The sequence below is a fragment of the Perna viridis genome, chromosome 3 (genome assembly GCF_037379345.1).
Source record: "Perna viridis isolate PV_CMFRI_1.1 ecotype Kerala chromosome 3, ASM3737934v1, whole genome shotgun sequence".
Taxonomy (NCBI): Eukaryota; Metazoa; Mollusca; class Bivalvia; order Mytilida; family Mytilidae; genus Perna; species Perna viridis.
Window position 1 is genome coordinate 36458797 of NC_142447.1, and position 144179 is coordinate 36602975.

General features: G+C 33.1%; 9 protein-coding genes across 30 annotated transcripts in view; 4 read left to right on the forward strand and 5 right to left on the reverse strand.

Annotated features, from left to right (window-relative positions):
- The window catches only part of LOC148622089 (U6 snRNA-associated Sm-like protein LSm7), a 9351-nt gene extending 5736 nt beyond the window's left edge, over positions 1 to 3615 (reverse strand). The window contains exon 1 of the mRNA XM_088571650.1: positions 3506 to 3615. Within this exon, the coding sequence (XP_088427776.1) occupies positions 3506 to 3529 (24 nt within the window). The 5' untranslated portion in view covers positions 3530 to 3615. The remainder of the gene's footprint in view (positions 1 to 3505) is intronic.
- Positions 3616 to 5646: 2031 nt separating this feature from the next.
- On the forward strand, positions 5647 to 50291 carry LOC148622090 (leucine-rich repeat-containing protein 71-like). Of its 19 annotated transcripts, none has more exons than XM_088571628.1 (20): positions 5647 to 5753; positions 30384 to 30487; positions 31237 to 31260; positions 33711 to 33917; positions 34985 to 35110; positions 36147 to 36222; positions 36884 to 36958; positions 37156 to 37224; positions 38924 to 39083; positions 40005 to 40088; positions 40639 to 40728; positions 40866 to 40973; positions 41292 to 41379; positions 41611 to 41628; positions 43447 to 43485; positions 45585 to 45614; positions 47031 to 47116; positions 48158 to 48266; positions 48513 to 48628; positions 49627 to 50291. In XM_088571628.1, exons 1-20 carry the CDS (start codon positions 5662 to 5664, stop codon positions 49741 to 49743), a joined length of 1818 nt encoding a protein of 605 aa, XP_088427754.1. In that variant the 5' UTR covers positions 5647 to 5661; the 3' UTR covers positions 49744 to 50291. The 19 variants fall into 19 exon arrangements, with proteins under 19 accessions (XP_088427754.1, XP_088427766.1, XP_088427757.1 ...); XM_088571640.1 differs by having other exon boundaries at positions 33711 to 33854; XM_088571634.1 differs by lacking the exon at positions 5647 to 5753 and adding an exon at positions 6910 to 6977.
- LOC148622091 (uncharacterized) lies at positions 50282 to 57709 on the reverse strand. 2 transcript variants are annotated; one of them, XM_088571620.1, is made up of 5 exons: positions 57407 to 57709; positions 52299 to 55000; positions 51413 to 51541; positions 50966 to 51128; positions 50282 to 50742 (listed from the first exon to the last, which is right to left on the reverse strand). In XM_088571620.1, exons 2-5 carry the CDS (start codon positions 54981 to 54983, stop codon positions 50549 to 50551), a joined length of 3171 nt encoding a protein of 1056 aa, XP_088427746.1. In that variant the 5' UTR covers positions 54984 to 55000; positions 57407 to 57709; the 3' UTR covers positions 50282 to 50548. The 2 variants fall into 2 exon arrangements, with proteins under 2 accessions (XP_088427746.1, XP_088427745.1); XM_088571619.1 differs by having other exon boundaries at positions 57176 to 57433.
- Positions 57710 to 59708: 1999 nt separating this feature from the next.
- LOC148622092 (uncharacterized) lies at positions 59709 to 69261 on the forward strand. Its single transcript, XM_088571651.1, has 13 exons — positions 59709 to 59762; positions 60223 to 60311; positions 60596 to 60719; positions 61195 to 61722; positions 62119 to 62489; positions 63282 to 63362; positions 63522 to 63630; positions 64609 to 64766; positions 65183 to 65354; positions 65912 to 66076; positions 66721 to 66902; positions 67477 to 67719; positions 68174 to 69261. Exons 2-13 carry the CDS (start codon positions 60225 to 60227, stop codon positions 68624 to 68626), a joined length of 2673 nt encoding a protein of 890 aa, XP_088427777.1. The 5' UTR covers positions 59709 to 59762; positions 60223 to 60224; the 3' UTR covers positions 68627 to 69261.
- Positions 69262 to 74936: 5675 nt separating this feature from the next.
- On the reverse strand, positions 74937 to 80536 carry LOC148622093 (uncharacterized). Its single transcript, XM_088571652.1, has 2 exons — positions 78279 to 80536; positions 74937 to 77033 (listed from the first exon to the last, which is right to left on the reverse strand). The coding sequence occupies exon 1, from the start codon at positions 80265 to 80267 to the stop codon at positions 78279 to 78281; it is 1989 nt and encodes a 662-aa protein (XP_088427778.1). The 5' UTR covers positions 80268 to 80536; the 3' UTR covers positions 74937 to 77033.
- A 6023-nt stretch (positions 80537 to 86559) lies between these two features.
- On the reverse strand, positions 86560 to 94892 carry LOC148622094 (uncharacterized). Its single transcript, XM_088574029.1, has 3 exons — positions 94882 to 94892; positions 87691 to 87765; positions 86560 to 87159 (listed from the first exon to the last, which is right to left on the reverse strand). Exons 1-3 carry the CDS (start codon positions 94882 to 94884, stop codon positions 86653 to 86655), a joined length of 585 nt encoding a protein of 194 aa, XP_088430155.1. The 5' UTR covers positions 94885 to 94892; the 3' UTR covers positions 86560 to 86652.
- A 5337-nt stretch (positions 94893 to 100229) lies between these two features.
- LOC148622095 (uncharacterized) lies at positions 100230 to 104751 on the forward strand. Its single transcript, XM_088571653.1, has 2 exons — positions 100230 to 100510; positions 101239 to 104751. Exon 2 carries the CDS (start codon positions 101242 to 101244, stop codon positions 103783 to 103785), a length of 2544 nt encoding a protein of 847 aa, XP_088427779.1. The 5' UTR covers positions 100230 to 100510; positions 101239 to 101241; the 3' UTR covers positions 103786 to 104751.
- Positions 104752 to 110163: 5412 nt separating this feature from the next.
- Positions 110164 to 116503, forward strand: LOC148622096 (uncharacterized). Of its 3 annotated transcripts, none has more exons than XM_088571654.1 (2): positions 110164 to 110232; positions 115244 to 116503. In XM_088571654.1, exon 2 carries the CDS (start codon positions 115249 to 115251, stop codon positions 116230 to 116232), a length of 984 nt encoding a protein of 327 aa, XP_088427780.1. In that variant the 5' UTR covers positions 110164 to 110232; positions 115244 to 115248; the 3' UTR covers positions 116233 to 116503. The 3 variants fall into 3 exon arrangements, with proteins under 3 accessions (XP_088427780.1, XP_088427781.1, XP_088427783.1); XM_088571655.1 differs by having other exon boundaries at positions 110165 to 110217; XM_088571657.1 differs by lacking the exon at positions 110164 to 110232 and adding an exon at positions 110317 to 110573.
- Positions 116504 to 124748: 8245 nt separating this feature from the next.
- LOC148622097 (uncharacterized) lies at positions 124749 to 127408 on the reverse strand. The gene is made up of 2 exons (XM_088571658.1): positions 127360 to 127408; positions 124749 to 126020 (listed from the first exon to the last, which is right to left on the reverse strand). Exon 2 carries the CDS (start codon positions 126013 to 126015, stop codon positions 125032 to 125034), a length of 984 nt encoding a protein of 327 aa, XP_088427784.1. The 5' UTR covers positions 126016 to 126020; positions 127360 to 127408; the 3' UTR covers positions 124749 to 125031.
- Positions 127409 to 144179: the final 16771 nt, after the last annotated feature.

Consider the following 144179-nt stretch of genomic DNA (forward strand, 5'->3'; position numbering starts at 1 on the left):
CTTAGAGCCAAAGAGCCTAAGATGTCTCAGATTTCTTATATCTGTATGGTTTTTGCGAGATAAACAAAAATATATGGTGATACCCATATATTCTATTTTTAGTAACAGCTCCAATGTTTATTGGCAAGGGACAATTAAAGATACATGTATCACTTTGGGAGTAGACATACCAAGGATGAGTGTCACAAAGTTTTGTCAAATTCTGTTTGATGGTTTCAGGGGAGAAGATTTTTAAAGAAAAGTTAATGACAGATGACAATAATGGATGCTAAGTGATGAGAAAAACTCGTGTGGCCTTTTAGGCCAGGTGTCAGAGCCAAAAAAAGTGTAATTTTTGTATGGCATGATATGGATATCATTTTATCTTCAAAATATGCCTACAAGAAATTAGAGAAAGTTGAAATTTTCACTAAACATTAGGCCTGAAACAAGTATACAGGGCTCAAACTACTTGATAAAAACAGGGCCAAGTGACTTCTCTTCCAGAGAGACACTAGAGAGTGGAGAGTGATCACAGGAAGTAAACATGTACACATGTCATTTACTAATACAGCATGCTTTTTTTAAAATTATGTATGCTATATGTTACTTACATGCACACAATATAAGTAGGCATTTTCATATATTTATTTTCTTTTATTGAGAAAAATTTACTTTTTGTTTAAGCAACATGTATAAGTAACTAAATATTTTAGACAAAATGAAATCAGCGCACTGGCTGAATGATTGACTGTATCATATATTCATGAAATTTATTTTCTAATCTATACCTAAACTGCTCACCAAATTTATTACAGCAAAATTAAAATATGATTGAGTAAAGCATTATGTTCTGGTTTTTTTCCCTGGTTCAACTTAATCCATATGATTTCTTGTTCAAATTCAATAGAGTTTGAAGATTTTTGCAATTTATTTTCCCAAAAGGGTGCCATTTTTGTTTGAATTTTATCGAAAGAAAGATTACTCTGATCAAAATACTGCTAAAAGACAGAGTACAGTCATGACCATGGGCAATGTCTAAAAATGGGAGCACCACTTCACTTCACTTTTGATGTTGTCTGAGGGCAAAGTGAGTGACCCAAGGGCAACTATTTCGCCCAAACTGCCTAGTAGCATGAACCCTTGTGTAGGTATTTTAATGTTAAATCCTAAGTTAAAGTTTAAAGGAACAGTACCACAAGGAAGTGAACTGTAAAATTTACTCCAAGACTATTGATTTAGTTGAAGTAAAGGTGAAAAATGAAAAGAAAAAGAAAATGCAGACCCACCATCATTATTTTTGTTGATACTCGATGTCAGTTAAGACCTATTTTTTGTTAAATCATTATTTACCTCAGCTGTTCTATAAATGAGGCAGAGTTGTCTTTCTTTTTATTTGCTATGTATTTCTCAGTTTATAAAATCAAACATCAGTACTTAAGATTGATATGCCCAATCAAACATAATTTTGTAATTCCTTATGAAATATTTCATTATAATTCCTGCCATTTTTGTTGCTAATTGTTGGTGAGTGTTGACAAAATACTGATAATTGTATTTTTCAATGATCTGATTCAGAAAGGATGCTGTGACGATGAAAAGTTGTTTATAAGGACAAAAGTTGAAACTCTAAATAGCCCTTTTTCATATTCATGACTTTGGCTTTGTTTTTTTTAAGATTTTGAGCAAAGAGGAATAACTTTCTACAAATTTGTTATCTGACAGACTGGTTTCCTGTCAAAGTGGAGCAATGGAAAGCTGCAGACTTCAAATTAAAATATTCAATTTATTAGAGCCACGGTAAGTACTTTGATACTTTAAAATAACTCATTTCAAACCATCCAGGTACATGTACTTTCCAAAGTGAAAATAGTTTAAATTTCTATGAAAAATGCTTACAATTTCCTTTTCCCCAATGAGACCGCCAACTAGGTTATCAAATGTTGGTGGATCAAGCCCCTATGAAAAACATTCTAAAATGGCTTGCATTCTGTAAATATGAAAAAAGACTGCTGGTCCATATCTGTGTCGACAAAAACGTAATTTCTAATGAATTTGAAAATAAGCAATTATTTGGTATGAAGGATAACCTTAGAAGAGTTTTGACACAAAATAAGATAGTAAATTGTTGTTTTGTTTAAATCATTAACAACCAAATATCGTTTAAGTAACAAAATCATGAACAATATGACAATGTAAATATTATATTTTTATGATGCTGTACTTGATCAAATGAGATCGGTTATGAATAATTCACATTTTATGGATAAGCTGTTTTGAGATATGAATGAGCAAGTTATTTAACACAATTCAATAGTCGGTAGGTGTCTATTAAATTGTACACCAATTTTTAATTCAAATATGTACATTAAGTATAAAATGTATGTGACACCCAGCATAGAATATCACATATTTTGAGAAACCAGAGGTAAAAAATAAGAAATAAATGCTGGTAGAACAGACCATATTTTAAGGAGAAGATTATGTTATTGAGCAAGTCATAAACATTGAAATTAATCTTTTAAATGATTATGAAAATTACATTGAAACAAAATAATTTCCTTTTCTTAACTAATTAATCGCAATTCATAACTAGGGAATTTGAATTTCCCCCGTCTCTAAGCACCACCATGATTGGTTGAGCTGAGATGTCACGAAGATGGTTCATAAAGTGAAAGTAAATAGGTAATTGATTACGATGTCCAAAGAAATTTGAAATTTGGGACTTTTCCTCTATAATTTCAACCTAAAATAAACAGAAGAGATTGACCTACAACATGTAAGCAAATGTTAGACAACATTGACGAACAACGGGATTTGCAGCCAGAAGACTTGTTTGTCAGAAGAAAATCTAATGGCTACTTCCAAAGAATGTTTGTGTTGCTGGTAAAAAAACTTTTAGAGTATATTTCTTTTATCATATATGCAATCATAAGCTTGACAAGACAACATTTTTTGGTGATTAGATAAACAGGATTGTAGAAATATTTACAGAATATCCTTTGTTTACATATTATTTGCAGTGCTTGTATCGGTACCAAACCGACTTACTCTTAGTGATGTCATGAGCCAATCGGAAGATATAGGTAAAAACCAATTAAGTCTGCTTATGACCTTCCTTCAGGTAGGATAGTTCTGCAAGATGGCTATCTACATATATTTCAAAGATTTCGAACATGGCATAGCCTTGAGCATTTAAAAAAAAACGCATTCACTGACGTTATTTATTTTTGACATTTTGTTTACATAGATTTATCATAAGATTAAGAGCCTAACTTAATGCAAAGGTGGTCTTTCTCTTTCAGCTTAATATTTTCTATATATCCAACTTAATTTTACCCAAAAGTTTGGTAGACCAGCTTAAAATCTAGTAGCAATGTAATTGGGTTACCTGGGCCTGGCGACTGCTAATTTTCATCCATTTTAAAGTTAAAACATTGTAGTGGTTAATGCATGTGTATTCTTAAGTAGGGAGGCATAATGTAGTACAAGGTACCAATTTTAACTTTGATAACATTTATTTTACCTGTTGTGGCGGTTTTTGTGACATGTTTTTCAAGAATTTGACAAATGAACGTGCTTCGCCGGTAAACAGGAAATTATAAAACGGGGCGTAACTCTAGCTATAGAATATAAATGACATCTCGCCCCATTGCTAACCCGGCCCTTTAAGGTCAATATTAATTCGGTGCGAACTCCATGGGCTAAAAATAGAACGTAAATTCAGCACCATTCAAAGTAAAATTGAAATTGTTCCATCCAGTGACTGAATGGGACAATCGATAGATTAATTTAAATATAAGTCTGAAAAAATAAAATTTAATAACAGAAACTAAATTTTGTATACTGATGAGTAATCAAGCGAACCAAGATTCTGGCGGAAATCAAAAGAATGAAAACCAGGGACAAAGACCAGTCATGGAAAACAGACAAACACAACAAAGACCATAAAGTAACTAAAATAATATATACAGAGTAACAAAAGTAAATGATCAACTCGGAATCCACGGAAGACTGTGAGCATGGACCAGGTGCACCGGTAAGTCAGCGTCCTCTGCTTTTCTAGAAATACCCGACGAGCTGCTCATAAAAAGTCCGGGGAAGACGAAAGAGGAGAAGAAAACTATGACAAGTTGAAAAAATCAGTTTTCATGGTTTTCAAATTTTTTATATTAACTAAAGTAACAGAAAGTAATTAAAATAATACATACAAAGTAACAAAAGTAAATGAGCAACTTGGACACTAAAAACTGGGAGCGTGGACCAGGTGTACCACCAAACCTCTTTCAAAACTTTTAACTTCTGTACTCACACTGTCAAAGAGGGTCTGCAGCCTTACCAAAACGTTTGTTACTCCCGTAGTGATATTAATAATGTGGATCCTGAAAAATTCGAAAGATCTTTTGGAGACCCTAAATTCAAGATTATTATAAAAAAAATAATAGCATTAAAACCTATGATTTTTCAACACGGTATACTTTTATTCCCATACTCAGTTAAAATCCCGACTCAAAAGCATTATACATCGTTGTTTTTCCAAAACAAACGACACACCTAGATACAAATATATAGTTCTTGGTAGAGATTCCTCATACTTTGTAAAAAATAATTCTAAATCATATTCCAAATATACAGAAGATGTTTTCAAAATGCTGGAATTTTTTTATTGACAACATATTTGTCCATGCAGTGTGGTGGGCGCGTTTTTCAACAAACGATCGGCATTCCAATGGGAACAAATTGTGCTCCTCTACGTGCTGAACTAGTCCTCCACTCTTATGAACTGTCAATGCAGTTGACATGCATTTCCACGGGGAGGCGTTGGAAGGAGTCTTGGTAGTATAGAGGTTTTGTACTGGCGGGGGCAAGATTTACACACTCGGCTCTCCCTTTCGCCTACAAACAGGCTAGCCAGCGGCAACCGTAGATCTACAATTTTGACCCCATTCGCACTAGATGCATTTCACTACCCTGTGGTAAAACACCACCAACACATGATATTTGTTGGAGATTTTCTAAAAGTGTGGCCAATCCACCTCCGACGTATTTGTAAGAGTTCTTGATCTACGGGTATTTGTGATTTCCCGTTGTTCCTTATTTCTGATGGTATTTAGCCAATAGACTTTTAGGATACGTCTTAAACAGGAGTTAATAAAGTTTGTACCCTTTTCATTGTTGCCAATGTTCCTACATTGAACATAACAGAAGTTTATCGGCCTGTGGAACAAGCTATAGTTATCATTCGAAACAAAACTGTACATGAAATCTCGCATGTACATGGTGTAACAAACTAACACACGGGGCAGTGATATATGTGATCCCTAGTCATCGATTTCTTACATCCAATTAGTTTCGTTTCCCCCTTATACATACAAATTTAATTTAAATCGCTAAAGAAAACAATAATCACAATACTATGCGGTTATCCCGGATCAATAGAATCTGCAGCAACATTCTTTTGTATCCGAGGGGCGGAACTTGGAAAATTGAAAATCGATTGGGTAGCGTGAAAGTTCATTTGAAATTATTGCGGGATTTTTATTATGGACAAAACAAAGACAAACAAGTTGTACAAATGGGAGGAAATCAATCGATTTGCAAGATAAAATATACAAATTATTTGTTTAGACTCATAAAGAAATATCAGTAGTTCAGAAAATGTCGGCTTAAGCTTACTAAGGGATGCCTTTGTCTGGAAAAGTTGGCTCTGCAAAAGCCGGATCACGACCAAACTCTACAAGGAACACTCCTGGAACTAAACCTACCTTTGCTCGGTATGTAACTTGTTGAATTATAAGCTCTGAATATAACAGATTCTGATTTTTATCTGAAATTTAAGATTAAAAAACGTTCCACTTTACTTTTTTGTCGATGGCATTTTATTTTTACTGGGACGAAGTTGGCAAAGTAATATTTCGAAAAAGTGTGTATGATGATTGACAAGACGTACGAAATATTTACAATCATATTCGTTCATGTGAACTGATATGAATCTATCATAAGCACACTGGTACAATATAGTTTTTGTTTGCATTCTGTTACCATCCACACATCATCATGAAAGTATAAACATGACAAGTTGGACGATAGAATCAATTTAATTAAATTTATGTCTTTCACGAAAAATATCTGAAATCGACACATTAGTACACCTTGCACTATCTACATGGTATCTCCTTTGAAATGGGACGTTCATTTCAATTTTTTCTTATCATGAAAGAAGAGTTTCAATCTATCAACGTAATACCGGCACTGTGGCTATGGAATGCCACATTCCAAGATAATCGATTTTTTTTCGAGCTACAGTCACCTTCATTTAATTATTTTCGATTTTTATTTGTTATTTCCTACCCAAGTCAACAAAAGCTATACTGTTTTTATTCAATTTCATTCAATAACACAGCGTATCATTTGACAATGTATCAAATAGATTACTATAGTACTTTATATTGAAGGGGAAATGAGCACACCTTTTATAAAAGAGCGTATTTTTTTCTCAACAACAAAAATGAAATATAAACTTTTGTTCTGCAAGATTACTTATCTTCGAGAAGTTCAGTTACACACTATTTTTAATTGATTTTTACACAGCCCTGATGTTCAGTTTCTCAATCGCAAAAAAATCTATTAAGATTAATATTTCTTTGACATTGTGAGTAATAATAGACTCTAAAATTGTTTTATATTGAGTGTGGGAGTTGAGTTCATTAAATTCTCTTAATTAAAATATTCCTAAAGAAGTGCACTTTTAAAAAAAGTATCAAATATCGAAGACCGATAGTTCGCCTGTTCGTGAATACATGTACCGTTAGTTAATATTTTGACAATCTTAGAGATATGTGACGAAACGTTTAACATGGTATAACGCAAAGAGTATGAAGTAATACATAGATTGGAAAAGACAATTTTACTCCATTGGGGAAAATCCATTCAAGAACAAAAGCTATGTCTAACATGAAAGGACCTAACGATGGTAAAATATCATTATCGTTTGCCAGGTAAGACAATGTAAATACCTTCTGTTTTCGTGAACGGATTTTAGGGTAATCTTAATTAATACATCAAACCTGTCTATTACGTCAATATTAGAAGGTTTTTTTTCATGTATAAAATAAAAGGTAATGATAAAATTACCGAAACTATATGCATTAGTCAAAAGGAACGTCCGTTTAACAAAGGGCAATATCCAGGTAAAATCCGGCAAAGTGCAAACCACCACAATTGTCCTGACATGGTACGGCTAGGCTTGTCATTTACTTGAAGTAATTCACTCACATTTTAAAATAGCAATGGTTTTGTAAGCAACAAAACGGAACATGTATAGAATCAAGAATTAAGACATACTCTTCTGTCGAACAAAATATCTGCTTAATTATCAGTTTATTGAAACTGTATAGAAGGGCTCATATTCAGTCATAAATCCGCGACAGTTAAAACAAAAGGCAATAAATGGCAACGTACATTTTAGGTGATATCGGTAATATGAAACCAAAACTTACCATGCCGCGGGAGCAAATGCGTTTGCGCCAAATTTATAGAAGGGTAGTATCGTTTGAACTTTTGAGAACATGTATCAGTGATCGAATTTAAGGTGAAATGCTTGCTAAATGCAAGTTGTATTTTACTGGTAGAAATTATTGCCAATGCCATTTGCTGGTGGAATTCAATATGTATACAAATTCGGTTAAGACACAAGAAACTTAGATTTTTCAGTACATGCGAAATGTAACCAGTGGAAATCCATGCACATGATGGATAGTCATCTCAAGCTGAAATTTATTATTGTTCTGCCAAACAGTCTAGTGAGCTCTTGCTAAATATTTAATTTCTATAACCAATAATGCAAAAGCATTGATATTGGAAAGATTGGACGAATGGGATATTAAATTGAATCAATCTATTATACTGCACAACACATAGAGATTATCGAAAGACCATCTTTGCAACGCTTAAATTATTGCAGGGATGTAGAAATGTACAGCAAATTAAAACTGAACATATTTCTTCTTAACAAGTCGTGTGAAATATGAACCTACATGATCACCAATCTTAGAAATGCTCAGTTATACATTATTTTGAATGGATTTTTGTGAAGTCATCGCGTTCAGTATCTCAATCGGAAATAAACTATCGAAGATGAATCTTTATATAGCTTTTCTGCTTCTTATGGTGAGAATATGGTGAGAAATGATAATCTGTGAGATTGTTCGTATTTTACAGTGTGAAAGTTGAGTTCATTAAATCATCTAAATTGAAATTTTCCTGAAATAGTTAGCATTGAGTGCACTTAAAAGTATTTACAAATGTGAAGATTGTAAGAGCTATCACCTGATCACTGATGTATATACCGTTGGCGAGTAGTACAACCTTCGAGAGTATATAAATGGGCAGTTAACACACTTAAACGCGTACTAAGTTTTCATGGAGTTTGAACATTTCTATTGGAAAAGACAGATTGTTTTCTAATTTGGGTGGACATTCTTTAAAAATTGAACTATGTCTAACATGAAAGGACTAACTGATGGAAAAATGTCATTGTCATTTGCCAGGTAAGACAACTTGATATATTCAGAAACGAGAACTGCTTTAGTTTATTTGGGTTTTAGGGGAATTTTAGTACATCAAATCTGTCTTTTGAGTCAATATGAGGAAAGAAGAATACATGTCTGTTTAAAGTTACATTGGATAAAAAAATAGGAAAGGCAGGTAAATAGGCAAAATTATTTGAATTATATATATCGTATAGACAATTATGGGAGGATTTCTTGACTTCAATGGTGCTCAATTAAAAATATAGTTTAGTGGTATTTCACAAATATTATAACAAATACCAATACAATGTGCTAGGGCAGGTATAAAAAAAGGGGTTGGTGGTTTAACCTTAAAGGTTTTTTCTCTGGCCTAGGCAGCCAGATACCATTTCCCATGATATCAATGCATTTAAGATTCCTTTGTAATGAGAAATTTCTCATAACATCAAGCAACGACACTGATATTCAGTACAATGTCTAAAGATATGATGGAACCAAATTCAGTGGGTCAAGAAGAGTAGTCCTACGGTGTTCGTAAACAAAATCGGATTAATCTGCATTTACGAAAATTTCAACAAAAAAAAAAAAGAAGACGACAATCAATATGCAAGCAACCAAACTGGACATGTACAGAAACAAAGAGGACAACGTCTAAACCATGTAATCCCGCCGTGACTGTTCAGTGCCTCATCAAGTTCAGTCTAATATTGTTTTACTGCTCTTATTCAGTCATAAATCCGCGATTGTATAACAAGAGACAATTAATGTTGAAGTACATTTTAGGTGATATCGGTATTATGAAACGAGAAATTTACAAATTCAACTTGAAATTCCGTTTCACGTGTCTAGGACGCAAATTGTCCGACTCATAAATTGCATTTGTACCAATTTTAGGAAAGGGTAGTATCGTTTAAATATCGAACACACATGATATTTGAGATTCATTACTGTTCCTAAAACAGTTTAGTGCACTACGAACTCTCGTTCATTTTGAAATAAAATTCTATACTATTTATAAATACTAACACAGTAAAATTGACATTGCTATTTAAAGTTTAGCATACCATATAAACTTACCGTATTTGACGGCAACGCTACAGAACACGTATATTACACAGGAGCCACTTCATACTCGAACGTAGTTTTCTCCAGGTTCCCATTTTCGCCACTCCTCTATTTGGGCTAATAATACAATATGTTATTACTTCCAGCGTGAAGGCTGAACTATATATAACATTTCTTTTACAATTCTTTTCTTTTTCCTAAGGGACCGGTCAAAATTTATCGCCACATAGGACCAGTGCAAATAGCAGTAGGACAAATACTTTTTTGATGTAATGCTTTTGTTGGGACACAACTTTTTTTACTGATAATATTCATAGGACACATGTATGGCTAGCCAAAGTGGACAAAAATCAATATTTTGTAATCTTAGAAAATGAATTTTTAATATAAAAAAATCATTTTTTAATATAAGAATACATTTATTTTCTAATATTACAAATTCCTGATTTAGTAATATTATAAAATATCATACATTTTGTAATATTACAAATTGAATTTGTAATATTAGAAAATGAACTGTAATATTAGAAAATGAATTTTTAATATTACAAAAAAAAATTCTAATATTAAACAAATCTTTTCTAATATTATTTAAATGATTTTGTAATGTTAAAAATACATTTTCCAATATTACAAAATATTGTTTTTGTCCACTTTGGCTTGCCTTAAAAACAGTCACATTTTTTAATATTACAAAATGATTTTCTAATATTAAAAAATCGTAATTGAATACGACGATATTAGAAAATCAATTTAAAATATTAACAAGTCGTTTTCTAATATTAGAAATTCAATCGATTTTTTAATATTTAAAAAAAATATTTTGCGATATTAGAAATCTAATTTGTAATATTAGAGTATGAATTTGTAATATAAGAAAATCACTTTGCAATATTGCAAAATCAGTCACATTTTTTAATATTACAAAATCAATTTCTAATATTAAAACATCGTTTTTTATAGCTGAACTGATCAGAAAGAAAGAATATCGTTTGGTTAGATCCTTCAATCTCAGTTTCCGCTATGTATATGACATATTATCTTTAAACATTTCTGATTTCGGGGATTTGATACATGGCATCTACTCAAAAGAACTTGAGAGAAAGGATACTACAGACACGGTGAAGTCAGCCTCATATCTTGACCTACACTTAGAAATCGATGGTAAAAGAAAACTATTGACCAAACTTTACGACAAATGTGACGACTTTTCATTCAGAATTGTCAACTTTCCTTTCATCTGTGGTAACATCCCTTCGGCACCTGCGTATGGAGTGTCCATATCACAACTCATACGTTATGCCAGAGCTTGCCGAAAGTACGCAGACTTTTTTGTATCGCGCTAGAACTATAACAAATAGGCTTCTGGAACAGGGTTATGTTGCTTCAAGATTGAAGTCATCACTACATAAGTTTCATGGTCGTCATCATGACTTCGTGGATCGTTATGGTGTATCCATCTGCACTATGAAAACTGATTTATTCAACGGGTCATAGTTTTCCTTTGTTCGTTTGTCTACCCCGAACTTGACTTTTTATGAGCAACTCGGCGGGTGTTTCTAGAAAAGCAGAGGACGCTTACCCTACCAGTGCACCTGGTCCATGCTACCAGTTCTTAGTGGAGTCGAAATTCCTCATTTGCTTTTGTTACTTTGTATGTATGATTTTAGTTACTTTATGTTCTTTGTTGTGTATATGTCTGTTTTCCATGTCTGGTCTTTGTCCCTGGATTACATTCTTTTGATTACCGCTATAACCTTGGTTCCTTTGATTACTCTTAATATTAGAAATTCAATTGAAATTTTTAATAGCGAGCACCGCGGAGCGGGTGAGCTCTACAGTTATTACGTGTACTTTCAAAATTTCCCTTAAGGTTCCCCAATAGGGTATGTAAGTCTCGTCACGTGACTCCGTAATTTCATAAGAATGGATTCTCATCTCCCATTCAAATGCGTACAGATTCGTCATTAACATAGCATTGAGTTCAGTGTTAAAAGCAAAATATCTTTTTTATGAAAAAATACTGATAAAAATGACAAAAATTTAGTTCTACTAGATAAAAATGTAAAGGAAAGCATAAAATAGAAGATTTTGCATTGTAATACAGCGTTTCAATTTCCCAGAAGTAAACAATAAAATGCAGACCGGTCTTCGGATTTCAATACGTTCTACATCTAAAATTCCGGAAGGGAAACTGAAACTAGAACGAGACTTACAAATCCTATATACCAACGGAAAAAGTCATGTCCCGGAAGTAACAAAAAGTGACTGCCATTACGGAGAAAATGCATCATTTCCTTCAATCAAATAAATAAAAAAAATATAGGTTAAGATTACGTTTCAGTAAAAATAAATTATTCATTTCTGATAGTTTTCAGGTCTTGTGCGTACGTGTATCTCCGCTGTTCCACTGTTGCTGATGTCAGGAACCTAACCCGCCTTGGAAAAAATGTAAATCCGATTGTTTTATTCAATTCGAAGCATAGTTTTTGTAAGATAGGAAGGCCTTCATTCTCATGTTTGCAGCTGTCAGTTGCGTCTGAATTTTGTTTACGTCACATGATTTGTGTAAAGTATTCCCACCATTCGTGGAGAACTGTAATTTTCCGGTTGATCTGACCGGCTAAAACTGACAGGGATGTTACTAGAGACGCTTTTAATAAAAATTGTAAAGTATGGCGAAGTGTTACATAGTTATGGACTATTTGAAAGGCGAAGGGAAAAGGGGGATGGGGTTGAAATTTTTTTTGGGAAAAATTATTTAATAGTCACTCGTTTCAAGCAGTTAAAAATTAACTCCTTGCTCACTCATTGAAAAAAAATCCCCATTATTTAACAAGAGAGATTTTCAAATAAAAATATTGATTACGCTTGCCTTTGAAATTTAAATAGAAATATTGCACTTGCGAAACAAAAATTTTCGTCCGACCCCCACCCTTTTTCATTTTTGTCATGTTTTTATTATTTTGACGAATCTCGCACAGAGAGTACACATGTGGTAAAGCTCTTGGTGCTCGCTGATTTAGGCAATGCCTACTCCATATTATTAACGAAATTTTTTTAATATTAAAAAAGTGTTTTGTGAGATAAGAAATCTAATTTGTAATATTAGAAAATGAATTCGTAATATAAAAAAAATCGTTTTTTTTAATATTAGAAAATACTCCTTTTTGTCCACTTTGGCTTGCCATAAATAGCTTTATATTCATATCTCTTTTGTAAGATCTATGGCAAGCCAAAGTGGACAAAAATCAATATTTTGTACCATTAGGAAATGAATTTCTAATATTACAAAATCATTTTTTTGATATTAGAAAAAATTTTTTAATATTATAAATTCAACTTGTAATATCAAAAATTCATTTTGTAATATTACAAATTCCTGATTTAGTAATATTACAAAATATCACACATTTTGTAATATTACATATTGAATTTGTAATATTAGAAAATGAATTTGTAATATTAGAAAATGAATTTGTTATATTAGAAATTGAATTTGTAATATTAGAAAATCAGTCACATTGTTTAATATTACAAAATGATTTTCTAATATAAGAAATGGTAACTGAATAGGACAAATCCATTTTCTAATATAAAAAAATCAATTTCTAATATCCAAAAATAGTTTTTTAATATTAGAAATTCAAATTGAATTTTTAATATTAATAATGATTTTTCAATATTAAAAAAGTGTTTTGTGATATAAGAAATCCAATTTGTAATATTAGAAAATGAATTTGTAATATTAAAAAATAATTTTTTAATATTAGAAAATGCTCATTTTTGTCCACTTTGGCTTGCCATAAAGATCTTTAATACACTGTACTGTTAATATAATATAAAAAAATAAAAAAAAATAAAAACTTTACATGAAAACCATGATAGGACACCAACTTTTTTCTTACCAAGTTGACATAGGACATCATTTTTTTTAGTCAGATAGCCATAGGGTTGCAACTTTCATTTAGGCTCTTATTTTTATTGCACCGGTCCTAAGTGGCGATAAATTTTCAGGCGCGTAGCTGAGGCAAAATTGAAGTGTAGGCAAAATTACGGCAGGGGGTCTGGGGGCGAAGCCCCTCAGAAGCTCCGCGGAGATACCGTTTTAGAGCATCATTTATGCCTCTTTTGGATGTATTTAAAAAAAATGGCAAAATTAAGTGCAGGCGAAAGCTTTTTTGCTACTTTTGTTACTTTGTTTGTATGATTTCAGTTACTTTATGTTCTTTGTTGTGTATGTCTGTTTTCCATGTCTGGTCTTTGTCCCTGGATTACATTCTTTTGATTACCGCTATAACCTTGATTACTCTTTTGCCTAACGGCAGCTACGCACCTGATTTTGACCGGTCCCTAACCATAATTGTTTTTACTTCACTGACAAAAAATATTGAAGTCATCATAAAAGTTTTCCCTACAGTACATGGTTAGCTAATTACTTTTTTGTATAAAGAATCGTGCCCGATTTTTAGATATATAAAAAACAAACATTTCATTTTTCATGAAACTGGTAAATGACGTGGATTTATGACGTCATATCCTGTCAAAGAATTTTATTTTGCTGTGGTATATGGTACAGAATAGATTAAATCATGAAAGGCGTGAATTTGCGAATGGCTGTTCTCGCAGATAGGTAAGAGAGGTAGCAGACGATCCGAAATATTTCCAAAGTAACCAGATGTAGCATACTGTTCTAACTTCCCTACAGATTTTTGTAGACCTATTGGCCATGTTCTCGTCGTCGAAGTATTTTTGTCATACGATAATTCATGTCCAAATTTTAATTTAAGACATTCAGGTTAACAGATATATATATATACCTGTATATTATACAATTATAGTTGTTTTAAAATATCTGCCTATTTATAGTGGTTTTAACCCCAATCCGGTGGTCAGAATATTAAGCCTCCAAGAAAAATTCAAAACAACAATTGGTGGACATGTTTTGTTTCTATACACGTAGATTCTAGACTGCTATTAAAAGACGAAAAAATATATTATGATAGCGATCTCCTTGCATTGACTGCAATTATTGTTTTTTTACCTATGTCCGGTGCAGAGGTGAAGTTTTTGGTCAAGCGTATAGCAAACGGAAGTGGACAAAAAGCCCTATTTTTTATATTAAAAATAATTTTCTAATATTAAAAAATGATTTTCAAATATTGAAAATATTTAAAAAAATAATATCAAAAATTCATTTTTTTAATATTACAAATTGAATTTTTAATATAAAAATATAAAAGAACGATTTTTTATATAAGAAAATGAATTTTTAATATTATAGGGTTATTAAATGGTTATTTTCATATTAATCCTGTATTATGTCCTCGTACAGTCGTATTGGGTTGAGATCACTTGTATTGGCCCCAGGCGAAATAAAATAATTAATAGGTAAGAGAGGTAGCAGACGATCCGAAATATTTCCAAAGTAACCAGATGTAGCATACTGTTCTAACTTCCCTACAGCATCCTCCCAAGGATGGGGTAACAGCAAACCGAACAATAATCCGATCCATAATCAAGTCAAGGCCAAAATAATTAATAAAATAATAAAATAAAAATTTTTTATCAAAATATGAATCTAATTTTGAATGCATTCACGCATTTTTAAGGTGTACAGTAAAAAAGAAAAACATACCATATATGGACATATATGACAAAAAGCCACTTGTATATGACATATATGACAAAAAGCTCTATTTTTGATATTAAAAATAATTTTCTAATATTAAAAAATGATTTTCAAATATTGAAAATATTAAAAAAATAATATCAAAAATTCATTTTTTTAATATTACAAATTGAATTTTTAATATAAAAATATAAAAGAACGATTTTTTTCATATTAGAAATTGAATTTTTAATAATAAAAATCAATTTTTAATAATAGAAAATCGTTTTTCAATATAAGAAAATGAATTTTTAATATTGAAAATTAAAATTTCATTATCAGTCTGAAGCTTGTAAACATTTTCAATTAATATTAAAAAAAATCGGATAATTTTTAATATAAGAAATTGAATTTTTAATATTAAAAAATTAATTTTTAATATTAAATTGATTTTTTAATATTAGAAATTGAAACTTCAATATTAGAAAATGATTTTTTTATATTAAGAAATGTATTTTTAATATCGAAAATTCAACGAGATTCTAATATTAGGAAGGATTTTTTTTAATAAAAATGATTTCTCAATATAAGAAATTCAATTTCTATTATTAACAAATCAATCTCTAATATTAAAAAATCATTTTTAATATTGAAAAATATGGCTTTTGTCCACTTTGGCTTGCCATACATGGTGCAGTTAATTATCATCTGATTTCAGTGATTTCATGTCTCCTACAAAGCTGACCACTAATCAGTTTTGTTTATTTTATTACAGGTTGAAGATCAATATCAAAATATGAATCTAATTTTGAATGCATTCACGCATTTTTAAGGTGTACAGTGAAAAAGAAAAACATACCATATATGGAATGTTGAGCTGAACACCTCTTGACCTAACCTTGATGACGTATGATCCACACATGCATGTATATCCAAATTTGTTTGAATTGCCTCGTATTAAGGTTAATAAGGGTAACAGCATCCTCCCAAGGATGGGGTAACAGCAAACCGAACAATAATCCGATCCATAATCAAGTCAAGGCCAAACTAAATCTGGCACAATATATATTATACCTTCGGAGTAGATTGTACCGCAATGGTCATGATTTGGTACAGGCATTTCAAACAAAATGTTGGGGTAAATCTGTAGGGTTTTACAGCGCTAAACCTCCCTGTTCCATTGCCGTGTAAATATATACCAGTGGTGATTAAATTACATTTGCATGCTATTGCGTCATAATCGGTGAATCAACAGTCACATCAGCACAAAGAACAATTTACAAAAAAAAAAAAAACAAAACAAAACAAAACAAAAAACTAAAAACAAAACAAAACAAAAATCAAAACAAAAACAAAAATAATCATTCCTCATTATTTTAGAGGAAACCGAGTAATTTTCAAGCAGGGTCTATCATATCTAATAAAAAAATTTGGTAAGAAACCTTTTGAAAGGCATTTTCTCATACCCTTGATTCAGGATTCTGTTACGCAGATGTTTATTGCGTTTAAGGACATCAGAGTAGTTAACACTTGCTCTAGGGTAGCGAATCAATTGTCAAATATTAACACCATATATAGGAGATTAAGGTATATTGTATGCTATAAATTAATGATATTGAAATTAAAGTAATCTCTTTTATTATAAATCTTAGTGCTGAGATGACCAATGTTGTCAAATTCGAGATGTAGGTCCAAAACTGATACAGAAGAATATGTTTCTGTGGTCTCCTGTATCTCGAGTTCCGGTGGATATATTGAACGATTTACCAAAAGGAGGGTTGTTGATAGACGATACATAATCAATATTTCTGTATGTAAAGTCAAAGGCTTTAGTACTTTTATATTTTTTATTCTTTACGATATTCTGAAGAAATTCAGTCTCGTATGAGTATAAAAACAAACGGCTAGAAAAGGAGAACAGTTCGTGTCCATTAGAATGCCAACGTGTTGAAAAATATCTCCTCCAAATGTGACAAATATGTTATCAATGAGGATATCGCAAACGTACTTTTCTGTGTAGCACACTTTCCCTTCTGCGATTATTTAGAAAAATACGTGAATTTGTAACCAAGTACAACGTAATTTTTCGAAAAAGCAAAAGATTACGAATAAGTCCTTTCAAACGAGATTTCAATTTATAATGTGGCGACGTAGTGTATAGAGTTGAGAAGTCGAAAGTTTGGAGAAAAACTAATTTCCGAGAAGTTGCAGGATTTTAAATTAAAATAAAGTTTTAAAATAAATCTTTATAATTTTTAAGTATCCACATATGATTAATGCCAATACAATAGTATATGTTGTTGCAATGATGAAGATCAAACTATATACCTTTCTTTGAATGTATTCTTGTAAAGTTTGGAAATCCAATACAAGTAAGGTAAGTCCTCACATTTTGTTTCGATTTTGAGAGAAGACATGAAGAACTTATGGTTGTCTAGCATTACATCTTTAACAAAGTAGTACGTTTGTATGTGGCATTACCTAGGATGTTACTATCAATGCCCAATTTCCCAATAAGGCAATTTAGGTAATTTAAGTTGATGTGTTGGGTGCATGGTGGATCCTCCCAGCCCATGGACTACAACGCATTACAGCGAGTTCACTGTGACATCTGACCTTGCTGAACTGGAATAGCCCAAGGTTTATACCAGTTTTGCTTAAATGAATTCATCTATTGAATTGGTAATAATGGAGCTTACTCTGTGGTCATTTGAATAGACACCTTCATTTAGCTTCTGAAAGTAGAAGATGTTTTCCTACAATGCATGAGATTTTTACTACTTGCATACAGGAAAAAGATTGGATTTGATCGATTGTTTGGGCTTAACATCCAAGCCGCAATATTACAGGAAAAAGACTTGGTGGTTGTCAACTTCAAAAGAAAAAGCTTGAGAATTTCGTAACTTTTGGATGAAAGTGGAATAACATTGACTTAACGAAGAATGATTTAAAGCTGTATCATTTTTTGTATATTTTTATTACTGGCGGACACTGTACGAAGACTTTGACTAACTTCTCATCAGATTTACTGAAATCAAAATGATATAATACAAAACAGTTTTTGGAAAATTGTATAAGCTAATGTGAAAACAGCCATTAAGCACTTCTTTTTAAATTGCATAAAAATAAAAATTACAAAATTGGCAACAGGATGGTCACATCCTAAGAGTGTCATGACTTACTTTCCTCTAAAAACTGATTACCTGTTACATAATCTTCAAGAGAACTATAACACATGGGAAATTTGAACACTTATATCACCAGTACAGGAGTTTTTATTTTTTATTCTACCATACTCCTACTGATACTCCTTACCAGTACATTTTTCCATGTGAAGAAAAATTATTCTGCAGCAGTTTAACTGCATGAGTGAAGATCTAATTAAAGAGGTAGACCTAAGGTAAGGGACACAACTCTTACAAATCATTGGAACGTTTGTATTCAGCATTTTACATCAATTTTATGTAAGCATCAAAGGAACTTTGATTGATTTCATTCTGTTTCAAGTGAAAGGTTGATAGGCATGTTTGAAATTGAATAAATATATCACTGATTTCAAGATTTTAAAAAGCTCCATTGTTACTTATTCAAAAGATGAATGCACTTAGCAAAACTGGCATTCACCTTGGGCTATTCCAGTTCATCAAGGTCAGAAGTCGTAATCAACTCGGTGTAACAACAATCAATCAATCGTGGCCATGCCTATGAAACTAGACTAGAAAAGGAGACATTTACTTTTAATATCGCCTCGTGCAGGTCCGGGTGTTAAAAGAATAGGCCAGCAGCAGCGCTAAGCTTGTCGTAAAAGGCGACTAAATAGTGCTCAGAACCCTAGACGGGGGCTAGGACACTTTGCCCACAGAGCAACTCGCACGTTAAAGAACCCTACTGTGGTATTCTTCCGGAGTAAGAACCATAGGGGTCTGCCACAGGAGGCTAAATTGCCCGACCCTACCCACCTCTCCCTCTTTCCAGTGGCAATTAATATTTGTCGACCCCATTGTTCTTGTGTCCCATCCCTTTTTCATTTCATCATTTAATGTTCATTTTATCATCCATATCATGTTCATCGTCTGAATATAGCTAAAATATTGCTGCTCGGACGTTAAACCCCAACAAACAAACAAACAAACTTTTAATATCGCGTGCATGGTAACATTTGTGGTTCAGTCGCGATTCCACCCCCCTTTTTTTTGTTTGTTTTTTATTTATTTTATTATTTTTTTTGGTAATAATTAATGTTATCTTTCCAAACGATAAATGTCAATTAAGTCAACAATGTTGTTTTTTAACAGTAACTCTAAGATTTCGTACAAAAGAACCAAAAGTTTTTATTTTCTCTGTGACAGTTGGTAAGAAACCCTTTGGGTGATCGTTTAATATCTTTGGATAAATTTCATACGAAGTCCTTATATTGTTTCGTTTTTGCATGAAAATAAATCATGAAATTCGTTCCCTATTCACTGTTTACAAAGTGTGCATATTCTGCGTTTTCTTAAAATTTCGATACTAATCTTCTTAGTTCGTCATAAACCATGAGATTTGGGGTACTAGTATGCTTTTACAGAACTGCGTAAATGAACTTTCTCAGTATTATCAATATTTTCAAATCCCATATCTCTGATCCATACTTTGAAATTAGGCTTACAATTTCAATTGTAAATCTATGGGGATAGTCATATTTTTTTAATTTTCTTGTGAGGGGGTAATTAGGGCTTTTCAACCAGCTTTTTCTTGCAATTTGGCTTGACAATAACGTTATAATTGAACAGGATCCCTACATGGGTATAGGAGTCAATCTGTTCGCCATAAATTTTAATGGTTTTTGTTTATCTGAATTTTCTTTTGCTAATACAGTTTTAGTTTGAAATTATCGGTATAGATATTGCTTATAATAAGATTTTTTTTAAATTTGAAAACTGATCAAAATGGATAAACCCATTTTTTTTTCTTTCTTTTGTGTTAAATTCTAACTTAATACAGTGGATTTTGAATCGGAGTTTTAAGAATACTAAATGATTTTCTCCCAATTTTAGACAGTCAATCATTGATTGATAAGATATTTTCTTTGTTTAAAAAATAGGAATGTTTCAATTTATTGGATACCAGTAAACACAGTGGGGTAGGAGGCTAGACTATCAGCTAATGATTTTTTGGCGTGATTCTAGAAGAAAGTTGAATTACTGGGGGTAATGAAGTGACTTTTAATATTCGATTTTAATTAAAATTTTTGTTTATATCGCTTAATCGGGAAATTTAAATAAATTTATTTACGCTTATTTAGATTGTTTGCTTACAGTATATTTTATTGGATTAACTAACATAAAACTTTGCGGTATTTTGCTTCGGGCCAGGTTTGTATAATTGTTCAAATTATAGTGAACAAATGACAACATAGTGTTTATTACAAGTCATTTACGAACCGTTAAAACAAGTTTCATATAAATTCTATAATTTATAGGCTTTAGTTAGTCAGCATGGAGGATTCAACATGGAGAAAGAGTATGCACCGGTAGGTCTTCAAATTTACGAACTAATTAACGGGGTTTATAAAAGATGAAAAAAGTCGATATCAGTATTAATATTCATTTATTGGTTTATTATTATTATTATTATTATTATTATTATTATTATTATTATTTTAAGGTTTTTTTTCTTTGGTAACTTAAGTTCCTTTATTGGTATGTATAAATCAATGGAGGTAATTAAATTTAAAAAAAAAAGCTAAATTATTTTTTAATTAAACTTAGCTGATAATAATTATATACTAGTATATTGCGTTCCACATCTTCGTTTGTCACCGTAGTTCTGTATAACCCTGTCGCGTCTCATACCCGGCGATTAAATACAGCTTTGTGTACATAATGAGACTGTATAGACCCTTTTGTGGTAAGTTATTGAGCATGCTTATTATACACTTCCGCGAGGTAGGCCTTGGATAGAACAAAATAATTTTCCTCGCGGAAGTGTGTATTGAGCATGCTCTGCGCATGTTCATCGAGTAGTCTACAGTTAGCACAAAAGGGTCTATTCATAATTATCATATGTATTATAGGTATTGTATCTTTAGACAAAAACCATGAAAACTGTTCTATAAGCTGTTGTGTACCCCCGTCGTTACGAAATTCACGCTTCGATCAATATCTGTTAGACTTGAAAGATCGCATTTCTCACATAGAAAATATACACAATCCATACTACCCCTTATGTAAGATTATATCCCTCTGCAATATCTGAACAAAAGTTATAACCCTTAAAATTACATGAGTGGTTTAATAAGAGGAATTGTCCTTATAATATGGGGATAGATTATCTCTCAGACTCCGAGTTTATACACTCCTATTAAATTTTATCATAACCCCATATGTGGTTTAGGAGTTACCCTCAAGGGATGTTTAATGTATAAATCAGAATAATGAATTAGTGAAAAATAAAGAATATTTTTTCCGTTTTATTTGTATGTAGTTCCTTTTTACCTTTTAAACGTGACTTTTGTTCACTTATTCATTATTCTTATTTACGTTTAATTTGAGCCACTTCACAACATATATTATTTTTTAATATATAAAACCTCGAGGTTGGATTATCTCCTTTTAGAGTCCCCTGACAGTAATTTTACATCCCCTCATGCATGTGCACATTATATGATACCCAACATTCCATTCTTCAAATTTCATCTTAATTCCTTGAACAGTTTATGAGATTTTAATAGTAATATATCCACATTTGCTATGGTTGGGTTTCGGTGGTCATTGAAACCATTCAAGGATTTAAAAATAATCTCTAAATTATGTCCACGTGAACCCATTATGGTTCTGTGGTTCACATCACTGTATATAGTCCAAGGAAACCTATAGAGTAAAAGAAGAATTCTGAAAGGTATAATGTCTCCTACCGGCCTCAAATAAGACGTGAAATATGAGTGTGTGTCCCCAATGCACTACTGTAATTATCACGTAGATGTGTAAATTTGGTTGCATTCAGACTAAAATATTAAAGTCTGAAATCTATATATAATGGAATGAGCGAAGAGGATTCTTCAGAGTCATAATTTTTCTAATCCTTTAATTTCACATAGATATATTGATGATGTATTGTCCATTAACAGCCCTTCTTTTGGTAAATGGTTACTTCAATCGACTACAGAAACAGCTTGTTCTGCATCTTTTTGGACCTATATCTCGAATTCGACAACAGTGGTCATCTCAGTACTAAAATTTATGATAAAAGAGACGACTATAAATTGTCCTTACCTGGGCAGCAGTATACCTTCATCTTCTGCACATTGTGTTTATATTTCACAATTGATTCGCTACGCTAGAGCAAGTACTAACAATATACACTTATGTCCTTTAACGTCATAAATATCTGCATAAGAGACTCCTGAATCAGAGTTATGAGGAAAGCGTCTTAAAAGGTCTCTAACCTAATTCTTTTTTACAGATTTCAGTCCTTGGTTGGAAAATACTCAGTTTCTTCTAAAACAATGATTAATGATTGCCTTTTGTAAAATTATTTTTGTGCTGGTATCACCAATGATTTACCGATTATGACAATATAGATCACCACCGGTGGTTTGGCGCGCTGTAGAACCTAGATTTAAGCTACCAGTTCTGTTGAAATGCCTGCACCAAGTCAGGACCATTGCGGTACCATATAATCCGGTAATGTAATATCTATTTTGTTTTATCTGTTTTGGACTTGATTATGGATGGCATTGGTTAATGCTAATTTTGTTGTTACCCTTATCTACCTAAAAGCCTTCTCTTTAATACTTGATCAGTTACAATAGCATAATTTATTATCCCAATAAGTCTTAGTTGATCTACAGTCGTAGACAATGAATAAGACTGGGTGTCGCCGTGTACTGTTTCTTGACAAAGTCGTGAGGAATATTATTTCGAGTTCATCTTGTTAGTATTTTGCATACTCTGTAGAAAGCCTCTGTTTCTTGTTCATCTATATATTATCTTGTCATATGTTTGGAGTAGATATTCAATTTTCTGCGTCCTCTTGAATAATTTGTATTTGACGAAAGATTTCCACGACACTTTTCATAAAAGATATAGGCGGATCCGAGAGTGATCGATCTCGCCTACCCGCCTCTTGCCCAAATTCTTTATTCTACAACTCTCCTCTTTTTACGTAGATATTTCGGTAAATATCCAAACGAAAAGAGAAGATTGTAGCTTATGAAATGGAAATATAGAATACATATTCTTTATTGTATTACTTCGTCGTTCTCTAGAGGAAAAAATGGCTCCTCATTTTGTAAATCTCGGGGTGATCTACTGATTTTCCACTACCAAAGCTTAGAGGTGTGGAGGAAGCACTTCTATTGGTGTATCTTGTTAGCGCATTGGCCCCTCTTTCATGAAATATATACTTTTTCATGATATTTTCCATGACGTTTAGGTATTACATAAATAAGGTTATTATTGCTGGGTGGTTGCAATTGTAAAGCAGATAAAATAAACTGTTTTTTTTAATGCTGCAAGAAATCATCAATCTGTTAGCTTACACATAGTTCCACATAAGTGAATTCGAAGTGTTCTTTGGTATGACCATATATGCATGTTTTGCTACATGTTGTTTTGTTGGGCTAGTGAATCCAAAAAAAAAATGTGTTTCTTAAATTTCAACAAAACATTCTATGTATCTTTGACATGTTTAATATTTCATTATATTTGAATTATATATATATATTGAATCACATTAGGGATATATGTTTTTTCTTGAAAATGTTTAAGCCTGTCGCTTCTACTCAGCGGTTGAAACTCATACTAGTAATATACTTCAAAGACTAACTTAATCCAAATTCTGAGGTGTAACACCCTAATGTTGTATTTAAACTTGCCCCCATCTTCAGGGTTCGACCAAGCTCTGTCTTGTGAGCGGCATGGTCTAAAATGTGTAACCTGTACCTACTTTTCCCCGTACCCAATAATATTTTGCCGATATTGTTCATTATTACGAGATATTTCAGCTAAAAGTATATACACATTTACACGATCACATGATGGCTCTGTTAGAATGAGTTATATAATTAAATTCTAATATGATGTCTTCATATCGTGAAACAGTATATGTTGTTACAAACCCACCTTTAGCACCTGCGTATTGTCTCTTTTCTTTCACTGTCGATACAAAATACTCATTGATGTAACGACTGAGATGTTATCCTATTGAAATCAATGATATAAATCCACACTTTTAACACATACGATGACATAAATATACCAATTTAATCCCACTTTCGTACAGGGAGGTTAAATGGAACAGCCGTAATTTTGGCTACGCCTAGGGAAATTTTGACGCAAAAATTACAGTATTTGTCATATTAGAAAAGAAATAATTTCTTCCAGCGGTAGATTTGTACTCATTCGTGGGTTTGGATTTATATTCTCATTTACCACCTCGCTGTCGCTCGGTGTTAAATAATCGAATATAAATACTGTATCCATGTTAAAATGAGTACAAATCTATCCCTTCCACGAATTATTTCTTAAACATTTTTTTTCTCGAAAATTTGATTTTTATTCGAATTTGATATGATCATGCATGACCATAGAAACACTGAGTATCCGAATTAAGTCTGATATGATTTGATTAAGACAATTTACTATTTCCCTATCAAAATGTGCATAGCTAACATCTTTGTTAAATTTGACGAATGATAAAAATATCAATATATTCAACTTCGTCTTCCTACAGGTTTGCACCTGCCTCGTGTTAATTTTTTAATTTAGATAAAGTTTATTTGACTTGACTACACCAAGGATTTATATATCTTTATTTAACTCCTTGACTACACCAAAAACTTTTTCTTTTGCCAATACCTATTATTCAATTCAACGAGTTATTAAGTTTCGCATTTTATAGTATTTACATGTAGGTACCCTAAATATTATGGGCGTCTGTTTTCCATGTCTGGTCTTTGTCCCTGGATTACATTCTTTTGATTACCGCTGTAACCTTGGTTCCCTATTTTGAATAGATCTGTATATATTCAAAGTAAGGTTTTGATTTGAATAAGCTTTACCTTTTAGGAACATACTCCTTTTTGCACTTAACTCAGTGGGACACGTAACTTTTTTGTCCTGTCTCGCTTTAAAAATTCCCGCCAAATTGAGTTACACTTGTTGTAGACTGGTTCCCGATCGCAATATTCAGTATGTTACACATATACTCGTGAGAGTGTAGGCACGAGACCGCAATTAATTTTCAAGTGCATTTCAATATACACATTTGGGCAGATTAAAAAGTTCCACCGGCGCAAACTGAATAAAACTTCTCTATCCTAAAGATATGTACAAACAGGATTTTATTTATAAATTGTAGAAAATTTTACCATCATTTTCTGAAATTAAGGGGAATGAATTGTGTTCTTGTACCTATTAGATCAATAAATGTGCCCAATTTGAATAAAAACTGCACTCATGTCAAGATGAACCTTTTTTGACTTCAAGTACAAAGTTTCATCATGATTAGTTGAAAAATATATAAGTTATAGCAAATTTAGTATCAGTGGTACATCGCATGAATCGCATGTCCAATGGTCGAGGGAAATAAAGGCCCTCTAAAATGTACATATTTTTTTTAAATGCAATATTTTTTGTGATTTTTTACATTGGTTGCATCATATTATGTGTAATTGATGCAATGAAGTTCAGTTTACTCAAGTTCCAGCTGCTTTAAGGCCAAAAATTGGGTTTTTATACATGCGGCCATGGTCAATGCACTTTCAGACCATGTATAGGGGTACACATATGAAAACTAATTTTATGATGCTGACAATGACTTAAATTGATCAACTTCAAACATAAAATGGTCTACACATATCAAACGTACATTGAAAACAATAAGAAGTGGTTTCAAAGCTAAAACTGTCACTCCAGATCAATTTAAACCAGACCTGTGCAGAGCTTGTTCAAGTGTGATTGTGTCCAATATTAAAAGTTAGCCTTTATTTGGGTTTTGAATGATAAAAAACTGAAACAAATGTAAAAAAACAGGGGAATTAATTGTGTTCTCGTACCTGTATTGCTAGTAACTAATAGGTACGAGAACACGATTAATTCACGAATATAGTTTCAACTTCGGTAGTAGGTACCTTCCACATTATTTCATATTTTTACTGGAAACTTATTTGCTGAAGTTTTGCCTCTAATTGGTAGAAAATAGGTTAAAATTACATGGGATTTTTTTCATTAATCAATTCTGACTAAAAGTTGTGATTTGGTTCAGTGAAAGAAGGTTAAAATTTAGGACTTTTAATTCAGTTCATTTGTCATGTTTACCCCATCTCCAAATTATATGTATTAATTTCAGAAAATGATGGTAAATTTTTCTACAATTTATATATAAAATCCTGTTTGTACATATCTTTAGGCCAGAGAGGTTTTATTCAGTTTGCGCTGGTGGAATTTTTTTAAACTGCTCAAATGTGTATATTGAAATGCGCTTGAAAATTAATTGCGGTCTCGTGCCTAATACCTGGAACGTAGTCCCGGGAACCAGGATACCCTTGTTGTCGTTAGGAACGGAAGTTGACGGTGTAGTAATATATTCTCGAAATAAAAATACGTTTTTTCGAAATCTAGCGTATCTCCTGGTGATTAAACTACATTGATCTTGTATGATCCATGTATATCTAACTCATCTCTTATTTATCAATACAACACGAACATTTCTTTTAGCGTTATATTTTTGATTATTTTATGCGGATGTTTTTCCGTAGTAGTGCTAAGGTCGAAGTTTGGGTCAATATTTTGCATGAAAGAGGTAAACACGGTTGAAGTTATTTTTAGTTAAGATAAAAACTCACTAACTTTAGAAACTAAGTGTCGTCCCAACCTATTCAGCTTCAATACTAGAACGAAACTGTGACCGTCTAGAAATAATCCTTTCGGTTTCCGAGGCTATTTTCTGATTTTGTCAGCTATCATCAATCCCCTTTCATTAGTTTCAAAGATCTAGCTCAAATCTTCTGTGTCGATGGGTATCTATACATTATTCCACTAGCCTAAAGCTGTGGAAAGCACATTTTTAAGCCCAAATCTTTTTTTACTTAACTCTGGCTAGCTGTTGAAATCAAAATTTCGCAAAAAAAAAAAAAAATAGATCCAAGGCCAGCAAGGGAAAAGCCCCAATTGAATTAACTTCAAATTGTTTGAGTAACACATGATTATAAGGAGTTTACCCTACTTATCTTAAAAAATAGTATCTGACACTGAAAGTACAAATGATATAATTTGTACTTTCCAAAATGTTGAGATTTTTGTTGATTCAAAGTGGACAAATGCTGTCGTGAGATGCCAATTGTGCTGAAACCCCGCAACCATGTTGTTCCTCAAGATCAGTCAGAAATTTAATCTGTTTTTCCGGTATCTTTAGTTCGAGGTCTCTCATTTGCTGGTTCATTCCAAGTCCATCAATGTTCTAGGATTTTTAAAAAATTGAGGTTTCCTCGGGAAAAATCCATATAAAATCAACTTTCCCACAGTCAATGACTGCTTTCCTACAAAACAAATCCTTACAGCATATGAAGTTTTCAACTTGCCAGGAGAAAGTGTGACTAAGTACCTAACTGTCCCTGACCCAAATTTCACTTGCACCGGGTAACGGGAAATAGGAATCATGCTTTTGTGTACTGTATATAATTCCTTTTTTATAAATCTTATGGCACATGGTTCTCAATAAGTTTTAAAGTAGGTGGCACCATTGAGGGCCCTCAGGCCTGAACCGAGCGCCGAGTCGTGATGGGGGATAGCCTGAGAGGGGGTAACCCCCTGATCGGCAGGCGGATGGTCTGGAGGTCCTCCTCTGGAAAATTTTGAAAATCTAGAGCGCAGGAGGTGGCATCTGGGCTTTTCTGAGCAGATTTTGATCACTTATTCTTGATGCAAATTATCCCATTTTTTGGAGCTGATTTGGCTCAAATTTGAAAATTTATGCGATTTTTTTCAGATTTGCACGACATAGCTTGCTTTGTATGTTGTTTATATCACTAAGCTATTCCAGATTTGATTGTATGTTGGAGGGAAAGACACTTTTTTATGGACCATAACTTTTTAATTGATTTTTCTCTCAGCTTTTTCTTTAAAAAATATATGAGGCCACCATGCAAATTAAAGTGCCTTCCCCCTCACCATACAGACATTTTTGGGATAGCCCCTATAATTGTTTACACTGACTACATCAGTACATGGCCATTATTTGGGGCTACATTTATAGGTCAATTCAAATCAGAAAACATTTACGTTGAGTGAAGCAAAAGAATTCGGCCTGATCACACCTAAAAGATAACATTAAGTCATTGAAAGATGTTGATATTTGTTTATACACACCATCTATAGCTTTTTTAGTAAAATAAGATGATATTTTTCTGTACTTGCACTGTGACATGCTTTGGCCAATGATGACCAGAAATGTTGAATTGATTCTAAAACTTCCCACATACAGAATCAGTACTGCATTTGAAAAAAAAACGATCACATCCATTACAAAAGTGCCAAAGTAACTACAATTAAAGTTTGTTTATTCATACTGCCAATCACAACAAAAAAAAATGAAGTTATCAAGGAAACTAATCTGCATTACAATAAACACCATGATCAAAGGTTTCTGACTCAATTTTTTATGTATTGAAACGTGAAATAACCAAAAAAATTTTTTTCAATTTAATTTTTTTTTAGCAAAAAATTGCCGGTGCCAATGTCAAAGTAGATGGCAAAATCGCTGGTCGCCGGCGATTGAAAACCCTGTGGCTGAGTTTTGAATTCTTTTCCATTTGTCTACGATACCTTTCAAATATGCAAATATTCAAGATTGTTGCTAATTTTCCATCTTAGATTCTATGAGCTGTTTCAAAACCATCGTTTTTTAGTTCTTAAGTTTCCTTTATAAAACGAAAAAAATCTGTCGGTACCAATGGACAAGTCTGATAAAATCATGCCAAGTCCAGTGAAAAATGCTTGAATTCCCCTTACCGAATGTCTGTTGCCACTCCAGAATCCAGTTTCGGTATTTTCCCTGTTTTTGCTGTTTCCGGTTGTTGAAAGTCACGATAAAATGCAATTGTGGAGTATAATAAGTTTCATCTGCTACAAAATATTTTGAAAATATTCCATTTTGGTGCGGGAATATTCTGTAAAAATTTTGAATTATTTATGCACTGTAAGCATATTATAAAACTAATTATATATTGCTTATTTATTGACCAATTTCACTGAGATTAGATTAGGTCCCAAGTTCATGGGGTTCTTTAAATTCTTAGGATTCTCTGATATTCTGAAACTTATATTTAAATTTTAGCGAGCACAGCAAAATCGAAGAGCTCTGTGGCAACATGCACATGCAAGTTAGCAATGTGCAGAATGAGAACAAAAACTCATCAGTGACATGTCATTTGAGAATCAAAATAACTATAATTGTTCCCAATAACTATTATTATTTCAAACATATATATGATGTCTTTGTTTTCTCAAAATATATCTTAAATAGAGAGGGTTGGAAGTATGTACACAGTTTACTGTATGAGAACGCCACATTGCAATGTCATCCCTTTCACTTTCTTCTCAAACTCAATCCCAAAGATGAGCAATATTATGAAAAAGCCTTTTTTTTTTAGATATAAAAACAAATGTATTTACAGTTCAAAACAAACATCAATATTTTAGTATTTTTTAAATTAACATCTATTAGAATGATGAATTTCTATTTCCAATAGATACAATGTATCACTATATACTGGTATGAATATTCAACAATCTCTACTAAGTATTGTTCATGCATGTTCTGTTCTCTTCTACATGTGTCATTTACAGTGAAATCACTCATAAAAAATGAAAGCTGTACTTTCTTTTAGGCATTACATATTCTATATTAGACCCAAACTGAAGTTCTAATGGTTGAAAACAAAATATGTTTGATTGCAACAAAGGTTGAATTATTTTGATTCTATGATATACAGAATCTAAGAATTTAATTTAATGTTTTGATATTCTATAGCAACATTCATTCTGTATACGAAACATACATACATTCAATTACAATCCTAGTTTATATAAGAGCTGTATCAAGCTTGAATGCTATTGCCATACTTGCCTTAATTATTTAGGGTTTGACCTTTCAGATCATATCAAGCTGCACCTGAAGCAGATCATTTGATTGGTAAAATTCTTGTTTACTTGTAGCGTAGCAAACAAGATAAAAATGGGCAAGAAACTTGAGAAGGGCTTAAAAGAGAAGAACCCATCTGCTGTAAGCCAAGATGAAGAAAACCCCAACAAAACACCTGGTGAGGCAACTTTTAAGATGTCTTTTTTTTATTTAAACCTACATAACCAATACTGTATTAAAAACTCTACATGTAGATTCTAACTACATTGTGATATAGTTAGAATTGTCATTTACATCCATTATATACATTTACAATTATTTTGTTATCCTTTTATTGCAGCTGAATATCGGCTGTTTCTCCTGGAAATTTTTCCCAAAATGTTGAAAAATATTTTTCCCTAAGGGAGGAAAATTCCCAATTGTCATGCATAATTTTTTGAAAACCAGGTAAAGAAGTTAGTGAAATGTTCCTCAAGAAATAATTTCTCGACCCACTACTTTGTTCACTTTTGGGAAATGTTTTTTTTTGGCTGTCATAACCTAATGAATATTGGGAGTCAAATTTGTATCGGTTTTCAGTTCAGGATTGGCATATGACATGTTTTGGTCCCCTGTAACATGTATCCTTCATTGAAAATATTTCCCATTGTGTTAAAAATATGGCAGAAATTTCCCCAAAATAAAGGGTTTAGCTGCTTTTACAACAAGAAACAAAATCACTGATGTATTGGCCCTCATCCGAAAGAAATTCCTGTCTAATTCTATACAAAGTACTATGAATTTTCAGCTGTCAGACTAATTTAACTTTGAACAAGATATGACAGCCAAGATTTTTATTTCCCAGATTTATTAACACTTACTATTTATTGCACTTACAACAAACAGTTTTTATATTTAGCTTCAATAGTATTTTGTTTTCTATTGTAGTACATTTTGTAGCTTCTGCACCAGGTAAATAAATATGCATAGGTCATGTTTGTAAAAAACAGAGAAAGTCTCTCCCAATGTCAAACTGTAGGATGCTTTTCTGAAAATTTTTTTGACTATGGTATCAATTTTTAGCTCACCTGGCCGAAGGCCAAGTGATCTATTGCCATCACTTGGCGTCCATCCGTCGTCGTCGTTAACAATTTTTTAAAATTCTTCTCCTCTGACACTACTTGACCAATTGGAACCAAACTTGAAAAACATGGCCACCATTACTAAAAATAGAACATTAAAGTCAGACAGTGGTTTTTTGCATATATCTCCAATACCTTTAGGTTAAGCCAAATTCTGACAATAGTGTAAGTGTTCAGCATGATGAGATCTATCTGTGGTCAAATTTTCGTTTTAAACCATTAAGCCATGTTAGAGTTATTGCCCTTTTTCAATGGACTGAATTGAAGTGAGGATTTTTTTTTACTAAAAATAGAACACAGGGGTCAAACAATGGTTTTTGGCATATATCTCCAAAACTGTTCGGTTTAGCAAAATTATTCCAATTGCTGAAATGACCCTTATTATAAGGCCTTGACAAGTCTTCAGGGATCAAAATTGTCAGGCGACTCCTTGTAAGAATTATTGCCCTTGAAAGATGAAAAATGAGGGTTATTTTTGTTTTTGTTTTTGTTTTTTTTTTTATCAATTTTATTTTTTACAGTTTTTAGCCAATATCATGAAAACTATAATAGATAGAAAGAAACTTTCAATTGCTGAAATGCTCCTTATGATAAGTCATACCAAAGTCTTCTTAAGTCAAAATTGTTGGACAAATTTATTGCCCTTGAAAGTCAAACTTTAACCAGGGTGAGCGATTCAGGCTCCTGGGAGCCTCTTGTTATGAAAAGCTCGGTAGTTTTTTTCACCCACAAAAAAACAGTTACTCCAGCTACCTAACTGATTTTTCTGACAGAAGTTTCTGCATTTTTCAATTTAAAAAAATGTGTTTTGTTTACTTTCATGTTTGTTTTTCTTGGTAAAAATAGCCAAAGATTGAATGGTTTTAAACAGCTAACAAATTATTTGTGAATGTTAAAGATACTAATCTTTTTCAAGTCAAACTTGATTTTCTACACTACTGGAATTTCTCTTTTTATTATACCTGTTAAATGAAGTGGTTTGGTATTTACCAGTGGTATTATGCAGTGAAAGAAACTAGCAGTAGACCTACAGACCCAGTCTATGTAAAATCAAGCAGGTCTATGATGAAATTGGCTCAATTTCCTTTGAAATATACAGTGCTGTCTACATAAAATCATGATGGGTCTACGTTGACCAAAAATTAAGTTTCTAACACTGATTATGTGATAAAAGTTGTATTTCCATCCATCTGCCCGTCCTTTGACGGTTTCTAGATGGTTACTTGAGAACTGATCAGTTGTTTAGTACCATAAAATACAGGTTAAGTTCAATTTACAGCAAACTGTGCAAAATCTAAAATGAAATTTTCAATTTAAGCCATTTTGATCATTTTGACATCCTCTTTTTTCACCACAATAGGGTATCACATAATGTTCCATTAATGTCTTACTTCTTACAAGTAATTCTTGATTTTACTGTTATGATTCATTTTGATTTATATTTACATCTGATTTTGCCAATTTCTGCTTTGTTTGCTGTCTTCAGATGGTAAATCAGGTCTGTAACAGAGTTTTCCTGATGCAGTTGTTCCAGTTCAGATATTTCTTCATGACTTGTGTGTTTTTCTGCATGTTTTTGTTTCTTTTGTTTAAAAACCTTTAATCTATGATTTTTAAAAAAAAATTTACAGTTGTTTAGTTAAATTAAGGGTTTTACCGCTTTTTCTCTAACTTTAATATTTTATCAGTATTTTGTGCACACTGAAGTTGTGATTCTGAGGGGTCATACTGTAATCATTGTCTGTATGTCAGTGTGTCACAGTTTTTGATATTTTGATTCAAGATTTGTGTAGGTTTGCCATATAAGGAGAATTGATTTCAGGCTTGGATGACAACAGCTTCTTGTTTAATGACTTATAATATTTTGACCAAATGCTGAGGTTAAGGTGTAGGTATCCTTAGGCCAAAAAAAATAAGTCTTGTGTCAGGGCCGTTGCCATCTTACTATATGTTCCAATGCAGAAACCAGAAGTTGGTAAACACAAAAAATTCCAGAAAATAGAAGTTCAGAAAATTTGATTTTTAGCAATTCGAAAAAGAAAAACTTAAGGGTCGGTCAAGTAGCAGGAAACAAGACTATTACTGTTTTGGCCTTCTATAGTGGGCATCAGCTGACAAATTTCTTATTTTCCTGTTATAAACATATAAACAGTTTAAATGTATAGGGCAGCCATTGCTGTATATTTTGTATTTGCTTTCCAATTTAACAGATTCTTCTTATTTTCTCTGATATGCCATAAAATTAAAATTTTGATTATAATTTATGTTCTTTTCTTACAGAACCTTACAACTGCACAGGAAACTTCCAAGCAGATTTTTCAGAACTATGTAGAAGAAGCAACATGACCTATGTTCCACCAATAATTCCTAGGGCTCGACCACCTACTGTGATGGGTCACACTGAAAGTGGCAAACCAGATAAAGGCAAGGGGAAAGCTCCACAGGCACCAGTTGAACCTGAGCCTGACCCGGAGCAAGATTTGGAAGGTGGTGTGTCTTTGCTGTGTTCACTTAGTTAATTACTACTATCTAGTTCTGACAAAATTATTTTTTATGTGCACCTGATAGTAAATTGTTTAAACTCCAACTTTTGGCAGATGAATTTTTGTGCATATTGGTTATTTGCCACTGTCCATGAACACATTGTACAATAACTCAAACTTGCTTAGAGGGAGTTTCGCTTTAAATAATTTTCTGAATTTTCTTTTCTTAGTTATGGGAAGATAAAGGCAGTTTTAATTTTCCTGATTTTGGTAAATGTGTTCCTGGAAAGGATTAGAAACTAAAGATTTAAAGTTTCCTATTAGCCAAATATATATATAATTCTTGATAAAAAATTCAATTGTATGGATAATATTTATCATTGGTTATATGGAAATAATTTCTGAGAATACTTATTTTTAACCATTTTATTTTTGTTTACCATGAAAATTATTACCAAAATAATTAATTTATATGTTGAAGGCAATACACAATAATATTACTTTTGTAAATTTCATCGAATTGAAATACTGATAACTAGTAAAAATTATGATATTATAGTCTTCAATGTCACATATGTTTAACCTAATGTAGTTATGTAATTTGAAAATATCTATGGCATGTTACATTTGATAACTAAGTCAAGCTGGTAGTAAGTAGAAAAATGGTTGTGACTAAATTAGGTGATGGTAATCATGGTAGTATAGTAGTAATCAGCAGATACACGAAAATTAATAACAGCTGATTTTTATTTTTCTTACTTAACTTTAATAACAAACTGAAATGATTTAATCTTAGTTAAACTCATTTTATGTTTAATTGATTGTGGTATAATCTTACATTAATATAAACAAGACCAGGTAAATAACACAGTTTATAACATACATTTGCTACATATAATTCTGCAAAATTTATAAAAAGGAAAAGCTAAAAGCACAGCTATATATATATATATATTGTACTTGAGTTTTTTATTAAAGACTTATTGAGATATACATGTATCAAAATATGATGATTGACATTAGTTTTAAACAGTAACATCTTTCTTTGAAGGTTTGTGTTGATCTTTGTAGATGGAGCTGAAGCACCTCCAAAAACATTTACTATGAAAGACAAATTTGAATACTTCAAGCCAAGCATACAAGTTGAAATGGAAAACTTTGATAAACCAGATACTGTCACAGAAATTTACATCAGAGGTAGACTTATCCTAGTCAAGTTTTGATCATTGTTATCTTGTTTTGAAAAAAAAAAAACAACACTAATATCCTATTTATTTTTGAGATGCTTGATTTCAAATTTTGAGCGTGCCTGGTACATGTCCACAGCAACTCCTTTTCATAAATTACATCTGAATGAATCCTAATTACAAAAAAATTTCAAGCATTTATGATGATTGATTTTCATGATTATTTCGTTTTTTTTTTCAATGAAAATAAATAACTCAAAAAGATAACTTGGTTTGTTGTATAAATGGAATATAAGTAAGAAAAAAAATATACAAAGGTATATAAAATATTGGTTTTTAATTTTGGTGTTGCCATGATATGTAGGCACAGATTTTGCATCCTTATTTATACAGCCAAACCTCAATGTGTCAACTCAGAAGAATCAGAATCTCGGATAACTGTAACTAAATTCAAAATCACAGCAAAAGTCCCCCTCACCCATTAATACAATTTTACCTCGGGAGGAATTGAAATCCCGGGTAACTTGAAGTTTTCAATCAATCCCCTCGATGGGACTTCAAGCTTAGTTAACCCTTATGTGCCTAAGTCAATGACTTGTAATGAAATCTGAACATTTAATTAAACATCAAACAGACAATAGTATGTGTATTTTGAAGGCTACATTCGTTTCATTAGTGAATCTGGAACTTATGTAGAAGATATAAAAAGGAAATTTCCCTAAGATTCAGTATTTACAACATATTATACATCACACAAAAAATATTTTCCATTATGGAATGCAAGACATCATTAAGTACCCTTTAAAGTGAAGTACATGTACATGTACAACTCGGTAACTTAAACATCTTTGCCTGGTCCCTTCGACTTAACAAGGTACGACTGTACTGCTCCAAGAACATCTCTGTACTTCTTTAAGAACATCTCATAAATTTTTGGAATCTTGAAATAAATACTTCTTAGGATACATTTATTGTAAGAAAAATTTGTAATTAATAGAATTAGGCCGCTTTATCATATATTATGGAATATGTGTTATTTTTTTAAGGTTGGAAGATTACAGAGCCTTTTATGGAGATTTTTAAACAGTGTTGGTCTGTAATGGAAAAGCTGCACTCTATCAAGTAATTATATTCTTTTAATTGCTAGTTGTCCTTCACCACAATACAATGGAGGGCGTTGTTAGAGCAGTACTGTCCATCTGTATGGAAGGTCTTGTGGATACATTTCCTGAGAGCTTTTCTCAGATTTCTTTTATATTTGGTTAGATTTATTGTTAAATGTATGGAGTCTCACATTTTTTGGTTGGTTAGTTTATTTAGCCAAAGCAAGCACAGCTAAGAAATATTGGAGTTTATGATCAAATTACAGTTTTGACTTGTGTGCATCCATTTAAAGATGTTTAAACGTAGATGTGTATACTCCATTGCAATTTTGATTTTACTTTTGTGGATGCATCTCCTCTGAAACCCTGTGACATGATACTGTTAAGTATATTAGATGGGCTTTATATACAGCAATATTAATTCAACAAATTTTGTAAGAGTTATGGGACTTTGACTTTATTATTACTATCTTGTGGATGTATCTCTGTTAAAATGATTTGGTGGTTTGCTTCTGTATTTTAAGAACCTATTGTTATGAAGTTTGGATGTGCATACTAACCCATCATTTTGATGAAAGTAATTTTGTAGGAGTGATGGAACTAAGCAAACTTGAATGGAAGACATATGGATATATTTTGCAGTCTTGTTTCATTAGAACATAGAACTTTTTTTTTTTCAGTTTATGGAACTGTGGTTTGTCAGGAGAAGTTATTTCAATGTTGGCATCAACAATAACTAATGTACAGAACTTGAGGTACCAATAATTTTAGATTATTTTGATTAACAGTCATTTTAACTTGATCACATGCTTTTTGTTACCCTTATATAGAAATTTTCTGCTATGTAGTCGTTTACATTATGCTCTATCAGTCAAGTCCTGCTATGATAAATCTACGATTAACAGCCGTATGACTAATTGAAATTTGATAAAAGTTCTATTTTTAACTTTAGGAGCCTTGTTTTGGATGGAAATACTGTCAAGGAAGAAAACTGGCATGAATTGATGGGTGAAGAAAGTCCGTAAGTAAAGTCTGTTGCTATTAAATGTATCTTCCGTGTTTTGTAATCATGTTGAATGTCCAGGTCACTGGCAATTTGTTTTTCACAAAAGATTTCCAATACAAATATATTGTAAATCAGGACTCAAGCTACTTGAGAAAAAAACACGGAGAAGTGACTTCTTTTTCAGAGAGACACTAGGGAGAAGTAAGGAGTGGTCAGGTAGAAGTGAATGCGTACAAGCGTCATTCATTAACATTTTTTTTTTTTTTTGTAATTACATGTGTTATTGTATATGTTACTTACATGCACACAATATAATCAGGCATTTTTATATGTTTATATTCTTTTATTGTGATAAATGTTCTTTTTTCTTTAAGCCACATATGTAAGTAACTAAATATTTTGGACAAAATGAAATCGGCTTGCTGTATTATATATTCATGAAATTGAATTTCTATACCTCTACCCCTTACCAAATTTATTACAGCAAAATTAATATACGATCGAGTAAAGATAAGCTTCCTGTAATGCATTTTCCTATTGTTTTTGTCTTTTTAGCAGTGCTGGAATAGAAAATTTCAGGCAGTGACATTCTCTTGGAATTTTCATTTTGTTCTGTTTTTTTTTTTCCCCTGGACCCACTTAATTCATAATGATTTCTTGTTCAAAATATCCAGTCCTTTGACATAAGTTGGTCAAGAGTACATATATTAATGATCATGTTCAAAATTTATTACTGAAACTCTATTGACACATATTGTAGTGGTCGGTATGAACTGGTCTCAAGTTTAAGAAATGTTCCTTTGAAATGGAGAATTTACTGTTATGAAACAAGAAGATCAAAAGAAATGCTTTTGATTTTCTACCGAATTCTTAATTGAGATAAATCTAATCCAAGTCCCAACAAACCGCACAACAAATTTGCTTATTTCGTAACTCAATATAAACAATAAAACTGGAATTAACGTAAGCTGTAGTAAAGAATGTTCATTCCATATCCTGTCTTAAACCTTTGAAATGAAAAGCTGATTAAAATACTTGCTTATTTCCAAACATTCGATAGATTTTGAAGATTTTAACAATTTATTTTTTCTCAAAGGGATGCTATATTTGTTGAATTGTTATCAGAAGAGAGATGACTGGTCAAAATACTGCTAAAAGAAAAAGTACAGTCCCAATCATGGGCAATGTCTGAAAATGAGAGGGCAACTTCACTTTGCTTTTGGTATCATCCGAGGGCAAAGTGAGCAACCCCAGGGTGACTATTTTGCCCAAAAGCCCAGTCATGTGAGCTGAGCTGTGTATGTACATGAGAATTAAAACATATAACAGCATTGTTTTTAATTTTAATTTCCTGGGTTCTGATAGTTGAATTAGAGTGTATTGCTGCCCATTATAAAAAAATGCTTTGAGGGATTTTAATTATTGGTAATAGATTTCCCTCCATGAAGTGAAGTTCTATTTTGTTTCTTCTATGTTCTGATATTTTTTTCAGAGTAATGGACATTAAATATAAAAAAGTGGAATAGGTAGATCATATACTCTTGAGGACAGCTGATAATTGCTGGATAAACTGTTCTTTATCTTAATATTTACTTTTATATCAGTGAATATAAATAGATATATTCAAAAAATAATTAGTTAACTTTTCAGATGTCAAAATGACATTGTTTTGAAGAAACTTTTTATTTGTATTATTGCTTGTGTAATATTTTAGTGTCCAGAATCTGTCATTACGTCACTGTGGGATTACAGACAAGGGTGCAGAACAGTTAGGTCAAGCTTTAGGCAGTGCAAAAAGGTCAAATACCAAATTAATTTCATTGAATTTGTCTGGGAACAGGATCACTGATGTTGGTGCTGAACATATAGCTTTAGTGAGTTTACATCTAGTTATTGTAAAATTCCTTGCCATATTAAAGCAGGAAATTTAATTCCTGTAGATAGTGTTCAGTGTCATTAGAGAATTACTATTTATTGATGTAGTGAAGGTATTAAACACTATTAGCATAAATGTATGTTGTTTGTTCTATGAAACAAACCAGGAGTATCTTTTAACAACAAAAAATGATTAAGTTTGTATGTTATTTTATGTTAGGTGAATAAAGAGTAATTCTCTGTAGGTATTGTATGTTGTATTGTACTGACAGAATGGTAAGTGTTAATTTTTGTTACATTTCAGGATTTTTTTTTGTTTTTATTCCCAGCTTAAAGCAAGTCAGGGTATATTATGCTCCTCTTGACCATAATTTTTTCATCGCACTTTTGGTTTTAAAGTGATCATTAAAACACTATTCAAGATTTTTTTCTCAAATTTAAGACAATGAAGTGCTCCATAAAAATATATGTATATTTTGCATTTAATCAAAGTATTGTAATTGTACTTTTTTTGCAGTAAAGGCATTTTTGTGAAAATAAATACATGTAAATATATACCTTCAGAACATAAGAATGTTTTTTCTGCAATAATTAACAAATGGAAATGCAGTTTGACATATTTTGTTTGTTAAACTGAGCCAAGTTCCTAAATAATTAACCATAGACCAGTGAACATTAAGGAAACCAACTGTGAGTAAAAAGAAAATTGATTACCGCAAGTACATTAAGTGACAACCCAAACTGATTTTGTAGTGAAATACAAGGTTTATGATAGGAAATCATAAGTAATACAATTACAGTTACTTACTTGAATTCATTATACTTTTTTCTAGTTATTAACGGAGCACTTTTGTCACATTGTCTAATTAATTTAATAAATTAATAAAAAAAGACTTCAAGCTCTGTTTTTAAACTTCCAGGGTTTACGAATGAACAGAAACTTGATGTCATTGTCTTTAGCTTCCAATCACATTGAGGATAAAGGAGCATCAAAGATAGCTGAGGTAAGAATAAGTTATATTGTTACTTTTATCATATGACTTTGTGGAGATAGGAAAGATAAGACTTCAAGCTCTCTTTCTATACTTCCAGGATTAAAGGTTTGTAAATATTTATCAGCTTGAGCAGTATATATAATGAAATAGTCACCAAATACCTATAATCATTAGCAAATCACTCTGGTAGCTTTATAGACTCTATACAGGATATAAAAAAATCACTAAACATGAGCATTTCATTACAAGTCCTTTAAGATGCTCTTGATGTACTGTACTAATTTGCAGAGAGGTAGGGTTTTTGTACTGAGTGTGACAGAGTTGCAAATATACCCTCTGCACAGTTGAAGGTGTTATCATATGACTTTGTTCTAAAACTATAATTTATGGCATAAATCAATTATAATTTTGAAAATTTACTTTTGATCAAAATTGTGGACTGAAATTTATTTTTGAAACATTTGCATTTGGAAAACATTTAGTGTGGCACCTACACAATATTGACCATTTAAACTACAATGAATAAACTGTATTCATGGGACCTGTGTTTTTTTTTCAGATTTTGTCAAGATTCCCACTTACACATGAAGAGGTTGTAGAAAGACGAAAACATTTCTCTGAGAAAGATTTCCCTGAAAGAAATAAATCTGTAAGTTTTTATTTTGTTGACATAGTAATTTAGGATAATGATTTCAAAAATGTAAGCTTAAACACTACATAACACAATTAAAAATGCTGGAGAATTTCTCTGTCATCTGATTTCTAACTTCAAATATATCGTTGTAGCCACCTGGTAGTAGAAGGGATGGCTCCAAAGACAGACCTGCCAGTGTTAGAAGTCAGTCTCATATGGACAAGGATAAGAAGGGAAACAAGGCATCAGCAAAGAAAAAGGTTAGAGAGACCAGCTGGTTTTTAAGTTGGATTTTTAAGATACTTGAAATCGATTCTATCAATCAGAAGTTTGCTATACTATATTAACAGGATTGACAGATTTGTTGTACCTTTTACCAGTGATTTATGAATAAATTGTATCCAAAATTTATTACTGTATTATGTTCTATCTTTCTTCCTCTGAAATATGTGCACATTTATATTATCCAGAAACTTTTCATTTATTTCCCAATGAATTTTTCAGTCTTAAATTTACAATCAATACAGTTTGTTTAGAAAAACAAGTATGCTTTGTATAGTAATGATATTTTCCCCTAGGATCCAAAAGGTAAAGATTCAAAAGAAGAAGAAAAACATGACAAGACAAAGAAAAAAGAAAAGGATGATAAGGCACCAACAAAAAAAGGTATGGTTATAATTAGTTGGTAGTATGTTTTGTTTGCTGTTCTGTATAAAAAGCTTGGAGTTTTGTTGAAAAATTTGTTCTAGGTTGATTTTGCTCATTAACTGCACTTTTATAGAGTAAAAACAGTCACTTTTTATTTTGTTCTGGTAGTTATGAAATATAAAATGTAGGAGACACATTTGTTAACATAAATGTATGTTTATTAGTGATTGTCACTATGTTTTTCTTCAGAATCACGAGGATTAAAAGGTTACTATCAAAATCTTTCTTTTTGCTTATGAACTGATTTATATATATCAAAGGCTTCCTTCCAGTATCTGTCAATAGAGGCCAGAACTCTGCACAATCTTCTGGTTTGTGATCATACAAAACATTTTTTTTTTGTAAAAATATGTATACTGAAGTTCTTTTTGGATGATATGTCAAATCAGTTTTTAAGGTGATCACAAACTGGAACTTACAATCCAGAAATTTGTTACTTCAACAATGTCACAAAAGATCAATGATAGTATATGTTGACTCCTTAAAAATCATGAATAATGAAAGTACATAAAATATAAAGAATCACAGTTTGGTACTTGTTAAGAACTACACAGTCAGTAATAGTGTTAACAAAATAAATAAACGAGAAAATAGTAAAAAGATTTTTTAACTTTTTTTTTAAACATGATTTTACTTCATGCATCAATTAAAAGATATTCAAAAATTCACTTTTATATGCATTTTTTTATGTACAGATAATATATAGAATTTACTTCATATGGATCCATCATTATTTGAATTACATAAGGTCATTTACAGGCAAGTAATTATTTGTTGCCAGGAAATTACAAATATAAGTTTTCAAAATCTAGAACATTGTTGACAGTAAACAGATTTCTGTTTAGTTCTGTATACATAGCCAGAACTTTACTCTTTAAGGATTAATGTTTTACATCTGGAGTTTCTTCACAGCAGCTGGTCATGTCATCATTCTAAAATAAATCATTGTAATCATGAAGTTTTCCTCTTCAAAACTAACTGGTTTCAATAGTCTTACAAGTACATTTGTAAACAGTTGTAGACATTTTAAACTTAACACGTATATTATAGTGAGAGGACATGACCTGCTGTATTTTATCTGCATTTCCTGAGGATAATATAATTGATCATTATGTTCTGTTTATTTGGGGAAATATACACATGCTAACATTTTTGAAACCTTGTAGTCTCCTTTTCTTATTGATAGGATAGAATTTGATGTTGTTCATTCGTGTATATATATAGGCATTGGTTTTGTTAACTGAAAAAGCTTTTTGTTTATTTTACTTATTTTATAACAAAAGTTGAGATTATAGCAAATTAACAAAATTTGAATTTGTGGCAGTATTACCAAATCTAGGTAATTAATGACTTGTATCATAGCAGATCTTTTTTCCACTAACAGTATACAATATACAGTATACAGTATACAGGTATAAAATGTTCATTATATGTTGATATTATTGCTTCAGTTTTTCCTACCTCTGTTTCCTGCCTTCATACAAATATTGATCCATTATTTCTTCTTATTGCTGTAGAAAATAATACAGTAGATTCACTTATTTCTAATTATGAGTTATAATTTTCAGTGGCCATTTTAAAATATGAAACATTTTTCTTTTTAATACACAGCATTTAGGTTTTTATAAAAACAAGATTTTTTTACATCAAGAAAATTGATTGAAACAGCAGTATGTACATTTATTAATGAAGAAACCTATTTTTATGTGATTTTAACCGCTTTTTGAGTTTTTAGCAAATTGAGCCTTTCTTAAGTCATATAATAACAATACTATACAATATCATACACCAGACTCTAACTTTGGTATTTGAATTTACTAGTGAACCCTTGTATCATAGATTGTTGTTTTAAGGTAGCCATACTCATTGATCACTACCGCTACGTTAAGTTTCTGTACTAATGAAAACAGCTATATAGTAGTACAAAGCAATGATCCAGAGCAGCTAATTATGTCATATGTTGCTTGGTAATACTGCATGACAAAAGCAGATAAATTATTGTCAAATTTTCTGAATTTTATTAAGGCGATAAAGGTGGTACTGTCGGAGGTCGAAGTTCTGGAGGTGAGTCATGCATGAGAAAGGGATATTATTTGTAGAACTAATTTGTGGTCATTCTTCATGTGCATGTCTGGGGGATAAAATATTGGAAGTATTATTTTTCAGGTTAACTTTCACATTTACCAATGAAATAATACCATTTATCATAACATACTGGAGAATGACTTGCAACCAAAAAATAAAGGTGTAATGCTTTATTCTCTTCTAACATTCTTATTCTGTTTCTCCTAAGCCCATTAAGTTTCTATCTAAATACTTCTTTCTGTTTTTTATTTTAGAAATACATTTTCTGGTGCCGTTCAAATCTTTTTTCTGTTCTAATTGTTCTACAACCATTTTATTGGCTAGATTATGTTTTATGTTGCATGTTAAGATAAAGGAAAAGTGTTATCTTCAAAAGCATTTTTACATCTGTTGCATGAAACCTGCATGTATATTAATCTTATGTCCTCTACACATAGTATTCTCTTGTAGTCAACATTCTTCAATTTTAGGTATTGTTAATACTCAGCATGGAACTGTCTCTACTATCTATTGTCCTTATACTATATGTATTTCATTAAGAAGAAACTATCACTAATGAAACTGGTTTTAATGATCATGCATAAAAAAAATATTTAAGTATTATCATTTTATTTATTAATTTTCAGTAGTGAATACTGTCGATGCATGACAAAGCGAACCATACATCCATCCAAATTTAACATTGTACATATATATTCAGAGTATAGTAGCATCAAATTGTAGAACTACTGATGTGTATCATTGTTAGACAAGTTATTGGGATTATTCCTTTCAGTGATCAGAGTGTGGATTTCTATTTATAAGTTCGCTTTTTTTAGCTCACCTGGCCTGAAGGCTGTGTGAGCTATTGTCATCACTTTGCGTCTGTACTCGTCTGTCGTCATAAGCTTTTTTTCAAATATCTTCTGATCCGAAACTGCTTGACCACTTGGAACAATACTTGGCATGGTTGTTTCTAAGGGTATCCTGCACAAATTGATTATTTAAAATTTTTGAAATGTTAAAAAGCATGGCCATTGTTACTAAAAAAAAAAGAACGTAGGGGTCAAAATGGAGTTTTTTGCAAATAACTCAAAAACAGTTGAATTTAACAAAATTTTGACATAGATATTAGTGCTCATCATCAGAGGACAGACCTATGCCAAAATTTCCAAAATGACTTATCACCTGATATAGGAGTTATTGCTCCTGAAACAGATTTTTTGTTGTTTTTCACTTCTACAACTTTGAAAGTCCTCTCTGAAACTATGCAACAAAATTTTATTAAAAGTTGGCATAATTGTTTTTACGGTATCCTGCACAAACTGATTGTTTAAAATTTTTCATTGGTTGAAAAACATGGCTGTCATAACTAAAAATTGAACATAGGGGTCAGAATTTTTTTTTTGCTATTTTTTCCTCTTTTATAGAAGAATGAAAGATAAAAGCTACTCATATGAGAAACATCATGTTTTGAGTTGACTGGAAGTATTGAAAGTTTTTTTAGTCAAATTTTCAAAATGGCTACCTGTTTGCAGCCATTTTTAGCAGTTGCTTGGATTCCAATGACTTTTGGTTTCATAATATATAGTAAACATGGTCTTCTGAGTTGAAGTGATGAAAATGTTGTATAGCCATGATTTAACTCCATTTTATGTTCTTTTTCAGCAAATTTATAGTGACCTAATGCCGCCTTACACTAAGTGGGATAACAGGGCATGGGGGGGGGGGGTGGGGGAGAGGGCTCTGGCGCAAAAGTTTTTCCAGAGGTTCTAAAAACACTTTGAAGGCATTTCAAACATTTTACAGTGCCTTAGGTACTCAGAAGAACTTGCAGTATTCATCAGTAAAGCATTAGTTCATAGGGCATGGTTTGTTAGGTGAGCGATTCGGGCTCTTCAAAAGCCCCTTGTTAGTTGATTTTGTATGTTTGGTTTTTTTATATTTATTTATAATACATGTAACAGTATTTGAATTAGGTGAATTATTTATAATTATCATGGCAACATGACACTTCAAACGTTTATTGTGTGGTCACAGTCTGCTTCCATCCATTACATGTATCACTGACACAGTAATTCTATTATATCTGACAACAGCTGCAGCCTTGTTTGTATCTTCACTCTCTGGTAAAATAGTTTCAATTTCACCCTAAGTTGTCTCCCTTGCTAAAGCAACACTACCACTCTTTTGTAATAGTTCATACTAGGGAGATGCATGACTTGAAAAAAGAAAAAAGAAAAAAAAACAGACAATATTTTTATTATTTAAAGCTTGTGTGAAATTGACTTTAATGAAAGCAAAAATGCACAAATATCCACTTTCATTCTTAGTCATTTTAATAGAATGTGCCTCTCTCTTGTTAGTTAATATGATTTTGAATGGTTGATTATTTGATAACCTTATTCACATATTTATTTTTATTATTTCCCAATAGCCGCATTACGATTTGTTTCATCACTCAGTGGTAACATGAGTTATGTCCCATTTGATGTCTCACACCCTACCTTGAAGACCACATTTTTTATTGGTTGGTTGTATGAATGAAACTAATGAAGTCTTTAAGACAAGAACATAAGTATGATTAGGACTATTTGAATTTTTTTATTAGAAATATATAACTTCTTTAGCAACTATGATTGTTAAGCCGATTAATGGTAAGCACACATTGTCAGTAGTGGTAATGGTTTTTATTTAGAGAGATTTCAATTGATAAATAGAATTGTTATAACCAAGTAGTAAATGTGGTCTTTCCAAGTTTACATGTGATATAACCAAGCTTGAACTCCCTCATGTTCCTTAACTGTTTTGGAATAAGGTCAGCCATCTAGTTGATGGTTTAAAAGAATGTGGTCCTACTATATAACCTATAAAATAACAGAAGTTATATGAAAGAGCTTTTGTAACAGAATCATTTGTACAGAGCTTGTGTATTGTTTTGTTTTCTGTAGCATTGGAGCAATGAAACTTTTTTTTTTCAGAGCTAATATACTTACTTCAGGCCTTCAATTTCATAATAAAAAACATAAACTTTTTGGATCAATATTATTTCAATAATTGGTTTAAGATGATTCAATCAATAGTAAGGGTATAGAGGATATGTTGTTGTGTGGGTGTTAGATAGAAAATACATGTACTATATATACAGTGTCTTCATATATGTATCTCAGTATAATCATGATTCTATACATATAACATTTACAGGTTTCTCAGTAGAATACATCTATATTGTTACTTTTTAAGTTCCTGTTAATGAATGATAAGATGGTTCTAATTTTGTAAAGGAATTACCAGTAAGAATTGTCATATCCATCTCCCTTGGTTGGGTTTTATCTATAAATAGCTACTTTTGTCTAGAAAATATCTTATGAACAATCTTTCAAATCTTTTCTTTTGACCAAAAAATACTTTGTTTGGTATTAGTAGATTGCTTAATAAGCAAGAAATATAAATCCATAAAGGTAGAATTCTAGATTAAACGTCAATAAGTCTTTAATTGTGAAATGTTTCTTAAAATCAATTTAAATGAGATGTATTTTTTGTAGCATCCATCACTCAGGACACAAAAGGTGGTGGTAAAGGTAAAGGAAAGGGAAAAGACAAAACTAAACAGACAGCTCTAGAAGTAGAGGTATATATAATCTTTTTTTTTTTCATGTCATTTCACGCTTACCCTACCAGTGCACCTGGTCCATGCTCCCAGTTTTTAATGGAGTCTGAGTTGCTCATTTGCTTTTGTTACTTTGTATGTATGATTTTAGTTACTTCATGTTCTTTGTTGTATATGTCTGTTTTCCATGTCTGATCTTTGTCCCTGGATTACATTCTTTTGATTACTGCTATACAGTAAGATAAACAATTTGTCCAATAAAACAATTGACAAGATTGAGTGTAGATGTATAGTATTTGTCTGCTATTAAAAAAGATAAATACTACTTACCAAATTAACTTTGATCCCAACTCAGCAGTTAGTAATACAGTGGTTCTGTGCATCCATATATCTATGATATAATTATGCCACTGTTTCTGACCACATCAGTTGGATATTTCAATAGTATTTATACACTTGAAGAATTAAAAAGTTTTTCTTCTTGATTAACATAGCCATTTTGAGAAAAGCTTTATAACATGGGAAATGATTTCCAATGTCACTGCTGTCTTAACACTCTGTCTTGGAAATCCACTTTAGTGTTTAATTAGTTTATCAGTTGCCAATTATGGTGGAAAAAATTGAAGAAATGTGGGGTGTGGATAGTGAGCAGTGGTTGAAAGTTAATTTATATATATTTGGAAATGGAATAACTAAATGGGAAAGCACCATGCAGCTAAATCTTGAATGAAATAGATTCTTAATCCATAGTTTGGTCCATGCCCAAATCAGTTGTTTATGCTATTTTTTAAATGTAGGTCTACAACTTTACATACTTAAATTGAGGAAGTTATTGCTTGTCATATTATAATGCCATTTTTTCCATTTTGGATCATTAACCTTTTAGAAACTGAATAGATTTAAGGAATAATCTTGAACTGTTATGCAATAGTACACATGAATTACAGTAACTAGGTTATTGCTAGCAAAATTTAATTGTTTTATGACAGAGTGGTCATGACCATGTACATACTCCATGGTAACTGTATTAAATGTCATATTATTTTGGTGTCTTTGTTGTAGGATTTGGGAGGAGGAGAAGTTGTGAATCCTCTTACAGATGTAGCAGATTTTATTGATGGCCAGCTGTGGGTTTCAGGAAATAGAGTACTCATTAATTTGAATCTATCTAGTAAGTTTCTTGATTTTTATTATAAACTTATAAAGTAAAAAGCAAGATTTTTATCAAATGGTTACTGGTATTCTCACATTAACTTACCTTTTTTTCAATACAATGAAAACTTATCATTACAACCTCATAAACCTTTTTATAAAGTTTACCATGTGGCCATATCTCTTCATACCGTAACTTTTATATATTTAAAACATTACTTAAGTAAATGAATAGAACCTTACTACATAAATGTCTTGATTACAGGAAATAAGATTGGGGAGGAAGGAATGAACAACCTATTGAAGGCCATGCAATACCAGACAACAATACTAATGGATAATAAAAGTGGGGGTACAGGGTTAATGAGGATAGCATTACAGGTATGTAATATGTCAAAACCGTAACCTGCTTTCTATTGTCCCAATGTTGTTATATCCAAAGTAAATCACTACAGACTTTATTTGCAGATGATCGGTACATTAATTTGTAACATCATCAAAAGAAAGTTGTTTTGCTTTGTGATGTTGTGCACACAGAAGTTTTCAAACAGCCAAGAATGCCAAAAATATAAAAATAAAAATCACTAGTAAATTTTCTCTTGTTGATATAGCCATTTGCTCTTATTTATATAGAAACTCCCTTTTACATTTTTGGTATCTGCTGTACTAAGTAATTGCAATGCAGTATTTTGGAAAGGTAAATTTTTATACCCCACGCAAAGATTTTTTTTTTCCTGGACTTTTTTTCTAAACGCTTGCAGATATTGACATGATTTTTGGTATACAAGTTCACCATAAGTTACAGGTCAAGATTAACTTTCATTCCACTAAGATGATTTTTACCAAAATTACAGGCCTTAACTTAGCAAAGTTCACAGAAAAAAGCATTTTCCGGACATTTTTTCTAAGTGCTTGCAGATATTGACATGATTTTTGGTATATAAATTCCCCTTGATAAGTTACAGGTTGAGTGTACATTTTGTTCCACTGAGCTCTATTGATTTTTACTATTTTCTGGCCTTGAACTTAGCAAAGTTCACAGGATAACAGTTTTCCAGACTTTTTTTCTAAACGCTTGCAGATATTGACATGATTTTTATTATTTAAATTCACCATGATCAGTTACATGACAAGGCTGTAGTTGGTTCTGCTCTAATGATTTTTACCAAACTTATGGGCCTTCTACATGTATTTCTCTTACAAAGAAATTTGCTTTAGTATTCAACATGGGGACGCGTAGGGTATGTGAACACGCTCACAAAGGTTCTTTAATTTTTACTGTAGACGTTTGGTGCTCTAAGTACCATTGTCTTAGAGCACAATTACAAAAGTTTGGCTAATAAGGAATGATCTATAAAGTTTTCGTTTTTTTTATACAGAAAAATCGTGTATCACAGGACAATGAAGTTATGAGAAAGTTAAGTGATATCATGGTTAATAAAGACCCATACTACAAACATCCTCCACAGACTCCTGATGTACAGTCTACTACATAGTCATGTACAGATTACCACTTAATTATAAACAGTTATTGGTGATAGAGTGTCAAGATACCTGACTTATAGACCACAAGTGACATATGTAATGGGAGTTACAATGTCTATATCCGTCCTCTGTGTTCCTTTTCAATGGATGCTAACTTGTATTATGTACTGCATTTTGCATATTATGTTGACTTTTGGTCATCAAGATATTTAGTAGCCAATATTTAAACAAAGATTTGTGTTGACACTATAGCAAGTATCTAAGTTTTTAGAATGATTGGTTAGAATCATTATGTAACTTATATTGAAAGAAGATGCAAGAGTATTATTTATTGCAAAGTAATTGTCATTCAGGTCATATTTACTAATGCCTTCTAACAACTTGTATGCTTTCAAGTAATAGTAAGTTCAGATTTTAACTGGTTTACACCATCACATTGTATGTGATTATAATTAAATGAAGTCTGTGATAATTTTTTATACTGTAAATTATTTTTTAATATATTTTCTTCTGTATACTATGTTGGCTATGTGAAATAAATAAGAAAAATTCTGTAAAACTGAATTTACTGGTGTTTTATCATATAAGATCAATTGTTTCTATAGTACCAACAGTTATGCAATGCCTTGTATTTTTCAGGTTCATTCAGGTATCAGCTGTTCTTTGAAACCAATTACCATAAGGCATAGGTACCGGTACTTATTTCATCCCATTTTTATCTATTATTGTAAATTCTTGGCGTACACAAATTAAAACTACCAGGTAAATCCTCCCCTCTGGACAAAAGTTTTGTAAAGTGTCCAGTGATCAGGATAATCAACTACACAGAATATAATCTTCTAATCGACGGACAACATCAAATCTTTCCATTCTGGTGAGAATGTTTACTAGATGTTCAACAGTAGCATCCAGATTAGTGGCAGCCCAGTCTTGTAGTAAAGCATCACATGGATCTCTGGGAGATCTCATTTTTAACAACTCAATCTGACGTCTTGACCTACCCAAATAATCTGAAATAAGATAAAATAGTGTTTTGCTATCATAATCTTTCCTTTTCTTGTGGTTAGCCTGTTTCATTGAACAAGGAGATAACAGCTGATTTATGGGAGGATATCCTTATATATGGTTGCATGCTGACGTAAAATTTTCCAAAGTGAAAACAAATTAGGAAAGACATTGTTTTTATTAATAGATTTAAATTTCAGTTGTGTCCTTAAAATATTCTTATTATACCTGCTAGTAACCTCCAATCACGTCCAAGGGCATTAAATATATTGAGGTCATCACAGATATCTGAGTATAGTCTAGGAGGTAAATCTAGAATGTTTTCATCCCATAATCTACTTCTTTGTCGTTCTAACTGGGGTTGTGTAGTCTGATCTCTAGATACCTTGATCTGTGAAAAAATGCAGTTGATTTACCTCAGACAGTATAATTTAGTGGATAAAATTATTCAAAATGTACACGAATTTGGATCTGGAAACCTCATAAGTTGCAGTGTATACAGATATTCAAGTAACAGAAATTACAATCCATAATTATCGGTATCTGGTTTGAACAAATGGCTGTGTTACCCTCACCTTTAAGGTGAACTGCCATAAAATAGAATTACTCAGCCTAAAACAATAACTAATGAGTATTCAATTAGATAGTTTTGATAGTACAAATTACGACTACTACCTGGCCAAGATGGAACTTGAAACGCCTTCCTCGACACCAGAACTCCTTTTCATCTGGTAGATCAACTTGTATTTTACGAATACAACCTTCAGGTTTTATGTTTTCATACAATGGAAATATATGGTGTTCCTGTAAGGTAGAAAATTTAAAATTAACTGTTGTAAACTCCGGGGCGAAGCTAGGCCTGTTTTAGTTGTACGCAAAATTACGGCGAGGGTCCTTGGCAAGGCAAAGCCCTGAGGGAAACCCCTGAATTTTAACGATTTTGGAGCCAGTTTTTCAGAGCCTATACTACGTTCATGGTATGCATATGTGATAAATAACCTTTATTTCATCTTTAAAATGTGTGTTTTTATTTTTGTTACTTTTTCCGAAAGTACGCAACTGCGTATTTGCGTATAGGCAGCTACGCCCCTGTAAACTTTTCTTTCAGTAGTCCTTTTCCGAGAGGTTCGTTGATCATTCTTCCAATATAATACACCAAAGCCCCAACTTTTCATTTTTTTTCTTGACTACATGTATGTACAAATATTTTTAAAGAAATCCCAAGGCACTGAATTATAAGTCATAATGGAAAAATGGACCGTGGCGGCTGAAATTCGAACTTCGCTTTACTAGTATGAAAAAAGACTATACTAAAGTACTATAAAGTAATATGTAATTGTTCTATTTAAGATGTAGCATGATAATAATCTCGTCTTCGAGTCGATAGTAGTAAGTTTTACTATGTGGGGAAGTTCACTTAGTTGTAATGGAAAAAAGTGGTGTAAAGATATCCTAATGCACATCATATGCTACTAATTATTCAATTACGTAAATACCATGTATGAACTCGTAATATTAAGAGCAACACACTTGTGATACATGTGCGTATATGTTTACTTACCCCTTGGCAGTATTCATGGGGCTCATTAAACGGGCACATTATCCCAATTTTGTATCGACATTTCCTAAAATCCCTGTCTACGATGTTACAAATTTTCTGAGATAGCCTCCTGGTCAAGTTCATACAAGCCTCTTGTTCCGTACCTCTGATAACTATTTTCAGCAGTTGCTGTGTAGGGGATGCACTTTCTTTAATGTCTAATAGTTCTACCTTGTAACTGTTAGACTGTCTAAATCCCGACCTGAATGTGAAAAGAGCTTTGGATGTACATACATTCAAATGGTAGCTGCCATTCATCCCTACATCAATATGTGTCTCACTAGTGCACTGGCAAACAAGGCGGGTAAAGATAAACTTTGGGACGACTGGTCCAAAGTCAAAATATATTACGGTGTCAGTTTCGATATCCTCCCAGTAGTTTTGGGGATAGGGGAGTGTATCTTTTAACAAAGGAATGAGAAGGTAGCACTTTTCACCAGTAACATTTCTTCCATCTGGACCTAAATCAAGTTTACATATTAAATCAAGGTACTCCAAAAGTCCTATTACAATTTGTACGTCGACTTCTTCGCTTACTAACGGACTCTTCTCAATAATATGGTGCACAAGATTTTTTGTAGCAATGCCTAAATCAACTACGGTATTCCAAGCTAGCATAAACTCAGCTGCTCTGTCGGATCTGGGTGGAGCCCTTACCAAACTCGTCATTATATTAACTAAAGCTTTAGGGTCTAGAACAACTAGCTGGTTTTGGTTATTGTCATATGAGTTATAGATAATTTCTCCACATTCATGGAAATAGTGTAGCAAGTCTTCCATCTCTCCATCGCCCGTGACATAACATTCGTGGTCTCGACAAAGTTGTTCTATAACGTCTAATGTTTCAATCAAACGACCCCTTTCTCTACATTCGTTGATGACGCGATAAAAATAGAGGTATTTTATGGGATATTCTGGTTTCATCGAATCATTTGCCAGACTCAGTAGATGTTCCCGGAAGTATGCGTGGTCTGGATCTTTAAGGTCTCTGACAGAATTTTCCACGTAAAAGACCGGTCTGTCGGTCTGTTTGTTCCAAACAACCATGTTATGAAACTGCCGTGGCAGACTGTTCATCACTCTGTTGGAAATATTTTCCAAGTCGTTCTTACTGAGGTTTCTGTCGTCTCGATGAGTGCCTACGATGAAAGCTCGCACTGTCGGAAACCTGTCGTGAACAAATATTGCTTGTAGCCAATACAAAATGTCTGCAAAAGAGTGTTTGAAATTTCGTTTAGCTTCAGCCATGTTAAATACAACAACATACACGCAATGACCCATCATATAAACGTGGTGGACAGAATGATAAAGAGGATGTCCTGCGAAATCACGGATAACAAACTTCAAACTTGCTTCACTTTTAGAATCCAACACTTTGGTGGCATTCCTTATATAAGCTTTAGGGTTAGCTTCAACTTTGCCTTCAAGAAAGAAATGACAGAGCTCCACGAATAATATTACTACAATTCCAAAAAGCCCATGAATGAACCATCTATTTGCTAAGCTCCATTCTAAAATATAGGAAATGAATATTCCCGGAAGAATTCCAATAAAATAACACACCAAGCGACGTTGCCATCTTTCTTTTGCTATTAATTTTAAAAGTTTGTTCATAAACTTTACATAAAGATCGAATCCAAGTTTTATGAAAAGTCCATGTGAATGCCCACACCCAAGACCGCATGTTGCAGAAAATATGTACGAGTTTGGAATAAAACTGGCAACCAGTGCTAGCAGAGTGAAATTTGCAGCAACAAGTTTTGGATGCCTTAGTGACCAGATTCCAATTAGCGTACAAACAGTGAAAATATGAAGATTAACTGATCGTAAAGCTGATGTTTCATGGATCCGAGTCGACCACGGAGGCTGCATCAGACATAAAACAAAGCAAAAACCCATTCCAGTCGATAATCCCATGGCTAAAGCCATTACTAAGTGAATACATCCAAAGTATACAAAAGCATGAACTATTGAAAGTGAAAGGCAAACATTTCTTTTGAAATAATCGAAGATCTCGTAAGATTTCCATCTTAAAAGAGCATCTCCATATAAAATAAGACACAAAACTCCTATTGCCATTCCAAACCCGTCACGCAGGGAGTTAAATAAAAGCAATCCAGAAAATGCGAATGACACAATTAACATTACTGGAAACCATGGACACAAAGCGATTTCTGATTCCGCTGCTGTATAGTAAAGGAAGATCATAAAATATGTTAGAATCACAGCTTTTATAAAAGAAAGCACTTCGGCTTGTGTTTTTTGTTTGCGTTGACTCAATTCCAACCTTTTTCTAACATGCTTGCCAACAATGATATTACATTCGTCAACATTCGCAGTTTGAAGGTCAACTTTACTCCAAAAGTTTTTGCTCTTAGGATTTGTCCCTAACGTCTCAACAAATTCGTGCTCTATCCCTACAGTACTCTGTTCAATTTCGTTAAACTCCTCTCCTACGAGTAGACGACGAAGACTTGTCTTTCCCTGACAGACCTGACCTACAATGTTCACAACGAGTCTGTAAGATTTGTCGCAATCGTTTTCTATTGCTTCGGTGTGCGCTTTCCTACCCTCAGGTCCGTAAATATATGCCATGCCCGTCGTCAGTTTCATGTCATATAAAGCTTGGGTGTCAGTCTTTTCCATCTTTGAGATCTTTGGCTCTGAAAACATGACGTTATAAATTGAACATCACTGATATAAATTCATCCCGCTTATATCATTTTAATAAGAAAAATAAGTCGCATTTGAATATGTTCATACAATATACGAAATAAACTTTCCTGACAAACTGTTTTCCTCACGAGCTTAGTGTATTATCGTAAATAAATTCTGGTGAAAAATTCGCAAATGCATTCCGATAACCCACATGCCAAATGTTTATGGCAAGGTTAAAAAAAAATGTATATGATCTTGAGGTAAAAATCTCTGGTCAGATGTCATCCATTACAAAAGATCAATTTAATCTACAATAATTTTATAGGGCTGCAACAAAATTTGCAGTTGTATGATAGTATAGTGCTGTCATTCGTTAACACGTGGTTTTCTTGCCACATCTTCATAAAATTTTACAACAAAGTTCCAAACGAACGGTTGATTGAGTTCGCGATTTAGGAAATATGAATTTTAGTGTAGGGTCATGGATGGTGAAATGTAAAATTTTTTTTTCTTCAATTATTGATAATTTTATGGATCAAACTCAAGAACTCAAGTCCCTGCAAATAGTCCCCTGTGTCAATGATCCTTTTTGGCCTTCAAAAGGGATTACTGTGTCATAAGTGGCCAATTTAAGCATTTCATATCACTCATGTAACAGCATACTGCATGATCCTTATGATATTGCTCCATACTTTGAATAACCTGCTTTGCGGCAGTCTACACTTATATAATATTAAAATTTGGTTCGTTGTTAAAACGTCATTTTGTTAGGAATTATACGAGTCGCGGATTGCGGACCGATTGATTTTAATGTACCAAAGCATTTATAATACGAAATAACTTGCATTGCTCAAAAAAGGAACAACCAATCCGAAAGCTTGTTACAAATCAAACTATACATTGCCCCTAACGAGACTAATACCCCGCAGCCTGTTGAACCCTGTACATTTGGCGACCAATGTGGATACACGATTCCTGTTGGACACAATTTTTATGTGGGATAAACTAAGCACTTTTGACACACAATTTCGCTGTCCTTTCTAAAACACATAACTCCGAACCACAATCAGTACTATTTTTTTGTTGTTAATAAATTGACAGAATATGACTGCAAATTTACATATATTCCTGACAATATGCACATCCCAATGCTGCAAGCTATTTAGAAAATAAGGTGAAACGTATATAATTTGCGGGAGGTATAATTAAATTATTTGAGTTCGGTTGGATTATTATCGTTCACCTTCATCATAAGTCTAAGTATTAAATTCGATATTTTTTGCTGTTATTTCACTTCAGGAACTAACCATTTATACGACCGTATATTTTTCGTACAATGGTACCCCCCCCCCCCTCACGGTCGCCGTCGTTGGCGTCCATTAACTTTTGATTATTCACGAAAACTTTAGTACCATTTATCAACTCATTTTGAAATTTTAACACCATGTTCCTAAGGGCATGTCAGAGGGTCCTGTAGTTTTGGAAGTTTTTGCCCTACCCCTATTGGAAATAAGATTTCCAATCTTTTCAATAAGATTTCAGATTTCACTTATGGTTTTTGAGTTATATGGGGTCAAAGGCCACATCCCAAAGAATCGACTTTTTATTTCAGGTCCGTTTTTGAAAACTTTGAATTAAACTTAAATTTCTGCGCTTTATTGTGTCCAAACTTCTTGTCGTATCCATAATGAACTTAAGTCCATGTGCTTAAGTGTGTCAAAAACTTGTATTGTGTCTACACTCAGACGCGTTTTTTTAAAGATAAAATACATCCAGGAGAGGCATAAATGATGCTCTAAAACGCTATCTCCGCGGAGCTTCGGGGGGACCCCCTGCCAGGGTTCGACCGCTGTGGTCATATCACGCTGCGCTCCACAAAGCTCCAGAAAATCTATGAAATTATACTCTCTGACAACGCTAGTATAACTTCTATGAAAGAGTCCCGTATTAATTAGTAGATTTGATATCAGAGGAATACATACAATCGATAAACTTTTTCACAGTTTCTTTAATATAAAGAGAGGGACTTGAAGCAAGCCTATTTCTAATTTTAAAGGATATATTTAGTTAACAAAATATTAGATGCAACTTTTCAGTCATAAACATTGTCTACACCTGAGATTAGTCATGCAGTGACTTCGAATATCAGTAAATCGTGGTATACTATAAAATATTCCTACCTTATAATAAGATGGAAATTCCAAGTCAACTTTTGTTGACCCTTCACTGTTATCCTAACAATGTTAAAATATTTCGATTACTTAATGTATGACACACGAAACATCAACTATTTTCATACTATTTTTTAAAATCCAAGTGCAAATTTAATACAGGTATAATATCGGAAAATTGACAGCGTATTCAAGTAGGTGTAACATACATGAGGAAAGAAAGGAGTCAATATACATTACCTACACGCTCGAAGTAATTCAAAATATAATAGTTCCGGGTTTTCCATGGCTATTTTTATAGGACCAATCCTTTCACATTCTTAATGAATATTCACTTAACAAGTAGTATGACTATTGGGGGTATGTAGGTTTCATCCCGCCCGTCTGTCTGTCCGAACTATATTCTAAGCAGCTTGTTGCATTGTTATGAAACCTTGTGAGATGTAATATAATCGCATGGAGACGTGCATAGTGTCAGGAATTTATGTTTGGTGAAAAAAAGGGGTTATGTCCAGTTTAAATTCAGTTACACATTATCAGCTGTGATTATATATTTTAACTCTTAAATTTGCAAAAAAAAAAAAAAAAAAAATGGAAAATACGTCGATTTGGTACAAATGTAATACATGTATATACTTTCAAAAAACTGGACCAGAAAATCATATGATATTTTTTAATCGCATTCCAACATTATTTTGTTGCACCAGGTTTAAGTTTTTCCTAGTGGTATTTGAAATAATTTTTGTGTCACTTTCTTTAACCTTAACTACACGAGGAACGGCACTTGTTTTAAATTTCTGCTTACTGTTACTGTCTTCAGGAACAGATCAAAGATTTAAGGTTCGAGGATACCAGGCAAGAAAATTTTTGGGGAATAGAATTTGTGAAAAACAAGAATTCATGCAAAAAATGTTTAAGGGTACATCCGGCACGCCCATCCGTGGATCCGCGCCAGGCATTTATTTCTTTTAAATTCCGTTTGGACACCTATTTCCAAAAGAACATTTATTAGTATATATAAAATAGGTTACTCCAATCAATTTGAAATCAGCTCTTATGATTTTAATTTTAGATTGAGGTTATCCAAATTTAAAATTTCGCAAAATTTCAAATAGGTTTATTTGACTTTATTTTAGGACCAAATTATGTATGAAACGAACATATCCTTAAATCAATATTTTAACTTTTATTTACTTGGCGTAAAATTCTAGACACGAGGCTAAGTGCCTGTACGGACCCTGAAAAATATGAAAAAAACAGCAAAATAATATAACTCCATAAAAATCCTTTTTTATCGAAGACGACAGAATATCCACTGCTTTTCTACCCCGGGGCATGTGTGTGTGTGTGTGGGGGGGGGGGTGTTGTTGTTAAGGTATATATGTGACCGGAACCTATTTTGGGAAATCATACCCTGTCGATGGCATTCAAAGGTAAAATGTTATACTGATACACTGCTACATATTGCTACACTACACTACTTTCACCCCTGAAATTTAGTAAGCGTTAGTTTAACGCGTTGAAACAGAAGGTGATTTGTAACGGACCCTAGGCATGACAAGTAATTTATATGAATACATTCCATTATAAAATTATGTAAAGAGTAATCAAGGGAACCAAGATTCTAGCGGAAATTAAAAAGTAATAATTCAGGGACAGACATGGAAAACAGACACACAATCAAAATAATACATACAAAGTAACAAAAGTAAATGAGCAACTCGGACTCCACTAAAAACTGGGACCATAGACCAGGTGCACCGGTAAGGTAAGCGTCCTCTGCTTTTCTAGAAACACCCGCCGAGTTGCTCATAAAAAGTCAAGTCCAGAGTAGACGAGGGATGAAATGAAAACTATGACACATTGAACAAAACAGTTTTCATGGTAGAGATGGATATACCCTAATAATCCACGAGTTCATGATGACGACCATAAAACTTCTGTAGTGCGATGACTTCAATTTTGTAGCAACATAAGCCTGTTCCTGAAGCCTAATTGTAAGAAGTCTAGCGCGATACAAAAAGTTTGCGTAGTTACCACAAGCTCTGGCATATCGTATGATATAGTTCTGATATGAAACCTCCAAACGCATGTGCTGAATGGATATTGCCACATATGAAAAGAGAATTGACAATACGAAATAAAAAAGCCATCGCTTTTGTTAGTCAGAATTTCCTCTGACCCTGCAACCCTCCTTTTTTTATTTGGATATTGAATCCGACATATCAATATCCAAATAAAAAAAGGAGGGTTGCAGGGTCAGAGGAAATTCGGACTACGCTTTTGTCGAATAGTTTGGTCAATAGTTTTCCAATAGTAAAAGTAATCTTTAATTGACAAGGGTTAAAATTGCAACCCTGACCATATGACAGGTCGTTTGTGAAAAATGGACCCTGTTTTGCGGCAGTACATACATACTACTCGATCATTTCCGCCACAACATTCTTTTGTGTAACGAGAAAGTCTGGGGAGTTCCGTTTGTAGTAAGTTGATTATTGTTCTTTTGTGTAATGAGAAAGTGTGAGGAGTTCCGATTGTTGAATGCCCTTTTCTTAAATTAACTCCCCTGTATGTTGAGGAATTTTATTTAGCACAGGTACCGGGAGCAGCAGCCCTTTTCACAAAAAATCGTAAGAGTAAAATTAGTCGTAAGTTATGACGTCACGATACTTTTATTTACTATAACGTCATAACTTACGACTAATTTTACACTTACGATTTTTTTGTGAAAAGGACCACCGAATTTTATCCTGTCACACGAGATAGAGAGAAATTATGTCCTTCCGTCTCCTCGACGGTTTGCAGATGCCATTAAACTTGAGAACGGATCCATATATCTACATATTAAGTTCAAAATCTGTTCATCTGTTCTTAAATTAATCCCAAGGTTTTTATTCAGTGTTTTCACTGAAATTATTATTATTATTTCCTTTTTTCTCTAAGAAAATTATTTTTTAACCCCTCCCCCAAAATCAAAGGACTTGTACCTTACCACTGAAAATAAACATTTTATAACGCCAATGCGTGAGTTTATAGCATATAGTATTTGTTCACAGAGATGTCGAGGATGTGCAACTGGTTGTTGTCCGCATGGAATCCATATACAGAGTCACAAGCACAAAACATATTAGAAAGAAAGATCATGGTTTGTATATTGATGAAGCATGTACCTTACTATAATTACTATATTATTTAAAAATGCTTCATTTGTATGTTATATGCTCAATACCTAATTTAACATTTGCTGTATGTTAATTAGTTCAAACCATGAATGTAGATTAACTTAGAAATTCAAGGTTACAGTCATAACCTTTTTGCTATAGTTAAGCATTTTTTTTTCTTCAAGGAATTGAAAGATTTTCAAAGTGTAGGTATCTCCTATGTCTTTGGCCATATTGATGTTATATATAGTACATTTTGTAATGACAGAATGACCAAGTTGGTATATGTGTGTCTCTGAGAAATTTTGATCATACTTCAGTAATGGACGAAATGGAATTAGTGCTTAACACCATAGCTAATAAGTCATGTTTTGTTGGAAACATTTTGAAAGGTAAATCTGTCTTAACATGCTAGACACATATGAACAGCTCAAAACCAAGTCAGTTTTAAGTCCAATATGTCTCTGAAAACTTCCTTACAAATGCATGCCTTTTTATTAGGTAAAAAAGAATAATGGGAAAATACTTTTTACTTTTAGTTAAAACATTTTTTGAGGTTTTCATGGCTGTGTCAGATTCATACTTAATTTTTAACACTTTCTTTACAAAAGATATTGGAAAAATAAGCCTGACACTTCAAGAATTCAAATTTGTTGTAGTCTTTGGATAAGGACTTAGAATATTAGGCGACAGAGGGTTATCTTTTTGATAGTAAATGCTAGTCAATTTTATTCTTTGAATGATGGATCTCTAAACCAAAAATTAAGTTCAAAGATTTTGTTTTCATCAATATAAATTGTATTTTGAAAGTAAGAAAATTCATTTACTAAAAAGATAGCAAATGCAAAGGGTAAAGTTTATCAATAGGTAAAAAAGATCTGTTGCTGGAGGGTAGTAATGTGGATTGTCTGAACATTGAAAAAAGCAAAGATTTAGAAACAACAGTGAAGGCAACTACTTTTGAGAAAGAGGATAAAAATACAGAAGATGGTGTTTATCTTGAAATGACTTATCAAAATAAACTTATGAAGGATAGTGTAGTATTGATGAATGAGAATGCTTCTGCAAATAAGTTTGAAAACCAGTTTGATATGAGAGTTTGTCCAATAAAAAATGAATCATCATCAGTTGAACTAATGAACATTGAAGGTCAACATCAGCTAGAAGTGCTACAGAATCATAGAAGTTCTGAAGAACTGTCCAAAACTGATGTTTACTTTACTAAACTCTGTCAAGTCCTTCACCAGCCTGTTTTTTATGAATGTGAGACCTGTCAAAAGCATCTTCATACAGATGTACAAATTAGTGAAGAGTATGGAGAACATGACCAGTATATAGATGCTTTACCAAAGATATCAGAAAATCGAAGTAGTAGACCAGAAGAAAAAATAGAAAGTAAGATATGTTACAGGAACTATAGTCATTACAATCTCTTACTTAATTTAAGGTCTAATGTAAATGTTGTGACAAATATATAACTTAAATAATACCATGCTAAAGGCTTTGATGTTGTTAGCACTTATAATTGTGACCTATAATTGTTTTGTACAAAGCCGGTATACATGAAAAGCATATTGAAATAAATAAAATATAACGTTATCTTTTTTCTTTAATCTTACATAATTTGTTCTTTTTATAAACTCAAGATGGCAATCATATATTTATATTCAAGAAATTACTTCATTAATGAATAAATTAGTCTAGCAATTTTTATGAAGATATTGCAAAAGAGAAACAATATAGTCATTATCAAACCAATAACAACAGTCATTTGTATTAAAAAAAATTTAGTTTCACCAAGGAATAAAGGTAACAGACAGATATGTAAAACCAACACAGACAGAGAAAATACGTGTAACTCAGCAAGGCCAGATTGTCAGGGACATGATTCCATAACAGCATTAAGGATAGACCAAAGATCACAGTCACATCATGAACCAAGAACCAAATCTGAATTAGAACCAAGATCAAAGTCTGCTTTGATTTTAGACTATGGGAATCAGGCTAAGAGATATCTTCAGGAAAAATTCAACAAAGTATCTTTGTCTAAGATTAAATCCAGCACAAAATCAGTGACTTGGAAACTACAAGCAGAACATGACAGCAATATTGACGAGAGTGATCTCCCTTCACAAGGAACATCAGGATTAAATCAAGAAAATGTGATAAATTTATATTAGACTTAGAATAATTAAATTTCCATATTGTGAACCATTTTTATTTAAATCAGGTCTAGAATGACTCAATCTAAGTAGCAAAGTACATGTAACAACCATTCTTTTAACTTAAGTTTTCAAAATTAAGTTAACCCACTGTTTATGAAGTGTTGAGTACCCAGTTCTTTCCATGGAAATTCATTTTTCAGTCGGAACATCAGTCAGCCTTTCTGTTCTGATTGACTGCTAAGCTATTTTATCCCAGTTAAATATGATTACTTTAATAGGGATTGAAAGCTTAGAACTAGGGGAAATGTGGGATAAAATAACTCTCAACCGAGTTGGAGTTAAGTGAGGGCAATCAAAATTAGCTCTTTCAGGTGCTAGTGTGAACCTTAAAATAGGGTGAAAAGTAAAATTGTTGCCTGGGAGATGTATGGCGTTCTGTGACATCATTTTGATGAATTTCCAGTCAGTAATTTTCAAATGGCTGATTTTAAAAAAAAATTGACTAAACAATAGAAGTTTGCCCTCATTTTACACTTTTCGGTAAACACAACATGTAGATATCATCGATTTTGGAATTGCTTAGAATACTTTTTATAGCCACCATGATGGCATTTTTATTTTTGACAAAGGGAAAATACCAAAATGGGACAGCTTAAGAACAATTGTGAACAAGAAGGAAATTGATCTGGATTAACTGACATGGGTTTGCCACAAGGCAATTTTTAAGTGTGATAGAGATATGATTTATAGTGCGGTATCAGGGATAAATCTTTCTTTATATTTTCACAGTCTCCTAGTGATGATGATATTAAAGAAGAAGACTTAGTTTATGGAGAAGAAGGATACAAACAATACAAGTTATTTACCAATGTATGTATACCCGAATATAGTAAATATAAGAACATTGCAAAAATACTAAGGTTCTTTACACGAATACTGATATTTTTCATTTCAAATCTAGATCTTAAGTACAATTAATAATGATTATTTCTTGCTTTTATCTTCCCTGTTTTTTAATTTTTGTTTTAGATAGAAAGAGGGATACAGATAGAAGAAATATTTAACGAAAGAGAGAGAATAAGATCTCTCTATAGACACAGAATCAGCTCAATAAGGGAGATCATTGAAGTTGCCAGAGGTTTGATCAATTACATGTTTTCTCATCAGAAGCAAGAATATTCATAGGTTTGATCAGTTACATGTTTTCTCATCAGAAGCAAGTATATTCATAGGTTTGATCAGTTATATTTACATTGTATACCCAATGCAAACAAAGTTTCGGGGTTTATAGGGATCAGCCTGTCTGTCTGTCTGTCTTTTTGTCTGTTGGTCTGTCCACATTTCTTGAAAGTGTTACTCTTCCATAGCCACTCAAAGCATTCTGCTGAAAATTTGTAGGAAAATGAGGTGTCTTTATATGTATAGACGTGCATTAAGAAATGAAATTAATGTTGAAGAACTTAAAAGGGAAATAATCCAACTTTAGGCTTTTACATGACCTCCTAAATGCAACTTCATAACTGCTCAAGGTATAACATGAAATAGCATCATATGCAGGTGTGTATAGAGGAATATAGTTTCAGAAGGAGAAAGTTTGATATGTTGTTTTTACATGCAACTCCACTTGAAGTGTGGGGGAGTATTTTCTACCTTAGAAGCTTGCTCACACTCAGACACAAGAAACATGGATACATCATTCAATTTCACATAAAAGAGTCAGAAGATAAACAAAATGTGTTTCTTTGTTTATCATTCATAAAAACAAACCTAGGGTGCTGGACTTTGTGCAGGCGGTGTGCCATAGATGTCACAGCGGTACGAGTTCGAGTCCCGCGGAGGGAACGACCAAAAATTTGCATCGCAAATTTGACAGTTCTGACATTGTTGGGAATTTTTCAGACCTTTCTATACATTTACACATCTTCCCTGTATCAATTTGATCCGATGGAGCAGTGTATATATATATCATTTGATGATTGACAGATGCTGTGAGTATCTGTGAAGACTTATACTGTCTTGTACTATTTTTATTTTCATAAAGGCTTACTAGCCATAATTTCTTAAAAGAATAATGTGTTTTAGTTTTAGAAAACTGTTTATCATGATTTTTTTTAAGCATATTACATTAATCCTGATGATCGAGCAGTAGAGGATTGGAGAAAATTGAAGGGAAGTTTAGGTGTGGATGATGAAGACAAGAGTCAGACTTATATCAGAACTAAATTAGCAAAGTTACCAGATTTCATGCCAATGTTTACTTCATTCATAATTTTGGTAAGGTGCTAAAAGGTTTCACATTAATTTGACTGCATTTATTTTTTGGATAGGAAAAAAATTGTAGTTGACTAAGAAGGGTTCATAATTTAATTTGTAAGTAATCTTATTTCTTAGCCATGATGGTGTGACTTGTTTCCTTTGCAGGGGTTAGTTTCACACATAGTTCATTACTCATTTCACGAAAAAAACTAAATATTTTTTGTAATAAAAATATTGTAATATTAGTTTTGGTAATTGCTATTACATGTACAAACAATTTCATCATTTTTTTTGTTGGTAAAAATATTTCAGGACAGTTTCTGAATTTACAGCACTGTATAATAATAATAATAATCATCATCATCATAATAATCATGTTAATCATTCTATTCATACCTTCATATTCAAAGTACAATTTAATAATGAACTTTCAGGCCCAACTTGTAACCTGTGGAGTATTGATTATCCTTGGTGGTCTAACTGACATTGGTATTGAGCCTAAAGTTGTTCACAAAGGGGATATACAGACTTTTCTAGGGATTGAGACCGTTCATAAGTGGACTGCACCGAACGTATGGATAGGACCATCTAATGCTTTTATCATAAGTATGTAGAAGTAGTTATAGATCCTTCTGATACATGATATACCTATAACATATATGTTTTTAAAAATTAATGGAAAACATGCAGATATTCATTTGAAGCAATTTTTTATTTCCATTTCACAAATATAGTTGTTCATTTGTCAGAGCTATTTACTTTCACTGATTTTTCATAGTTTCTACGAATTTCAACTGCAATCGATGTTCTAATGATTATGAATCCCTGCCAAGTACCTATGTTACAAAAAATAACAAAACTCAGGTTTTACGGATCATTTTCATAAAATACAGCAACAAATACAGTTTAAAAGCATAAATAGGTCATCAGTACTTGATAGGTCATTTATCAATTATGTTTGACTCACCAACATATAAAGTAGTGAAGGATGAAGACATAGGATGGAATGGTCAGAACACAGCTTCATCCTCTAGCATTGCTAGTGTAAATACAAGTTACTCATACTGTAGAAGGATTATTGTTTAGGGAGGGTATCAGTTTTCATAATTTTCATGGTTTGACGTATGTAATACACTGTTTATTGTCCTTGCTTTATTGACAAGGTGTAGGGGCATTTTTCTCACCATGCATGAGGGATGATATTGAAATACACTTGTTGTCATTGGGAAAGAATTATTCTACAACTGATGAGCTTGGGTGTTGTGAGTTGGACAAAAGGAATACTGCTGCTACTACTACGGAATTGGAATGTTTAGAGCTTACTTTGGGTACCATGTATAAATATTTGTATTTTTTATTTTACTTTCCATAGAATATTAATGGACTAGATTAAAAAGTTAGCTTTAAGGGGAGATAACTTAGTTCTCTATGAATCTATCCATTTAGGAAAATGCAAGAGTTGTTTATTCAAAATTAAGTTTAAATTGTGCTTTCGGTGTTGTTACTATGCAAATATGGCTCTAATTATAGATAAATAGAATTCTAAGTAAAAAAGTTCTAATGTTTTTAACAATTTTGATGTGTATTTGTTCCCAGGCTGAGTCACAACAAAGACTTTAAAATTGGTAGTCACTGCTTTTCCGCCAACGTGCAGTATTTAATGGGATAGACTGTGATGACTGGTTGGCTCAGAGTCAGGATAATGTATCAGATTGGAGTGGCATGCCTACCTGTTGGCTGTTGCCTCTTTCAGCAAACTCCGTGTGTCTGACTTGTACAAAGCAGGGTTGGATTGGTTAGAAGTTCTCGTCCTGAAATATATGAAATAATTCACATGGGATATTAAACCTTAATCAATCAATATACACATTTTTTAGTAAATGAACTTTCAAGCTTTGTATTGGTTGTATATTGATATTTGTTTCACCATAATACTACATGTATTAACTTACAAGATTAAATAATTATTAAGGAGTGGGCACATGGAAGTCTGGTGTTAGGTGTAGTGAGAGGATTTCTGGTGAGAACAGTGTGTTTCACAACCTCAAACCTTGCTGTTACAACTTTAGGAGTGAATGTATGCTGACCACACATGAACATTGTGTATTTCTTGGAGGATTTTATTCAAAACATGGTCCAGAACACTGCAGTGAGGTAATATATGATGATAATTGTATACATGCAAAATATATATGCTTTAATTACTTTTAAGGAATAGATTATACTTTTAAATCTACATTTATTTATTTGAAGAGTACTTTTATAATCCATAGAAAAACACCTTCCCTGATTTTAAGGTAATCATTCTTATTTTTATAAGACTGACTATTCTATGAGAATCTACCATATCAGTTGAAAAGAATTTACTTTTTGTGCAGTGAATGCATTGTTTTGATTTTATTTAATGAACATTGTGCTTGATATAGATGTAAGATGCTATATCAGCTACATAGTTCCTAGAGATTCAGATGATTTTATTAAGGGCAATATATTAGAAATTTAAAAACCAATTCCAGATGAAAAATAATTTTCAGTGTATATCACTCTTGAATTGTAAACCCTTGAACAAGGCTCAGATTTGCTAAAGGAAAAAAAATGGTTCTGACCAAGGAGTATAGAATAATGTGTTTACATTTTGATCAGAACAATGCCAGTATTTTTATTGCATTGTTGCAGTTTGTCGGAATTATATTTTTAAGAACTATGTGTATAAAATTAAATCTTGTAGGTAAACTGCTTGAGTGATATCTGCAGTATGGGTGGACTTGATCCTAATTCAGATCAGCCTTGGCTAGCTAACAAACCCAGACAGTGGTGGAGAATCCCTCTTTCCATTATATATCATCATGGTGTAATACATGTAGTAGTTGTCTGTATCATGGAGTTCTTAATCATGAGAGTTATGGAGAAGTCTGTAGGATGGTTGCGTATCATGCTGGTGTATGTACTGAGTGGTATAGGAGGTATTTTGGTAAGGACACTTTATCTTTCTTTCAATGTATTGACAAGCACAAGTTTAATTCACATACTGTCAAGTAATTTGTTGGAAGGGTTTTACATACAGATGATAATGAACCTGACCGTTCTTCATTATTTACTGCTTACAGTGAATCATCATTGCAAGTTAAAAATGGTCTAGTGAATTAAATTACACCACAAAGTATAGAGTGATGAAGACTGCAATTATCTTGTATGTCAGTCTGTCAATTCACACTTTTTCTGCAGTATATTTAAAGAGAATGGTTTGAACAATGTGACATAAGCACTACAAATTTTAAAAACTTTTATCTACACATATTTCAGAAATGTAGAAAAACTATAAAGGAGTATTAGAAAAAAAGTAGAACAAAATAATTAATTGATAATAATAATTTTTTTGTTGTTCATTTTGGTTTGTTCACAAAATTTTGGTTTTTTTTTTTTAGGCTGCAGCCATATTTGAACCATATATTGCTCATGTGGGAGGTATAGGATCAGTGTGTGGACTATTGGGTGTCACTGTGGTGGAGATTCTCTTACTTTGGAGATTTATCAATAGACCATTCATGGAGCTGCTCAAAGTACTATTTGTAATTTTATTATTTCTCCTCTCTGGGACACTTCCATTTATTAGTATATACACTGTCCTTTCGGGACTTTTGATAGGAGTGTGTTCAGCACTTGTAGTTCTACCGTGTGTAAGTTTTAGTAAGATATCTCGCCATACCCGGAATGTCCTAATGGTAATGTGTATTCTAATATTGTTTGGGATGTATTTTATATTAATTTTTGTCTTCTTCAAGATACAGATTGTTGAGAACTGCTACTATTGTATTCTTATGAATTGTGTACCTTACACAGATGATATATGTAGTAAGGACTATGGTAGCTTAAGTTAATTTCCATTGATGTATTGGAGCCTGATGCAGCAAATATTTTTGGCAAATGTTGTGACATAATTAAAATGTAGGTTTATCTAGATATTTTCATACTTTTCTCAGAGTTAATGTACAATTAAATTACTTTGCTATCTTAATTAAAAGGAAACCATAGGTCATGACAACTGATTCTGTGATAAAGATAATGGAGCCTTCATGTTGATGATTTTTTTCATTTTTTCCTTGTTTTACATATTTTATACACAATTAAAAACTGCTCCATAGAAATTCTTAAAAATGTGCTAAATGTTGATAAGACATTCTTTTATAATTGCAAAAAAATAAGTGTTACCAAGCTTTTTTGTTATTTAAATACATGTATTACATTTCTATGTTGGAACATTACTCACCAATTATCTCCCCTTGAAAGAGATATTTGTAATTTTCCCCATGTGTATAATTCTAAATCAAAACTTCTTTTAGATTGATTTAAAGCATAATATTTTACATCATATCAAATGGTATTTGCTCATAGAAAATAAATATTTCTATATAAATTTGTAAGATGACCTAAAATTGTTATCTAATATTTGTTTATTAGTTGGATATTAGGAATATACATGTATTTTGATTAAATTAAACTCTTATTTACTCCATTTGCAAGCTGTTATATTTAAGTATAATTCTGCCAAAGAATATTGCAAAACTATGTGATATATGCATTTCTTTCAAGTATTTTGACTGGAAATCTCTCACAGTGCCTAAGAGGTAATTTAAACAAGTACTATCTTTAAAAAAGAAAAGATAGCCGACACAGTAAAATTTTGTTCCTTTTACTTCTATGTTCCTACATTACTTTCAAGAAGATAACACATGACACGTAATTCAAATTTTCTATAGTTTTTTCGAACACCCCTAAGTTATCAGTATTTGGCCAATCGGAAAACAGAATTACGATCAGGTGACTTGCATTTCCATAGATAAGTGTCTTTAAGGTCAAAGGGTAAAAAGCGAAACTATACCAACTGCGTCATAAAAAGAACGAAAATGTCAGTGAAAGGCCAACTTTTCAAATATTTTATATGTGTTCAAGTTATACTATAATTAAGCCTACTCCAGCAGTGCTAGAGGTTGTCTGGCAAGCTATTTACTGACTTTGTGCCCTGCTAAGTAAGATTTTTGGGAATGGAGGAACAGAATTTCAACTGCTTACATTGTATGAGTATAATCAAGCCATTTCAATATGTCACAAATTGATCATAATTTTAGGAGATTGAAAAGCAACAGGATAATAGATGTGATGACACGAAAATTAAAACAGTGCCAAGTGTTCTATGACAAAATAAGACTCTTGATTTTTGAAACAAAGATATGACATTATAATAATAACGTTTTTACCCAAAACATAAAAATAAGACCTAGCCAGGCTTTAATTAAGTACCTTTCCTTTATCAATGAATGCATAGTACAACTATCATGTCATTTAGTATACTAATACTTTGTGTTAAATGTATTGTAATAAGTTTCACATGGTTTACTGTTTCTGAGTTACATTTTCACCTAATAGCACTTAAAACACAAAAAAACTCCTTAAATTCTAAAGGTTGCAAGATTGCTTCTTTGGAAATTCCTGAATTAGAGCAAGTGTTGAAAATGCATTTTCAACTATTTTTATTGTTTTTCACAAATTTCCTGTTTTGGGAACAATAAGGTTTTTTTTTCTTCAGATTCTAATGAAAACTTTGGACATTCAAACAAATTTTGATATTGGATCTACTTGTAGTCAGAATCCTGTGAAAAATGGCCAAGGTTAATTTGGTAAAGCCCACCCCCCCCCCCCCCCCTGAAAGATGTACACCATTTTACACTGTAACCAGTTAAAAATACCTCTTGATAAACAGTATTCCAACAATAACAAACATTGCAGTATTTTTAAAGAGTCTATTAAATATTATATTTAAATAAACTTGAAATAGGTAACAAATCACTCTTTGCATGATTCTTACAAAGAACTATATTTCAATTTCCTTGGTTCTCTTACTATACTGACCTTCTTATTTACTTTATTTATTTCTAATTTTAATATGAATTTGCTTTGTGTAAAAAGGTGAAGTGACTTATTGACCAATATAGTTCATGACATTAAGTTCATTTTGAGTTAATAAGAAAATTTATTCACCATTTAATCAAGTCTACTTTGTCCTTACAAGTTGTATAATATCAAGTATTAGAACAAACAAATTAATACCCAGAAATTAACTTTATTGGTATTGTATATGTTTACAAGCTTACAATTCACAAGAGTGGGGTAAAATATAGTTAAATGGCTTTCTGTCCTGCTTTCCTTGCCGTAATTCTGTCTGTCCTGTTCTACCACATAAATTTAATCTTTTTAATTGATTTGAATGAAATTGACGGAGCACAAGTGACAAAGTAAACACTTCAGATTTTGAGGTCATTGACGGTATTATAAGTATGTAACTTTTGATATGGGTCTTGTTAATTGTTCAAGTCTGAAATTGAGGGATTCATGTCATTAAAATGGTTTAATTCCATTTTTCTGGTATAGGTGACAGTAATGTTTATTTTTACCTTATTTTCTTCCTATTATTTTCCTTTTCATCTTACATTTTTTTTCTATGGCAAAGAACCACATATATGTCAATATAAGACCTTGCGCACCGCTAATAGTACCAATTCTGATTTCTGCACGTTTCTTTTGAGTTCTCTCGCTATGCTGCTACATAAGTTTTTTTATGAATTGGTTAATGCAATTCTTAACTTGTGAATTCCATATATAATATCAACTGGGCACATAAACGTCTTGTCCAGCCTTTCTCGTTTGTTCGAAAAAGTTGCAGTTGTGTGTCTGTCCAGTTCTTAATTGAAACTTAGTGACCCTCGATGGACAGATTCTGTAAGCCCTGCTAATTTTGATTTTGAAGAAACATAAGTGTTGGTGAATAAACAAGGGTGCAAAAGGGCTAATATACCTTGTGGACGTACATTAATTTCTCACAAAAAATGCCCAGTGCTTATAATATTGGAACTTTCAAACCCATTTTCTGCAAAAAATCATAAAGTCAAAAGAAAATGTCACAACGCTGGTAAAATATTTAAATACTTTACTATATTTAAATAGGAACAGGTAATTTTTTAAATGTGTTTTCTTCAGCACGGAAAACTGTGTTTCAAAAAAAGATATCAGCTGTTTTGTTATGAACACAACAAAATCGCACACAACTTGAATGCCATGTGAGCTATTGCCATCACTTGACGTGTGTTGTCGTTAACAATTTTTCAAAACTTTTCTCCTCTGATATTACTTGACTAATTGAAACCAAACTTGGTGTGAATGTTCCCTGGGGTATCCTGAATAGAATTGATGTAGGGATTTTTTATCTGTCGAAAAACATGGCCAGCGTTACTAAAAATACAACATAAGGGTCAAAACCATTAGATTAAGATTTCTGACGAGGGTAAAAGTGTTCAGCATGATGTGATCTATCTGTGGTCCAATTTTCATTTCAATCTGTTAGCCATGTTGGAGTTATTGCCCTATTTCATCGTTATTTGCTATTTTTAGCTCATCTGGCCGAAGGCCATGTGAGCTATTGCCATCACTTGGCATCCATCGTCGTCGTCTTCAGTCATCGTCTGTCGTCCTAGTCGTTGTAAACAATTTTTGAAAACTCTTCTCCTCTGACACTTGGTATCAATGTTCCTTGGGGTATCCTGCATAGAACTGATATGGGGATGTTTTATCTGTTGAAAATCATGGCTGCCGTTACAAGAAATATAATATAGGGGTCAGACAGTATTTTTTTTCGCATATTATATCTCCAAAACGTTAGGTTTAGCCAAATTGTGACCAGGTAAAAGTGTTCAGCATGATGAGATCTATCTGTGGTCCAATATTCGTTTAATTTGTTAAGCCATGTTGGAGTTATTGCCCCTTTTCAACGTTTATTTGCTATTTTTGATGTTATTTCTTTCCAAAATCTTCTCCTCTGACAGTACTTGACCAATTGGAACCAAACTTGGTAAGAATGTTCCTTTGAGTATCCTACATGGAACTGATGTGGGAATATTTGATCTGTCGAAAAACATGGCTGCCGTTACTAAAAATAAAAAATAAGAGTCAGAAAGAAGTTTTTTGCATGTATCTCTAAAACAGTTAGGTTTAGCCAAATTCTTTTAATTTCTGAAATAATCCTTATTATAAGGCCTACAAAAGTCTTCAGGGGAAAAAGCTGTCCGACGACTCCTTGTAAAAGTTATTGCCCTTTGATTTTTTTTCACAGTTTTCACCCAATATCTTGAAAACTATGATAATTCCTACCAAAGTCTTCTTGAGTAAAAATTGTTGGACAACTTCTTGTTAAATTTATCGCCCTTGGAAGGCAAAATTCAAAAAGGTGAGCGATTCGGGCTCCTCGGACCAACTTGTTTAACATATTCTTTTCAGTTTTTGTGAATGGTTAGAAGCCATGAAAGCTTGGATTGGGTTGATTTTTGTAAATATCGATCAAAGGGGACCACTTGTTTTGGGTATATGGACGGGAAACTTCTAAATAAGAATGCAAATGTGGGCGCGCGGGATATTGTGAGCTGATAAGGTTGTTTGGTTTTGATATTGCTGTCATCACTTAGTATATTGTGAGCTCATTAAAGTACTCTAATTTTTATATTGCTTTTCATAGGAATTTGACACTGAGTGCATTCACTGAAAGGTGAACATTTTCAATCCCATAGACATGTTGGACTTATTTTAAACTTTCTCATGGTTTTGTCCTAATAACTCGCTAATAGTAATAACATGGATGAACAGTTGCTAATGAGTTTATGTGTCTGAATTGATCACCAAAGAAATATATATGTTTTTGTACTTGCTGATAGTTAACCTTTTTCACTTTATATAATATACGGGAATTTTCTTCGTTTATTCTTTGAATAACTTACCCTTATTTCTATGATCTTACGACAGGACTGTACCTCTTGTGCATGTTTTGTACGTGAACTATCTTCTCGTTATGTCCTACCCTACTATAGCTCCTTTATTTGATTCTAGTGTTTGAAAAGAAAACCCTTAACAGGGGCGGATCCAGGATTTTAGATTAGGGGGGGGGGGCGCACAGATAAAATTTCGCCGAGCGGAGAGGCGAAGACATTTTTTAGGTCAAATTTTTGAAATATTCTTCTAGAGTGGGTGCAATGTAGATATCTTTTGTGGTAAAATTAGCGAGAAATTAAAGTTCTAACCTATAACCGCCTAAATCTACCCCTGACATTCCATGATTTGCAAATTTTAGGGGGCACGCCCGCCACGCTCCCGCCTGAATCCGCCCCTGTTTAATGTAAAACAGACATATGAACTAAGTTAACTTTAATAAAAATGTAGGTCCCTTTCAATGTTGTCTACTTGACCTTTAACAGCCTCCATTAGTTTATCCTAGGCGAATTTAGAAAAAAGAATGTTAAGTGATCGTAGTTCTACACCCTCTTGATGTATTTATATCGTTAATTTTTCGGGTCGTGACAACTGATTGATATTTTTAAGAAAGCACATCGCGACGTCCGTTTTACAAATGTTAGGTACTTTTAGACCGTGACAGGGAGTCAAGTATTTGAAAAATGGGTATGAAGTTAGTTTTACAGTTAGCACTTCAGCATTTCCCTTGAAATCAAATCAAAATTCTAAAGATATTAATTATAGCAGCTTCCACCAAAGAAAACGATATAATACGATATTTTCAGCCTAGGTATTATGTTGTTAGTTTTAAGGTAAACTATTGATCATAGACCCAGCTCTGGTTGTTCTTTTATCATGTAATTACTTAATGAAAAATACATTAACTTGACAACTTTAATTAACCACACGTCTCATTCATTTCAATGATAAGATTTGCAGATAAAAATATAAAGTACACATGTATTGATTGGCACCAAGTCATGTTTGTTATTCCGTAAATTGCAAATATTATCATTGCCATTAAGGTTTTAAAGTGCGTCTTCGCAGAAATTAAAAATCTGTTTGTGCTTAATTATTTGAAAACAAGAGTGTGCCCACAAAGTTATACCACAAATTCGGACATATTCGCTATTGGTAGGCATAACGCGTTTACTTTTTTTTGGAATGAGTATCTCTATTAGAATAAAGTTTATATTTTTAACGATTGAATTTGAGTTTAAACCTGATCTTTGCTGAAATTTTATTTATAGTAGTACCGAATGTTGACTAGGTTACAGGCCCTTCAAGAAGACAACAAAACAAGCCATGTCTTCTCTACTTCGGAAGACATCGACTCATGTGGTTAAAACAACTACAAAACACAATTCTGTAGCATTTATTCTTCAAATTTACAAAAAATCAACATCTGCTACTAGACAGAACGTTGCAAACAATTAACATGATCAAAATTGTGTATAAAACATGTATATAACAACAATAAATACATTTGTAAAAAAAAGTACAAAAATACTCAGTGAAATCCAAGGGCTTGGATCTAAAACATCAAGAAAATTAATATGATCTTCACGAAACAATGCAATACCAGATACGTAATAATTATATAGGGAATGAATTGGATCCATTTTCTTTACGTATGTTATTTTTATTGATATGGATCGATTATAACATTCCGGACTGTGTGATTTAGGTTTTCTCTTTAACTGTTGTTACCCCAAGTCCGAATAAGAACCAAAGAATATTTATAATGAATGTAGTTATTTTGCAATTATATATTGGCTCCGATTAGAAATACTTTCCAAAATCAGATAATTTCTAATAATCATTTAAAAAGACACTTATGGTGCTACGTACAGTGTATTTCTTGTTTTATTTTACATTTTGTCTTTAACGATTTCTTATATCAGGATTTATATGATACCTCGCTGTGTCAAGAATATATCATAAGATATCAGAATGTAAATAAAAAGATCATTTATCGGAATACGGTGTCTATTTTTACATGCACCACTTGTGTTACAACAATGGAGGGTTCCAATAATCAAAATCTTTTGATTTTGACCTATTATAAACTCGATGACGTCACGAATAAATTCCTTTTGAACTAGGATTTGGAATTGTTCCCATTAAAGATAGCCCACACTGCTGAAATCATGTATTGAAGAATTTAAAAGCCTAATACTTGTTGGCCTTGAACGAAATTTTTGGCACAACTTTCATTCGATCCCTTTTTGAGATATTACTTATAATTCTTATTATGCAAGTATTCATTAATCTCTTACAAAAGCTGTCCGTTTCCTTAGAATAGTGACTATTTACTCTAGAACAGGTTCAGCTAACTGCAATATTTATATTAATAAGATGAGTGACGAAGCAATTCACAAATCTGCTCTTGAAAAAAGGGTACATTCTTAAATATAGGATTGTGATTATGATTTTTAACGAAAACGGTTGATAATCAATCTGGGTACTAGAGTTTTACAACAAAATCCACTTTTTTTTTCGGTTTTTAGGGAAAAAAGCCGATTTTTGAATCTCAAAAATTTGAGTTCACAATTTTTTTCAAATTTTGCCGAAAAAAGATCTACTTCATAACCTTGGGATTGTTTAAAAATTCAAGCGAATATCTGCATTTTTAAAGATTTATGCGCATTATGTGTAGTTAGTAAATGTTTCTTTTTGAGATTGTTGGACTGTATATCTATCTTGTACACAGGCTTTTTCACATGATTTTCACCTGATTTGAGCAAATAAACTAAGTGACAGAGTTCACATGAAATTCGGGTGAATGGAGCCTTCACGTGAAATTCACACGAATTGTTCACATGAAATTTGTGTTTAGTGAATTTCACATGACAATCATTTTAATTTCATGTGAATTTCACGTGAAGCTTGATTCACATGAATTTCAGGTGAAAAATATTTGCCTGTGTACATAATGTGTTACTTACAAAAACTTGTACGGAGTAGAGTTTAAAAGTAATTGATATACATATATCTTAGAGTCTTTTAAAATAATAAAATGGAATATGGCTTTTAGGAAAATCAAATATTTAATGTAAACATGAAATTTGGATATAACTGGCCATCAATTTAAAGTCTGTATACACGTAAGTGATTAACCAGGTTATTCGCCCCACTTTTAAATAAATTATGCTTATTATACAGCACTTTGAGAGAATAAATGTCAGCATACCATGACCTTAGGTAGATTCCTCCGCGTAGCCGTAAATAACTTAAACCATAAAAAAGATCCTGAAATGTATATGAACACAGTAGATATGCAGTTTTTGTTGCAAGTGACCATAGGTCAAAACACCTAGTGTTTTACTTATCACAACATAAGTGTTATTGTAATTCATCTCAACATTGGACGGATTATGTCAATGAACATTAAACATCCGAAAGAATGCCCACAATTATATGTTATTTCCAAACGTACACATTTACCATCTCAGTCTGAAAAATAAAAAAAAAAGAAACATTTACCACAAATTACAATGAACGTATAATGTACATTGTAACAATTTACAGTGGCCATGCACGCGTTTTAGATTAATTCTTAAAATGACAATTTCAAAGTCATCTTTGTAAAAAGAGATGGATTATTTTTAAATCTTATTTTACTTAAAATCAAAGGCTAAGGAGGTAAGTTACGTAGTTAACATAAATTTGAAATTACTGTAATATTGTAAAAAAAAATCCTGAAGCTGCCCCATGAACAAATCCTAAACATTAAATTCAACAGTACTCTGTTAGGATCTCATGCTATGGATATGCACTTCACTTCACTTTTAAACTTTTGACGTGGTGATGTTCAATATTTGGGCAAATTAAAAAAAGGAATATTATAAGCATTGGTAAGCAGAACACAATTGTTCAGACTATAAATTGGGAATTAACAAGTCACAGGATTGCTATAAGTTGACTGTAAATAACTGTTACAATCCCTTTTTATAGTAAAATCATGTTTTATAAATTGCGCTTATAACACTCGTATATTTATGAGTACATCTGTATACAGGCGCGTAGCTGCCGTTAGGCAAAAAAGCTTTTGCCTGCACTTAATTTTGCCATTTTTTTTTTATATAAAATACATGCAGGAGAGGCATAAATGATGCTCTAAAACGCTATCTCCGCGGAGCTTCGGGGGGGGGGTGCTTTGCCCCCCCCCCTGGACCCCTACCAGGACTCCGCCCTGGACCTGCTGGGGGCCTCAAGCGGCCCAGACCCCCTGCCGTAATTTTGCCTACTATTCAATTTGGCCTCAGCTACGCGCCTGGTATGTATTTTTATGATTACTTAGCATGTCACCATCCGAGTACATTAGTTACTAAAGTATACCACCGTTTGATCCAAGTATTCCTGTACCTGCTTATTGACGTTCCGCTTAATGGATATTACTACTCGTTTATTGCGTTTTACCATAAAAGAAGAAAATTAAAAAATAACTTTCATAGAGATGATTATATGGCTTTTGTATAAATACGTTTTGTATTTAGAAAATGACGAATTGCATGTTAGGAGCAATAAAACGTATGCTAGTATGCATCGAACAAGTATATGTAATGATGTTAATTTTAATGTTTTGGTCACACGTGGATGTGCATAGTTTTTAAACTTCTTCCGCATTCGTTTTCAATGCATATACTAGCTTTGTATCCCGGATGTTTGATAGTTGACCGTACGTACATGTATACTTACTCATGATGTTTGGACGCTGTAAAATTGATGGTCTGAAACTAACTGGCAGGCACTTGGAGTCGCAATAGACTTTGATGTGTCACACAACTGCTGAGCAGAGAGCAAGTCTAACGACAAGTTACGGTTAATGGTGCTCCCGCTCATCTTTGGGTGATTTGGGGAGTTCGGGAGTGGTTGGAGCCGAAGTGGCGGTTTAATACTCAACATACTACTTGAAGTGTGGCTTAGCTCGGGTTTCTCAAAATAACTTACTTTATCTTTTCGTTTTTTTTTCTTTTTAGTTTTTGCTAAACCTGTAAGAGAAGAAATTGTACTGTCCATATCAGATTTAATACTTGAACATGGCACGTGGTTACTTCCATTCTTAGTCCTAGTACAATCATGAATGGCACTAATGTCATTCTCGGTAACTTCGCGGGGTACAGAGGTTGTTTTAGCATTGCAGTTTATTTTTTGTTCTTCCTCGAATATATCTTGAGCAATAGTTGAACTTGTTGAGGTATCATTTGTTACGAAAGATACTGTAGTTTTAGTAGTACTAATATCTAACCCTGAGTCGACTGCAGATGACACAGTTATGGAAGTTTTCTTTAACGTATCTGGTGTTTTAGACCGAACCTCTGGATGTGAACTGGAGCGTCTTTGAATAGTTTGTTCAGTGTGGTTTATACTCTTACTTGTAATAGGGTGCGATACCGAAAAGGGATCCAACTCATTGCTGGAATCATAGTCGCTTGTATCACACTGATTGAGGTACTCCTGTGAACCAATCACGTCACATTTCTTCACTTTAGGGTTTTCATAAATATCTTCATTTTCTGACAAAGTGTCATCATCACTCAATGTATGCATATGGACACCGTTAGCATTTGCAAAAAAGACGGGAACCTGAAATCCCGTATTCTTCGCAGCGACATCCTTCGCCGCTTCTTCTTTTGCTGTCCTTTTTTCTTCGTTTTTGATTTTCAGTTTGAGCTTGTCTTCGAGACTATCTCTAGTACTCTCCGGTGAGTATTCGCTCTTATTTGCATCAACAACAGAATTCCTCTTCTTACAAAGAATCAAATCTTTGAACGTATTCCAAACGTCCTTATTAAAAGTAAAAGCCAAAAGTGGCAATGCCATCACATATGAAAACTTAAGCCACAATAGAGTCACTAGAACGCAAGCACTATATGTGATTCCACTGAAAGTTAGACGCACTATAAATGCACATATGAACGGAAATTCACAAAGCAACCATACAAAACAAAGAACACCAACACACTTGGTAATGAGCACTTCATTCAAACACTGTAGTTGTTCACTGTCTGTGTCTTTTGAGTACTGATGTTGTGTCATAATGGAATGAATATGATCGCGTTGTGAAAACGTATACCTGATGACTAAAGTGAAAAGAACTATCATTGCACAAAGTGGAATAATATAGCACAATAAAGAATAAAATGTCAAATACACAGTATTTGTGGCATCTAATGGAAGACAAACACTCAAGTCTTTGTAAATCTCTATGGCAATTAGTCCTGCGGCCAACGGAAAACCAAATGCCAGAGCATGAATCCATGTGTAAATAATCATGAAAAATGTTCTTTGAACGTTCTGAATACTCACGTACTTCGTCGGAAATACGGAATATATAAATCTATCCAATGTTAATAAAGTCAATGTCAGAGGTCTTTCGACAGTCACAACATTCATAAAGAAGGAGTTAGAACGGCAGAGAAAGGTCTCTAGATCTGTAGCGGGTGAAACAGTATATCCAATTGTGAATGAAAAGTTCAACAGACAATCAATTAGGTTTGTGAGGGCTAGATTCAGAGTTATAATATGAATTACTGTTGTTCTGAGTCGCCGATTACTTCCTATCGTTATTACAAGGAACAAGTTTCCGAATAGTCCTACAACCAAGAAAATGACCAGAAATGTCGTCTTGGTCTGTGTTGACGGTAATATTGTAGCATTGTTATTGTCCGTAGAGTTAGCAGCCATTTTCTCACGTTGTCTATTGATCTTTCATGGCGTCAGCAAAATATATCTGCTATTCCCTTCCTGGAACGTAAGATCCTTTCCAAAGTTAATTTTGAACGGACCTGGCATGATAAGTACGTTTTATGTTTGCATCACATTTTGTCGATATAATCTTTGTTAGTTATGAGAAAATATTTGAATATTTTCTACAAGTTTAATCTTGCGATTTACCTATGTTAATTGTTACACCTGGACGGATAATCGATAGACCTAATAGTTTTATTGACTCGGAAGTTTTAGGTCTTACAGTCACTTTATGCATAATGTATATCGATAAGTGATTTTTAATACATAAATACTGGACGGTGTCGAAAAGTAGGAGTAGGGTTTTTCCTTTTTTTTTTTGGCTAAAATTGAACAATTTGAACATGAATGTATGTCACGAAAGGATTGATAAACAAGATAGAGAATAAATGTGCATATTTCTTATTTTTTTAAGGGGTGTGTTTTTTTATTCAATTCATTCCAAGCTAACCAAAAATTACAGTTAGAAGTTGCCTTTTGTAAAAACATACTTAACCTTACCTTTTAGACTACTTTTTAAGGGGTGTTTTTTTATTCGATTCATTCCAAGCTAACAAAAATGACAATTAGCAGTTACCATTTGAAAAACATAATCTCGCCTTTAAACTATTTTTAAGGTGTGTGCGCGTGTGTGTTTTATTATTCAATTTCATTCCCAGCTAACCAAAATAATAAATCTTACCTTTTAAACTATACACTACTTATCTTATACTATAATGTACACGGCTGTGTTCTATTTGGCTCCAAGAAAAAGTAATTTTTCCTCGTTCTTGGTTCAATATAAGCCGAATATAATACCGTACATATGCGAGTATTACCCCAGAAATGCTAGAGGTTATCTGACAAGCTATTTCCTGTTCTTTATTGTCACAGACGAACAGAATTCTAACCTCTTTCATTGTAGTGCGTGTATGGGCCTAGTATATGGCGGTCTGCATGCAAGTATTAATAGATTTTAGGTGGTATCGATAGTATTGACCATATATTGTGAGATAGGTAAAACTTAAGAAACATTAGTCAAAGAGCTGCTTGGCCTTATCAAATAAAAGTCCGATGCTCCACATTTTCACTCCATGAAATCGCGGGGGTTGGAGTAAATTCAAGTGCCATCCCCAGTGATTGGACTAAAGGTCTAATTGCAAAATTACCAAAGAAGGGGGATCTGCAAGTTGGTGACAACTTGCGAGGTATCAACTTATTGTCACCCCCAGTAAAGTCTTCTGTAGAGACTCTTTATACATGTATGTATATACTGATGATATATTTACGATTTTTCTTTTCTTTTTTTTTTCACTTTTTGTCTTTGTCTCTTCAAAGACACATAAGGCTTCAGAATTTTAATGGTAATAGTTTCTTATGTGAGGGTATTATCGACAAACTTTTATTACGATATATTTTTGTTTCTGTATGTTACGGACATCTCTTATCGCATGTTACGGTCATCCTTTGAAAAATACGATTCTTCGTTAGTCACCTCGTCGATATATTTACCTCGTAAATTCTTACCAATCATACATTATGCACCTATGCTTGCCGCTTCAGACTCCAAGCAAGGACGAATTACCAACCATTTGTCGTGTTTATTTTGTTCAATATCTTGAATAAACAACTTTATGAAAGAAAAATATTCTTGGCCAAATTTCCCTCCACCATCTTGAGATGACCGTAACTGGCATCTAGTTCCAGACACACGCACATTAAGATAATCGCCAAAGTCTTAGAATATAATTTTAACAATTATGTATGGTGCAGACAACACTAGCCATGCACTTTTAAGGCCCTGGAGCATCTGTAGCTTTATTATCTTTACACATGACTAAATAGCCCAATAGAATGATTATTACAAAAAGCAACATCACCAGACCACAGACTGACACCATCCCGAGAAATGCATTATCGCAATTCCTATGTCATCGTCTAAGCAAACTTTTGTTTTTATTTGTCACCTCCGGGCTTTTGATGTCATGAGGCGTTAATAACAATACACGATACAGCGAGTAATACATGGGATGGTTTCAGGGGTTTTGTAAAACATTTGGCAAAAAAAAAAAAAAAAAAAAATGAGTGGCTGATGATAGCATGGATTGGATCGGATCCACCGGGCCTTTTTGTAAATATTTGGATCCACCAGAGCCTCCATGATATATCAGTAGACAGCTTTAGCATTTCGACAATTTATAGCCTCCGAGGTTTTCATTTCTATCTATATTATGCGTCTAAAAATAAATAGAAAACTTGAATATATCGACAGTAAACGAAATAGAAATAAGCAGGTACTGCATGACAAGAGATTAGAAATCAACTATTTTTGATTGGGTCGATGTTAATACAAATATACAATCCTAATTAATCAGCAGATGAATTTCGCAGTAAAACTTGCTTATTCGGTTTGGTTATTAGAGTAGATAACATAAAATTAAATTTGATATCCTAGAAATTCGTACAAAATAGATCTAACTGCATTTGAACCTACATGTATTGGTATGCATTGGGTTAATTATGGGTCAGTAAATAGTAAATGGTAATTAGCTAGATCAGGATTCAGATTAATGTTAACAGTTGTATACACAGACTTTCTCACGGCCATCTGTTGATTGATCCCAGCATCACAGGATAAAGATCTGTAGTTTTATTTTGATAACATTTTATGACACTATCCGCCGTTGAACATTACACTGATTTAATTACATTCTTTTGACAAGTAAATATTTTGGTTCGATTGGACTTTAGAAAGTTAGCCATTGGTCAGACTTAAAATTTTTAATGTTTTATTTATAATTTGTGGGAGGAGTTTTTGGGATGTAATATTCTCTGCATGTTTTGTATCTTGAGATAGCTAACCATCATGCTCCGCTCCTGTAACATCGAGCGTTACTTATGTTAATTGTAAAACATTGTGCCTTCTATGTAACATCATAATAAGCGATATATTTAGAACAATGGATTAAATACTTGAAACAGTGGAATGCCCAGCTCCTGTTAATTAATTTGTTGACTTTTTCCGGACTTGTACTTTAATAATTGAACAACGTGTTCCCCATTGTACACTATATGGGGTATACCAATGGGATTATTTTTCTGCGGCAGTGTAAGATAATTGCAGATGCTATCAGGCTTTACAAATCTAAAGGCTCTGGTGACTGCCATATCAATTCTGATCTTCGATCTAAATTGATAATAATACAGTATTATTTACAGATATGTTTATTCTAATTTTTATATGTTCTTCCTTTTTTATTATATTTCACGTTGAAACCTCGCTAGACCTTTATACACGTTGTGTTTTAGTTTTTAGGTCAATATGCTCAAATCTTTTTTTTATTAACAAGGTCAAGTTCAACAAAAGAGTCGACGTCTCCATAAAATATTTGTCATTAAAGTTTTTTCTTCACTGGTTCGTTTTATTCAAGGACGGACAGAATTAAAATTGGTGTATTACTTATTGACAGGAATGTAGGGGTAAGAAAAGAGAACCTGGCAACATTTCTTGTATTGTATCAATAAAGTTTAGAAAACTAATGCTTGCGAAATGTTAAGTACTTTGACAAATTAAATTTTATGCAGACAATACTAATATAGAATAAAGTCTGATTATTAAAAGAACATTTCAACAATAGAAAGTACATGATTAAAACATTTATATTAATTTTTCTAAAAGTGGAATATGCTGAGAGAGAATATGAACACGTTATAACCAAAGTGTAAATTGATATGGAAACTCCTGTAAAAAGGGACAATTTCAATAAAATTTATGTTTTTTTTCTCGAGATTTTAAGTAGTAAAAAAAAGGAAATGGTGAAACGCAACAAACGCACCAGCGCATTAACTACATCCAAAACAGTTAACACTTCCAAAGATCTACAAAAGGTCTTAAACAAGTTTTCGATTGATTGATAGATATAGAAATATGTGCAGTAAGCTCTGAAAGGCCCGACAACAAAAATAACGGAATCCACGGTAATAGAACAAAGGACAATTCTTAAGTTTATATAACTGCACCAAGACACATTAATGGTCAAAATCTCCTGACTGAGGACAGACGCTCGAAATCTGCGATGAGGTTAAACTAGTATTATAAGTCCTTAACCAACCCCTTAAGTGTAAGGTAAAAAAATGAACGGAAACAACCAACAAACACTATCAAGTTAACTAAATAATACATCCAATACGCTCCATGAAATATACAGCATAAACCCACCTCAGATGATAAATAGGAAGCACTAATTTCACTTCCCATAGGCTTCAATGCTAATTTCACAATATTCAATGGCTTCTCTAGACTAAACCTTAACGACTATATATATTACCGTGATTCTCATAATCATAAAATGGATGCAGCACCAGTCAACGTAAAATAATGATCTAAATAGCATGGGACTTGAAATCCAGGTATTGTTCGCAATATCAGAATGGAGATGAAGCTTTTCAGCACTAGATAACTTTACTTATAAAATGTATAAAAAAATGTTTTTCCTCTCAGAAACAAATTAATACCTTTTTCACAAAGCTATGAGGGATAGGTGGTAAGTTTGGCGTAAGAATATTTGTGTTCGTTGGTCGAATTGGTGGTGTGTAACATATAGGCGTTCGCATACAATGTAAAATTTTAATACAAAAAAGATGGAGTTCGATGTTTTTTTTCAACGAACATACAGTCGAAAAAGTAATGAGGGGAGCGAAGATTCTAGCGGAAATCAAAATAATATAATCCAGGGACAAAGACCAGACATACACAACAAAGAATATATAATAACCAAAATAATACATACAAAGTAACACAAGTAAATGAGCAACTCAAAAACTGGGAGCATGGATCAGGTTAACCGGTAAGATAAGCGTCCTCTGCTTTTCTAGAAACACACGCTTAGTTGCTCATGAAAAGTAAAGTCCAGGGTACACGAAAGATGTAAGGAAAACTATGACACGTTCAACAAATCAGTTTTCATGGTACAGATGGATACACCGTAATCCACGAGCTCATGAGGATGACCATTAAGCTTCTGTAGTGATGACTTCAATCTTGTAGCAGCATAACCCTGTTCCAGATGCCTAACTGTAAATCTAGCGTCTGCGTAGTTACGACAAGCTCTGGCATAACGTATGTTGTCATATGAAAACTCCGTACGCAGGTGCTGAAGGGATGTTGCCCCAAATGAAAGGAAAGTTGACAATACGGAATGAAAAGTCATCGCGTTTGTCGTATAGTTTGGTCAATAGTTTTTCTTTACCATTGATCTTTAAGTGTATGTCAATATATGAGGCTGACTTCACAGTGTTTGTAGTATCCTTTATCTCAAGTTCTTTGGGGCAGATGCGATGTATCAAATCCCCGAAACTAAGATTTTTTAACGATAACACGTCATCTATATAGCGGAAACTGAGATTAAAGGATCCAGCTAAACGATGCTCCTTCTTTTTTATCAGATCATCTATAAAGTCTGCCTCATAAGAGAGCAGGAATATGTCAGCAAAAAGAGGAGCACACTTTGTTTCCATTTGAATGCCGACCATTTGTTGAAAAACGCGTTCACCACACTGGGCAAATATGTTGTCGATAAAAAAATCGAGCATTTTGAGAACATCTTCGGTATATTTGGACGTGATTTGGGATTATTTTACGAAGTATGAGGAATCTCTACCAAGAACTACATATATCTAGGTGTACCGTCCGTTTTGGAGTAACAACGATATATAATGTTTTTAAGTCGATATTTTAACCGAGTATGGGGAATTGAAGTATAAAGAGTTGAAAAATCATAGGTTTTAATGCTATTGTATTCTGATAACAATCTTGAATTTATATCACTACGGGAGTATCGAGTGTCGTGGTAGGACTGGATACCCTCTTTGACATCTGTGGGTATAGAAGTTAAAAGTTTTAAAAGATGTTTGTTGGTACACTTTGCAGATCAGCTATGTAGCGTTGTTTGTATGTTGTTTTTGTTTTTTTGTTTTTTGTGGAGTTTAGGTATCCAGTACATAGACGGTATATCACAATCATCATCTTTGGTAGAGAGAGACAAAAAAAAAGTCAATATCCAATATTCCCACGATGTACATATGATTGCAGTATCCTAAACAAGACAAACAACGCGGACAGCCTCTTAATTTGAATTGCATTCAATAATTTTGACATATTTTAATTGGCAAATAAAATAGCATATTACTATATAAATATATTCAAAAATATATATTGCAAAAATAAATGTACATAATTGATGAAGCTCACGGAGCTTACCCCTAGGTTTCCTACTGGAAAAGGTTTACACCAATATCAATAATTTTAACAATTATTATCATAAGAATATCAAGTTCACTACACCTAGAAATTGTTAGTTAGCGTCAATAATAAACTCTTAGATTTATTTGTACGTCGTCGCTGTGACCTCTTCCTTTTAACACCATCCGTCTTTTTACATCCACGAATTCTGTGCTTTGCCTTCTTTTGCTTGCTGCATTTATTTTTCCTTCGTTTTGATTTCTTTAGGAATTTTTGTAGAAGTCTTTTGTGATATAAGGTTTCATGAATGTCCATTACAACATTTTGTTGCCTTTTAATTGCTCCCAAAAGTTTAGTTACCATGGTAATTGTAGTAGGCCTTATAGATTTACTGAGCTTTTCCTCTTTGCATGCCACATCCGATAACTTCCTTAAATGTCTTTTTGGTTTCTTACCAGCATTGGACAAAACTATTCGGAAGTAACAGAGGACCTTCTGTGTTCCAGTAACGATAGTTATTGGGTCTATAGATGGGCTGTTTACAGAATTGTCAACTACATCATTTAATGCTGATGACAACTGGTTATAGCTGCAAATCATCCATTTCACCTGAAAAGTTAAACACTATTTTTCTATGATTTTTAATAATGCTTCACAAGAGACAATTTCAACACATGTCATTATACCCCGAAAACAGTTTTGAGTAATTCAATCTGTCTGTCCATTCGCCTCTAAACATATCTGGTAATCACAGCTCCTAAACAGTTGGATTATAGATGTGCAAAAAGGTCACTTCAAAGAGATTAAGATTCAGGCGCGTAGCTGCCGTTAGGCAAAAAAGCTTTTGCCTGCACTTAATTTTGCCATTTTTTTTGGTGATAAAATACATCCAGGAAAGGCATAAATGATGCTCTAAAACGCTATCTCCTCAGAGCTTCGGGGGGGGGGGCTTCGCCCCCTGGACCTGCTGGGGCCTTCAGCGGCCCCCAGACCCACTTCCGTAATTTTGCATACACTACGCTACGCGCCTGAGATTAAACACGATCTCAAAATTTTAAGATGTGCTCTCAGTAAAAATAAATCATAAAACAACAGCATAACCATTAAAGGCGTTAAAATGAGAAAAAAAATCCCACTTACCCGTCGTTTCGGATTTCGGCATGTTGAATGGTATTTCTCGTGTTTATCTGTGGTGATGGCAGTTAAGTATTTTGACTGGAAATGAATAATAAAATTGAATACTTTAATATTATATAGACACATGCAAAGAGAGATAACCGAAAAGGGGCACATGTGACTCTGTCAGGGTCTTTTGGAGCCGTAATTGACCCTCTCTTTGGAATATATCAACAGCTCTAGGTATTTGACATAACGGATTTATTTATTTTTGAACTAACTTTTCAGCAACAAAAAATAATGAAAAAATAAAGGCAAAATATTTTGATATGGCAAGTTTTCTCTTGTAGACAAACTGTAAGGAGATGCTATACCCGTTTATAGTGCGACATCATACTTAGTAATTTGTTTGCGATGAAGTTCTCGGAACTATTCAGCACCTTATATCGAAAAAAAAATCTCTCCTGGACTGTACTAACTTAATCAAATTTAATTGAAATTGTCTAAAAACCTGATATATAATTAAACGATTGCTTCAGTTCTTAGAAGCGGTTGGTCTTAATTTAGCTAATACACTCGATAGCTGTTCGGGCTACTTGTCAAGAATTTCAAACAATCAGCGGTCCGCGATTGATTACGTTTTCCTCTCTGAAGGGTTATGTGAAAACGTCTCGAACGTTATAATAGATGATCAAGGCTCGTTCAACCTTGATAGCGATGATGTCATTATCTAAGTTTCATTTAAATTCCAGAAAATTTCTCAAAAGGCCAAAGTGCCGGATGTTTTCAGATGGGATATGAATGATGAAACGGACTTGGACATATTGCAGACAGTCTTATGTAACAATCTGAGTTCTTCTATGTCAAATTCAAATTTTATAAAACATATTGACGAATTCGTAAGGAAACTAGATAATCATGACATACAGAAATCTACATGTGTGCCTATAAGACTCGATCGTGTAAAAATTATTGAACTCTTGCGGTTCGTTGAAACTTGGGAAGGCGTGTGGATCCGACGGTATTCCGAATGAATTCTTAAAATATAGTGGTAGTGCCATAATAGAATCCCTTGTTAACCTTTTTACATTAATGACGGATCTTGAAGTTGTCCCAAATGAGTGGCACGAAGGGATAATAAAACCATTACTAAAAAGGGACTAATGTTACGATTTAGATAACTATAGAGGTATTACTGTTACCTCTAATGCCTATAAACTATATTGTAAAGTCATAGAGGATAATCTGATGGACCATATTGAAATCCAGAATATATTAAGTGAATAGCAAGGAGCTTTCCGCAAAGACAGAGGTACGGAAGACAACCTGTTTACACTTCAAGGCCTCTGTTCAATCCAAAAGTCTAATAAAAAGAAAACGTTTTTGGCTTTCCTCGATCTATCAAAAGCGTTTGACAGAGTTTGGAGAACAGGTCTGTTATATTAATTACGGAAAAATGGTATACAAGGGAATGCTGGATAATGTTACGAGCCATGTACAGCTCGGTAACGAATAAAGTTTTGTTCGGTAATATTGAAACGGACGCTTTTGAACAGGATGCAGTTCTGAAACAGAGATGCGTTCTTCCTCCGACTTGGTTCTCTGTACTTATGAATGATCTTTCTAAAATGCTACAAGCAGAAGGCTTTGATGTTGAAATAGCGGGTAATTTTATAAAAAGTCTTTTTTTCTTTGGTGTAGATGTAGTTTTAATCGCAAAATCTGTTTGATATTGCCGATCAATTTGCTAAAAAGTGGAGTTTGTGTTTCAATCATAAAAAATCTAAGGTATTGGTCGTTGGTAAAAGGAATGACAGGAATAAATCATGGCGTCTGGTATCAGATGGGTTAGAAAAAAAATAATGAGTATAAATATCTCGGTGTATATATTTCGCACACATCTGAATTCAGATTTCATATCAATGATTACCTAAGAGATTGCTTTGATAAAAAGTTTATTTACAGTGTTAGGGTCTTAGGCGAACACGGCCATTTTAATCGAATTAATTTTGGGGATGCGATATGGAACTCTATTTTACGCCCGTCGCTAACGTATGAATGCTCAATATGGTTTAAGAACTCAAAATCTCTTGTTGAGACTTTAGAATCGTTTCAGTATAAAACAGCCAAACTGATTTTCAGTGTTAAAATGAACATTCCTAAGTCGGCCTTACTCCAAGAACTTGGATGGGAACCGATCAATGATTTTACGAATAGACAGTGTCATTCTTTCAAAGACTTAAGAGTCTCCCCGATTCAAGATTGTGGTATAAACTTTCTTCTTAAGTCTAAAACTACATTATTATTACACACAAAAAATAATGATATTCGTCCCCAAGACCAGTTCCACAAATTCTACATATTCTATCTTCCCTTGGGATATTCCTCCACCTCTCCGTTTCAATGGGAAACTTTATATTACATACCCTTAATCTACAAAAATTTATCCGGTAACTCAACTTTAATTTTAAAAGATAAGGCCCCAATTGAAATTCATGTTTAAAATTAGAATAATATTCACCTCTAGACGAGTTGTTCATATCAGTAAACCATTGTTGAATAAACTGGTCTTGAAGACGCTGCTTAACGTTAATTTTCATAAGATTACCATCAACATTCTCTTGGATATTCCATATTTCACTGAGTCCACAGTTATCAAATATAGATTTTAAATAGTTAATCCACTTAAAATTATATTCACCATGTTCACACATGTAGAATAATAATTTGTATAATTTGCCAGACAGTTTATTTTCACTAGAAGCTAATTTATGCCAAAATCCAACCATTTTCAGTTTGATCTGCAGTTCAAGTGGAAATCTCCCAAGTTCCCCATAAACCATAAAGTTTGGTGTAGATGATCTAACACCCAGTATACGTTTGCAGAACTGAAGATGTAATTTTTCAACATTAGCCTTATTTTCAAACCACCGAATTTCCGAAGAGTATGTCAAAATAGGAACAACCAATACATCAAACAATTTTAATTGCAGATCAATCGGAATGGAAATATTTTGAATCTTTTTATATAGTGCATAAAGAGCTTTCTGAGCTTGATCAACCAATTTTTTCCGTGCTTGGACAAAATTTCCATTGTAATTAAATAAAAGACCCAAGTAAAAACAGGAGTCTTTTATTTCTATATTTTGATTAAACAATTTAAAAGAAACATGTTGTTGTGATTTCCTTTTAGAGAAGATAACAATCTTTGTTTTTGCTACATTTACACTCAATTTCCAATCAGTACAATATTTTTCAAAGACAGAAAGTGCCTTTTGTAACTCTGGTGCCGACTCCGCAAAAAATAACAGTATCGTCGGCGTATAAAAGAATAAACAATTTTATATACATATTAAGGTTGTCCATAACCTTTTCACTCAACATTTTTAAACCATCCACAGAGTTTTCAGACAAATATTCTTAATATAAGTCATTAAGGTATAAGACAAAGAGAAAGGGAGATAACTTTTCTCCCTGCCTTACACCAATTTCACAAGGAAAGAATTCAGTTATTAATTCCCCACTCTTAACACAAGACTTAATATCAGTGTACATATTCAATATAACATTAAACATTTTCCCACCAATATTATTGTTTACAAGTTTTCGCCAAAGTCCCACCCTCCACACAGTGTCAAATGCCTTTCTAAAATCTACGAAGGCACAAAATAATTTTTTACCCGAATTCAAATATAATGAAATTAAAGCATGCATGACGAACATACTATCCTGAACAGAATAACCCTTTCGAAATCCACCCTGGGCATCAATAATAATCCCAATCTCATCTGACAATTTATTAAGTCTCGAATTAAGAATAGAGGTAAACACTTTTCCCAGATTTGACGTAAGACAAATTGCACGGTGATTATCTAAATTGCTTGGGTCTCCCTTGTTTTTGTATAATGGTTTAATTATCCCTGTTAACCAAGAGTTTGGAATAATCCCTGCATTAAGCACCAGATTGAAAAGTTTCATATAAATAGGCAGGAATTGATGTACCGTGCTTTTTATATATTCATTAACTACTTCATCGTCCCCGGGAACTTTACCATTGCAAAGGGGTAGTATCTAAATATATAATTTTGCTCATTATATATTTTATTAGTGTATTAACATCTTTATCGGTATCGTTGTACAATCCTTTAGACTTACATATTTTTTTTGTTTGTGATGCATCGTCATGACTCGACGATCCGATACTGGTTGGCAGATTCCTTTAGACCTTATATATATATACAGACTTTGTATGTATATATATATATATAAAGGTCTGAAAAATTCCCAACGATGTTAGAACTGTCAAATTTCCGATGCAAATTTTTGGTCGTTCCCTCCGCGGGACTCGAACTCGTACTGCTGTGACATCTATGGCAACACCGCCTGCACAAAGCCCAGCGCCCTAGACCACTCGGCCAGCTAGGCTATATAAAAAATAGCTTTCGCTGGCCGGGTCATTCCTCCTCATAGAATTAATCTAGGGCTGTAACTTAGTACACGATGTATGGTGGTACGGGACAGTTCATTTAGATGTTAATATGTAGGATAGAGGATCAAATTAATGATGCATGTCACAACAAATCAATATTAGTGGTCTAGGGCGCTGGACTTTGTGCAGGCGGTGTTGCCATAGATGTCACAGCAGTACGAGTTCGAGTCCTGCGGAGGGAACGACCAAAAATTTGCATTGTTTATATATCTTCCCTGTATCAATTTGATCCGATGGAGCAGTGTAGCAAATAGAGTCGTCACATTCTGAGACGTTATATATATATATATATGAAAATGGAATATGGAATCAATGAATCCTTTACCTCCCGAAACACTTCTGGTCTCCCTTGATGTCACGAGATATTTTGGACCCCCCCTACTGATTGCCTAGTAAATTTACTCACTTTAGTGTAACAACTTCACTTTCAACGACGAACACTACTTCAAAATCAATGGTACAGCTATGGGAACGAAAATGACTCCTTCGTATGCTAACATCTTCATGGGTAAATTAGAAAATCAAATAATTTCAACATCTTTATCGAAACCCCTCTCTTGGTTTCGATTCATCGATGATGTTGACATGAAATGGACTGAGTCGAAACTAAATTTAGACAATCTTATCACACATGCCAACGATATTCACCCATGAAATTTCTGACACTAAATCACATTTTTGGATACTACTGCGTTTGTAAAAGACGGGGAAACGTCAATGGATCTTCACAGCAAACCAACTGATAGTCACAAATACTTATCTCCCAATAGTTGTCATCCAAAACATTGTACTAAAAGCATACCATACAGCCAGGCACTTCGAATTAGACGCATTTGCTCAGCTGGCGATACTACCAACAAACGTCTAGATGAACTCCGTAGTCATTTGTTATCGCGTGGCTATAAATCAATATATATAGATCGGGGATTTGAACGTGCTAACAACATCAGCCGTAAAGATCTCTTCGAGTACAAACCTAAGAAAAAGAACAAAAAGGTTCCTTTTGTGCTTACATACCATCCAGCCTTTGAGGAACTCTCGCAGCTACTGCATTCAAATTGGGAAGACATTCAAAAACATCCTAAGCTCTCCAAGCTCTTTCCTGGGGCCACGGTCCTGGCATTCCGTAGACCTAGGAGCCTGTGAGATGCCCTAGTAAGAGCAGAGATTTCATCTCAGCCCAAACAAAATACAACGGGCCGGTGTTGACCATGTGGAGATAAAAGATGCAAGACCTGTACCCAGATTCTGCACACCAAAACGTTTAAAAGCTACTGCACTGGAGAGGAATTTGCCATTTTTTGCAACGTGACTTGCAAAACCGAAAATACCAAATACATTCTCCAGTGCCAATGTGGTATGCAGCACGTTGGCGAAACAGAACAAAACTTTCAACAAGCGTATGAATGGTCATCGAAGTGACTACAAATGTAAACCAGACCTCCCTCTAAGTCGTCATCTTAGATCCGCCGGACACACCCAGGAGGATCTCCACAACATTGTTGTTACGATCATAGAACATAATAAAAACTGGTCAAAATATAAAAGAGTGTCTCGGGAAAGCTTTTGGATGAAGAAATTACAAACAACTTCTCCAGATGGAATAAACGAGAAAAAATAATCCATTTTTAGGTCTTGGTCTAAGGCTGGTACAGCACTACATACTTTTAATCAATACGCCGTACTACTATATTTTGACTTTTTAAATTGTTTTCCACAGTTAATTTTTACTTTTAATTTTGATAAAAAGACTCCTTATCATTTGCTTATGTGTGCCTTTGATAAAGGTACAATCACCCACAGCGTACGTGATTCAGCTTCTGAATCTGTTTTGATCTTGAACTTAGTGAGTTTTATGCTCTTAAAGTTTTATGCTCATAAGATTTTATGAGTTTTATGCTGAAGAAGGATATCAGTTATCCGAAAAATTTAATGTAAATTTTACCATCATCTGTTGATATGTATATATCTCCATCGGATCAAATTGATACAGGGAAGATAATGTAAACTTATAGAAGGATCTGAAATATATATATATATCTATTGTTGTGACGTTAAACTATTGTAAATATGAAGAACAGATTTTGTCAAGAGACTATATATGTTCTGACAAACAGGGATGTGCTCATTTTCATATTGACACTGGCAGTGGTGAGGTAAGAAATACAATCAGTGGAATATCCACTTAGGAGAGTAATCGAGGGGTTGGAACCTCAACTTACTTAGGTTATAATTGGGTATTTTTTTGTTGCAAAGTTATGCCCCTGTTATTAATTTCTGGATCGGAACTCTCCTTTTGTAAATTCGTGAGCCCTGTAAAATTACAGAAGTATGATACCAATTCTTAACGTGATTTCTTTTTTTACAGTGAATGAAAATCCCAAAAAAGCAAAATGTATGTCAGTGTTATATATTAAACAATTATCATTTTTTTAAAAGTCATTAGGCAGATTAACAGGAAGAGTGTATTAGTAGGTGCTGACTGATGGGAATGCTAGACAGAGAAACAGAGGAATCTCTGTATATAACTGAAGAATTTAAAGATTATCAGAAAGCAAGCAGAAAGGTATTAATATTATTTTATTAACAGTTATTTATTAGTATAGCTGTAATGCATCGTGATTATAGTTTTGTAGCTAGGCTAGCCAAGTAATTAGTTCCTTTAGACACGTGCAGACAATAAAGTATATACACAGCATTGTAAGATATGCTAGAATAGTACTTACCATATTTTTAATTAGAAAGCTGGAAAATATACACGATATTTCACTTATTTCTATCAGAAAGTTTCTCCAATTGTAAGAAACCTTGAACTGACTAGTGTATAATCATTTCAACCTTTATACTTTGTCCCCTTCTTCAAGTTGTATAATTTAGCATTTTCTATATTTACAAGGGCGTAGCTCCCTATACGCAAAAATGCACTTGCGTACACATTGAAAATAATCAGCGAAAAAAAAGAACGTCATATCAGTCTAAGGTGGAAACTTTTGATTTAAAAAATTAATTCATCTAGGTTTGGTTGTTATTTCTTTGACATAATATTTTCTATGCCAATAAATTCCATTCCTATTATATTACAAAAACTTTCATATGTAAAGTAGTTAAAAATGGCAAAACAAGGAAGGTTTTTCTCCACCTTATCCTAGTATATATAAAATTCTGAATTTTGTGAATGACGGTAAAAAAGTAAACTATAAAGACAGAAAAATAGACAAAACTTCGCCACTATAATTAACCCACCATGTATGGATCGATCTAATAAAAATATAATGTATGTTTACACGTATGGATGGATCTAATAAAAATCTAATGTATGTTTACCCCATTTCATTAATTCATTCATGAGACGTAGAATCGTGACCAATGGATCATTGCCCGATACAGATATAATTAATGAGATATTATAGTCTTATTGCGTAAGGGTTTCCATATTGGTTTACTTATTGGTCCGAGGCTAGCCATATTGGACTGAGGCGTAGCCAAGTCCAATATTTCTAACCGAGGATCAATAACTCAGCCAATATTGAAAACCGTACGCAATTATACCTTTATTGACTAACTAGTTCAATACACTTGGCCAATATGGATTTTAACCAGTCCAATGCGACGTATTGGACGGGTAAAAGCCGTATTGGACGGTTAGATTCCGTATTGGCGCACTTTTGTATTTTGTATTGTATTGACATTTTTTATCATATTTAGGATAATATTCAAACATTAGTCAATAAAGATAATTATTAATTTACACGAACGATTATGTTTGTTTCGTAGGACCTTCGTGCCATGTTCTCGGTTTCGCCGGCGTGTGTCCGTCTGCCTGTTGCATTTAATTTTTTACGCCTGTCCCAAGTCAGCACTGTCTGGCCCCTCTGTTAGTCTTTTTTTCTACTTCAGTCTTAAATCGCATTGCTAATATAGTGTGAAAATGCTGATGTAGTCTGAAAATACATGTACTAATATTTCGCTGGTCCTGCGTGCAATGTTATCCTTTGTCGTGAGGTTTTTCTCGGCGGAGCCGCAGTTCATTGAGACACTTTCTTGTCGTGGATTAATATTTTTCACCATGGTTGTTTGCAGCTACATGCTACCCATGGGATCGATGAAAAATAGAAAAGCTCATTGGAGCATTGTGATAAAGGTAGACAAAGTCATTGAAATTATGCGTATCGACAAGACAACATTTAGTTCAGTCAGAGCCTTAACTATACATGTACTATTATATCAGTCAAAATTCAAACGGAGTCGCATGAAATATGTTTTAACTAACAGCAATTGAAGTGCCAGGATATGGAAACAAAAAAACACACATACGTTAAAAATTGTTTAAGTTTAGAATCCAAATTAAATACAGTATTTACCTCCACGTTAAAACTGGTATTAAGTATATTATAAAGTTCAACCAGACTGTCCAGGACGACAGCTTCAGGCACGTCCAGCATTGGGTTTATTTTGATGACTTTTGATGACAGACAGTGCTCGCAATATGACGAGGAAGTGGCACAGTCTAATTTCATGCTTAGAAACATCACACAGAACATATATTCTGGAATAATAATTTTGCAATGTATGATATTTATACATAACAGTTAATGATAACATCTGGATAAAAAATAGTCTCGTTGTTAATTTCATGCGGAACTAGACCTTTTTTTCGCAAGCAAAAATATTCGGAAAAGGTGTGTGGAATATAAAGGCCACTCTTAATTCAACTAGTTCATATTTTTTATGAAAATAACATTAATGATTTTACCTTTTAGCATCTTCGACGTTTAGAACTGTCACAGATTTGATGAACAAATGTGGAAACAAAGGAGCAGATTTGTAGTATGCTATTTCTTATATACGGAAAGAAATATATTATTAGAAAACGGATTTTCCAAACTCTGGTGTTTCTGACTTCAAAAGTTTTGATTTAAATCCAGATGTAGCTAAGTTTCGATGAGAACTTTTTTTTCTAATTTGCGGACCAATCGTAAGGCTGGAGGATTTCCCGATCTATTATTAGAAGTTAACCGGAATCGATAACAATTACTTAAATAGAACACAGAGTCAATTTGCCGTTTTTACATTAAGAACTTAGTTTTTATATCCATCCCAACCCTACCGGTTTGAAGAATGGGGGTATATATACTATAAAATAATAAATACCGGCCGTTCCACATGCATTTGCCTGTGGGTCGTTTGTCCTTACGTCCGTTATTCCGAATTTCATCTTTCCCTGTAGCCCTCCTTTTTGTTTAGATATTAATATTTCGGGTTAGGTCAGAACAATATACCAAACAAAGGGATTTTGTCAGTACCACGGAGCACCACACTTCAAATACTTCTAATGGTCGTGCAGGTTACACGTCCCTATGCGGTCCTGTATGAGTGGCCGTTCATGTCAACATAGCGTCATTTTCATCTAGATCTATATACTTCTAACGTGTATCTAGATACTACTAACAAGTATCTAGATGCTTCGCATAACTATCGAGATGCTTCTTACAAGTACATTTGCATCTAGATACACAAAAGCTCCTCACGAGTATCTAGATACTTTGCAAAAGCATCTAAATGCTTCGCACAACTATCTAGATACTTTTCACAAATTGAATTTCTAATATTTAACAAAACGATTTTTTAATATTAGAAATTGATTTTCTAATATTAGAAAATAGGTTTGTTGTATTCAATTACAACTTTTTAATATTAGAAAACCATTTCGTAATATTAAAAAATGTGATTGATTTTCCAATATTTCAAAGTGAGTTTCTAATAATACAAATTCGTTTTCTAATATTACAAATTCATTTTCTAATATTACAAATTCAATTTGTAATATTACAAAATGTGTGATGTTTTATAATATAATTACTAAATCAGGAATATGTAATATTAGAAAATGAATTTTTAATAATACAAAATATTTTTAATATTAAAAAATCTTTTCTAATATTAAAAAAATGATTTTGTAATATTAAAAATTCAAATTCTATTATTACAAAATACATATGATTGATTTTTGCCCACTTTGGCTTGCCATAGAGAAACATCTAGATACTTGTTAGTAGTATCTAGATAGTTGTGAGAAGTATATAGATATATTCGATTAACGTAGGTATATCCCGATCAACAAAGGACTCAAAGACAAACGAAATACAAAATCAAGAAGAAACCAAAACAAATAAGAACAACACTAATCGTTGTAAAATTGAAGTCTAAACGCTTCCAAAATTTGACAGAATGATGTAATTCCTATTTCATTTAGAAAATTCTCGAACTTGAAAGTCTGTTATCAACAATATTTTGTTATGAAAATGCAATGAGTTGTGCTCATGGCAATGTATGCGGCGGATATAAATTTTCTGCTTCCACATTCGTACAAAGAAATGACATTGATATATAGACGAACCCATTTTCCGCTTAATGAAAGACCGAAGACTTCTATTCCTGTTTATATGTACCATGCATATGTATATTCATTTTAAACTGCATTTACCGAGATTTCATTAGATTTAGTGGTATTTTATTGTTTTTTTGTTTTTGTTTTTTTCCCTGCCTATACTCTAGAATAGTTATTTTCTTGTCGTTACCTTTTGATTCTTCCCCCAACGAAGCTGTACTGACTATGATATCAGTTCTAAGAATAGTGCGATCGGCCACATCGTAGATAAAGTATATATAACGCTCGTACATTTTTTCTCAATTTTATACACCGTCTGTTGTTAAAATCTAACCATGAGAAGAATCTCAGACATAAGGTCTATCTGATTAATCAGGAACATATATTAGTACACTCCCCGGATTAATCCAATGAGAAAGTGACCGCTAAAAGGTTATGAAGACTATTTTAGGCATATTTCCCTTGTCTCTTCTACGAAAAACTCTTCTATATTTGCAAGGTGCTTCTGGGGCTTCGCCCCTGGGACCGAATGGGGCACTAAGCAATCTAGGTCCGTGACTTGTGTATGTGTGAGTCCCAATTTGACTTGAAAAAAACTCTGTTATACTACACAAATCGCACGCGTGTGTCGTGAAAAGTGATCCACTGGCTTATATCAAGTCTGCTTACATAATACTTAGTATGTATATAATTATATTGATTAACAAGTTTATTTTCGTAAAATCATAGTCAAGTAGCATCTTTCGATAAGATGTAATGAAATCAAAATTTACTGTCGTCAACGAAGTATGCACCAGACTCGAATCAGAATTACAAATTATCACATTTTAGTAAGTTCTTATCCATTATGTTTAGAACAGGTTAAATCCTATATAAACGGGAATTTGATTGGCTGACAGATTTGCAAAACTTAAAATGTATCGGCTTACTTTTCTAAAAGTAAGCCGATACTTTTTACTTTATGCATAAAGTTATTTCTATCGGCTTACTTTTCAAAAGTAAGTCGATACTTTTAAAAGTAAGCTGATACTTGTTGAAAGTAAGCCGATAGACAGTCATTCCCAAATAATGGGTACAATTACATAATTACAGTGTCGCCGGCAATATTCCATAAATTACCAGCTTAAAATTTGTTTCGGAGAAGTTTCTTTTTTGTTCTTAGAAGTTGGAATATATACTAACATAAAATTATATTTCGTGGTGATGTAAATCGTAAATAATTTTGTGTGATTTTAACATCCATTATCCGGAAATCACTCCAAATACGAATGTCGCTTAGAAAAAGTCCAAATGTAGGTGTGAAATTAACATCCTTCTTTTCATCCAATTCATATAAACTTTCCATTTTTATTTTACACCATATTATATTTTAATTATATATTACTTTCTTCATCGCATGATGTTGAATACACTTTGACCAAGAAACTAAATCAATGTCGCCGATAAACGTATAACCTACCATAACGAATGTTGAGGTACGGGCAGGAAATATTCATATGACAAGAAAACCTGATTCATATGACTTTAAGAAGTGTTGATATATTAATTTTTTAAATGCTACCTCTAACTTTTGTTACAAGGTTATGAAAATTGAAAAAAATACTTTTTGTTCTGTATTTTCCCATTGTCGCATATAAGAACCTAACCTACGTTACGCATAATTTTGTAACATATTTTCAAGGACAACTCATATGATTCAAAGTTTCTTTAAAATACACATAATTCTTCTCAAGAATCAGTTTTATGAAAGCAAATCAAGAAAATTGTTGCATATATCCAAATTAATAATAATAAACCTAACCTCCGTTTTAATAACCTCCGTTACGCAGTTGTTACCGGACCTTTTTATCGGTATCAACGGCTGTTGACACCGCCGGAAGTCATTTTTGTAGCAGACAGCTTTTGTTGAAAATAATACAGCACGACAAAAGAAAGATATAAAGAATATTTTTATCGATTTTTGAAAGGTAAGTTTGCTCATTTATTCCCCATGATGCAAGAAACATTAAAACGTACAATAAACGTTTTCTCAGCCATTTTCTCATATATAAGACTCTACAACACAACTTTGCTAAAATACGACGACTTTCACAACTTCAATAGCGGTGTATAGCCAATATTATCCAGATTTTCGAGACTTCATGAATGTTACGGAGGTTATGCTAATAATAAAAAAAATTTAACATGCATACACGAAAATAACAATTAAAAATTTGTTTACATTGTTACAGATCCCGTTTTAGTCAATCAATTACCACCTATGAGTATCAAATATTGATGCCTTTCATTAACAACACTTTTGATATACGTTACGGAGGATAGAAATTAAAAAAAAATTAATCATTTGTTCCAGGCAAGACTTAATTCTCCTATGGTTACGATAATCGAAGAATATTTTTTGTTCCATTGTCTTGATAGTCATTACATTGAAATACTAACTGTGATATATACGTTCGATGTTGGTAAGTGCTCGAATTTGCCGTTATGGAGGTTTTTAATTTCGTTACGGAGGATAGAAAAAAAATATATGATTATCGATTGACGCCTATGCTTCATAGTGGAGTATAAATACATTATAATATCTATGTAGGTGCGGGCACGCGAGTGTATGAGTATTATGCATGTCCCCCAGATTAGTTGCGCATGTGCGTGTATGAAAACAAGCCTGTTCATTTCGTTCTATTTTTATTTTCAGACAATGCCACTGAGTAATGCAGAGAGACAGAGACGTTATAGGGAGAAACAAAAAGCAAAAAACCCAGTTACATATCTCAAGAAAGAAGCTCAAAGGAAAAGAGAAACATATATTCCATCGAATTTACTTTCCCCCGCTGCATTAAAGAAAAGACGAGAAGAGCTATGTAAGAAGTCAAAGCGACATTACAAGAAAGTAAAAAGAGTCAAAAATGATACGATCGAAGTTGCAAGACCTTCCTCCTCATTAACAATGATAGTCAAATTGCCAATCAACAACATAAACAAGGGAAAACAAGTGAGAAAAACATATCGGAGGTCGTTGAGAACAGCGTACAGGAAAAATAATGAACTGTTAGGAAAGAATTCAGAACTGGAAAGAAAGAATAAAAGGTTACAGAAAAGAATTGAGCGTTTGAACAAGAAGAAACCCTCGATGACGTTGACATCTACAGATGCAGAGGACGCAGACATTTCAAGTTTGGATAGTTCTATCAATAACGAAAGAATACCTATCAATGAAATGACCCCTAGAAGCAAAACAAGAACAGAAGTAAACTCCTTGCAGCTAGATAGGAAAAGGGCAGCACAAGTTAGAAAACAACTCTTACTTTCTAACACAGTACTTCATAGCATTAGGTCATCAGTACAGCAGAAAAAGAAGAAAGGGGTTAAATCAGTCTGGTCCGGGTTGATGTCAAGATATCGGTGTGCATCTGCCTTGAGTAGATCACTTGGGGTAAACAGAAAGAAAGTTAATGATTTGTCAAAAGAGAGGAAAGGCAAAGCTATGTCCGAACAGGTGAAGGGCGTGGTAATTGAATTCTTAGAGAGAGAAGATAACAGCACTACACTACCAGGGAAAAAAGACACTAAAACGACAAATAAAGAAACTAAGCAGAAGCATGTTTTGTCAGATTATGTAATGAACCTGTACGAAAAGTTCAAGCTCGAAAACCCAGAAATTCAGATGTCGAGAACGGTCTTTTATAAGTTAAGACCACCGCATATAATTCTCGCAGATTTTGCCAACAGAAAAACCTGTCTGTGCTCTAAACATCAGAACCTGGCTTTGAAAATAAAGGGTCTAAACAATGTAGGCTTGAGGTGCTCCAAAAATCCTGATATGCTCATCAAGGAGTTCACCATCAATGAGGAGATCTTAGAACAGATAAACTCGCTGGAATCTACTACAATCAAGTTCACTCAGTGGAAGAGAGTTCCAGATGGAACGAAAATGAGGTTTAAAGAAATAGAAGAAACAGTAACAAAAGCAGACTTCTGCGTCAAATTTGATAAAGATCTGACAGAATTCAGGGATCACGTTGATAGAGTTCATACCCAATACAGTCAGCTCAAAACCCTTCGCGAAAACCTTCCAGAGAATGAAGTTTTAATATGGATGGATTTTGCGGAAAACTTTGGCTGTGTCTCAGTTGAAGAGGTACAATCAGCTTACTGGAATGCTGCCATGATATCTCTGCATACTATGGTAGTTTATTATCCTACTGGTACGGACAACAAAATACAGAGCTATGTTGCTGCTTCAGATGTTCTGTCACACAATGCTACAGCAGTCTACACAATCCTTAAAAAAATGATAGCTATCATGAAAGAAGACAATCCAAACCTCAAAAGAATACATTACCTAAGCGATTCCCCGACAAGTCAGTATAGGAATAAAACAATATTCCAGTTTATTGCAATGCACGATCAGGAATTTGGAATGTCAGCTCGATGGAGCTACCTTGAAAGTGGTCATGGCAAGGGGCCATGTGACGGGCTTGGCGCAAGTGTCAAGAGAGCTGCGGATAATGCCGTCAAGCAAGGCAAGAGGTCGATTCAGTCTGCAGACGATTTTATGATATGGGCTACTGGAGCTCGGGAATCTGGGAGTAGAGTGAAATACATATCTTACAACCAGGAGGATTATGATAACTCAGAGAAGATTTTGTCGGAAAGAATTACACCTGTTGCTGTCAAAGGAACATTCAAAATTCACTATGTCATAGGAAATGGAATAACCGAAGTATATACAAGAAATACGTCATGCTATTGTAAGGAATGTATTGCTGATATTTCTACATCAACATGTGTAGGGTACACGCTTCATCGACTTGTAAAGGACAGTGGTAACGAGGGCATTGTAGAAGCTCTGGCAAGTTCAGATCAAGAGGGAGAAACAGGAGAAGGAAGAAATCTAGAAGGAGTAGAAATAAACAGACACCAGCAGGAGACTGTTGCGCTAGATAAACTTTCGAAAGAAACTTGGGTTGCAGCAATGTACCAACGAAAATGGTACATAGGACAAGTTATAGATTTAGATCAAAATGATGAAGAAGTCAATGTGAAGTTTATGACACAGGCTGGTCGATATGGGGAGAGCTTCAAATGGCCAAAGGAAGATGACATAATCTGGATAAAATTGGAGCACATTTTATGTGTTATTGTGTCTCCTCCTAAACCATCGGGGAAAAGGATAAAAACTTATACCATCCCATTAGATGACTTGAAGAAAATCGAGATCCTCGCTAAAACACATGCCTAAAAAACTTTGATGTACTTGTCATTCCAAACATGTTATTGTGATGTTTTGGTAATATATGTGAATTAAATGAGAAAAAATAACCTCCGTAACACGAAAATATAATTGAAAATAATATATTTCGTCTTAATGTCATTGCAAGTTATATAAATTTGTCTAATATGGCCAGTAAAATATCACTGTTGGTTACAAGAAATATCAAATTAACGATATTAAGTTAAGATAAAACAATCTCGTGAATGTTCATGAATCGTTACGGAGATTATTGCATAAAAGGTCCTTTTAATTTAAAAATACATATAATTTGATATAAAAAAACAGTTGTCTAGTTTGTATCTTGTCTGTGAGTTGTTGTAAAATGTACGCAATAAATATTTGAATGTTACTTTGTATCAACATTTGCATACTGTTTTTTTCTTAACCTCCGTAACAAAGTTGGGCATGTGGATATGCCACATGAAACATGCGCAATAGTAATTCAAAACATATTTATTAGATCATTTTGGAAAGCTGTAATATGAAACTATAATAATATACAATAAGACCTTTTTATATGTTAAAATTCATTACTTCTCTAGTACTGCAAACTTGTAATATGAATTAATTATAAAAAAAACTCTCTTGATTCAGACATTTTATTTGTTTATTTCTTTCTATACATTGCAGAATAATACCATTAATTATTTTGTTATGGTGGTATATGTAAGCCTTTTCACATGAGCCTTGATAAACATCATGTGTTCCTCTTCTTTAATTATTAAGGCTGACTTTATAAAACACTAACTTCCGTAACGTTCACATCTACCTTAACATCTTAAAAATTCTATAACTTGAAAACTGCTTTGATGGTGCGAGTGAAATTTTGGAAATTGACAGACCAGATATAGATACAAAATGGTATACCATTTGTCCCTCTGTTCAGTTGACATTTATTTTTATCAGTTTCTACAATCTAATTGTACCCATTATTTGGGAATGACTGTAGAAATATCCCTATTATGACATGATCTGCCAATCACACTAGATAAATGTTACTTAGAAGTATCTAACGCTATTTTGACATGAACGGCCACTCATAGTCCCGCCTAGCATTATTCTGGATTGATTTTCATTTAGAGATATATGCTAATACATCCATAGTGAAAAGTTTGATTTCTTAACTCTCAGGCTCAAAATAATCAAGAATATAGAGGGCATGAGTAATGTCCTTGATATACGTGAGTGGGTTCTCCACGGTGGGCATGAAAATGTCGTGTAGAAAACTAGAAATGTATTCAGTAGGACAGCTAGGTTTCCCCGGGTTCCCAGTATATAGAAACGTGAAGTTCTGGGCTGAGATACAGCCATATCGGGAGCTTCTTTTGACAAATCCTGACTGTCTATTGATGTGGAAATTAATTCCTTGATTATTTTCTGAATGTCTTTTGTATTATTAGGCCGGAGTTGGCGGAGGACGGTATGTTCCTCAGTAGTCAAGCTATGTCCCTTTATGGGTTTTGTATGTAAGTTGTCAATTTGGCTTTGACAAGTTCTAATGTACTGGTCAAGTGTGGGGAACCAGTTTGGTTTGGGGTGAAATCCCATTTTTTGCTGTTGAAATTGAGAAAATAAAGAGACAGTGGCGTTAGAGACTTCGGACCTGTCTTGACAGAAAAAATGTGCCTTTAATAAGATACGGCGGAAGAAATGCTGGAGGTCGGTCCCAGGCAGCATTCCTACGTTGGGCCAACGTTGGTTCAACGGACTCAATTACGTTGGGCCAACGTAGGGTACCCAACGTTGTAAGTGCAAAGAGAGCCAACGTTGGCCCAACGGAAGCAAACAATTGTTGGGCCAACGTTGGCTCAACGTAATACCAACACTGACCCAACGAATCCCCCATGTTGGCCAAAATAAGCCCAATGTTAACCAAACCATAAGGCCAGACGATTGTATTCCTTAAGATATAAGAACAAAATTCTATTATGTATTTCCTGGTCATGCCGCAGAGTGCTGATGCTGTACACTCCTACAAAGTAAGGGCTCCCATTTCATCTCATTTTATCATATAAATTCTTTATAGTAAGAATATACCAGTGACAAGCTGATTGTAGTTTACAAGATTAAAACAGGAAAATCTATTATAAAATTAGCAGATACTATGAGCATTGGTATACTAATTATTGAAAATTTGCATTTTTTTGCATTGAATAGACATATGATAATACCTGTCAATGTTTTGTGTTTAGGATGAATTTACATTGAAATTATGTATACGTTTGTTTAAAATGAGAGACAACTTTTGTTTTGAAAAGGTGTATTGTGGTATCAGTTACAAAGCTGCATAAGGGGGAGATAATCATGTACACTGTTGTGATCATAGATTAGATTTGGTTATTCATAATAATTATTTTGTGTTTGTTAGTTCTAAATATTAGATACGAATACTTGTTGCATGAATATTAAACATGCAGTTAACAGATTCGAGAAAAGAGTCAATACTTGTTTGAAAGAAGTAAAATTATATTAATATATATATATTAGTTTTTCAACGTTGGCCCAACTTAGTATCGCAGTTTAGATGCAACACAATATTTGCTTTCATACATCCTGATTTGCTTTCTAGTTTTACTTTCTTGAGACCGAAATACATTTTTGCATCAAGAATAATATTAGGTCTTTTTAACATGTTTGTTACCAAAGTCGTTTCAACGTTGGTTAAATCTTGGTTCAGTGTTGGCTCACTGTTGGCTCTGGGTTGGACAAATGTAGAATAATGCAAATAATGTAATAATGGTTTTGATTTAAAAATCAAAATTTAGCAATACTCTTACGCAGAATTCTAAAACAAGTTTTTAAAGAGAAACATAAAAATGAAATGGTTTTTCAAATATAGTAGGGCCAACGTTGGGCCAACGTAGAACCTTTTTATGTTATGACAGAATTTAAAATTTCAAAATGTCGTATTTAATCATTTTTTTGTCAAGTAAAAGCCATTTTGGCTAAAAATAAATCGAGAAGAAATATTTCCATAACTACGGACTACAACATTGGGCCAACGTTGCCCAACGTTGTCTTGCCAACGCCAATTATAAGCCAACGATCCAACCATAAGCCAACGTTGGCCCAACGGAGGCATGCTGTCTGGGGTATGATTTCAGAATTTCTAATATTGAAAATCAATTTCTAATATTAGAAAATTATTTTTTTTTAAGATAAACAATATTTTTAAATGGATGAACTTTTTTTCAAAAAGAGAATTTTATTCTGATAATTTTGAGCCCAAAGTATGTTGCCTCAAACTCAAAATAAACTAATTTGGTGGAACTATAAATAAAGATGGTCTAAATAAAGAATTTTTCGGATTCCCCATGATATTTTTAGGGTAGGTGAGTTCCGAGTGTCAGTGCTGCACTGCAAGGTAGTAAATTTAAGTAAACCCTTTGAGAAATTTTGAGTGACATAGCAGTACTTGTGTATGTTTCAGGTGATATATGGTTTTGGTTAGTTTAAACTTCAGGTGAACTACTGAGGATCCCCTGAAAATGAGCAAATTAACATAGAGAGTAATGGGAATCTGAATTAGTGGTTTGTAGCCTTTACCATCTCCGTCAAAACAAAAAATTCTCATGCACAGAATCCCGAAGAGGATAAGGCTGTGGACTAAGTCTATTACTGAGATATATTTTAAGTTTATAACAACACAACTTGTTGGTTACATGGTCTATATAAAACTAAAATCTAATCAATGCAGACTATAACAAAACGGACAGGAAAGAATCTAACCCTAACTTAACCGTTAGCACAATTCATTGATAAACAACTGAGACACATTATTGAAACTGTCATTATAATTTGGAATTGTTAAATGATAAGGATACTGTGGTTTATAATACGATAACAACTGGTTAATGATTAATGTTTTCTAAAGTACTTAACACAATTACATGTTTAGTCTATGCATATTTGGTTTTCATTGTATCTTTATGACTTATTTCATTTCAAAAATACCTGATATATACACATGTACTGCTATTTCACTCAAAATGAAAATAAAAATGAAAATAAAAATCCATATATACCGACCCTACAAAATTTTAGAATAGTGCCAGGAAACATAACATATTTTTCGGCCTTGGAAATTTCTCATCAATTGACTGGCATCAACATCTGACTTGCATGCACTGGAAAGTGTTGACTTTATCCCATATAGTATTTCGCTGAGTCAAAGATTCAGCAAATGTTGCTGTAGGCTATACAACGTTGTATATAGCGTGTATATTACAAACTGAATCACTAAATCACCGATCGACATTAAATCAAGTGATAATGCATTAATTTTAATGAATTTAATGAATGAACGTGGTCACATGACAACTAATTTTCCCGAATACACAATGACCCACATTCACGGGTTTGACTATGCCCGGGACTGTGTAAACGCTTTGATGCTTAACACCGTCCGTGGGATACCCCAAACAATAGGGTATGTAAGTCTCGTTCTAGTTTCATTTTCTTTACCGGAATTTACGACGTAGAACGTATTGAAAACCGAAGACCGATCTGCACTTTATTGTTTACTTCCGGGTACTCGGAACGCTGTATAACAATGCAAAATCTTCTTTTTTATGTTTTTTTCTTAATACCTTTATCATGTAGAAAGATATTTGTTATTTTTTATCGGTATTTTTTTTACACAAAAAGAAGTTTTGCCCATAACACTGATCTCAACGCTCTCTAAATGACAAGTCTCCATGTTTTTGAATGGTAGACTAGGACCCAATTTCGTGAAATCACGGGGTCACATGACAAGACTTACATACCTTATAGGTACCAGTATCGTATTGCATATCCCCGAGCGGTGTACGTCAAAACATGGATGGTATAAAAATATAGTGCATTTTCTTTTTGCATCTCTACAAACTAATGTTTTGTCAAAAGATATGAACAATGACTTAAAAAATAGAGCAAATATCACACTGTAAGATGAAGAACTTTTTTAAAAGAAAATCTAACATAATATCATAAAAATGTTCCACTGAAAAGGTTGGTTTCGTGAGTGCAAAACGAAAGTGAAAGTAGGGAAAATGGCTATTTATAGTTCAAGACTACTTTTCTGTCCGATCTTCGTGGACTCACCCTATTTTCTTTGCGGGAAATTATTTTTTCACATGTCCTTAGAAATGCTACGTAAGTGAAAGTTTTATTGAATCAATTTACATATTTTTTTTTTTAAATCCTAAAAATATGCACTTCACTATAGAAGACTATGGGAAAATTAATACGATACTGAGACCTATAGCCAAGGACGTTAAGAAACACCTCAATCCGTCATGTATTACACATATATGAGTGCAAACCGGGTTTATCCGTATTGAGTATATATGTTAGCACGGAAAAGAAAGTACTTACAGGAACAGTCAGCTGATTGTCAGCGTCACTCATATCGTGTAAATGATTGGCCAACACTGTGTATCGAAAGATTTTTTGTGGATTTTATGATTAATATCCACAAAGACAGTCGAATTATCTCTCAGAAGCAACGATGTTCAAGCTTTATAATCCACGAAATGAAGGATGTAACGGATATACGGAAAGTGCTAACATTTTCAACTTAACTGTTATAGTGTTATTTAAATGTTCAACTACAGTTTTTAATATCAAAAATGCAATTGTTATTATAAATTAAACGAGATTCTAATATTAGAAAAGGACTTTTTGATATTAAAAAATGATTTCTTATTTTTTTTTATTTGTTCTAACACATTTACAGTAAATGGTCATAACACAAATAATAGAAACAAAGTATGTAATTTCTAACAACAAAGAAAAAAGAAAGATATAAAGTTTGATTAACGTAGGAACTTGCGCGGTGGTGACTCAATTGTGCCAAAAAAGCGTAGTAAGAATATGTGAATGGTGACAAAATAAATTGGATATAGACATCACAGAAAGAGTGGTTGTAAATAATTACAGTATAACCTGGGATTTAACATTAATTATTTTGAAAAAAAACAAGTGTCTTAATTTCTCATTATCTCAACAATTTAAAATTAGTGGTCTTGACATTTACTGATATATTCAACGAAAGCCTTGAGGACTATTATTGAGCTGCTATTCAAACAAATTGTATTTTGTTTTCTGTTAATGACTAAAAGTTTTCATTATTACTTTAAAGCTTAGTAATTAGTTCTTTTCTATATGAATTGTAGGCTGAGCAATGAATAAAGAAGTGCATATTAGAAATTCATTTTTCTGATATTAACGATTCAATTTCTAATATTAATTTTTTTTTCATATTAAGAGATATGGCATTTAGTCCACTTTAGCTTGCCATACAAATGATTTTCATTTCGTTTTATTCCGGTTCATTTCGATTCGTTTCGTTTTTTTTTCGTTTCGCAACTTACATGTATCCCCGATGGTGAGAAGAGAGGACAGTCTCAAAACTCTCATGTGAGTGCAACAACGGTGAGACTAATGCAGCAGTGTTTCGTCTTAGTGTTGTTTTTCAGTTTACGTACCCTCAACGGGCACTTTCTTTCCTTTTTTGGGGCTCGCCGTGTTTTGACAACTTAGACAAAACGAAGAAAAATATCTTCAGCGCCAAATTAAAAACATTGTTTTGTTTTGACCACGTGGTCCAAACAAAAACAAATTTCAGCGCCGAATCCAAAGGGATTAATATGGGGTAGGCATTGCCTAAATCGGCGAGCACCGTGTGCTTTACCGTACATGTACGTCTGAGCGAGACTCGTAAAAATAATAAACATTACAAAGAGGGGGTCGACCCGGATGAAAATTTTTTCATCGTAAGTGCAATATTTACTTTTATTTATATTTAAGCAGCAAGCAAAATCAATATTTCTATTTGAAAATCTGTCTTGTTAATTAATGGGGGAGTTTTATATTTTACACATATCATGTGATGTAAACAAAATTCAGACAACAGCTGCAAATTCCAAACAAGAAAATGATTGCCTTTCCTATCTTAGAAAAGCGATGCTTCGATTTTGAGTTATATTTTTTTTCCAAGGCGGGTTAGGTTCTTGACAACAACCAATTTGACACTTAATGATAAGCAAATTAGTGAATATGATGTCACTAATGAGGTTGGGGTACTCTCCTATTAGTGCTGTGAATAAGTATCAAGAAGTGCTTTAGATTTTGGGTTTAATAATGGGCCTACAGGGTATACGGCTATACCATATAAAACAAAGAAAACGGAAGTTTTTGCAGCATTTATAGCTCTAAGAAAGGCTTTCGACACAGTATGGTGAGAAGGTTTATTTTATAAACTTTGTAAAATAAATTCCCTACCCAAATTTTTGATGTATTATATTCAATGTATAGAGACCCTATTTACAGAATCAAGTTCAAACAAGGCCTAGTTAGAAAATTTGTATCAAGATCTGGAGTAAAACAAGGGAATGTTCTTAGCCCATTTTATTTAATCTATACATCAATGATCTTGTTACAAATCTAAATGAATCTCAAACTGATTTATTTATTCTGGGTGATCTTACTATTAATTCTCTTTTGTATGCAGACAATATTATTTTACTGTCCAACTCCAAGAGTGGTCTACAAAAAGCTCTAGACATATTAGAAAAATTTTGTTCATCATGGAAACTAGATGTAAACAAATAAGTCTAAAATAATGGTCTTCAATTCAAATGGGAAAACCCATTTAAACAGTTTTAAAATCAATAATACCTGTATTGAAACTGTAAAAAACATACTGCTGTCTTGTTTGTTTGTTTGTTTGTTAGGGTTTAATGCCAGAGCAGCAATATTTCAGCTATATTCAGGCAATGAACATGAAGTGGATGATAAAATGAACATGAAACTACTGCTCTCTTGGAATAACTATTTAATACAACTGTAATATAAATGTGTCCACAAAACTATTAATGGTAAAGGGCCGCAAAGCCTGGTTCAGAATTAAGAAAACCATGGGGTTTAATGCTAGTTGTCTATTGGAAAAACTATTTGACTCACTTGTAAGACCAGTTACATTATATGGATGTGAAGTGTTGGGTGCGTATTGCAATCTTAGTGATACTGACCCCTTTGAACACGTACATATCAAATTTAATAAAGAAATTTTAGGAATACATAGTAAAGCAACAAATGTTGCATGCTTAACTGAGCTTAATAGACACCATTTACAAGAGAAAGTAAAACTACTAGCAATAAAACATATCTCCAATTCAGCGAATACATTGGTAAACAAAATATATACAAATATCCCGATTCAAATAAATGGATAACAACAATTAAATTATGGATAAAGAAACTTGGTTTTGGCTACTTCATTGATAATAATAGCAATATCAAAAATGTCTTGTCTAATATCAAACAAAGACTCCATGATCAAACCTTACAAAACCAAAATAGTAGTATAGGTGTAAGCAATAAATTATCTTTCTATAAACATGATAAAACTATCTATAGACAAAACCAAAGGCCTTGCTATGTTGATGTCTGTAGATACAAGTCTGATAGGTCAACAGTTTGTAAATATAGAATAAGTGCCTACTCTCTAGCAATAGAGAAAGGTTGCTATAAAAATATCCCTTAAAATAACAAAATTTTCACAAAATGTACCACTGGGCAAATAGAAGATGAATTGCACTTCTTTATTCATTGTCCAGTCTACAATTCATATAGAAAAGAACTAATTACTAAGCTTAAAATTAAAAACTCATTAAGAGAAAACAAAATACAAATTTGTTTTGAATATCAGCTCAATAATGGTCCTCAAGGCTTTCATTGAATATATCAGTAAATGTCAAGACCACTAACTTTAAATTGTTGAGATAATGAGAAGTTAAGACACTTCGTTTTCAAAATATTTAATATTAAACCCCAAATTATACTGTAATTATTCACAACCACTCTTTCTATGATGTCTATTTGCATTTTATTTTGTCACCATTCGCATATTCTTACTACGCTTTTTTTTGGGCACAATTGAGTCACCACTGCCACAGGTTCCTATGTTAATCAAAGTAGATGTAGATCATATGCATTTATATCTTTCTTTTTTCTTTGTTGTTGTCAGAATTTACATACTTTGTTTCTATTATTTGTGTTATGACCATTTACTGTAAATGTGTTAGAACAAATAAAAATATTGAAATATGTCAATGGAAAGATAAATCAATGTAGTTTTTGAATATCTTATCAGTGAAAAACGGTAGAGCTTTCTTCTATTTTGCATTAATTAGAGAAGGGGTCAAAGATCAATCGACCCCAATACACTTTGATAAGTAATTTAAGTAAAATCGTACATTGTAGGTATTAGGAAATGGGTATCGTATAATGATCACATGTATTACTATAGAATTTCAAAGATGTAAAAAAGTAACATTTCCCGGCAAAAGTTGACTATTTAATCACAAAACAAAATTCCTCTAAAAATGGTTGCATTTTAGTCATTGATTAAGAGATAACGAGGCTCTGTAGAATATTACAATGTATATCTAAATATTCTGTACTGAATAACAAATAAAACAACGTTCTCGATTCGATCTGCAACATGAGCTTTGCAAAATGAGTTGCAAAAAAGTTGCAAATTTTCACATATTTTAACTACTAATCATATCAAAATTATAAAATACGAATTGCTGGTACAACAGAAAAGCATGAATATTAATTATCCGAAGTAACTTATTTTTTGACATGATCAATATTTTAAGTGTTTATAAGCAGATAGATAAAAGTTTGACATATTTTTTTCTGTTATTCTATAACTGAGCGCGCAACAATATTCGTTTTGAGGAAATTGGAATGAATAGCTGGATATCCATAGTAAAGACAAAGCACCAAAAAATACAAAAATAGTCATAAGAATAACATATATAAATTTATAGAATTAATAAGCAGCCAAGGCTTGATGAAAAAAACACTGAGGGTTCGGACCATGTTCATTGATAGGATTATCTGATATTAAATTTTTATGCCTTTTCTCTGTTTTTCCACAAGCCCGTATATCTCTTCTTATATAAATGGTGTCATTCTGGATTTAGCCCTGTGCAGGTCTGGGTCTTAAGGCTAGAAACCACCAATTCCACTTCCCATAGGCTTCTATGCTAATTTCACAATATTCAATGGCTTCTCTGGACTTAAGGTTACAGACCACCAATTCAAGCAATGAGCATTTGGAACGTACGCAAAAATAGTCCTACGCAGAAATTACCCCTGTTCCTCATAGTGCTGTGAAAAAAGTTCTCATCTTATTTAAAAAATTTAAACAGTTTCTGAAAGGAAAAACATTTCTGTACATTTTATAGGTGCATTTTGCTTCTTGTGATGTGAAGCCTAATCTCCATAATGATTTTTAAATATACCCCTATCTTGTGAAAACACTGGGATTTCCCATGCTATTTATAGACCCTTCACTTCTGGTGACCAGTACTGCACTGCAAGTCTGCTAACCCCACATGCCATTCTGAGGATTGTGAGCTGACATATGTAGAATCATGCTGATATATAGTCATCTGCAGGTTAAAGTTAAGGTAAAGTCCAGAGAAGCCATTGAATATTGTGAAATTAGCATAGAAGCCTATGGGAAGTGGAATTAGTGGTTTTTAGCCTTAAGATGAAGCCATGGCAAAATGAAAAGTTTCTTGAAATAGCTTTAAACTACTTGAAGATCTTGTTAACTTTGCCATGAGAGGAATACACTACAAAAATCCTTCAAAATATGCATTTTTTTAAGTTATAGGTCCAAATTATGGAAAATTGGTCTTTTTGGCTGATTTTTATGTCCTATCTTGTAAAAAGTGTAGAAAATTTAGTAAAAATATCAAATATTAAACTTTGAGGGCTATATTTACCTAAATATGGTAGTAATAAGCACTTGAAATCAAGTTTTGTGTAGATTTGAGCAAAAATTAGGTTAGAAATGAGGAAAAACTCACTTTCATTACTGCGGTTAAGGCCATATAAGCATTCCCCTATGGCAACATGGAAAATCCATTATTGAGCACTTTTTTTGCTTTAGGTGCCCTTTACTGGTCATGTTTTAATGTGAAAACACTGTATTTACAAATTTAAAGCCAAATATATCACCTTTTGTGAAAATTTAAAGATTTAGGATTTTTGACATGTGATCAAGAAAAGGGGGAGGCATGTCAGAAATAAATTTTTAAAAATAGACAAACATAGGCCTTACAAATGTGGGCATTGTGACAAAGGATTTAATAACCAAGGAGTTGAACAGAAACATGAAGAAGCATGTATATAAATACAACATATATATATATATATATATATATGTTAAATAAATAAAGCATTAAATTAAATTAAAAAATATATATGGTGGCTCCTTAAATGAGATCACACATAATTTTACATATAAGTAAAGCTCATGATGCATCATGATTAGGTATGGCAGGTGGAAAACATGAAAATTTGCATGCATTTTTATGTGTTGTAATATGTTCTTATTTCTTGTTTTGATTTATATTTGTAGATACTATGGAAACTGAAGCAACTTTTGACAAGCCATACAAATGTGACGAGTGTGACTCTCAGTATAAAAATAAGTCATCACTATTGATGCATAAAAGGTCTCATTCCAATTCCTTGAAATATTCTTACATATGTGGTGTGTGTAATAAAGGTTATATTCGAGCATTAGATTTGAAAAATCACATGACTATACACACAGGTGAAAAACCTTTTGAATGCCATGAGTGTGGTAAGACCTTTAGTAGAAAGCGTGCCCTGGTAGCACACACTAAAATTCATCTTGAGAATAGGCCTTACAAATGTAGGCAGTGTGACAAAGGATTTAATAACAAAGGAGCAAAACAAAAACATGAAGAAGCACATATTCAGGCTAGAGGAACCCCATATAAGTGTAATGTCTGTTCAAAAACTTATTCTCAATCATCTTCTTTGAGTAAACATATGAGGAAACACACTGGAGAAAAACCGTACATTTGCCCTGAATGTTACGAAACTTTCCAATTTAAGCCACAACTGGATAAACATATGGCGAGGCATATGGGTGTTTATAATAAGCAATTTATTTGTGATATATGTGGATATGGTTGTTATCTGAAGTATTCTCTTGAATATCACATGAAAATACATTCAACTGAAAAACCTTTCGTCTGTGATCAATGTGGAGTCAAATTTAAGAGGAAGTACCAACTGGATGATCACTTGTTGAAACATAGCGGTGAAAAACCTCACAAATGTAAGGAATGTGGTAAATTGTTTAGACAGAAACCAGTTCTAGACGTACACATGAGAACACACTCTGGGGAAAAACCATTCACATGTAATGTATGTGAAAAAAGCTTTAGTCAGAAATATAGCCTTCATCTACATTTAAGAATACATACAGGAGAAAAGCCTCATAAATGTACAAAGTGTGATCAAAGTTTTCGACAGAGCTATCCTCTTACTCTACACATGAAGAGAAAACATGGTTATATTGATACTAAAATATAGTTTACATTTTTACATTTAAATCATGTAACTACATGTATATCCAGTACGTACTTACCTGTAGTTTAATTACCAGTATCAGACAATATACAAATGTAAGAAGCATTTTGGTGGGATGTGTTTGTGTTTATACAAATATTTGTTTTGTTGAAAACCTTAAAAACCCTTTTCAATTACCACTAGAAATGTCAACATGCCCAATGAAGAAATAGGAGGAGGACTGAATAAATGTACCAGATTCAAATTTATCTAATAAAATTTTCTCTTCACTGTGTCTTCAGTTGAAATGGTAACACATATTTCCATTGTCCCCTTACTCCCTTAATGGGACTTGGACTGTTTTTCCAGCATTGAACACTGTGGTGCAGTTTTTTGTGGATGTAACTCTTTCGCAACTTCTGGACAAATTAAAGTTGAAATTGTGTAGGTTGTTAGGCACAATGTCTAGATGATCATACACAACCATCGCCCTAAATTTTAATCTCCACTCTTTACAGTGGAGTCCCCATTTTACTCAACTGTGACTCCACTAAATCAAAAACGTAGATAGTATTTGAATGAAGCAATTTTTTAAAATTATTTTTTGTCCTGTATATGCAAAATGTAACTCAAATTATTTAGAACTTTAAGAATCATTCAATATATTTTGTCATGTAAACATAGAATTAGATTTATAAGCATATTTTGAAATGGTGATTCCACTGTGACGACTGGAAAAAATGAAATTAGTATTGAGAGTAGTGTAGTGTCCCCTTTTTTATGCAACAAATTTAACAGGAGTTCACCTCTGGGAGTTTTCCTGCACTAAACACTAAAGTGAATCTGATACCACTGGATTGATATTGTTAAATTTTTGCAGGACTGTAAGGCATAATATGTACATGCAGTTGAACATACTGCACCACCATTTTAATTTGAAAAAAAAATACAAGAGTTATGGGACTTGTTTCCTGGCATTGAAACTAATGAGTTTGTGGACTCGACTCCTCTGACGCCACTGAAGTTATTTTTTTTTATTTTATGTAGGTTTTTAAGGCACAATATGTAGTTTATCACACTGCAGGACCATTTTATCAAGAGCTATTTGATTCTGACTTTCTTGCATTGGACACCTAAAGTTGCACCCACATGTACATGTATATAGTGAATGCAACTCCCGGATGGATTTTGTTCAACTTTAAGAGGGACCTACCAACTAACTGCATCTGTCCTTGTGTTTTTTTGGTTTTTGATGTGTAGTAGAAAGACCTTACAATATTAGTTGTTTATATAGTTTTGTTGTAATTTATACATGTACTAGTATATGTTTTATACATGTAGGTGTTGTACCTCCACATTATGTGATGATTCCAATGATATATATTTTGTATTAGGGTCTTTATGACAGCAAAAAATATGGTCATATAATGGTATAATGCTGTCTCCGTCATCATCACACATAGTCTGTAGACAAGTCCATGCCTTGAGTATATTTTGGAAGAGTAATCAAGGTTATAGCGGTAATCAAAAGAATGTAATCCAGGGACAAAGACCAGACATGGAAAACAGACATACACAGCAAAGAACATAAAGTAACTAAAATTTATACATACAAAGTAACAAAAGTAAATGAGCAACTCGGACTCCACTAAAAACTGGGAGCATGGACCAGGTGCACCGGTAGGGTAAGCGTCCTCTGCTTTTCTAGAAACAGCCGCCGAGTTGCTCATAAAAAGTCAAGTCCGGGGTAGACAAACGAGGAAAGGAAAACTATGACCCGTTGAATAAATCAGTTTTCATGGTGTTGATGGATACACCATAACGATCCACGAGTTCATGATGACGACCATATAACTTCTGTAGTGATGACTTCAATCTTGTAGCAACATAACCCTGTTCCAGAAGCCTATGTGTTAGAGTTCTAGCGCGATACGAAAAGCCTGCGTAGTTTCGGCACTTGAAATATCCAGTCTCCCCTTATATCCTATACAAGCCTCAGTAGGTGAAAGTACAAAGAAACATTTAGGCTATCTATTGAGTTTATTTTTCAGACACAGGATGATTCTTAAATCTACTACGATACTTACAGAACTTAGCCAAAGGCCGTTCATGTGATGTTTGGGAGTGGAGAGATCCGTTCATGCATGCATGAACGACAAAAAAAAAATAGCTGTTTAATCCTTATAATTCTGTCCCGACATTTGGGAATTCTTTTTTTAAATGTGTTGAACCGTTAAATGTATTTACAGAATCTAGTTCTGGGACTACTTAAATTTGGGGCGAATTTACTTATAGTTAGATTTTAAGCATTTTCCCGAGCTGAAAATTACTCTCTGTAAACAAAATGTACCGGTAAAATCAGTGTGCCCATTGTGGATGTAATAAACTATTCTTACGGCTGTATTATGCAGTTTAGGTCGTTGCCAAACTCTTTCGAACTACACAGCCACCTTATTGGTTTCAAGTTGACCGGCGTTCATGCATGTATGAACGATCTGGCGAAGATCATGCAAGTATGAACTTTCTGACAAAGACGTTCTCGACCAATCAAAAACGGCTGTAAGTATGAAAAATCTTGTGATTAGAATTATTGGTCAATAACTGACCATTCGAAGCCATTTTATTCCTTAAAAAATAAAATCGGTGAACTGCATCATTGAATTTATCCTGCAATGAGTTCATTAAAGGGCAAATAACGGGTGTCAGTTTTTTGCTTTATTTGTATAGTAGCGAATAAAGCAATAAGCTCCGTCCACTATCATGACGTCACGAATAAATAACATTGTCGAAAGTGAAAGTAGGTCACGGAAGAATTTATTTCACATCAGAAAAACATGTTAAATGACGGAAATTGTTTAATTTTGAATATTTATCTTATGTTAATGACTCGTTTAAAAGTAAAAGTTACAATTTACAACATTTCGTCAAATAATGTCCATCTCTCAGAACTATTTTTTGTCACGGGTTTTCAATGAACGGCAAATGCTTAATGCTTGGGGGGCACGACATGCTCCTACTGAATTAAATACTCTTAACAACACAAAACCATCAAAATTGACTTATTGCAGGCTAAACACAATATTTAATTTAGTGTATTACAGAAAAATATAGAAAGCATTTGTATGAGGCTAAGGAAGGGGAAGTAACTGTGAGGCTCTACACCAATATCCTTACCCTACATGAGGTGTTAAGGTTTCTCTGTGAAACACGTCAGTTCATGCAGTTACATGTATATAATGTACAGTAACAGGCCATTGTTCCCTGTTAAAAAAAATACAAAAATGTAACCACGAAATTCAACCTGTGCATTCCACAAAACATCCTACTTAATCTTTTATTTAATTTAAAAAATAAATCACTCATGGTAAACACTCGTACGCTGGTCGCCACTTTGAGAAGTAAATCGTGCGTAAATTGGTGAAAAATGCGTATGGACAAATTAAACAAAGCCGTTAGTTGTGAATGAAATGGGACACATAAATAGTGAATCTATTATATTGAAAAGTGGATAAATTCTATTAGCAGATAACGAACCAATTGAAACTACAACTGAGACACAAACTATATAAATGAAATAGAAAACAACTAACCTTATACCGCTGGTGTAAAAACTATAGAAACTATAGCAATTGTAAATAAGGCAACTCCAGCGAGTTCCAATCCAAAAGTGATGAGTAAGGACACACACAGGCAAACGAAAAGAAATCGAGCGGGAAAAACTACATATGACCGAAATGACCAGTAAGAATGAAATAATAATTGCGGACCAGTTAACCAGAGAAAAAAAAACAATGAAAAGATAGAACCTAAAGTAAGAAAACTTAAAACTAATGAACCTTGTAGAGGCGGTCATATCATGTCAGGTCAGCTGTGAAATTAAAGTACATACTAGTATACAAATGATCAATATTAATAGAATAAAACCAAATATCAAATACGCAAGTTATGATACATGTATTAACAAGCATAACGAAAACCAAATTCAAATTGCAATATGATAATGAAATGGAATCTTACTACAATTGTAGTCATTCCACATGTGGTCTTATATTATACCAACGGCCTTCAGATTTTCCCAGATTAAATGGAGTTTAATCTGGGAAAATAATGGAATTTCACACTTAGCAAATATAAAAAAGATGTATGGCAAGCCAAAGTGGACAAAAATGCCTATTTATTAATATTTATAATTATAAATATTTATAATTGAATTATAAATATTTATAAATCATTTATTAACATTTATAATTGAATTATAAATATTAATAAACCAATTATAAATATTTATAATTCAAAAGAGACAAAATGCCTATTTATAAATATTTGTAAATAATTATAAATATTTATAATTGAATTATAAATATTTATAAATAAATCATAAATATTTATAAATGAATTACAAATATTTATAATTATAAATGATTTATAAATATCAATAAATGAATTATAAATATTTATAAATGATTTATAAATATTTATAAATGATTTATAAATATTTATAAATGATTTATAAATATCAATAAATGAATTATAAATATTCATAAATGAATTATAAATATTTATAATAGACATCTTTGTCCACTTTGGCTTGCCATAAAGATGCACACTTCAAAGATAATTTCTCTGAGGGCGTCATTAGATATCCTTTTGAAGTTTTTTTTCATGAATGAAAATATATTTTTGCAAAGATATACGAAAATACTGTCATCCCCGTAATGGACTATGCGTCAGGCGTTTGGGGTTTGAAACGATATGATGTATTAGAAAGACTTCAGTATCGGGCTATTCGTACTTTCTTAGGTGTTGGGAAAACCTCACCGATTCCAGCAATAACGGGTGATATTGGATGGACTCCAGTACATATAAACAATCAGTGTAACGCAATTAGATTGTGGTGTAGACTTATGAACTTACTGGAATCCGGAATTTGTCGAAAAGTGTTTAGTTGGGATGTTGAGATTTCGGCACGATACACAAATACATGGTTTAATAGTGTTAAAACAATTCTGAACAATAGTGGTCTGGCAAATTTACTTAATCATATAGACAATCAAGACTTGATATCGACAAAGTACATTATTGACTCAGTAAAGACTACACTTATAGACAATTTCAAAATCGAGTGGAATACAAAAGTTCAAGACATGCCAAAACTTAGAACATATAAGCTATTTAAGAACGATTTTAGTACTGAAGCGTACGTAAAAAACTGTTTATCGAGGAAACAGCGATCAGTTATTGCCAGAATACGATGCGGGACACTGCCATTAGAAGTGGAACAAGACCACTATCGCAATATTCCGTTAGACCGTAGATTCTGCAAAGTGTGTAACTCTAACCTCATTGAAGACGAAAACCACTTCCTACTTTTGTGCTCGGGTTACGCAATTAGGCGAAATGAACTTATACAACAACTATCTTCCATAAATTTTGACTCTCCTTTAGATGCGCTAAAAGAACTGCTGACGAATAATTCCAAAATTGTTGCAAACTATATCATAGACTGTTTAGATATACGACGTGGTGTTATATAAAAACTTGCTTATTCAAACTTATTTTACCTATAACAAATGACGTTAAATTTATAGAACCCTCATTTTCTACTTAACTTAATGTGTACATATGACAGTGCTTCGTAAGCCTATCTGGCTGGCTGAAAATATATCTGTAATCTATGTATTTGAACATGAAAAATTCAGGTTGCACTTTAATAAATTATTCATTCATATATTTATGACTATCACAGTATTTTAGTTACTTTAGTAGCCGTCCGTTTGTGACTTCGTCCACGCCTACTTATCAACCTCACTTGTGTATTGTCACATGCAGTGACTAAAATTATCGAAAAATAAAAATAAAATTTCTTATTTTATCGATTAAAGATTTTTATGTTGGCTTATTTATTTTGCCCGAAAATCAAATCGAAGGACAATGCAACAGTAATCAAGCTTTGATGCCTCCTTTTTAAACTAGTTCAACAAGCATATAAACTATTTATATAAATTATACGAAACACGTTTCAACTCCTATGCGACAAAATGACGATGACTTGAACGATTTTTTCTTCTATTCGTTTCGTACTTTATTGTTTCGTTTCGCATTTTATAGGTACCCATACTTGTAAAGACATTATGAAATTGTACTACAAAGTGTCATACAACAAAAGAAGCGTATGTTCAATTTTGTGGGCTGCGACTATAACCATTTAGGAATAAGGGACCAAAAGGTCCAGACACGTGTATTAGCATTTTCATGTCAGTAGTGTCAGAGGAGTTGAGTCCACAAATCCAATGCAAGGAAACAATCCAAGTCCCATAAATCTTGTAATTTTTTTTTCAAATCAAAATGGTGGTGGTCTCAGTCTTGTATTCTTTGCTCCATAGGCTTCTATAGTATACCTTAAATTTTCATGATTTAAAAAAAAAATAGACAAGGAGTTTCAATCTAACTTTTGACCATTTTATTAATTAAGGAAATGTCAAAAATAAATTTTAGGTCCATTTTAGAAAATAAAGGTGCAAACTTTTGTACACCAGGACAGGTCAAACTAAAATAGACTTCTTCTACTTTAACTTTTATTTTTAGTTCATAAAATAGACCCCATTGGCTTTTCTGAAGCATTGTTGTCCCCTTTTGGCAAATGCCGAAGGGGACTTAGGTTTGCACTCCGTTCGTCAGTCACACTTGGTTTTCCGGACTTTTTTTTGTAATGCCTCATCCAATTGATTTCATATTTGGTATATAGTCTTATCATGACAAGTTACAAGTTAAGTTCGAATGACGTTACGGTTGAACGATTTTTACAGAAGTTATGGCCCTTGGACAGAAAATTTCATGAAATTTTATGTTTTTCGGACTTTTTTTTGTAATGCTTCATCCAATTGATTTCATACTTGGGATATAGTCTTGTCTTGACAAGTTACAAGTTAAGTTCGAATGATGTTTACGGTTAAACGATTTTTACAGAAGTTATGGTCCTTGGACATAGAAAATTTCATGAAATTTTATGGTTATCGGACTTTTTTTGTAATGCTTCATCCAATTGATTTCATATTTGGGATATAGTCTTGTCATGACAAGTTACAAGTTAAGTTCGAATGATGTTACGGTTGAATGATTTTTACAGAAGTTGTGTCCCTTGGACATAGGAAATTTCATAAAATTTTGTTTTCCAGACTTTTCTTTGCAATGCCTCATCCAATTGATTTCATATTTGTCAGCTGGTCTTATCATGACAAGTTACAAATTAAATTTAAATATTGTTGCGGCAAAATGGTTTATATGGAACTTATGGCCCTCTGACATAGAAAATTACAAAACAAATTATGTTTCATCATTTTGACGCAAATTGCTGCTGTCTTTCTAGAGTTATTTGCCCTTTAATTCATAACAACGAATTTTTTTTTTTCAACTTTCCAGGTGATAGAAAGAGAATGTCTTTATGCAGCTTTCTGTAATGCAAAAATGTTATCTACTGTAAAATGAAGCTCAGGTTTGATTTTGATGGAATTTGCATTTGCTGTTCAAGAGTTATTTTCTCTTGATTGTTAAAAAATAACACCATCCATTGTTAGTTCACATATAGAAAAAAAACCTCATAAAGGCAATGAGTTCGAAGGCCGACAGGGGACACTGTATTGCATCAGCAATACTGTCAGAATGCTTGTTTTTCATGAAAATAATGTTTTCCCTCAAAAACAAGTTTTTTGTTTCATAGCTTGATATTTACCCTGTACTTTTGATGAAAAGTGATAGTCCTTTGCCAAGAAACAAAGACAGGAAAAGCCAAAAAGGAAGCACACTACATTTTTTAGCCTCCATGTTTTGACGTACACCCGCTCAGGAATATGTAATACAAGACTGATACCTGTGCAGTATGATCAACTGCAAGTACATATTATGCCTTACAATCCTGCAAAATTTTAACAATATCAATCCATTGCTGTCAGATTCACTTAAGTGTTTAGTGCAGGAAAACTCCCAGAACTCCTGTAAAATTTGTTAAATGAAAAAGGGGGCAGTACACAACCATCATTTTATTAATAACTAATTTCATTTCTTCCAGTCTTCACAGTGGAGACTTTGTGAGTGGAGTCAGTGTCTCCACCCAACACAGTGGAATCACCATTTCCAAATAGGCTTATAAATCTAATTCTATGTTTACATGACAAAATATATTGAATGATTCTTTAAGTTCTAAATAATTTGGGTTACATTTTGCATATACAGGACAAAAATGAATAAAAGGTATTGGAATGAAGCAATTTTATCTCAGTTTTTGATTTAGTGGAGTCACAGTTGATGAAAATGGGGACTCCACTGTAAAGAGTGGAGAGGTCAAAATTAAGGGAGGTGGTTGTGTATGATCATCTAGGCATTGTGCCTAACAACCTACATAATTTCAACTTTAATCTGTCCAGATGTTTTGAAAGAGTTGCATCCACAAAATTTCACCACTGTGTTCAATGCTGGAAAACAGTCAAAGTCTAATAAGGGAGTAAGGGGACAACAGAAATATGTATTACCATTTCAACTGAAGACACAGTGAAGAGAAAATTTTATAAGATAAATTTGAATCTGGTACATTTATTCAATTCTCTTTCTATTTCTTCATGGGGCATGTTGACATTTCTAGTGGTAACAGAAAAGGGTTTGCCTTGTAAGATCTTTGATAAATATATGTATGAACACAAAGAGTTATCATCCATCCCACCAAACTACTTCTTACATAATTTGTCTATTGTCCAATACTGGTTATTAAACTACAGGTAAGCAAGTACTGGATATACATGTAGTTACATGATTTAAATGTAAAAATGTAAACTATATTTTAGTATCAATATAACCATGTTTTCTCTTCATGTGTAATGTAAGAGGATAGCTCTGTCGAAAACTTTGATCACACTTTGTACATTTATGAGGCTTTTCTCCTGTATGTATTCTTAAATGTAGATGAAGGCTATATTGCTGACTAAAGCTTTTTTCACATACATTACATGTGAATGGTTTTTCCCCAGAGTGTGTTCTCATGTGTACGTCTATAACTGGTTTCTGTCTAAACAATTTACTACATTCCTTACATTTGTGAGGTTTTTCACCGCAATGTTTCAACAAGTGATCATCCAGTTGGTACTTCCTCTTAAATTTGACTCCACATTGATCACAGACGAAAGGTTTTTCAGTTGAATGTATTTTCATGTGATATTCAAGAGAATACTTCAGATAATAACCATATCCACATATATCACAAATAAATTGCTTATTATAAACACCCATATGCCTCGCCATATGTTTATTCAGTTGTGGCTTAAATTGGAAAGTTTCGTAACATTCAGGGCAAATGTACGGTTTTTCACCAGTGTGTTTCCTCATATGTTCACTCAAAGAAGATGGATGAGAATAAGCTTTTGAACAGACATTACACGTGTACAGGGTTCCTCTAGCCTGAATATGTGCTTCTTCATGTTTTTGTTTAGCTCCTTTGTCATTAAATCCTTTGTCACACTGCCTACATTTGTAAGGCCTTTCCTTAAGATGAATGTTTTTGTGTTTTACCAGGTTACTCTTTCTATTAAAGTTCTTACCACACTCATCACATTCAAAAGGTTTTTCACCAGTGTGTATAGTCATGTGATTTTTCAAATATAATGCTTGAATATACCCTTTATTACACGCACCACATATGTAAGAAAATTTCATGGAATTGGAATGAGACCTTTTATGCATCAATAGTGATGACTTGTATTTGTAGTGAGAATCACATGTGTAACATTTGTATGGCTTGTCAAAAATTGCTTCAGTTTCCATAGTAACTACAAATATAAATCAAAACATTTAAGAAGACATTACAACACATAAAAATGCATACACATTTTCATGTTTTCCACCTGCCATACCCAATCATGATGCATCATGAGCTTTACTTATTTGTATAATTATGTGTGATCTCATTTAAGGAGCCACCATTTCATTGCTCTTAGTACTAGATCCACAAGGCAAAGTGTATACCTGCAATTGTACAACATGTACATGTATGTGATTTGTATATATATATTTTAGTATGTTGTATTTAGGTTGCACTCTACAGATAAGTCACTGCATATAGTTTTATGGCAATTTGTGGAAATAAAGCTACAGTACATGTACATATACATGTATATTGAGACACCCATTTTTTTTTTTAAATCTTTACATTATGGAGATCCATGAAAAGGACAGACATTCTTGTATATTTTGGCATAAAAATCAGGTTATAATAACATAATGAAAAAAATTATCAGTTTTCATGACAAATTTTGCGTGCCTCTGAAAATAGTCAACAGACAGAATTCTCAAATAGCAGGCAACTCATAACTGGCAGAAAAAGTAAGACAGCAAGATAGTGTCAAATTGACTGGCAAATAAACAATTAACAATTTCATGATTAGAATTCCAATTTTCAAAACTTTATATAGCTTTATTTTATATCCAATTTTGGTTCTTTAAAATGTTTCATTTAGATAAAAGAATTCATATTTTATATGTGAATTTATAACTCTTGTACTTTAAAAATAAATTTGAAATGATATTTTCATGTAAACCTCTATTTTCATATAAAATTATTTTAAAAATTTTATGCTCGTATATAGATATAGTCTAATTACTGAATATTTATTTTAAAATTCCATGGAAAATAATTGTTGTATTGGCAGTGTAAAGAACCATTTTTATTAATTAACTTATAATCCTAATAAATGTAAAAGTTATGTCTATTTAAAGTTGACGCCCCATGCCACTCAAATTGAATGGATTTTTTGAACCCAAAACCAAATCACAGGTGATGACATCACGGAAGTCAACTGGGATTAACAGGTGTGCGGGGAGTTACACACACTAACTAATTACCCAAGACCTTAAAGAGCTTAAATGAGCCCTTATTATCCCTTTGGGTTCGGCGCTGAAAATATTTTTTTATGCTTGGACCACGTGGTCAAAACAATGTTTTAAATTTGGCGCTTGAGATATATACATATATTTTTCTTCGTTTTGATCAAGTTGTCAAAACACGCCGAGTGCCAAAAGGGAAGGAAAGTGGCCATTGAGTGCATGTAAACTGAAAAACAACACTAAAACGAAACCCGGTTGCCTTAGTCTCACTATTGTTGCACTCACATGAGACTGTCCTTCCCTCTTCTCACCATCGGGATATATATGTAAATTGCGAAACGAAAAAAGAAAACGAAACGAGTTGAAATGAAAATCATTTGTATGGCAAGCCAAAGTGGACAAAAAGCCATATATTTTTAATATAAAAATGATTTGTTAATATTAGAAATTGAACCGTTAATATCTGAAAATGAATTTCTAATATTAAGAAATCATTTTTTTTAATATCAAAAAGCCCTTTTCTAATATTAAAATCCCGTTTAATTTTTAATATTAGAAAATGAATTTCTAATATAAGAATTGAATTTTGATATTAAAAAGTGTTTTTTTAATATCAAAAACAATTGCTGATTTTTTTTGTATTAAAAAATAATTTCTAATATTATAAATTGTGTTTTAATATTAGAATATGTGGCTGATTCATTCCAAAATCAAACTGACCTCCAGAATTTTTTCAGCCGTCTCTTATTAATAATGATAATTAAAATAATAGGACATAATAGATCTGCCTTTTTTTCTTATTCTGGGCTGTCCTGTAACCCTCCCCAATAAAAAAATAAATGATAGTTCCCTAAGAAGTACAAAACTGTATTTTATTGATTAATCCTTCTTTTTGTAAGATATTTCTTTATATTTTTCACCAAACAGAAATATAGAAGGCAATGAAAGAAAGAAAATGTTAATAGATATATTTTCATTAAAGTGCCCCTCTTAAACCTGGCTAGCAAGTTAAATACAATTAACTAAATTATCATTATTACAAGGAATGTAAAACAGATAACTATATTTAGAGTGCTTTAGTATGCACACCTTTCAATGAGAGTAAGTTAAATTAAAAAAAAAAAACATAAAAATGTGCAGAGGTTGGTTATCATCCCTATACAAAGAGAAGAAAAGGGTGGGTCATGATAGTGACAGTCATGTTTGTCAACAGCTAAATCTTGTATTCTTTAAATTACTAGAGCAGAATCTGCCATATATATCATTTAACAATAGTTTTGTTGGCTCTCTCACACAGCCTTACCTGGTGGAGCTGCCTTTCACTGGTTTTTGTTTGAACTTTAAAAAAAAATGCTTTGTTAGTTCATTGAGATAGTATTAGGATGCCATTTGGAATGATCAGCAACTAAAACTAATCTACATACTGAGGTACAGCATGTATGAGTGTGTTTATCAGTTCAGTAAAAGATTTGAATTTTTTAAAACAAATGTTGTCTACTAGTTGTTTTTTTTAAGTAATTTATGAAGGAGAGGCCAAAAAAGGGGACCACTTTGTTTCTGGTCAAAGTCTTATCCTGTGTCAAATATTTTGATATATATATATCTGAAAAATAATACAGGGAAGATATGTAAACGTATAGAAAGGTCTGAAAAATTCCCAACGATGTTAGAACTGTCAAATTTGCGATGCAAATTTTTGGTCGTTCCCTCCGCGGGATTCGAACTCGTACCGCTGTGACATATATGGCAACACCGCCTGCACAAAGTCCAGCGCCCTAGACCACTAGGAATTTTTTGCTGGGTGTTTGCTAGGTTTGCTGGACACTCAAGAATTTCATATGATGGAAATCGAATTGTTTTAGGATATTTAGCTGTGTAAATCAATTAAAAGAAAACAAAAAAAAATTTTTCAAATTCATTATTTCATTATTTCTATAATACGTGTCACGGACTTACAATATACGCTCCCTGTACATGTAAAGCACTAACATAAAGCACTTCTAAGAGTAACTGTTTACAACAAAGTACATGTCAACAGCACAAATTATAAATGTTCAATCTGAAGGCAATGCCATGTATGTTTACTAGGTAATGGTTCCATAGCTGTCTGCCTCGACCCGTTAGGTAGTAACTTAGTCAATGCAATGAGTGGGCGTGTATTGGCTGCTGATTCGGTACCTTCCAGCTCCTTTAAAGCATAAAATTATATCCCATGGAAATAGTGGAAGTACCACTTTCCGATGAACGAGTTCATGAAGTATATTTGGTTCTTTTTAATTTGGAAACGTGTCTTGTGTTGTCCTATAAATCATGCAAATGCTATATGTGTATTTAATCACAACCTGTATATTCACGCCGCAATGTGAGAGTGATCTTTGGCGCTGTAAAACCTAGCTAGATTTAACCCACTATCCCGTTCGAAATGCCTGCACCAAGTCAGGACTATTGCGGTACCAGCTACTCCGGTGATGTCTTATCTACAGATTTTTTTGTATTTTTTCAGATTTATTTTGGACTTGGCTTGATCGTGGATTGGATTAGTGATCGGTATAAAATTTTGTTGTTACTCTTATTTTACCATTTAGCTATATAAGCAATGATTTGATTCTTGAAAGCTGGGACTAATAAAACACCATATTCAATCCAAGTCAAAAGATCGTATTTAATCTTTTCAAAAGTTAGTAACCATAAAAGCTGTCGGATTTCATGTCACAGAACGGGCACAGCAATGCCGTAAAATAGCCCCTGTCTATATTTTTCTAACGTGATCAGTAGGACTTTGGCTATTCTGATTTTTTTTTCATGGTTATCTATGAAATATCTGGTCATTTCTGAATATCGTTATTAACACATCGCAAGATATTGATGTTACCTCCCCTTCAACGTGTAGCTTTTCAATAAGTGTCCAGGGCCGTAACTATCATTTAGGTAACGGAGACAACTGCCTCTCCTAGAATTTTGGCAACATTCAAAAATAATATATTCGAAATAGAATTACTCGAATAAATTGAAATGTTTATTTATAATAAATATAACATAAGTTTTTCGAACATGAAATATCACGAAGCACAGTATGTGTCTCATTTCCGGATTCATGGTCGACGGGGGCATTTGTCCATAAATTATGTTCTTCGTGGGAAAAGCCAAATTTTGATGCCCTGGAAGAGATCATTTATTTTCCATGTAAGTAATCCACATTGCAAATAGATATCCTTTATCACAAGTTTGATTGAACTCCTACCTTAAGTTGTTTTTCATGGTCCGAAATTCAGAAAAGCACAGCTCCTCAATCGGAAACTTTATTTCAAAACAATAATGGATGCTGTTGAAGATTATGCCAAATCATGGATAAAGAGAGAAATGGACCAAGAACCAGAAATCAAGTCCTTGTCAGATTGGATACGTACCATCCGATCGTTGGTACGGAATCGTATTGAAAATTAAAAAAAGACCCAAGTTCGTATTCAAAGATCGCGAGGCACTAGGATGCCTTTCCTCACTACAAGAGAAATATGTTGTCGTCCCTGCGGACAAAACTTCAAACAATATTGTATTTGGAAGTAAAGCCAATAACCCTAATTGCTTATTAAGGAATAGGATATTGATAGTAATATCACAGATCATGCCACGTACATGTACGAACGTACTACTTTTGACAAAGATGAAATCTCAAACAACCATAAATCGTTCTCTCATATCGAAAAAAATATGAGGACTTATTTTACTTCTATTGGATTCTCAAACTCCACAAGAGTCAATGCATAGAAAGGTAAAAATAGCTGAAGCTTCATCTCGCTCTACGAAGGAGATGTCACTTCACCTTACGGAGATATTGTCTGTAGTGAAAGATGGACAGCAAGCTAGTTGCAATACCACATACTCTCGTAGTTGCATTATAATCATATGTGGATACTAAAAAATCTAAAGATTTACTTCAAAACTTTAAATCCCGCAGAAAATGGAAATAAAGAGTAAATATATAAAAGATGCTAAATCCTTCAACATTGCATACAGATATATTGATGTTGTATTGTCCATCAACAACCCTTCTTTTGGTAAACAGTTACCTTCAATATACTCAACCGAGCTCGAGATAAAGGAGACTACAGAAACACATTGTTCTGCATCTTTTTTTTGGACTTACATCTCGAATTTGACAAGAGTGGTCATCTCAGCACTAAAATTTATGATAAAGAGACAACTTTACATTTATTACCATAAATTTTCCACACCTGTGCAGCAATAAACCTTCATCTCCTGCATAGATATGGTGTTTACACTAGAACAAGTACTAATACTCTGATTTCCTTGAACGCCATAAGTAGCTGCGTAACAGACGCCTGAATCAGGGGGTATGAAGAATGCGTCTCAAAATGTCTCTTATCAAATTCTTTTTGTAGATATCAGTCCTTGGTTGAAATATTCTCAGTTTCTTCACAAATAACGAGTAATGATTGTTTTAGATTGTTCTTTGTGATATGGATCGAATTGTTATTCTGTAATTTTGTTGTTGCCCTTATATATTATTTCACTTTTACATCGAATTTTTACATCCTATGAAAAATGGGACTCATAATTCAGAAGGATCGCAAACTAAGGGGACGATCACTTGATTTTGAGTGGGAGGACTTGGGCGATTTTTTCGGATCAATCCAAAAATCTATTCTAGATCTCGCTACGACCAAGACAAAAAGACTTATAAATCAAATTATCTATTTCCAAATTAAGTCTATTTCGAGTGGACGTTCCACTTTGCATTCGGAGCAGAATAGAATAATATTATAATGGAATAATGTCAAAGTGACTACAAAAAAACGTAATACATTTATATCAATTCAAAAATTCATATTCCGAAACTCCTGGAAAAGATCCAATTTTATGCCATTACATGAACAAAAAATTCGGGGGGGGGGGGGTTCGGGGAGGTTGCCCCCTTTCTTGGTGGCCTCAAATGGCGGCCCCAAACCCCTGCCTCCTCTAACTTTAGTCCTTAGTTACGGCCATGCCATAAAAGATATATTAGTAGGGTATCAGAGGTTTAAGAAGTCTTTAAATAAAAATTTTAATACACCGAAATGTAATACGGTTATATATGGTATATTTTTTTTAAGGAAAATCATTCTACTTTCAAATTGAAATTGTAGTACAAACGTATGGTGGTCACAAATTCGTAAAATTTTGCATTTTGTAAGGGCGCCCTGTTTCCCCCCCACAAATACAGGCTGTTAAAAGTCAATTTTGGTTATGAAAACATGAAAAAAAATTGTAAATTGTATGTGAATGACGAAATGAAAACCAGGTTATGTTGACTAAATAATGCAGCTTTTGACATTCATTCCAAAAGGATGGGCAGTCCCAAGAAAACTGATAATACGCTATTCTAGAACTTTCGTTGTATTTTTTACCTGAACATGTTTCCAAAAGGACAGTTACCTCCATGTCGTCAACACTGTGGTTTGCCTCCCGAAAATGTTCACCGATTGCACAATCCTTTCCATTGGTGACACATAAAAGTTTGTTTGTGTTCTACAAAACAATTACTCAACCTCCGATAGGACTCGCCCACGTAAACCATTTTACAGCTTTTGAAAACCACAGCGTAAACGACGTTTTCTGAGGTACAGGTGAAACCATCTTTTAACTTAAAGATGTTGGATGGCCCGACGACCTTGCCAGTTTTCCAAGTAAAATGGCATCTCAAACAGCGTGGTCGCTTACAGTGTCGTGTGCTTTTGTACCTGACAGGGGCGTCTAGTGGCACTCTTAAAACAATTCGTAACAAGGTGCGCTTTCAGACTCTTTCTTTTTCTATAGGCAGTATTTGGAATCGTTGAATACTGACGACATTTATTCGCCCCTAAGAACTATGGATTTAAAGTTGCGAATTAGGATGTTTTGGATTGCCACATTGTGAGGATGATATATCAAGACCAAAGGAACACGGACACTGGTGTTTTTCATCCTCTCTTCCACAGACTCAGACCTTTTAACTTGGGAAACTGACGTGATTGCTTGATCCAGAACTTTGTTCGGACAGCCTTTCTTGACAAAAAAGATTCCATCGTGTCACCTTGACATTTTGTTTATATCCACAAAATGAAGAAACTATAAATTGTGTGTCAAGTCTTATGCGGAGCTCCAATTAATTCGGAATGTCTGACTCCAAAGGTGGCCGGATTCATTATGGTATTAATAGTGAAATTAATGTTATTCTTATAATTCTATCAATTTATCGATCAAACCTCGTTTTGAACAGGAACTCCATTTTTATTTAATTAGGACTAAACTGATAAAACTAAATAATATTCCATAATTCTGAATCATATCTCATTATAAACAGAACTTTTTTTACTGTTTCCTTTCATTTAAAATATACATATGAACGCTGGTTTCAAATGACCAAATAACCTAATGTTGCTGGTCGCATCCCTCCTGAACAAGATATAATTTGTAAAACAAGGAGTCTTGGCAATTGAAAAAAAAAATCTGCCGCTTATGGATGCAGTAAACGATCGTGATATACCTCAGCGAACGAACGCTTTACAAAGCAATCAAGAACCATCCTGATGATTTTCAGACCTATGTCAGGCTGAAATTGTAATTTTGTTGATTCACTTGATGCTACATGTTGCTTTACCATTAGACTCAAAGAGAGCATAAACTGAACACGCACAACCAAACTAACTAGGAGTTAGATTGAACACATTTAAATATTCATGTTTACCATGTTAACTCACACCCAAGCAACATGTATTCATATCTATATTACTTATGTTTGGATGTCTTCACAAACACCCAAGCCTCCTTGATTCCCCTAATTTGCTTTAGTTCATTAGTTCAAAAACTATTCCAATATAAAATATGCCAGGTTGGTATACGAAGGGGTAGAACAAACGCTATCGTCAATGCTATCCAGCCAAAAGGCTGGTGCAATGAAATTGAAGTATCGTCTCTTTTCTGCCAACCCCGTGCAGGTCCGGGTGTCAAAAGAATAGGCCTGCAGCAGCGCTAAGCTTGCCGTAAAAGGCGACTAAATAATGCTCAGAACCCTAGCCGGTGGCTAGGGCGCTCTGCCCACAGAGCAACTGCGTTGTGTGCCCCAGGTTTTGGAATGGGGTACCCCTAGCGTGTTACATGCTGAGGTCGTCAGGATATGATACGGAAAACCTGACCGCAAACCATAGTAGTGCACCGTGTTGGGAAATATGCCACGTTCCTCGCACGTTGAAGAACCCTGCTATGGTATTCGATAGGAGTAGAAACCTTTGCGCTCCGCCACAGGAGGCTAAATTGTCCGACCGTTCCCGTCCTTCCCTTTTTCTAGTGGCAATTAAAATTTGTCGATCCTATCCTTGTGTCCCATCCCTTCTTTCATTTCATCATCATCATTTCATGTTCATTTTATCATCCATTTCATGTTCATCGCCTGAATATAGCTGAAATATAGCTGTTCAACCCCAACAATCAATTAATCTTTTCCGCCAAGATTTTCACATAACTTGACAGGCTTCAAATAAAACATTATCCCGGTATCCAATCACAAACTGAATACTCGTAACAGGGGTTCGTGAAAGATACGGATTTACCTGCCAGAATGTTGAATACTTTTACTCCCTTTTAATTCACGACAGCTTAACTCTCTTAATAAACCTACTCTTTCGACAACTGGCCACGGTACTGTTAGTAACAAGCCAATGTCTTATAAGTTTAAAAAAAAAATAAATGAAAACTTGTTGCTGTCACAAATAATCAAACTGGTCAGAAAAAGTGCCTTAGAGGTGCATTTGCTTTCGCGTTTCAGGACCTTTCAAAAACCTGGTACTGCTTAACAATAACATGAAGGTCTTTTTGTTTCTTTTTTTTTTTTGCTTGCACTGTCATGTTTAAGACGAATATGAAGTTAAAAAAACTAAGAATAAATCAATTAGGATATAGTATTAACATTGACTTTGGTCAATAACCAAGTGTTGTCTCTGAAATTTTCTTTAAATTACATTTTTTTGCATTATTGATATTGTCTTTTTTTTTCAAATTAATACATGCTTTCTGTTTCTCAACAAACTGATATTTTTCGTTGTAACCAAGACAACAAACATATAGACAGGTTCAGTGGTGTTCTTTTCAGTTAATGATATTCCATGTTTATCACAAATATTTTCAAGAACTAAGATGGTTTTGTAAAACTTAGGCGTACTTAACAATTTTGTTTAGTATTATATAATTATCTTTGCAAATATACGAAATTTCACAAAATGGACCAAATGGGAACTTGTATTTGAACTAATGGAGAAATGAAAATACTGCTATTTAAATAGAAAAGTCGATATTTTACTGCAAGTGTTAGATATAAAAAAATATAGTTCAGAATGTGCTTTTTTAAAAATATTTACTTCCTAATTTTACATTTGGAGGCCTCTAAGGTCAAGGTCAGTCTTTCATTTCGGACTGCTAAAATTAAAAAAAATTTTGCACGTGTGCCAAAAACTGCTGCGGAAGGCACTACTTGCTAGATTTTCTTAAATATAACAATTGATTCTGATATGAGATGAAACTTGAGCTGATCTGATGTAAAAAGTTTGGAATTTTTCTTACCACTAACGCGGGAAGTAAGTCATACAAATATAATACATTTTTTCTTAAAAATCATGATTGACGTTTGACCCCATTTTGTTAGAGACATGACCACAATTGATTGCTACGATATTTCGATACAGCTTGAAATAAACTTTTCATCGATATATAATTTAGCCGTATTATATTCCGGTGCATTAAATTCTCAAAATTCGATAGCTGCTATCCCAATATATATACATGCACCAGGATGTCCCTTTTACCCCCCCCCTGCTGGGACACGCCCGGATTACTTTGTAATGATCTGCACTAGCCCATCCGTCTTCTTGTCCATTGTATTAGCTTGGTTGATGCACTCCAGTGAGACCACTTGACAAATAACTACCAATGGCATGTCTCAACAGTTTCATTTGAAAAATTACATAGGACTTGTGGGACACTATATTCAACTTTTCTCATATATAGAAGACCTTCAAACTGCATTTCAGATTCTTTCTAAAATTTTAAAATTTCTTTATTTGGTAGGATGTTCTGAAATGACGCTTAGACGTTTGTTGCATGGATTCCAAATTCTGTAGAATGCATTGTAATGATGTGATTATATGTGTAAGCATTACCACCATTTTTGTAAGAGTTTTGGGACTTTCTCAGTATTAAGACTACGTGTATTTTTGATAGATCTAATGTAAAACTGCTTTGCACGTTTCTTCCATATTCAGAAGAATATTTTGTTATGTATACTGTTTTACAATTTCTGCTTCAACCAGTTTTGTAAGAGCTATTGGACTTTCATCATTTTCAACATTTCTTGTTCTTATAGAATGCATTACATTTTTATCACCTCTCAGATGAAACAAATAGTCGGAGAAATATTATATATCTAATATAAAGAAGGAGTATACGGAACTAAAACTCACCAGCGGATGTGGATGTATTGGTTACGTGTAGCTGTCTCGTGGATTAACGAAAATGAAGAGTTATCAAGGAAAAGAGCGATATTAAAATCTCGAAGAAAAAAATAACAAAAATTTGCAAGCATTGCACCAGCCTTATCCAAAGTGGTCCTACTAATCGTTCCATTAAGCCACTGAATAAGTGGTATTACACATAACAAATTGTCCGCTGCTGATCGCACTGAACACATTGTATCACAATAAAATGTCAAAAATCAGTTAGTCGAACCATGGAAGTATAAGTTATACTTCCGTGGTCGAACCGAAATATATCCGTAACTTATTTACATATAGATAATATAACAAACTAAATATCAAACCACTTGAAAGAACCTGGGAAGTGACTTTATATAACAGACAGACAGGCGGGTAGAACTACTTCACATAGATAATATCGAAGGCATGCGCAAGATTGACAACAGTTAAGCTCTCCCAGATATGGGAGTTATTAAAAAAGGGAATAAAATCCACGGTAATCTCCTTTTGTTACTGACTCTCTCATCATTGTGTTACAGTTGCATTTATTACTTATGTTGTCATGGCCTTTCAGAGCTTATACACTTGTTGAATACCTTTCAGTGATCTTTGCCTTTTTTGACACAAAAGTAAATTTTGTGTTAAATTGCAAGCAAAAGTGATTTTGTTATGACAGAATTCAATTTTGTAAACACAAAATTGAATTTTGACATAACATTTCTCTGTTTTGTATGCAAATTAGTTCTCACAATCCAAACTAAACTAATTTGCAAACAAAATTGACTTTTGTTACCCAATATTCAAATTCGGCACAAAAGTAAAGTCCGTGATTCAAAAATGAATTTTGTCATGACAAAAGTAACTTTTGCCCACTGAAAGATTACTTTGTACGACAAAATTTAAATTTGTTGTTTGTTATAAAAAATGTCAATTTGAACTAAATTTTTGTTGAACAAAACTTACTTTTGTCTGTACAAAATTATTTTTGAGTACAAAACCACAAGAGTCCCTTTCGGCGCCCCGAATATGTGGGTTACGATAAAAAAAAATTCAATAGCGATCATGTGGAACTTAATAGCATATGGATTTAGACCTAAAATATCAAAGTACTCATATACTGAATCAATTCATGTCAATCGTTTGAATTTTACGCCTCAAATAATCGTCAAATTGCAATAATATGGGATAAAAAGAGAGTTAGGGGATCGAGTTCATACGTATCTACACGCAAACTGATTGTTGTAAATGGATGATATTGAACTCTGATTTATTTCTTAAATTCACCATTCTGAATGCGAAGGACACTTAATAAACATACACAAACAAAATTGTGATATATCGTAGTAGTGCGCCAGTTTGCGTAATATACAGGTTGCTTTATATTGAACACTAAGACGAATGAACACAAATTATCCAACAGACTGCAAAATTGAACTACAAACAACAAGTTGGCCTTTCCTAATTTTTTTCTTCAAAGCTAACAGTCTTTCAAATTATTTAAACTTAAGCCACAGTTATTGAATTAAAGCATGTCGTTAGATGAAAGTCCCTATAAACTGGCTACATTTCTCAGCTACATAGCTCAAGTCCTACAACTTATCGCATAGACATCCGTATGTCATGTAAACGCGCTTAGTTACTGGACACCTAATTCCAGAGACACGTACATTACCATATACCCCAAAGTCTTAGAGTAAAAAAATCAACAATTATGTCTGGTGCAGAAAACACTAGCCATGCATTTTAAAGGCCCTGAAGCACCTTCAGTTCTATCATAATAACAAATGGCCAAATACTCGAATGGAATGATTACTACTATTATAAAAAGTCATATTACCAAACCGTAGACTGACACCATTCTTGAGAAATCCATTTTCGAAATTCCTATTCCATTGTCTATAAGCAAGGTTTCATTTTTAATTGTCATCTCGGGGCTTCCGATGTCACGAGGCGTTTCATTTTTATCTGTCGTCTCCGAACTTTCGATATCACGAGGCGGTAACTGTAATAAAAATGCACGACACAGTGGGTGCTGTATCAGAATGGTTTTGGGGGTTATGCTACCCCTTTAATTTGTTAACAGTTTGAATAAAAAAAAATGAGCCTGGGACAGGGAGTGTAGTCCCTGCTTGGAACGTATATCTTTATATCAGTTTCTTGATCGGAACCACTGCCACTTATTATAAATATATGAATCCGCCAGAGACTGCATGAAATATCTGAAAACAGCTTTTCCAATTGATACTCAGCATTCCTCTTTATATTTCATTTGTAATGACCTCGCAGGGTTAACATCAAATGGTTTTGGTAGGAAAAAAAGTCACAAGAAAAAAAGTCACAGGAAAAAAGTCACAATATATATTTTGTAAGGAAATAGTCAATTACAAGTAGGAAAAAAGTCAAAATATAAAATGCCAGATATATATACATTGTAGTCTTAGGGTATTTAATATGATGGTTTTGTCTGTGAACATGAATATTTGATCACATTTCAATTGTGACATTTTTGTGACTTTTTTCTATGCCTGCAAATTCATTGTCTCATTGGACCTATGTATATATATATCTTCAGTTTACTTTTTATGTCATGGTGACCTCTGTATATTTCTTTACATATGGTTACCTCTGTATATATCTTAAGTTATGGTGCCATGTATGTGTATATTTCTTAAGTTATTGCTACCTCAGTATATTTTTTAGGTCATGGTGACCTTTGTTTGCTTATAGGGATAAGTATGATGGAATAAAGTTACATTTATGGCATTACCCCATATCCCTTTATTTTCTGTTTGTTAGCTGTTAAAGCAAAGGCATGTACATGAATGCAGGATAAAAAACCTAATTTACATCATATTATTAAGATTGGATCAATTTCATTTAAATCCGTGATGTACATTTTGTATTTTGCTGCCTACTTTCCCATTAACCCTCCTGAAGACAATATAGTCAACTATGCAAAGTAACCTTTTATCCTACATTTTACTACTTATATTTGATTGAGCCAGATAAAGAGACACACTGATTATCACATTCAATAAATTATAATAACTTATAACAGTGATTGAAGCACAAATAACATAACAGTCATGACAGTGATAGCAGTAAAACAATCATTTATAACACTTTATTTAGAATGTTCATATCACTACTTTATAAACAAATTATTGTTCAGAATGTTCAAATGTTCATGATCACACTAATACTGATGGTTAAGTCTTATGTTGAACCCTACACCGCGTAGAAACTGAACAATGGTCTTCTGGCTAGTGGTAACGTCTCTGCACAAGTTCTGCAAACGTTGCTCTAGCTGAACCTGTCTTTGTTGAACTCTTTTCACTGATGGGTTACCAATTTACCAATAGCATCTTGTTGTACCATAGTTCTGACCGTAGCTTCTTCGTTCTAGCACCACTCGATGACTCTCCAGAAGGATGGATGGGCATGTCCGACGAGGTTGAAAAATTTGTTGTTCCATCCTTTAAACACATTGTTGGTCCTTGCGTCACCATTAACTGTGGCGTCGTGGACATTCCAAATTGCTGATGGAAACATGGGTGGGTTGCGTCGGAGGACTAATCTGACTGCTTGGTTCTGGGCTGCATGCTGATGTCGAAGTACACCACTGACGTACGTAGTATCAAAGTAATCTAGGAGTTCTGCTACCTCTGGTGGGTCATCTGGCACAAAGTGCGTAGTAGGTGAACACCGTTGGTCAGTTCAGGTAAGAAGGCGAGACCATCAATCATACCACAAAACAGTCTGAAGTCGTCATCGGTGTTGCACAGTGGAACCAAACCAAGATATTGTATCTTTCTCCATGTTGTTAGTGTCAAATGGTAAAAGCATTCTTGATGGTTGATGTGACGGCCAAACACTACTGATACTACACGGAGAACTGCATCTTTAAAGTCGGTGATGATAGTGTAGACACTGAGTTGCTGGTTAATGGCATGGCAGTTATCTACGATGGACTGGAAGAGTTCTATGTAAGTAACATAAACATTAAGTGTTTGATAATTGTTGAAAATGCAAGTAAATTAGGAAATTAAAGGCTTCTTTGTCGTTAAAAAAGAAAAAAATAAACTAAAAAATTGATTTTTGAAAAATAAATTTCATCAAAATTCAAAAATTGTTAATTATTATTTAATTTTAATTTAAGTGATATAATACTTGACAAAAAATTAAATTATTAAACATTTTTGTACACATACTTATAACAATGTTTTATTTGGATGAGTTAGAATAAAACCTTAAGTCTTTAATGTAAATGGTGAAAACACAGGAAATTAAAAATTAAAAAAAAAAAAAAAAAAAAAAAAATTAAAAAAAAAAAAAAAAAACAAGATTGGTTAATATGGGTAGAAGCATAGAAATAGACAGGGACTGATAAGAGGTTAGAGGACAACTATTTTCAATTGGATCGTTGTTAATATAAATCAAATTATTCAGCATATTTATTTCGCAGTAAATTTGTAAATTTATTGACTTTGTTTATTGACGTAAATAGCATAGGATTAAATATGATTTGTTAGAAATATCTGTATCTGTATTTGAACCTTAATGGGGTATTTCAATGGGACCTTTTTACCTGCGATAGTGTAAGATAACTGCTGATGCTAAAGGTTCTGGCGACTGCTATTTCAAATCTGATCATCGATCTTAATTGATAATAATACGAAAGTGGAGCCTCACAAGCACATCGAATAATGTAACAATAAACCACTTAGATATAAGTCGGTGAAAATGACATTTTCTGGGGTTGATAAATCATGATTGCTATTTATATCAACCCGAGAAATCTCCTAAGGCTTGCTGAATCTGACATTTCTCGGATGATAAATCATAGTAGCCACTGATAACAAAGTCATTCATTGAAAACTGGCCTGTATTTTTCGAATAATGGCTCAATTCTTGTTGTTGAATATTATTGAACCGATATGCATTATACACATATTATTGTCCTTTAAAGTTACACAAAACATATTGGAGTAAAAATGCATTTGAGCGTTCGCCCCCACAAGTTATTGCACTTTTTCATGGTCCAGTACATAAATATGAGAAAATTGTTTTAGAAATGGTACATGTTGGGACGTGATAGGTCCTTGTTTGAATCCGCCAGACGTTCGTTCAAGTCCTAAACGATTAGTTTCAATGAATGCTTTTTGTCATTAATTTTTGCACAATAATTTAAGCAGACTTTTAGAGGGAATAGATTCAGCTCTCCCATTATCCTGTAAATAGTTGATGAAATGGGCTTCTGTCTAACTTATGTCCAAACTCATTAGGAGGAAGGATGCCTTCAGTCACGGAATGGTTTCTACAACTATTTGTATTCGTTTCAAAGATGATTGTAAGTTGGTAAAAACTATTTTAATAATAAAATTCTGAGGTTTTGTTATTTGTACATCATTCAGATGTACAATCGGAATAATGCTCTTAATCTACACTGCTTCGATATATTTTCCATGTTTTTTTGCTCTCTTATTACCAATGCACTTGCAATTATAAGTTTATATGGGTCGGACATATTCCAAACTATAATATATTTGCCTTTATCTGACCAATCTAAGATTGTTACCTACTAGTGTTATACAATAACTTTTTGTCAGATTGACATACTTTCGCGATGTGGTACCGTAGCGGATCCAGATAGGGATGCAAGGGTGTTGGCACTCCCCCTTTTTATTGTATATAAAGGTTGATTATCGTGACATAGACTCAATACTGGGGAATGTAGCTTACAATACGGGTTATCTCCAACTGTAAAAAACTGCTCAGTTTTACTCAGTCAGATGCAATCTTTAAGTAAAATTTATTTTGTACCTGTGAAATGGAACCACATACCAACAACTACATTGTAACAAGACAAATCAAAATCAAAGGGTTTCACGTAAGTTAAGTTATATGAGTAGGATGTCATGACCACATACCCTATATTTCTCAATTACAATTCATATTATGTAGAATATATCACTCACACTTTTAGTTCCTTTTTATGCTTTATCATAAGTGGTGCACCGTGTTGGGAAAGATACCACGTTCTTCACACGTTAAAGAACCCTGCTGTGGTATTCGATAGGAGTAGGAACCTTTGCGCTCCGCCACAGGAGACTAAATTGTCATACCCTACCCTTCCCTTCCTTTTTCTACTTGCAATCAAAATTTGTCGACCCTATTATCCTTATGTCCCATTCCTTTTCTCATTTCATCATCATCATCATCATTTCATGTTCATGTTATCATCCATTTCATGTTCATCGCCTGAATATAGCTGAAATATTGCTGCTAGGGCGTTAAACCCCAATAACCAATCAATTATTTAGAGGACCCTGAGATCAGAAGATGCCCACTTGGTCGACTAATGACAAAGTAAATGTTTTGCATCAGGAAACCCCAAAATTCATTCGGAAGAAAAGTGAAAGATCCGATTGGTGGTTTATACGGTCTTGACTATCATTGCGGATCTCGCATGATTGCCCCTTGCGGGATTGTGGTAGTAGATGTCTGTTAGTAGTTTGGGGTAGCGAAGCCCAGCCTTCGGGATACCTGACCGAAGAACTCAATCAGTGTATGCCTACTAGCGGCTGGGCTGCTCTGTCGACGCTCTGGCCTACTCCCAGACCCCACATGGATCCGAGATCATTTCCCTACTCTATTTAGGAGTATGTCAACGTGTAGAGTGAAGGATTGATTAGCTTCTGTTCAGAATTTATAGCGGAGTTATGGATTTGAAGTTGCCCCCCGGTCGTCCAATGATATAGTCCGTGTTTCGCATTAGTAAATCCCAAAAGTCATTTGGATGGAAAAGGATAGGTGCCTAGTGACATTATGTGATAAAAAATGTAAAAAAGTTTCATTAAAATCTATTCGACTGTTTTAGAATAGAGGAGATGCATATTATTAGATACATGTAGTTCAAAATTATTCTATTAATGGCATAGTTCATGTTTGCATTAAGAAACCCCATAGGTGATCCATATAGAAGACTAAATAAAAGATGCATCATGACATAGAAAGTGCGACAAGCCTTTCATCTATACACAAACATGTAAAACATGTCCATAAAGACTTCTTTGAGGCACAATACTCAACAACTCAAACCGGTCTAACACTTCTGAAAACTATCAAGTAAAAAGTACATATACGCATGTACAACTTTCTCAACGACAGAAAAATGGTAATAGACACTAGCTTAAAATAATTTATTACCCAACAATACAAACTGAGTTTCAAGAACCATCTGATGTTCTGCAAATTCTCAAATATTAATCCTTCCATAGTTAAATACATGTACTAAATACATTTCTAATATGACATTTTCATACTGTCAAACAGTATATGTTGGTACAACCCCACCTTTAGCACCTGCGCACTGTTTCTTTTCTTTCGCTGTTGCTTAAAAACAAAACACTCATTTAAAAACGTTTACGCGATGATTTACCATCTACCCTCTCCACGAATTATTTCTTAAGTATACAATTTGGTAACTTTAATGACCAAACTTTCATTTGATATTCATCGCAAACACCCAATCATATTGAAAAAAAAAATGGCGTGCAAGTTCTTTTAAAGCTTATACTTGTTCTGCACTTAGCTTTATAACTA

What these genes read in the sequence shown, in the direction of transcription:
- LOC148622096 (XM_088571654.1), top strand. Translation starts at nt 115,249, where the DNA reads ATGGAAACTGAAGCAACTTTTGACAAGCCATACAAATGTGACGAGTGT.
- LOC148622097 (XM_088571658.1), bottom strand. Translation starts at nt 126,015, where the DNA reads ATGGAAACTGAAGCAATTTTTGACAAGCCATACAAATGTTACACATGT.
- LOC148622094 (XM_088574029.1), bottom strand. An exon ending in GCCGAAATCCGAAACGACGG is followed by an intron (nt 87,160 to 87,690) that starts GTAAGTGGGATT and finishes TTAACTTTTCAG; the next exon opens with GTGAAATGGATGATTTGCAG.
- LOC148622095 (XM_088571653.1), top strand. Translation starts at nt 101,242, where the DNA reads ATGCCACTGAGTAATGCAGAGAGACAGAGACGTTATAGGGAGAAACAA.
- LOC148622091 (XM_088571620.1), bottom strand. Translation starts at nt 54,983, where the DNA reads ATGGAAAAGACTGACACCCAAGCTTTATATGACATGAAACTGACGACG. An exon ending in CCCATGAATACTGCCAAGGG is followed by an intron (nt 51,542 to 52,298) that starts GTAAGTAAACAT and finishes TCTACCTTACAG; the next exon opens with GAACACCATATATTTCCATT. An exon ending in TGATTGGAGGTTACTAGCAG is followed by an intron (nt 50,743 to 50,965) that starts GTATAATAAGAA and finishes ATCTTATTTCAG; the next exon opens with ATTATTTGGGTAGGTCAAGA.
- LOC148622092 (XM_088571651.1), top strand. Translation starts at nt 60,225, where the DNA reads ATGTCGAGGATGTGCAACTGGTTGTTGTCCGCATGGAATCCATATACA. An exon ending in TTACTTCATTCATAATTTTG is followed by an intron (nt 64,767 to 65,182) that starts GTAAGGTGCTAA and finishes ATGAACTTTCAG; the next exon opens with GCCCAACTTGTAACCTGTGG. An exon ending in GTCCAGAACACTGCAGTGAG is followed by an intron (nt 66,903 to 67,476) that starts GTAATATATGAT and finishes TAAATCTTGTAG; the next exon opens with GTAAACTGCTTGAGTGATAT.
- LOC148622093 (XM_088571652.1), bottom strand. Translation starts at nt 80,267, where the DNA reads ATGGCTGCTAACTCTACGGACAATAACAATGCTACAATATTACCGTCA.
- LOC148622090 (XM_088571628.1), top strand. Translation starts at nt 5,662, where the DNA reads ATGCCTTTGTCTGGAAAAGTTGGCTCTGCAAAAGCCGGATCACGACCA. An exon ending in ACTAAACCTACCTTTGCTCG is followed by an intron (nt 5,754 to 30,383) that starts GTATGTAACTTG and finishes GTTTACTTGTAG; the next exon opens with CGTAGCAAACAAGATAAAAA. An exon ending in CACAGAAATTTACATCAGAG is followed by an intron (nt 35,111 to 36,146) that starts GTAGACTTATCC and finishes TATTTTTTTAAG; the next exon opens with GTTGGAAGATTACAGAGCCT.